Source organism: Hordeum vulgare, chromosome 5H (assembly GCF_904849725.1).
Source record: "Hordeum vulgare subsp. vulgare chromosome 5H, MorexV3_pseudomolecules_assembly, whole genome shotgun sequence".
Classification (NCBI taxonomy): domain Eukaryota; kingdom Viridiplantae; phylum Streptophyta; class Magnoliopsida; order Poales; family Poaceae; genus Hordeum; species Hordeum vulgare.
The window spans coordinates 21,270,644-21,414,822 of record NC_058522.1 but is presented as its reverse complement, the minus strand read 5'-3'; the positions used below and the strand labels follow the sequence as shown (position 1 = coordinate 21,414,822).

Below are 144,179 nucleotides of genomic sequence, written 5' to 3'. Positions count from 1 at the left end.
GATCCTTGATGCTATTCATTACACCTCTGGTCATGATTATGATTATGTTTTGTGAGTAGTTACTTTTGTTCCTGAGGACATGGGATAAGTCATGCTGATAATAGTCATGTGAATTTGATATTCGTTCGGTATTTTGATATGATGTATGTTGTTTTTTCTCTAGTGGTGTTATGTGAACATCGACTACATAACACTTCACCATATTTGGGCCTACAGGAAGGCATTGGGAAGTAGTAAGTAGATGATGGGTTGCTGGAGTGACAGAAGCTTAAACCCCAGTCTATGCGTTGCTTCGTGAGGGGCTGATTTGGATCCACTAGTTTAATGCTATGGTTAGACTTTGTCTTAACTCTTCTTTTGTAGTTGCGGATGCTTGCGAGAGAGGTTAATCATAAGTGGGATGCTTGTCCAAGTAAGGGCAGTACCCAAGCGCCGGTCCACCCACATATCAAACTATCAAAGTAACGAACGCGAATCATATGAACATGATGAAACTAGATGACAGAAATTCCCGTGTGTCCTCGGGAGCGTTTTTCCTCCTATAAGACTTCGTTCAGGATTGTCCCTTGCTACAAAAGGGATTGGGCCACTTGCTGCACCGTTGCTACTACTTGTTACTTGTTACTCTTTGCTTGCTACGTTTCACCTCGCTACACAATCACCTGTTACCGCTACTTTCAGTGCTTGCAGTTATTACCTTGCTGAAATCCGTTTATGAGAGCCTTCTGCTCCTCGTTGGGTTCGACACTCTTACTTATTGAAAGAGAAGTGGTTTAAATATCATCCTCCTGTAGAAATCAACATAGCCAAAACCAATCTAGTTGAGGATAAAATCATAGCTTTTAGTCATCCTGTTGTTCCTTGTGCTTACACTGAGAAACCACCATACCCTGCTAGCATGAAGGATTATTCCAAAGCTCCAACGGTGATACGTAGGGGTTACATTAGACCACTTGCACCCCCTGAGGACATTAGAGGTGAACCTAGTGTTGCTATTATCAAAGATCTCTTAGCCGAAGACATAGACGGGCATGTTATTATATTCTGTGAGGACTGTGCTAGAATTGCAAAACCTCACGCCAAAGACAAGCATGGACCTGTAGTTGGCCTGCCCGTTGTTTCTGTTAAGATCGGAGATCACTGCTACCATGGTTTATGTGATATGGGAGCTAGTGTTAGTGCAATACCCCATTCTCTCTATGATGAAATCAAAGATGAGATTGCACCTGCTGAGATAGAACCCATTGATGTCACTATCACGCTAGCTAATAGAGACACTATCTGCCCTTTGGGAATTGTGAGAGACGTAGAAGTCCTGTGTGGTAAGACGAAGTATCCTACTGATTTCCTCGTCCTCGATACTGCACAAGATAGCTTTTGTCCCATCATATTTGGTAGACCCTTTCTCAACACTGTCAATGCTCACATTGATTGCATTAAGCAAACTATCACAGTAAGTTTCGAGGGTGTGTCTCATGAATTTAACTTCTCCAAGTTTGGAAGACAACCCCATATGGGAGTCGTGTGGTAGAGGTGAAATCATTGCTCTTGCCTCTATTGACGTACCTCCTATGGATCCTTAAGAGCAATATCTTCTTGAGCATGAAAATGATATGCATATGGAGGAGAGAGATGAGATAGATAGAATTGTATTAGAACAACATCAAATTCTCAAGAATAATCTGCCTGTTGAACTGCTTGGGGATCCTCCCCCACCAAAGGGTGATCCTATGTTCGAGCTTAAACAGTTGCCTGATACTCTTAAGTATGCCTATCTTGATGAGAAGGAGATATATCCTGTCATTATTAGTGCTCTCCTCTCAGAGCGCGAAGAGAAGAAGTTACTAAAAACTCTCAGGAAGCACCGCGCTGCTATTGGATATACTCTTGATGATCTTAAGGGTATTAGTCCTACTCTATGTCAGCACAAGATTAAAACCGATCCTGACTTTAAACCAGTTGCTGATCATCAAAGGAGATTAAATCCTAAGATGAAAGAGGTCGTTAGAAAAGAAATATTAAAGCTTCTGTAAGCATGAATCATTTATCCTGTTGCTCATAGTGATTGGGTAAGTCTAGTACATTGCGTACCTAAGAAGGGAGGTATCACGGTCGTTCCTAATGATAAGGATGAACTAATCCCACAAAGGATTATTACCGCTATAGAATGGTGATAGACTTCCGGAAACTGAACAAGGCAACCAGGAAAGATCATTATCCTTTGCCGTTCATTGACCAAATGCTAGAAAGGCTATCAAAGCACACACACTTCTGTTTTCTAGACGGTTATTCAGGTTTCTTGCAAATACCTGTTGCACAATCTGATCAAGAGAAAACCACTTTCACCTGCCCTTTCGGTACCTTTGCCTATAGACGTATGCCTTTTGGCTTATGTAATGCACCTGCCACCTTCCAAAGATGTATGATGGCTATATTCTCTGACTTTTGTGAAAAGATTGTCGAGGTTTTCATGGATGACTTCTCCATTTACGGGTCTTCCTTTGATGATTGCCTCTGCAACCTTGATCGAGTCTTACAGAGATGCGAAGAAACCAACCTCGTCTTGAATTGAGAGAAGTGCCATTTTATGGTTAATGAAGGTATCGTCTTAGGACACAAAATCTCTGAAATAGGCATTGAAGTTGATAAGGCTAAGGTTGACGCAATTGAGAAAATGCCTTGCCCCACAGATATCAGAGATATACGAAGTTTCTTAGGTCATGCTGGTTTCTATAGAAGGTTCATTAAAGACTTCTCTAAGATTTCTAGGCCTCTTACCAACCTCTTGCAGAAGGATGTTCCTTTTGTTTTTGATGAGGATTGTGAGGAAGCCTTTGAAATACTTAAGAAGGCTTTGATAACCACACCTATTGTTCAACCACCTGACTGGAACTTGCCCTTTGAAATCATGTGTGACGCTAGTGATTACGCTGTTGGTGTTGTTCTAGGACAAAGAGTTGACAAGAAGTTGAATGTCATTCACTATGCTAGTAAAACTCTAGACAGTGCCCAAAGAAACTATGCCACTACGGAGAAGGATTTTTTAGCAGTCGTGTTTGCATGTGAAAAGTTCAGATCTTACATAGTTGACTCCAAAGTCACTATTCACTCTGATCATGCTGCTATTAAGTACCTTATGCAGAAGAAGGACGCTAAGCCTAGGCTGATCAGATGGGTTCTCCTGCTACAGGAATTTGATTTGCACGTCGTTGACCGAAAAGGTGTTGACAAACCTGTAGCAGATAACTTGTCTAGGCTAGAGAATGTCCTTGATGACCCACTACCTTTTGATGACAGCTTTCCTGATGAGCAATTAAATGTCATCCGCACTTCACTTAGTGCACCGTGGTATGCCGATTATGCAAACTATATCGTAGCCAAATACATACCACCCAGTTTCACCTATCAACAAAAGAGGACATTCTTCGTTGATTTGAGACACTACTTCTGGGATGATCCTCACCTTTATAAGGAAGGAGTAGATGGTTTTATTAGACGTTGTGTGCCTGAACATGAACAGGGACATATCCTGCAGAAGTGTTATTCCGAAGCCTACGGAGGACACCATGCTGGAGATAGAACTGCCCATAAGGTATTGCAATCAGGTTTCTATTGGCCCACTCTCTTCAAGGATGCCCGTAAGTTTTTCTTGTCTTGTGACGAATGCCAAAGGATAGGGAACATCAATAAGCATCTAGAGATGCCTATGAACTATTCACTTGTCATTGAACCATTTGATGTCTGGGGCTTTGATTATATGGGACCCTTCCCGAGTTCCAATGGGTACACACACATCTTAGTTGCTGTGGATTACGTTACTAAGTGGGTAGAAGCTATGCCCACTAAAAATGCTGATCTCCGCACCTCTATTAAGATGCTTAAAGAAGTCATATTCCCAAGATTTGGAGTCCCTAGATACTTGATGACTGATGTCGGTTCACACTTCATTCATGGTGTTTTCCGCAAGATGCTTGCTAAGTATGATGTCAACCATAGAGTTGCATCTCCTTATCATCCTCAGTCTAGTGGTCAAGTTAAGTTGAGTAATAGGGAGATCAAGTTGATCCTACAAAAGACCGTCAATAGATCTCGAAAGAACTGGTCTAGCAAACTTGACAATGCACTATGGGCTTATAGGACTGCTTATAAGAATCCCATGGGCATGTCACCGTATAAAATGGTTTACGGTAAGGCCTGTCATTTACCTCTTGAGCTGGAACACAAAGCTTATTGGACAATCAAAGAGCTCAACTTTGATTTCAAACTTGCCGGTCAGAAGCGGTTGTTTGATATCAGCTCGTTGGATGAATGGAGAGCCCAGGCATATGAGAATGCCAAGTTGTTCAAGGAAAAGGTTAAGAGATGGCACGACAAACGAATACAGAAACGAGAGTTCAATGTAGGTGATTATGTCTTGCTATACAATTCTCGTTTGAGATTCTTTGCAGGCAAGCTTCTCTCTAAATGGGAAGGTCCCTATGTTGTCGAGGAAGTATATCGTTCCGGTGCCATCAAAATCAATAACACGGAAGGAAATTTTCCTAGAGTGGTAAATGGGCAAAGAATCAAGCATTACAGCTCTGGTACTCCCATAAATGTTGAGACCAATATCATCAATGTCATAACTCCAGAGGAGTACATAAGGGATGTTTATCAGCCTGTTTCAGACCTTGAAAACGAAGATGTATCTGTTTCGGCAAGAAACTGGACTCCGATACTTTTCCAATAGGAAATTTCCTCAGTTTTGGAATTTTTGGAAAATTAGAAAAATAAAAAGCGGTCCGGAGAGCAAACGAGGAAGCCACAAGGGCCCACTCCGCCACCACCCCCTGGTGGCGGTGGGAAAGCTTGTGGGCACCTCGTGTGCCTTTCTTGCGGAGGACTCCTTTTGGCCCAGAAAAAATCAATATATAGTCGCCCGAAGGTTTTGATCTCCGTATCGCGTAGTTTTCCTCTGTTTTCGTTTTGAGCTTGTTGTCTGCCGCAGATTTAGGTCAAGATGTCTTCTCAAGATTCAGAAGAAGAGATCTATGTGGCTGATGATCGTGCTAACTCTAGGACTAATGGGGACTTGGAACCATATGGCTGGACCACTGATGAGGAAGAGGACTATGAGCCCAAAGGGAAGGAGCAAATGAGTTCCGATGAAGAGGAGGCTCCTCTACCTCAACCTGCAAACACCCATGTGGAGTTCAAGAAGTCAAGCCTCCCTGACCATAGGAAGAAGCCTAAGACCTTGTTTATCCCTTCTCTTTTTTTGCAGGAGAGTAAGAAGGAGCTTTGCCATAGAGTTTTGAAACTTGAGGAGGAAAATGAAGATCTAAGGGAGCAAAACTTTTTGCTCAAGTGGAAATTAGACAAGCTCAAGACTGCACCAACAACACCACCATCACCACCAAAGGAAGACAACTAAGCATTGGTATGGGCAATCCCCTTGGCTTCTGCCAAGCTTGGAGGAGTTGCCTTGGTATCGTATCACCTTTATATCTTTTGCTTTTACCTTTGTTTTAGTTCTTTCCTTTTCAGTTTTTATTTCTTCTTTTAGAGGAATAAGTCTTTAGTTTTTAGTTTGAGTCTTTTGCTTTTGTCTCTCCCCCGATGTATTCAAGCTTACGAGCTATATAATAAAGAGTGTCATAGTCAAGGGCTTTGCTTTGTGCCATGATCAAAAGTATGAAAAGAACAATAGCATGAAAGATCATGATACGATCTTATGGAAAGTGATAACTTCACATATGACAAGTATGATGATTGAAACTTGTTGAGAATAAATTAACATAGACCTCAGTCATTGTTGCAATTAATAAGAAGTAATAAGGAAAGAGAGGTTCACATACAAATATATCATCTTAGACACTTTTTACAATTGTGAGCACTCACCAAACTATTACGTGCCTAGGAGTAGATGTTGGACAAGGAAGACAACATAATGAATTGTGTTTGCTTGGTTCCAAACAATGTTATATGATTAGAGATCCCTTAGCATGTGACGATCGCTTCCACCTCATATTAGCCAAAACTCCCGCACCAAGTAGAGATACTACTTGTGCATCCATAAACCTCCAACCCAGTTTTTCCATGAGAGTCCACCATACCTACCTATGGATTGAATAAGATCCTTCAAGTAAGTTGTCATCGGTGCAAGCAATAAAAGTTGCTCTCTAATATGTATGATCTATTAGTGTGTGGAAAATAAGCTTTGTACGAACCTGCGACGAGGAAGACATAAAAGCGACAGACTGCATAATAAAGTTCTTTATCACATGAGGCAATATAAAGTGACATTCCTCCGCACTGAGAGGTCACACATTCAAACCTCAAAAGCGCATGACAACCTCTGCTTCCCTCTGCGAAGGGCCTATCTTGTACCTTTACTTTTTACCCGTGTAAGAGTCATGGTGATCTTCACCAATTCCATATTTGCCTTTGTCTTGGCTACCTTCACATGCTTGGGAAAGATCTATATTCATATATCAACTTGGAGTTGAGTACTCATGATTTATTATTGTTGACTTTACCCTTGAGGTAAACTGTTGGGAGGCAAAACTATAAGCCCCTATCTTCCCCTGTGTTCAACTGAAACTTTGACACCATGAGTACCACGTGAGTTCTAAAATTGTGGAAAACGAAAAAGATGATTGAGTATGTGGGTTTGCCTTACAAGCTCTTATTTGACTCTTTCTGATGTTGGGATAAATTGTAATTGCTTCAATGACTATGGACTATTGTTGGTTACTTCTCGGTAAGGTTTTTTGCTTCATGCTTTGCTTTGTGAAGGAATTGTTACTTTCCCATAAGAATCTTTATGATATATTGTTGTTCTATGTGTGATCATGATGCCCTCATGTCCGTATTATGTTTTATCGACACCTTCGTCCCCAAACATGTGGACATGTTTATGGAACTAGGTTTTCGCTTGAGGACAAGCGAGGTCTAAGCTTGGGGGAGTTGATAGGTCCATTTTGCATCATGCTTTCATGTTGATATTTATTGCTTTTTGGGCTGTTATATTACTTGTGGTACCATATTTATGCCTTTTCTCTCTTATTTTGCAAGGATTATTTGAAGAGGGAGAATTCAGGCAACTGGAATTCTGGACAGGAAAAGGAGCAAATCCTAGTGCAGTATTCTGCACATCTCCAAATGCCCTAAAACTTTACGTGGATTTTTTCTGGAATATATTAAAAATACTGGGCGAAAGAACTACCGGAGGGGCCCCACCAGGGCCCCACAAGCCCCCACTCCGCCACCACCCCCCTGGTGGCGGTGGGCAAGCTTGTGGGCTGCCTGAAGGCCCACTAGCCCCCCCCTTTTGCTATATGAAGCGTCTTGACCTGGAAAAATCATACGGGAGCTTTTTCGTGGTTTCGCCGCCGCCACGAGGCGGAACTTGAGCAGATCCAATCTAGAGCTCCGGCAAGACGATCCTGCCGGGGAAATTTCCCTCCCGGAGGGGGGAATCGTCGCCATTGTCATCACCAACACTCCTCTCGTCGGAGGGGAGGCATCTTCATCAACATCTTCATCAGCACCATCTCCTCTCCAATCCCTAGTTCATCTCTTGTAATCAATCTTCGTCTCGCGACTCCGGTTGGTACTTGTAAGGTTGCTAGTAGTGTTGGTTACTCTTTGTAGGTGATGCTTGTTGGATTACTTGGTGGAAGAGTTTATGTTCAGATCCTTGACGCTATTCATTACACCTCTGGTCATGATTATGATTATGTGTTGTGAGTAGTTACTTTTGTTCCTGAGGACATGGGATAAGTCATGCTGATAATAGTCATGTGAATTTCATATTCGTTCGGTATTTTGATAAGATGTATGTTGTTTTTGCTCTAGTGGTGTTATGTGAACGTCGACTACATAACACTTCACCATATTTGGGCCTAGAGGAAGCCATTGGGAAGTAGTAAGTAGATGATGGGTTGCCGGAGTGACAGAAGCTTAAACCCCAGTCTATGCGTTGCTTCGTGAGGGGCTGATTTGGATCGACTAGTTTAATGCTATGGTTAGACTTTGTCTTAATTCTTCTTTTGTAGTCGCGGATGCTTGCGAGAGAGGTTAATCATAAGTGGGATGCTTGTCCAAGTAAGGGCAGTACCCAAGCACCGGTCCACCCACATATCAAACTATCAAAGTAACGAACGCGAATCATATGAACATGATGAAACTAGCATGACAGAAATTCCCGTGTGTCCTCGGGAGCGTTTTTCCTCCTATAAGACTTCATTCAGGCTTGTCCCTTGCTACAAAAGGGATTGGGCTACTTGCTGCACCATTTCTACTACTTGTTACTTGTTACTCTTTGCTTGCTATGTTTCACCTCGCTACACAATCTCCTGTTACCGCTACTTTCAATACTTGCAGTTATTACCTTGCTGAAATCCGTTTATCAGAGCCTTCTGCTCCTCGTTGGGTTCGACACTCTTACTTATCGAAAGGACTACGATTGATCCCCTATACTTGTGGGTCATCAGCGATGCCAACGGCCGTGGTGTAGTCGTTCAGCCAGTCCTCTGGCTTGGCCGTGACGTTGTATTTGGGCGTGTCCCGAGGCAGGGTGAAACCTCGGGGGAACGGCTCCCCTCGGATCCGGGTGCCGAAGCAAGCCGGACTGATGGGACTGTCTTCCTCCAGGAGGGCTGACTGGGCCAGGACGAGGAGACGCCTGCGGGCGTCCCGATCATCCTGGGGAGTGCGAGCGCCAATCCGAGTAGCGAGAGGGGAGGCGCCTCGCGAACCAGAGACATGAGTTCTTCCCGGGTGAAGAATCTCACACTCTGAATCGCCCTCGTCGCCTCCGCGACGCTTGCTCGAAGTGTGCTCGTTTTGGCGATGGGAGCGCCGGTCTTGGCTTCCCTCGCCCCTCCGACCGGAGGTGCGATGCGAGGAAGATCCTTCTGCGTGATGCTGACCGCTAGGGTTGCGTCGCGCTCCAGAGTTGGGTCCCGGAGATTCTGACTGGGCCTGACCGGGATCAAGCCGAGTCTGCTGCTTGTTGGCGGCGTCAAGGAGATCCTTGAACCGCTTCTCCTAGAAGGCGCGCTCCTCGCCCTCCAGGCTCTTCATCTCTTCCATGGCCGCCTGCGCCGCCCGCAGGTTGGCCGCAGGGGTCTCGTAGGTGGGCTGATCGCCGTCTAGGACATCGACAATGAACCGGCCACGACTGCGGACCGATCCAAGCCGGCTAGGGGCCTCGAAAATCGGAGTGAGGCCGTGTGCAGAGTTATACTCGCGCTGCGTGGCCTTCATCCGATGTTTTGCCGAGGCGACGACAATGCCCTCCTCCAAGATACGCTTGCGAGCCTCCTCCAGTGAGGCCCGGGCGTCGCTAGGGTTCGCGGAAGCAGCGACGGGTGTCTTCAGGCCAGCGATGGCGTCCTGAAGAGCATCAGCGGTGGCAATAGTGGACTCACCAGCGTCTGCTGACGCCTTGCCATGAGCCGCGCTGGTGCCAGCACCGATAACCATCACCTCCACGACATTGGAGACGGCGGCGACATGGTATGGGGTGAAGAACCCCACCGACGGTGGAGGGCCGTCGAAGACGAGGACGTTGCTGGGATACACATCATGGGCAGGCGTCTCAGCGATAAAGAGCCTGCTGAAGCTGGCTGATACGTCTCCAACGTATCTATAATTTTTGATGGTTTCATGCTGTTATCTTGTCAAACTTTGGATGTTTTATATGCCTTTTATATCTTTTTTGGGACTAACCTATTAATTCAGTGCCAAGTGCCAGTTCCTGTTCTTTCCGTGTTTTTGACCCTTTTCACGCGGAGTCCAAACGGAATAATTCTTTCGCGATGATTTTTTATGGAAAATATCAAATATACCAGAAGAAAAAGATATCGGAGAGGGGTCCCGAGGAAGCCACAAGCCCTGTCGGCGCGCCCCCCAGGCCACACCAACCAAGCTTGTGGGCCCCTCAGGAGCCCACTTGACGCAACTCCACCGCCATCTGGTCCTATAAATCCAGAAACCTCCAGAAAGAAACCTAGATCGGGAGTTCCGTCGCCGCAAGCCTCTACCACCAAAAACCAATCTGGAGCCCGTTCCGGCACCCTGCCAGAGGGGGAATCCATCTCTGGTGGCCATCTTCATCATCTCGGCGATCTCCATGACGAGGAGGGAGTAGTTCTCCCTCGGGGCTGAGGGTATGTACCAGTAGTTATGTGTTTGATCTCTCTCTCTCTCGTGTTCTTGATATGTCTTGATCTCGATGTACCATGGGCTTTGCTACTATAGTTGGATCTTATGATGTTCTTCCCCCTCTCCCCTCTTGTAATGAATTGGGTTTCCCCTTTGGAGTTATCTTATCGGATTGAGTCTTTGAGAACACTTGATGTATGTCTTGCACGTGTCTATCTGCTGTGATCAACTTGCGGGTTTGTGACAATTGGGAACCTATGCATATGGGTTGGCACATGTGGATTCATGTGAGTACTTGATGTATATTTTGGTGATCAACTTGCGGGTTCATGACATTGGGAACCTATGCATAGGGGTTGGCACACGTTTTGACTCTCCGGTAGAAACTTTGGGGCACTCTTTGAAGTTCTATGTGTTGGTTGAATAGATGATTCTGAGATTATGTGATGCATATCGTATAATCATGCCCACGGATACTTGAGGTGACAATGGAGTATCTAGGTGACATTAGGGTCTTGGTTGATATGTATCTTAAGGTGTTATTCTAGTACGAACTCTATGATGGATCGAACGGAAAGAATAGCTTCGTGTTATTTTACTACGGACTCTTGAATAGATCGATCAGAAAGAATAACTTTGTGGTGGTTTCGTACCCGACAATAATCTCTTCGTTTGTTCTCCGCTATTAGTGACTTTGGAGTGACTCTTTGTTGCATGTTGAGGGCTAGTTATATGATCCAATTATGTTATCATTGTTGAGAGAACTTCACTAGTGAAAGTATGAACCCTAGGCCTTGTTTCCACGTATTGCAATAACGTTCGTGCTCACTTTTACCTTTTGTTACCTTGCTGTTTTTGTAATTTCAGATTACAAAAACCTATATCTACCATCCATATTGCACTTGTATCACCATCTCTTCGCCGAACTAGTGCACCTATACAACTTACCATTGTATTGGGTGTGTTGGGGACACAAGAGACTCTTTGTTATTTGGTTGCAGGGTTGATTGAGAGAGACCATCTTCATCCTACGCCTCCCGCGGATTGATAAACCTTAGGTCACCTACTTGAGGGAAAATTGCTACTGTCCTACAACCCTCTGCACTTGGAGGCACAACAACGTCTACAAGGAGAAGGTTGCGTAGTAGACATCACTGGCGCAAAGCGCCTCAACGTCAAAGTCCTCGCCGAAGTAACGAGGACCGTCGTTGAGACGTAAGTCGCTAAAGAGAACGTTGAGGTTCTCCATAGCAGTGACGACGATGCTAGGGAGCGCCTTGTCATCAGAATCTTCGTCCGAATCCGCATGGCGGACGGGGACGTCGATCATCATCGGTGTTGCCTCGTCGAAAGCGGGCTCCACGGGCATGCAAACCGATCCGGACGCGACGCATTCGGTGGCGTAGGTGCGGGGCCCCGCCTAGCGCGTAAAGCCAGCCGATGCCGCGATCGGCCCCATGGTGGGCGCCAAATGTCGGTGAATACTCACAACATATGCCATAGGTAGGCTAAAGTCAGTGAGAACCGAAGGGACAACGGAGGGCGGAGGGAACGAGGTTGGTACAAGCATGGAACACACGATGTACCCAGGTTCAGGGCTCTCCATAGAGATAAGACCCCTAGTCCCGCCGGAGTGTTTGATGTGTATGAATGGATTACAATGTCGCTCCTAGAGCTGTGTTGGGAGGAGGAAGAGAGGAGCAGCCGGCTCGTCTCTGCCTCTCTCTATGTGGTTGGTGGGTGTGAAGTGTTGTTCGACCGTCGAGTGATCTCCCCCTGCATGGAGGACGACCGGGGGGTTTTATAGAAGAACCCACCGGCCTACAATATGGATAAAGGGTACAAGAGTGGGACCCGGCTGGCAGCCTTGTCGGCTCACTAGGGGCCCACGAGAGTCTTGTCTTGTCGCTTGAGGGGCCCGCCAGCTGCATGGTCTCGATTGGCTGTGGGACCCGCCGGCTGGCCAATGAAGCTCTCGCGTAAGGTTGATGCCGAGCACGCGCTGTACGTCGAGCGTCGTCCAACAAGATTCGTCATGGGCAGGTAGTACGACCACCTCCACTGTTCCCCACGCCGAGTGCAGTAATAGAGTGGGAGTGTGACAGTCCGACACTATGCTAGGTGATGGATCAGAGCCGGGGTAGGTCAGCGGCGTGACCGCTGATACGACTCAAACGTATCTATAATTTTTGATGATTTCACGCTGTTATCTTGCCTTCTTTGTATGTTTTATGTACCTTTTTATATCTTTTTGGGACTAACTTATTAATTCAGTGCCAGTGCCAGTTCCTGTTTTTTCCGTGTTTTTGACTCTTTTCAGATTTGATTTTGGAACGGAGTCCAAACGGAAGAAAAACCCCGAAATGATTTTTTCCCGAACGAAAGAAGTCCAGGGGGTTTTGGGCCAAGCCAGGTGGGATCCAGGGAGACCACAAGCCCCCACTCCGCCACCAGGGGGGAGGTGGTGGTGGGCAGGCTTGTGGCCTCCCTGGCCGCCCCCTGACCTAGGTCTTTGGCCTATAAATTCCCAAATATTCCACAAAAAATCAGGGGAGCCTCGAAAATACTTTTCCACCGCCGCAAGCTTCCGTTTCCGCGAGATCTCATTCGGAGACCCTTCCCGGCGCCCTGTCGGAGGGGACTTTGGAGTTGGAGGGCTTCTTCATCAGCATCATCGCCCTTCCAATGACTCGTGAGTAGTTCACTTCAGACCTACGGGTCCGTAGTTAGTAGCTAGATGGCTTCTTCTCTCTCTTGGATCTTCAATACAAAGTTCTCCATGATATTCATGGAGATCTATCTGATGTAATCTTCTTTGGCGGTGTGTTTGTCGAGATCCGATGAATTGTGGACTTGTGATCAGATTATCTATGATATATATTTCAGTCTTTGCTGATTTCTTATATGCATGATTTGATATCCTTGTAAGTCTCTCCGAGTCTTGGGTTTTGTTTGGCCAACTAGATCTTTGATTCTTGCAATCTGAGAAGTGCTTGGTTTTGGGTTCTTCCATGCGGTGACCTTTCCCAGTGACAGTAGGGGTAGCAAGGCACACATCAAGCAGTTGCCATCAAGGGTAAAAAGATGGTGTTTTTATCATTGGTTTGAGATTATCCCTCTACATCATGTCATCTTGCTTAAGGCGTTACTCTGTTCTTTTGGACTTAATACACTAGATGCATGCTGGATAGCGGTCGACGTGTGGAGTAATAGTAGTAGATGCAGAAAGTATCGGTCTACTTGTTTCGGACGTGACGCCTATAGAAATAATCATTGCATAGATATCGTCACGACTCTGCACAGTTCTATCAATTGCTCGACAGTAATTTGTTCACCCAACGTCTACTTGCTTTCATGAGAGAAGCCAGTAGTAAACACTACGACCCCCGGGTCTATTCACATCCATCGTTTACAACTCCGCTTTTACTTTGCTTTGTTACTTTGTTGCTTTCAGTTCTCACTTGGCAAACAATCTATAAGGGATTGACAACCCCTTCATAGCGATGGGTGCAAGTTTTTGTGTTTGTGCAGGATCTTGAGATACTCCTCCGCCGGATTGATACCTTGGTTCTCAAACTGAGGGAAAATGCTTACCTCCGCTGTGCTACGTCATCCTCTCCGCTTCGAGGGAACACCAACGCAGAAGGATTCCTGGTGTCATCAACGTACCCATTTCTGGCGCCACTGGAAGGTGTTTTGTGCAGTAGCATAACGGACATAAGAAGCATTTCTGGCGCCGTTGCCGGGGAGGAGAAATCAAGATCTATCCAAGTAGGTCTCACAAACTCTTCTCTTGTATTTACTTTTGTTGCCAGTTGCCTCTCGTTTTCCTCTCCCCCACTTCACATTTGCCGTTTTCATTTGCCTTTCTCCTTTGCCTTTTTTGTTTGCCTTTTCGTTCGCCCTTTTCTCTCGCTTGCTTTCTGTTCGCTTGTGTGCCATGTGCCTTCAATATGCTTGCATCTTCGCTTGCTGGAAATCTAGTGATATGGATCCTCATCCACTTGCTAGTCTCTTTAAGAGACCCACTCGTGTGGAACAAATTGCTAGTGAGTTGAGGGCAATTGATTATTTCTTTGGAGTTTTGCGTAAGATGCGTGAATCTGAAAATTGTGAGGAAGAAATTCATGAAGTGATTCACGAGGGATCCTTGGATGAAAAACATGATTGCAATGGTTTCACTATAAATTCTATTAGTGACAATCATGCTAAAAATATGCAAAACCCTAAGCTTGGGGATGCTAGTTTTGCTATGTCCTCTACTTGTTGCAATAATCATGATTGGGGTGATGATATTTCTTATAATCTTGAAAATTTGTTCAAACCTCATGATGAATATGATATTTGCAACAACACTGAAAGTGGGATTGGAGAAGTCATGACTTTATTTGATGATAATCCCACTATTTTTGAAGAGCGTCAACTTTGCATGCATGTGGATCATGAAAAGAATATCCTATGTGATAGTTACATTGTTGAATTCGAATATGATCCCACATGTAATTGCTATGAGAGAGGAAAATATTGTGGTAGAAACTTTCATGTTACCAAGTTACCTCTCGTTATGTGGAGATTGCTATTGTCTCTTTCTTCTTCCTTGCATATGGAAACTATTGGTTGTCTTGACAATCTGTTTTCCTATAAAATGCCTATGCATAGGAAGTATGTTAGACTTAGATGTGATTTTCACATGCTTTAGGATGCTCTCGTTGTGCTTCAATTCTTGTCTTTTTTGAGAGCATCATTGAATGCCTAGCTAAGGGCGTTAAACAATAGCGCTTAATGGGAGGCAACCCAACGAATCTATCATTTTTCTTTATGTTTTGTGTTTTCCACACTTTCATAATTCGGTTATGATTGTGTTTTTTGTGTTTCTCTTTGCGTTTGTGCCAAGCAAAACTGTTATGATTAGTCTTGGGGATGATCGTTTGGTCATGCTAGAAAAGACAAAAACTTTCTGCTAACAAGAAGAATTTTCATTTTTTTTTCTGTAAGAGGTTTTGAGTTGATTCTTTTTTATGCTGATTACAATGAAAATTATTCATACTGTCGTAATTTTTCATAATTATTGAGGTACCAGAGGTATACGAAATATACAGATTGCTACAGAATGGTCTGCTGTTAACAGATTCTGTTTTTGTTGTGTTGGTTGCTTATTTTGATGAAACTATGGATAGTATCGGCGGGTATTAGCCATGGAAGATTGAAAGTACAGTAACCCAACATCAGCACAAGTAGAATCTAAGTTTGCTATAGTACCTAAGGAAGTGGTGGTTTGCTTTCTTGTACTAATGTTATCACAAGTTTCTGTTTCAGTTTCGTGTTGTGAAGTTTTCAAGTTTTGGGTGAAGTTCTTCTGGACAAAAAGATAAAGAGTGGCAAGAGCTCAAGCTTGGGGATGTCCAAGGCACCCCAAGATATTCAAGGATGCCGTAAAATCCTAAGCTTGGGGATGCCCCGGGAAGGCATCCCCTCTCTCGTCTTCAATCCATCGGTAACGTTACTTGGGGCTATATTTTTATTCCCCACATGTTATGTGTTTTTGCTTGGAGCGTCTTGTATCGTAGGATTCTTTTATTTTTGTTGTGTCACAATCATCCTTGCTGCACACCTAGAGAGAGAGACATGCACACACCGTGATTTTGTCGAGCTTCACTTATATCTTTTGGTAGACAATTCAGCTCACATGTGCTTCACTTATATCTTTTGAGCTAGATACTTTTGCTCTGTGTGCTTCACTTATATATTTTAGAGCACAGCGGTGCGTGGCTTGGTAGTTGATCTATGCTTTGAAAGTAGTCTCAAAAGGGGTAGTTATCCAAAGGGATACGAAAACTTCCACCTTCATGTGCATTGAATAGTTAGAGAAGTTTGATTCATCTCAATTAGTTTTGAGTTGTGGTTATGGTAATATTGAAGTCATGCTAGTAAGGTGTTGTGGATATAGAAATACTTGTGTTGAAGTTAGTGATTCCCGTAGCATGCACGTATGGTGAACCGCTATGTGATGAAATCTGAGCATGATTAGTATATTGATTGGCATCCTTTGCGTAGCGGTCGGGATCGCGCGATGGTTTATACCTACCAACCCTTCCCCTAGGAGTATGCGTTGAATGCTTTGTTTCGATTACTAATAAAACTTTTGCAACAAGTATATGAGTTCTTCATGACTAATGTTGAGTCCATGGTTTAGATGCACTTTCACCTTCCACCATCACTATCTTCTTAGTGCCGCGCAACTTTCGCCGGTGCACAAAACCCACCATTAGCCTCCCTCAAAACAGCCACCATACCTACCTACTATGGCCTTTTCAAAGTCATTCCGAGATATATTGCCATGCAACTACCACCATGACATGTGCCACCACGTCTACATTACCTTTGCACGATCGTAAGATAGCTAGCATGATGTTTGCATTGATGTCTATGCCATGCTAGATCATTTCCACGGTACACTACCGAAGGCATTCCATGTAGAGTCATAATTGCTCTAATTTTTGAGTTGAAAGTGTGATGATCATCATTATTGGAGCATTGTCCCATGTGAGGAAATAAAAGAGGCCAATGAAGCCCATAAAAAAGAGGCCAAAGAGCCCACCAAAATAATAATAAAAATATATAAAAAAATGAGAGAAAAAGAGAGAAGGGACAATGCTACCACTCTTTCCACACTTGTGCATATTAAGCACCATGATCTTCATGATTGAGAGTCTCCCGTTTTTTCACCACCATATAGCTAGTGGGAAATTTTCATTATATAACTTGGCTTGTATATTCCAATGATAGGCTTCCTCAAAATTGCCTTAGGTCTTCATGAGCAAGCAAGTTGGATGCACACCCACTAGTTTTCTTTAAGAGCTTTCACATACTTGTAGCTCTAGTGCATCATTTGTATGGCAATCCCTACTCATTCACATTGATATCTATTGATGAGCATCTCCATAGCGCATTGATATGCCTAGTTAATGTGACTATCTTCTCCTTTTTTGTCTTGCAACCTCCACCACATTTCACACCATCTATAGTGCTATAAGCTTGGCTCACGCTCAAGTATTGCGTGAGAGTTGAAAATGTTTGAGAAAGTAAAGGTGTGAAACAATTAGCTGGCCAATACCGGGGTTGTGCATGATTTAAATTCGTTGTGCAATGATGATAGAGCATAGCCAGACTATATGCTTTTGTAGGGATAACTTTCTTTTGGCCTTGTTATTTTGAAAGTTCATGATTACTTTGCTAGTTTGCTTGAATTATTATTGTTCCCACGTCAGTAGCAAACTATTGTTTTGAATCTAATGGCTCTGAACATTCATGTCACATAGGAGGGATTACAAAGGACACCTATGCTAGGTAGCATGAAAGCATCAAAACTTCATTCTTATCACTTCCCTACTCGAGGACGAGCAGGAGTTAAGCTTGGGGATGCTTGATACGTCTCAAACGTATCTATAATTTTTGATAATTTCACGCTGTTATCTTGCCTTCTTTGTATGTTTTATGTACCTTTTTATATCCTTTTGGGACTAACTTATTAATTCAGTGCCCAGTGCCAGTTCCTGTTTTTTCCGTGTTTTTGACTCTTTTCATATCTGATTTTGGAACGGAGTCCAAACGGAAGAAAAACCCCGAAATGATTTTTTTCCCGAACGGAAGAAGTCCAGGGGGCTTTTGGGCCAAGCTAGGTGGGCTCCAGGGAGCCCACAAGCCGCCACTCCGCCACCAGGGGGGAGGCGGCGGTGGGCAGGCTTGTGGCCTCCCTAGCCGCCCCCTGACCTAGGTCTTTGGCCTATAAGTTCCCAAATATTCCACAAAAAATCAGGGGAGCCTCGAAAATACTTTTCCGCCGCCGCAAGCTTCCGTTTCCGCGAGATCTCATCTGGAGACCCTTCCCGGCGCCCTGCCGGAGGGGACTTTGGAGTTGGAGGGCTTCTTCACCATTATCATTGCCCTTCCAATGACTCGTGAGTAGTTCACTTCAGACCTACGGGTCCGTAGTTAGTAGCTAGATGGCTTCTTCTCGCTCTTGGATCTTCAATACAAAGTTCTCCATGATCTTCATGGAGATCAATCCGATGTAATCTTCTTTGGCGGTGTGTTTGTCGAGATCCATGAATTGTGGACTTGTGTTCAGATTATCTATGATATATATTTGAGTCTTTGCTGATTTCTTATATGCATGATTTGATATCCTTGTAAGTCTCTCCGAGTCTTGGGTTTTGTTTGGCCAACTAGATTTATGATTCTTGCAATGGGAGAAGTGCTTGGTTTTGGGTTCTGCCATGTGGTGACCTTTCCTAGTGACAGTAGGGGCAGCAAGGCACACATCAAGCAGTATCCATCAAGGGTAAAAAGATGGGGTTTTTATCATTGGTTTGAGATTACCCCTCTACATCATTTCATCTTGCTTAAGGCGTTACTCTGTTCTTATGGACTTAATACACTAGATGCATGCTGGATAGCGGTTGACGTGTGGAGTAATAGTAGTAGATGCAGAAAGTATCGGTCTACTTGTTTTGGATGTGATGCCTATAGAAATAATCATTGCATAGATATCGTCACGACTCTGCACAGTTCTATCAATTGCTTGACAGTAATTTATTCACCCAGCGTCTGCTTGCTTTCATGAGAGAAGCCACTAGTAAACACTACGGCCCCCGGGTCTATTCACATCCATCGTTTACAACTCCGCTTTTACTTTGCTTTGTTACTTTGTTGCTTTCAGTTCTCACTTGGCAAACAATCTATAAGGGATTGACAACCCTTCATAGCATTGGGTGCAAGTTTTTGTGTTTGTGCAGGATCTTGAGATACTCCTGTGCCGGATTGATACCTTGGTTCTCAAACTGAGGGAAATGCTTACCTCTGCTGTGCTACGTCATCCTCTCCGCTTCGAGGGAACACCAACACAGAAGGATTCCTGGTGTCATCAACGTACCCATTTCTGGCGCCACTGGAAGGTCTTTTGTGCAGTAGCATAACGGACATCAGCCGCCGACGCTCGTACCTGCCGGACACTCCGATCCAGTACCTTTGCTGACGCGTAGCTACCTTTAATCGTAAGGTCTCATCCTGACCTATGATCTGATGTGACTTGTGATCCCCGGCCGGCTAGCTTGCTTGGCTAGCCGGCTTGGGCACGGCCGACTCATTCCTAGCCGGCTGGCCTGACCAAGTCAGTCAGGAAGAAGTAACCGTCTCGTCTCTAGCCGACAGGGGTTGCCTGGCCGGCTAGAGAGATGGGCGCCTCGTCCTCCAGCCGGTAGGCGCGGCCTAGCCGGCCAGAAGACTTGAGCCTTGGGGAACTGTGTTTGTTCATATACTTTGGGCAGGAAATGAAGGAGCAGGCTCGATGAGCCTACCCCGGGGTTATCCCCCCGACATAACTCGTGTAGAATTTCGCGTAAATTAGGATTTTACAACTTGCATGCATGTTTGAAGTGGTTTGACCTGCCATTTGCCTAGATTTGCGTGATGTCCTAATATGTTAGATATTTCGTAGATATTTTTGTGCGCGTCCGTATTGTTCAATTCCCGTAAATAAAATATTCACGTTGTTCGGGACCCTTTGCCATGTATTTTATATAGTGTCTCGCTATTTTGCAGGTAGGTGCCGTCAATAGTTTTGCTTTATCGGGTTTAGGCCTATTCTTGCATATTTGTGTGGCGAAGTTTTATTATTCGAACCCCACATATTATATATGTTTTCGGGGTAGAAAAATCCATAGAACTTACCGGTGTAATTAGTTTTAGCTTTTGAGCTAGTTAGCGTGCATGATATTTTGCCATGTTGCCTTCTTGTTTATTTTGTAGGATTTATTATGTGTGTGATATGAATAAGTTGTGAACTAGAGATATGCTCTTGGATATGTAGGCTAGCCCCTGGTATTTTTGGTTGCTATAGAAATCCATGTTTGGGTGTTGTTTGCTTGTTGCCAACATGCTAGAAAATAGTGATGATTTGGAGATGCTGAAATATTTCTAAGTCTGAAATTTGTTATATTTTGTTGTTGTCTTGCCATGAGCTTTGCTAGTGATCCACATATTCTTTGGGGTTGGTGCAATGAAGTTATTTGTAGTGCATAATATTCTCTAGCATGCGGTAGAATGTCATGCCATTCGGTGCCGTGTAGCATATAGTGTTGCTGCTGTCAATATGCCTTCAGATTGAAAACTGCCCTATCAAAGTGTTATTGTCACCAAGTCTGAAACTGTGTGCGAGATGCCATTTTCTAAGTCCTTCCCCTAGAGATCCATGCTTCCATGCTAGTTGCATTTAGTAGGGCGTTGTTGTGCATCTTGACCAGTACCGCCTCATGTCTTGTTTGAGAATTTTAGAATTATGTAGCTCATTGTTTTAGGGTGTAGAAAATGCCATGTTGTTGTTTTGGGCAGATTGTAGTTATCTCTTGTTTTGCTTGTAGTTGTTGAACCGTTGCTCCGTTTTGATCGTGTCCTATATGAAACTTGCTTAGAATCTCATGTGGGTTCATATTACTTTGTTGCTTGTATGGTTTGGAATGCTTGTGACTGTCATTGCATACATATTGCATTCATGGCATCATATCTTGTGGTGTTCGTATCTTTTGAACCGTAACTCCGTTTGCAACGATCTCTATGTGTAAACCAACTAGAATGATGTGTATGATCACATGCTTCACCTCTTGCCATGTTTAACAATATTTAATATTGCCGCGTAAATAAATGGGAGTGAACTAAATAATTACATGTGGAGTTTCGTCAATATGCAACTCGTTGCAAATTGAGCTTCACTTAATGTGTAGTGTTTGCATGATGTGAATTGTCGTGCCATGCCTTGCATATTGGAAATTGCTCATGCATCATATGTGAATTGCATCATGTCATGCAATTGTTGTGGTGAATATCGTGTGTTGATTCTTGTTTCTGGTTTGCTTCGTATCGATAGAGTTCCGCAAGGGTGTCGGAATGTGAGGACCCTTTCGACTACGTCACTTCGTCTGCTTCACGGAGTCGTTCTTATTCCAAGTGGGATCTCAGGCAAGATGATTATTCCCCCAGATATCATTACTATCATTGCCATGCTAGTTGTTTCGTTTCTATCGTTATGTCTCGTTGCCTACAACCTGTTAAATATCAGCCTCCCAACATTGCCATGAAAACCTTCAACCGATCACAACATAGCAAACCACTAATTGGCTATGTTATCGCTTGCTTAACCATTTGATAGCGTTGCTAGTTGCAGGTACAGGTAAAGAGTTACTTTTACGTGAGCGTGATGATTGTTCATTTGGAGTTTCTTCTTCTTCTTCGATCTAGGATGGGTTCCAGGCCGGCAGCCTGGGATACCAAGGATGGACGTCGTTCTTTTATCGTTTGTTTCCGTCCGTAGACGGACCCTGCTCTTCTTCATGATGAATGTATGTATTGTACTGATGTGACTAATGTAGCTTGTGGCGAGTGTAAGCCAACTCTTTACACTCATCTTTTCAATACATGTACTTGTAACGATATCCATTCTTGCCAAACGACGAGATGCGTTTCTATCCCTGTCGAGGCCCTCACGCCAAAATAAGCATAGGACCGCATCTTGTGTGTTACAACTTGGTATCAGAGCAGTACCGACCTAGGAGCCCCCTTGATTGATCGAACTTGGTCGAGTCGAATCTAGTGAAAAACTACTTTGAGTCTAGCTATATATTGGAGAGTAAGAATTTTTTTCTCATCTTCTATGCTCTCGTTTAATTCTACCCTTCTTGTTAGGGAATGTAGCAGGGGAAACAAAATTTTCCTACGCACACGCAATACCTATCCATGGTGATGATCATCTACGAGAGGGGTGAGTGAATCTACATACCCTTGTAGATCGCTAAGCGGAAGCGTACATAACACGGTTGATGTACTGGAACATCTTCGTGATCCAAATCGCAGCCCGTCCCGCGATCTCATCACGATCCGTCCTGCGATCCCATCACGATCCATCCCGATCTAGGGCCGAACGGAGGGCACATCCGCGGTCAGCACACGTACAGCTCGATGAAGATCTCCGCCTTCTTGATCTAGCAAGAGGGGCGAAGAGGTAGATGAGTTCTCCAGCATGGCGGCATGGTGGTGGTGGTGGTGGAGCTATTCCAGCAGGGCTTTGCCTAAGTGATACGTCCATTTTACATCATGCTTTCATGTTGATATCTATCGCTTTTTGGACTGTTATTATACTTTGTGGAACCATACTTATGCCTTTTATCTCTTATTTTGCAAGGTTTATTTGAAGAGGGAGAATACCGGCAACTGGAATTGTGGACTGGAAAAGGAGCAAGTCTGAGTCCTCTATTCTGCGCAACTCCAAATGCCCTGAAAATCAACGTGGATTTTTTTGGGAATATATAAAAAATACTGGGCGAAAGAAGTGTCAGAGGGGAGCAGCTAGGGGCCCACAAGCCTGGTTACCGCGGCCTACCCCCCTGGCCGTGGCAACAGGGCTTGTGGGCACCCTGGTGGCCCACTAGCCCCCCTCTTTTGCTATATGAAGGGTTTTGTCCGAGAAAAAATCAAGGTGGAGCTTTTTCGTGGATTCGCCGCCGCCACGAGGCGGAACTTGAGAAGAACCAATCTAGGGCTCCGGCAGGACGATCCTGCCGGGAAACTTCCCTCCCGGAGGGGGAAATTATCGCCTTCGTCATCACCAACACTCCTCTCGTCGGAGGGGAGTCATCTCCATCAACATCTTCATCAGCACCATCTCCTCTCCAAACCCTAGTTCATCTCTTGTAACCAATCTCCGTCTCGCGACTCCGATTGGTACTTGTAAGGTTGCTAGTAGTGTTGATTACTCTTTGTAGTTGATGCTAGTTGGATTACTTGGTGGAAGAGTTTATGTTCAGATCCTTGATGCTATTCATTACACCTCTGATCATGATTATGATTATGCTTTGTTAGTAGTTACTTTTGTTCCAGAGGACATGGGATAAGTCATGCTAATAATAGTCATGTGAATTTGGTATTCGTTTGGTATTTTGATATGTTGTATGTTGTTTTTCCTCTAGTGGTGTTATGTGAACGTCGACTACATAACACTTCACTATATTTGGGCCTAGAGGAAGGCATTGGGGAGTAGTAAGTAGATGATGGGTTGCTAGAGTGACAGAAGCTTAAACCCCAGTCTATGCGTTGCTTCGTAAGGGGCTGATTTGGATCCACTAGTTTAATGCTATGGTTAGATGTTGTCTTAATTCTTCTTTCGTTGTTGCGGATGCTTGCGAGAGGGGTTAATCATAAGTGGGATGCTTGTCCAAGTAAGGGCAGTACCCAAGCGCCGGTCCACCCACATATCAAACTATCAAAGTAATGAACGCGAATCATATGAACATGATGAAACTAGCATGACAGAAATTCCCGTGTGTCCTTGGGAGCGTTTTTCCTCTTATAAGACTTTTCTCAGGCTTGTCCCTTGCTACAAAATGGATTGGGCCACTTTGCTGCACCGTTGCTACTACTTGTTACTTGTTACTTTTCACTTGCTACGTTTCACCTCACTACACCATCACTTGTCACCGCTACTTTCAGTGCTTGCAGTTATTACCTTGCTGAAAACCGTTTATCAGAGCCTTCTTCTCCTCGTTGGTTTCGACACTCTTATTGAAAGGACTACGATTGATCCCCTATACTTGTGGGTCATCCAGACTCTTTTCTGGCGCCATTGCCGGGGAGGGAAGCGCCTTTGGTAAGTGGAATTTGGTAAGGAAACATTTATATACTGTGCTGAAATTTATTGTCACTTGTCACTATGGAAACTGTTCCTTTGAGGAATTTGTTTGGGGTATCTTCACCACGAACGGAAGCACGAGGAGTTGTTCCTCAACCTGAGGTACCCACTGAAAATATCTTTTATGAAATTCCTTCGGGTATGCTTTCGAAACTGCTGGCTAATCCTTTTACAGGAGATGGATCTTCGCATCCAGACTTGCATCTAATCTATGTAGATGAAGTTTGTGGTTTATTTAAGCTTGCAGGTTTTCCCGAGGATGAGGTAAAGAAGAAAGTCTTTCCTTTTATCTTTGAAGGATAAGGCGTTGACATGGTATAGGCTATGTGATGATACTGGATCATGGGACTACAGTCTGTTGAAATTGGAATTTCATCAAAAGTTTTATCCTATGCATTTAGTACATCGTGATTGGAAGTATATTTATAACTTTTGGCCTCGTGACAGGGAAAGCATAGCTCAAGCTTGGGGGAGGCTTAAATCAATGCTATATTCATGCCCCAATCATGAGCTCTCGAGAGAAATTATCACTCAAAACTTTTATGCTCGGCTTTCTCATGAAGATCGTACCATGCTTGACACTTCTTGTACCGGTTCTTTTATGAAGAAGGATATTGACCACAAGTGGAATTTATTGGAAAGAATCAAACGTAACTCTGAAGATTGGGATCTTGAAGAAGGTAAGGAGTCAGGTACGAATTTCCAGTTTGATTGCGTTAAATCTTTTGTTGAAACAAACACTTCTAGAGATTTTAGCGCTAAGTATGGACTTGACTCTGAGATAGTAGCTTCTCTATGTGAATCTTTTGCTGCTCATGTTGATCTTCCCAAAGAAAAGTGGTGTAAGTATCATCCTCCTGTAGAAGTCAACATAGTTAAACCCAATCTAGTTGAAGAGAAAGTCATTGCCTTTAGTGATCCTATTGTTCCTTGTGCCTACGCTGAGAAACCACCTTACCCTAATAGGAAAAAGGATTATTCTAAAGCTCCAACTGTGATACGCAGGGGTTACATTAGACCACTTGCACCCCTGAGGAAATTAGAGTTGAACCTAGTGTTGCTATTATCAAAGATCTTTTAGCCAAAGACATAGACGGGCATGTTATCAAATTCTGTGAGGACTCCGCTAGAATTGCTAAATCTTACGCGAAAGACAAATACAGACCTGTAGTTGGCCTGCCCGTTGTTTCTGTCAAGATAGGAGATCACTGTTATCATGGTTTATGTGATATGGGTGCTAGTGTTAGTGCAATACCCCGGTCCCTATATGATGAAATCAAAGATGAGATGGCACCTGCTGAGTTAGAACCCATTGATGTCACTATTACACAAGCTAATAGAGACACTATCAGCCCTCTGGGAATTGTGAGAGACGTAGAAGTCTTGTGTGGTAAGACAAAGTATCCTACTGATTTCCTCGTCCTTGCTACTACACAAGATAGCTTTTGTCCCATCATATTTGGTAGACCCTTTCTCAACACTATCAATACTCACATTGATTGCATTAAACAGACTGTCACTGTTAGTTTCGAGGGTGTGTCTCATGAATTTAACTTCTCCAAGTTTGGAAAACAACCCCATGAAAAAGAGTCGTCTGGTAGGGATGAAATCATTGCTCTTGCCTCTATTGCGTACCTCCTACGGATCCTTTAGAGCAATATCTGCTTGAGCATGAAAATGATATGCATATGTATGAAAGAGATGAGATAGATAAAATTGTTTTAGAACAATATCCTATTCTCAAGAATAATCTGCCTGTTGAACTGCTTGGGGATCCTCCCCCACCAAAGGGTGATCCTGTGTTCGAGCTAAAACAGTTACCAGATACTCTTAAGTATGCCTACCTTGATGAGAAGGAGATATATCCTGTTATTATTAGTGCTCACCTCTTGAATCAAGAAGAGAAGAAGTTATTAAAAACTTTGAGGAAGCACCGTGCTGCTATTGGATATACTCTTGATGATCTTAAGGGTATTAGTCCCACACTATGTCAGCACAAGATTAAAACCGATCCTGATTCTAAGCCAGTTGTTGATCATCAACGGAGATTAAATCCGAGGATGAAGGAGGTCGTGAGGAAAGAAATATTAAAGCTTCTGGAAGCAGGAATCATTTATCCTGTTGCTCATAGTGATTGGGTAAGTGTAGTACATTGCGTACCTAAGAAGGGAGGTATCACCGTCGTTCCTAATGATAAGAATGAACTAATCCCACAGAGGATTATTACTGGTTATAGGATGGTGATAGACTTCCGAAAACTGAACAAGGCAACCAGGAAATACCATTATCCTTTGCCGTTTATCGACCAAATGCTAGAAAGGCTATCTAAACACACACACTTCTGCTTTCTAGACGGTTATTCAGGTTTCTCGCAAATACCTGTTGCACAATCTGATCAGGAGAAAACCACTTTCACCTGCCCATTCGGTACCTTTGCTTATAGATGTATGCCTTTTGGCTTGTGCAATGCACCTGCCACCTTTCAAAGATGTATGATGGCTATATTCTCTGACTTTTGTGAAAACATTGTTGATGTTTTCATGGACGATTTCTCCGTTTATGGTTCTTCCTTTGACGATTGCTTCAGCAACCTTGATCGAGTCTTACAAAGATGCAAAGATACCAATCTCGTCTTGAACTAGGAGAAGTGCCACTTCATGGTTAATGAAGACATCGTCTTAGGGCACAAAACCTCTGAGAAAGGCATTGAAGTTGATAAGGCTAAGGTTGATGCAATTGAGAAAATGCCATGCCCCATAGATACCAAAGGTATACGAAGTTTCCTAGGTCATGCTGATTTCTATAGAAGGTTCATTAAAGACTTCTCTAAGATTTCTAGGCCTCTTACCAAACTCTTGCAGAAGGATGTTCCTATTGTTTTTGATGAGGTTTGTGAGGAAGCTTTCGAAATACTTAAGAAGGCCTTGATAACCGCACCTATTGTTCAACCACCTGATTGGAACTTGCCCTTTGAAATCATGTGCAATTCTAGTGATTATGCTGTTGGTGCTGTTCTAGGACAAAGAGTTGACAAGAAGTTGAATGTCATTCACTACGCTAGTAAAACTCTAGACAGTGCCCAAAGAAACTATGCCACTACGGAGAAGGAGTTTTTAGCAGTCGTGTTTGCATGTGAAAAGTTCAGATCTTATATAGTTGACTCCAGAGTCACTATTCACTCTGATCAAGCTGCTATTAAGTACCTTATGGAGAAGAAGGACACTAGGCCTAGGCTAATCAGATGGGTTCTCCTTCTACAGAAATTTGATTTGCACGTTGTTGATCGAAAAGGTGCTTATAACCCTGTAGCACATAACTTGTCTAGGCTAGAGAATGTCCTTGATGACCCACGACCTATTGATGATAGCTTTCCTGATGAGCAATTGAATGTCATCCGCACTTCACATAGTGCACCGTGGTATGCTGATTACGCAAACTATATCGTTGCCAAATACATACCACCAAGTTTCACCTACCAGCAAAAGAAGAAATTCTTCTTTGATTTGAGACACTACTTTTGGGATGATCCTCACCTTTATAAGGAAGGTGTAGATGGTGTTATTAGACGTTGTGTGCCTGAACATGAACAGGGACAGATCCTGCAGAAGTGTCATTCCGAAGCCTATGGAGGACACCATGCTGGAGATAGAACTTCTCATAAGGTATTGCAATCAGGTTTCTATTGGCCCACTCTCTTCAAGCATGCGCGTAAGTTTGTCTTGTCTTGTGACGAATGCCAAATAATAGGGAATATCAGTGAGCGTCAGGAAATGCCTATGAACTATTCACTTGTCATTGAACCATTTGATGTCTGGGGCTTTGATTATATGGGACCTTTCCCGAGTTCCAATGGGTGTACTCACATCTTAGTTGCTGTGGATTATGTCACTAAGTGGGTAGAAGCTATCCCCACTAGAAATGCTGATCACCACACCTCTATTAAGATGCTTAAAGAAGTCATTTTCTCAAGATTTGGAGTCCCTAGATATCTGATGACTGATGGCGGTTCACACTTCATTCGTGGTGTTTTCCGCAAGATGCTCGCTAAGTATGATGTCAAGCATAGAGTTGCATCTCCTTATCATCCTCAGTCTAGTGGTCAAGTGGAGTTGAGTAATAGGGAGATCAAATTGATCTTAAAAAAGACCGTCAACAGATCTCGAAAGAATTGGTCTAGCAAACTTGACGATGCACTATGGGCTTATAGGACTGCTTATAAGAATCCCATGGGCATGTCGCCGTATAAAATCGTTTACGGTAAGGCCTGTCATTTACCTCTTGAGTTGGAACACAAAGCTTATTGGGCAATCAAAGAGCTCAACTTCGATTTCAAACTTGCCGATGAGAAGCGGTTGTTTGATATCAGCTCATTAGATGAATGGAGGGCCCAGGCATATGAGAATGCCAAGTTGTTCAAGGAAAAGGTTAAGAGATGGCACGATAAAAGAATACAAAAACGAGAGTTCAATGTAGGTGATTTTGTCCTGCTATACAATTGTCGTTTAAGATTCTTCGCGGGCAAGCTTCTCTCTAAATGGGAAGGTCCCAACGTTGTCGAGGAAGTATATCGTTCCGGTGCCATCAAAATCAATAACACGGAAGGTAATTTTCCTATAGTGGTAAATGGGAAAAGAATCAAGCATTACATCTCTCGTACTCCCATAAATGTTGAGACCAATATCATCAATATCATAACTCCAGAGGAGTACATAAGGGATGTTTATCAGCCTGTTTCAGACCCTGAAAACAAAGAGGTGTGTGTTTCGGTAAGTAATTGGACTCCGAAACTTTTCCAATAGGAAATTTTCTCTGTTTTGGAATTTATGGAAAATTAGATAAATAAAAAGCAGTCCGGAGAGCGAAAGAGGCGGCCCCAAGCTTGGTTGCCGTGGCCTCCCCCTGGCCGCGACAACAGGGCTTGTGGGCACCTCATGTGCCTCCCGGACTCTGTTTTCTTGCGGAGCAGTCCTTCTGGTCCAGAAAAAATCATTATATATATGCTCGAGGGTTTTGATCTCCGTATCACGTAGTTTTTCTCTGTTTTTGTTTCGAGCCTGTTTCTGTTGCAGATCTAGATCGTCATGACTTCCCCGAAAGTTCCTAAGGACAAAATCTTCGAGAAGGTCATCAATCCCTACCTCACAGAAGTATTGTAGCACCCCCAATCTATCAAGATGAGCGAGGGGATGTTGCACATCCGTGATGTTGAGGGGCCTAAGAAGACCGGAAGCATGGAGACGAGGCTCGTAGCAATGGAGCAACAAGTTTTCAAGTGCCAAGGGATGGTGGAGCGTGGACTCAACGCCAACCACATGATGACCACGGAGTTCACCAACAATCACAAGATGGATGCCATTGACATTGGCAAGCACCTCTCCAGGCTCTATGACAGGGTTGATCAACTCCAGGGCATGATCTATGACCTGCAGAACCAAAACTGTGAGTATGAGTACAGATTTAAATCAATACGGTTGGCTGCAGATTTGAGGATTCCGGCGACTCGTTCATCCTGCCATGATGGAGCACCTATGCCTTGGAAGACGGAGGATCAAACTCATGTTGCAACTTCACCACCATCACCACCAAAGGAAGACAACTAATCATTGGTATGGGCAACTCCCTTGGCTTATGCCAAGCTTGGAGGAGTTGTCCTGGTATCTATCACCTTTATATCTTTTGCTTTTACCTTTGTTTTACTTCTTTCCTTTTCAGTTTTATTTCTTCTCTTAGTGGAATAAGTCTTTAGTGTTTAGTCTGAGTCTTTTGCCTTGTGTCTCCCCCGATGTATTCAAGCTTGCGAGCTATATAATAAAGAGTATCTTAGTCAAGGGCTTTGCTTTGTGCCGTGATCAAAAGTATGAAAAGAACGATAGCATGAAAGATCATGAGATGATCTTATGGAAAGTGATAGCTTCACATATAACAAGTATGATGACTGAAACTTGTTGAGAGTAGACCAACATAGACCTCAGTCATTGTTGCAATTAATAAGAAGTAATAAGGAAAGAGAGGTTCACATATAAATGTATCATCTTAGACACCTTCTATAATTGTGAGCACTCATCAAACTATTACATGCTTAGAAGTAGATGTTGGACAAGGAAGACAACATAATGAATTGTGTTTGCTTGGTTCCAAACAATGTTATATGATTAGAGATCCCTTAGCATGTGACGATTGCTTCCACCTAATATTAGCCAAAACTCCCGCACCAAGTAGAGATACTACTTGTGCATCCATAAACCTTCAACCCAGTCTTGCCATGAGTGTCCACAATACCTACCTATGGATTGAATAAGATCCCTCAAGTAAGTTGTCATCGGTGCAAGCAATAAAAATTGCTCTCTAAATATGTATGATCTATTAGTGTGTGGAAAATAAGCTTTGTACGAACCTGTGATGAGGAAGACATAAAAGCGACAGACTGCATAATAAAGTTCTTTATCACATGACGCAATATAAAGTGACGTTCCTCCGCACTAAGAGGACACACATCCAAACCTCAAAAGCGCATGACAACCTATGCTTCCCTCTGCGAAGGGCCTATCTTGTACCTTTACTTTTTGCCTTTGTAAGAGTCATGGTGATCTTCACCAATTCCTTATTGACCCTTTCTCTTGGTGAACTCATATGCTTGGGAAAAATCTATATTCAGATATCAACTTGGAGCTGAGTACTTATGCTTTATTGTTGTTGACTTTAGCCTTGAGGTAAATGGTTGGGAGGCAAAATTATAAGCCCCTATCTTTCTTTGTGTCCAACTAAAACTTTGATATCATGAGTACCACGTGAGTTGTAACAATTGTGGAAAACAAAAGAGATGATTGAGTATGTGGATTTGCCTTACAAGCTCTTATTTGACTCTTTCTGATAATATGATAAATTGCAATTGCTTCAATGACTATGGACTATTGTTGGCTACTTCTCGGTAAGGTTTTTGTTTCATACTTTGCTTTGTGAAGGAATTGTTACTTTCCCATAAGAATCTCTATGATGTATTGCTGTTCTTTGTGTGATCATGATGCCCTCTTGTCCATATTATGTTTTATCGACACCTTCATCCCTAAACATGTGGACATGTTTTGGGTCTTGGTTTTCGCTTGAGGACAAGAGAGGTCTAAGCTTGGGGGAGTTGATACGTCCATTTTGCATCATGCTTTGATGTTGATATCTATCGCTTTTTGGACTGTTATTATACTTTGTGGAACCATACTTATGCCTTTTCTCTCTTATTTTGCAAGGTTTATTTGAAGAGGGAGAATACCGGCAGCTGGAATTCTGGACTGGAAAAGGAGCAAGTCTGAGTCCTCTATTCGGCGCAACTCCAAATGCCCTGAAAATCAACGTGGATTTTTTGGGAATATATAAAAAATACTGGGCGAAAGAAGTGTCAGAGGGGAGCAGCCAGGGGCCCACAAGCCTGGTTGCCGCGGCCTACCCCCCTAGCCGCGGCAATAGGGCTTGTGGGCACCCTGGTGGCCCACTAGCCCCCTTCTTTTGCTATATGAAGGGTTTCATCCGAGTAAAAAATCAACGTGGAGCTTTTTCATGGATTCGCTGTCTCCACGAGGCGGAACTTGAGTAGAACCAACCTAGGTGTAGCGACCCGACTCAAGACGAGTCAAGCCTTTGTGTATCTGTGCCATCCCTGGATCAGTATGCTGGCACACACAGTACATCAATGTATATATCAAAGTGCAATCACATGGAAATAGCGTAAAACTGATATATACCTTAAATATCTCAGCGGAAGCAGTCAAGGGAGTGGAGTCCCAATAAACACCAACGACAAGTTGAGTGTAGACCGTAACCCTGAATCGTACTCTTACTCGTCGAAGAAAAATATCTGAAACATAAGACGTTGGAGCCGTGTAGGTCAGCATATTGAATATGCCGGCAAGTCACATAAGAGAGGGGTGAAAAGTAATCATCTATACTATATGCCTATATGGCAGGTGGGGCTATAAGTTTTTAGCGAAAAGCAAGTTTTCTCCTACATCAAGAGAGGGCTAAAAGCAAAATGTTACTACATTGTTGGTTGTTAACGAGATGGTTCCACCAACCAATTCTCGTACCCATGTTGTCAATAATACCCACATCAATATTATTATTTGTGTTGAGAATTTCAGATAACTTCAGTTCCTTTGGCTCAAGTTGTCCATGACCGTGGACACGGCTAATCGATTAGGTTTGAGTACTCTGCAGAGTTTTGCACACGTTCCCCACAATATATGATCGCCTCCGAGTATGTCCTCGCACTTGAGGGTGTTTGAAGACCGGATGATCAAAACATGGTCTTTCAACGGGTCCCTCTGAATCCCTGTCGGTGCCCATCCAATCCTACCGTTCTTCTACATCTTCTAGCACCGCCTGTCCAGAGTCGCCGCATTGTCCAACCAAGCCAGAGCCCATATTTTCTCTTATCCTCATAAATGTTCAGAGATCTTTTCTCATAGAGAAACAACGCATACAGTTTCAACATAGGCAATCATGACACAAAAAATTCCATTTATTCATGATGTTATTACAATCTCAGGGACTTCTGTTACAATTTTTTTTTTCACTCCATGATCTCATGAAAAACAAGAGTCCTTCAGATTACACTAATTGCCGCGGTCAAAACTTAACTACTCCTCTTTAGCTTTCTTCCTTTGTGGACAATCGCTAGCAAAATGTCTTGCTTCCTTGCAATGAAAGCAAATGAGTTCTGACAAGTCTCGAGGCGTCTTAGTGTTTGCTTTTGCTCCTTGGGTTTCCGGCTTCCTTCCTGAGCACATGTATTTGTAGTGGACAAATTCCATACACCTGAAACATCTGACATGACTCAGGTCTTTATCTGCAGAGATTTGGCTCTCTCGAAGGTACTTTTTCTTCTTTCTGGACTCGTTTATTTTGGCCAGTTCTTCTATTTCAACTGGATCAAACTCCACTTTTTCCGTCGGGAAGTTTCCCAGATACTCTTGGCTTCCCTTCGTGCAATCCTGTGAATAATGTCCTTCTTCTCCACATGAGTAGCATGCATTGGAGAAAAATCTGGTCAGACCTTGTCCATCAGGGTCTTCAATATTTTCGTTCATCACCGGTTCTTCTAGAATCTTCTTCTTGAGTGTTTCCTGCACTGCATCTTTCTGCTGCTTGACAACTTGTTGCAGCTTGGGGTAAATGTGACACTGAGCTGGGTAGTGGGTGGTTCCTTCACAAAGAAACAAGTCACCTGAGTAGTTGGGCACTCCTCCGCTGGGTGATTTTCTTCACAATGAGTGCATCCATCCTTGTGTTCCTCGTAGGTGTGTCCTATTTCTCCACAGATCTTGCATGCACAAGTCTTTTTCTTCGGATTATCATAGCACTTCTGAATAAGACAGGATCTTAACAGAGTCTTCTTGAATTCGTCCCAGGTTTCTACTCCACTAAATCCTTGTATGGCATGATGCATTTTCCACCAGATTGCAGCACTTTGTGTAAAGTACTGAAGAGCGTGTTCCACTTCATACTTCCTTGAGATCAAGTTGCTCCCGAAGTGGTTCTCCATGTTTTGAATCCATATATCAGCCTCCAGCTGGGTCATTGGTCCAGAGACTACAAGTCCAGCTTCATACTCCATCTGGTATGGTTGAGGTTTTGGGGATGAGACGGGTAAGAGAGGGAGGGAGATACACACAATACAAACAATATTTTTGAGAACAGGTTTTATTTGTGGCCGTCGGAAAACACACACCAATGACGGCTCACAAATCATCGTATCTAACGTGAGTATATAAAAGGGGTTTGGACTTCTAATGGTCATATAATTATTCGAACACTTCAGGGTCTTCGAATTCTTCGGGTCTTGAGAGTCTTCAATTGGTGTAGCTTCAACTGCATGATGAAATCCTCTTTACTTTGAAGTGGGAGTCGGTTGATCCTTCACGTGGTCAAAGGGGAAAGGGCGTTGTCTAACTATTTGAGGAGAGAGAGAACGTTTGATGAAATCAGAAGAGATGAGAAGTAAAAGGTGTTCTTGAAAAATACAAATTTTGAGAGATCCTTTCCTAAGAAATTTCTAGTTTCTAGGGTCGCGTCCTACAGTCAACATGTGCTCTGATACCATTTCTGTAGCGACCCGACTCAAGACGAGTCAAGCCTCTATGTATCTGTGCCATCCCTTGATCAGTATGCTGGCACACACAGTACATCAATGTATATATCAAAGTGCAATCACATGGAAATAGCGTAAAACTGATATATACCTTAAATATCTCAACGGAAGCAGTCAAGGGAGTGGAGTCCCAATAAACACCAACGGCAAGTTGAGTGTAGACCGTAACCCTGAATCATACTCTTACTCGTCGAAGAAAAATATCTGCAACATAAGACGTTGCAGCCGTGTAGGTCAGCATATTGAATATGTCGGCAAGTCACATAAGAGAGGGGTGAAAAGTAATCATCTATGCTATATGCCTATATGGCAGGTGGGGCTATAAGTTTTTAGCGAAAAGCAAGTTTTCTCCTACATCAAGAGAGGGCTAAAAGCAAAATGTTACTACATTGTTGGTTGTTAACGAGATGGTTCCACCAACCAATTCTCGTACCCATGTTGTCAATAATACCCACATCAATATTATTATTTGTGTTGAGAGTTTTAGAAAACTTCAGTTCCTTTGGCTCAAGTTGTCCATGACCGTGGACACGGATAATCGATTAGGTTTGAGTACTCTGCAGAGTTTTGCACACGTTCCCCACAAGAGTTGATCGCCTCCGAGTATGTCCTCGCACTTCAGGGTGTTTGAAGACCGGATGATCAAAACATGGTGTTTCAACGGTTCCGTGTGAATCCCTGTCGGTGCCCATCCAATCCTACCGTTCTTCTACATCTGCTAACACCGCCTGTCCAGAGTCGCCGCATTGTCCAACCAAGCCAGAGCCCATAATGACTTGTGGCTGTGCAGGTAAGCCTTGGGTCTTGCAAATATCCGTCCGTCTCTTTGAGCCTGGGTGAAGCTTTCCGCAAGATGTCATGGCCGTCTCCAGCATCCCGGGTCATCCACTGGTTTCTCTAGGGAGCCGATCAACCGTCCTTCACCCAGAGTTGCATTGCATCACGAGGTCTTGAAAAGTCTTGACTTAACCGGTCTTGGTTATTAAATTATTCTCGCATCACTCGTGATAAACTCTCAACCGGAATCCCGTCTACTCAAGCATAGCAATATGAAATTTGACGTCCCAGGCCAAGTAACGGGGTTGTTGGGTGCCTACCACATGATACTACAATATGTGACCATAATTTCCAAGTACCTACTCAGCATGCAATTGGGCATAGGATGGTAGAACTACGATGCATAAAACATAGGTGATACATGATCAAATGACTTGCCTGGCGATGTTGACGAAGAAGAATTTCTCGAGAAATAACTTGATAGACTACTCGTCACTCTCCGATGAAATCTATATAACAAACATATCATTCACATAAGCACTCATACTAGCAATCATTCTAGCAATCAAAACAAAAGAGAGAGCGAATAGGAATCCGAAGGAAACTTCAAATAAGACTAGGGAGTCTTCTACTACATCAAACACTAAATAGTTTTTTTGTCCAACAGAAAATAATAACAGGGAACTAAGATATAAATTTAACTAATATAAAATAAAGTATTTTTCACAAAACTATTTCAAAGTATTTCCAAACGGGATTTGAAACAGTGGAGAAACCAATTGCAAGTTACTAGAGAACTAGAATTGATTTCATGATAACATATAAAAATAAAAATTAAAACTTGTTGCAAACCTACTGGTAACTAATAGAAACAAAACATAATCTTTCTGAAATATAAAATAAAATAATTTAAAAACAATTATAGAAAAGGAAATAGCCATAATCCTAAAAGAGGTGAAACAGAACTTGTTTCACAAGAAACAATGAGCTAAAATACTCAAATAATTCTGAAATTTTACCACTGATAACTAAGATCACTAGTGGTCAGTAGCAAAAAGAATCAAATTAAAAGCTATTTTTAAACTCCTGGAATAAGCAAAACAAGGTTTAAACTAAATCTGATCTAATTCAAATTTGAATATTTCAAACATAGACAAATTATATGTTTTTAAAAACTACAGAAACATTGTGATCTACTAGAAAACGAATCAATCTCATTGGATCTCTAGATCAAAAGTTATAGGGGAAACAAGGTTACAACTTTCTCTGTTTTTGAATTAAACAGAAAAAAAACAGAGAACTAACTAGTCAAGGGGGGGGGGGGGGGGGCGGGTAGGTGGCAGCTCCTGATTGGTCAGGGAGGTGTGTGCTGCGGTGCTAACTGGCGAACGGCCACAAACTAAACAAAACTCCGGCTAAAAATAAGTGAGACAGAAAACCGTTCGGTACTTTAACTAAAAACCGAAGGGGTAAGTTGTTTTTAATGTACGCGGTTGGATCTAGATCTAACAGTAGGCTACGCAATACAAAAACAAAAACAAAACGAACAAAAGAAAAAAAAAGAAAAGGAGGAGTTACCTCCCGTGGATTGAGTTGCTGGGCACGACAGAGGTGCTCCGGCGAGGGGGCTACGCCAACGAGGTGGGGGAGAGCAGCTCCGGCGGTCGGCCGAGGTTGGGGAGAGGCCCAGGCGGCGGAGGGGGTGCTCCGGCAGTCTCTGGTGGCGACGGCGCGGCTTGGGGAGGTCGGGGCGAGTAGCAGGGAGGCCAAGGAGCTTCGGCTCCTGGTCGGGGTTCCAGCGATGTCGTCTGGTGGTGTGGGACGGTGGAGCTCGGGGACTTGGGTGAAAAACGGAACGCGGCGGCGATGGGGAGGCTGCCGGTGGGGTCGGTTGGGGCGGGGAGGCGCGGTGGTGGCGAGGGGTGGTGGTGGCGGTTCTACTGGAGCTTGGGCTCCAGCAATGGCGGCGGCGTACTGGCGTGGGGAGGAGGGGGCCGAGGGGGCGAGGGGGAGGTCGGTTTATATAGGGCGAGGGAGGTGCGAGTGGAAGGAAGGGGGAGCCGAAATCGGGGAGGGGGATCCTGTGATCAGAGGAGGTGGCGCCATGGAAAGGTGCTGGTCGCTGGGAAGGAAAGAGTCACGTGGGAAGAAAGAAGGAAGGAAGAAGAAAGAAGGAAAAAAAAGAAAGGAAAGAAAAGAAAGAAAAAAAATAAAGAAAAGAAGAGGAGGTGCGCTGGAGGGTTGGATGCTCGTGGGGATGGCTAGGAATCTCTCCCAGCGATGGGGGGATCTGCCGAGGAAAATCTCCCGATTTGTTTGTTTTTAAACAACAAGAGAAAAAATAAAAGGAAATAATTTATATGGAGTATTATATACCAAATCGATCAGAAAAATATTTCCTAATTGATTATCATTCTTCCAAAACCAAAATAAAAACTTAAAAAAAATGTTTTTTTAGAAAAATCCCTAAGGCTTTATTTTCTTTTGGCAAAATACTTTCTCCATAAAACTTGGGTCTTCTTGGCTCAAAAATATTTCAGAAATGCCTCACATTTTGGAGGGTCATTTTCCTTCGCTCTTTCTTGCGTGCAAGAATTTTGTCGAGGCATTTTCTCGGGGAAGAAAAATAAAGAAGCAAGGGCAAATATTTTGAAAGGATTCAAATGCAAACTCCGTTCAAATTCTCATTAGTTGAAGAAGTCATGTCATCTTCTCTCTTTGCTTTTAAAAGATTGAATTTGAATTCATCGGAGATGGGGAAAGTCATTTTATTCCCTCTCATTCAAAAGTTTTTGAAAAGTTTCAAATTTCACTCAAGTTTCTATCACTCAAGCAAACAAACAAACAATCTAATAATTATATTAACATTCCAAAATTTGGGATGTTACAAACCTACCAGACTTAAAATGAATCTCGTCCTCGAGATTCGAAGAGGCTAGAAAGAAAGGTTAGGGTTTGGGGGTCTTCTAACAAATCCAACTTCCGGCAAAGTGGGATGCTGCAACTCCTAAAATGAAGATTACTGGTCCCTCAAAATGTTTTAACGACCCTCTGGGGTTTTGGCAACTGACTTCACATAGTCTTCATATTAAATCCTTTGGTGATGCTCTCCCATTATATTCATAATGTTTCCATCAAAATCGAGGGTTCCTCTGTTGATATAAGCTTCTTCCTTTATTGGGTCTTCTTAACTGACAGTCTCGTGATCAACTCTAATTAACATATCGATGATTCTCATGGTGGTCTACCATTTGTGGTTATCCTGCAGAGAGAAGGGTCTTGGTTTTATCCTCACCGTAAAATTTCCTACGCGTGACAACAAATGCCATGTACATGGGGCTTTCATCATACCATTCTAAGGCTTAAATAAAAGCTTCAAAGAACGTCGTCTCTCTCTACGGGTAAGTCTCTCAGATTTACCTTTCCAAATAGCAAGAGAATGATAAGAGTAAGTCGTCATGGTGGCCAAGCCATGTCGCACTGAAATCATTACCTTGTATAAGGCTTAGTGAATCTCGTATTCTAACACTTGGGCATCCTCACAAGCGTTGCAGAATTTCTCTTGTCTACGAACGGGAATCCTCACAAGCGTTGCAGAATTTCTCTTGTCCATGAACGGAGTTCGGATAATCCATTGGTTCTGCAAGCTGAACAAAACATCTATCGTATCTTCACAACTCTCTGGCTTTCGTATGTTCCTAAGAAAACGTTTGTTGATCCATCATAGCTTCTTCCATAAATCATATTCATTTCATAATCAATCCTTTATTACATCCTTAATTTCTTCTCAAAGACTCCAATTCAAAAGTACTCTATTACAAATGCTGCCATCCACATTGTTCGGTATGGTCGAGCATTTCCGCCAACATTATTCATTCGTCTCCCTTGGGGATACTTTAGTTCCACTGGAACTTTCCAATGTGCTCCTTGAAATCATCCATCTTTTGCTTCATCATGGTGGTCATGAGCTTCATCTCCATCATCTCCGCACATACCTCACTTAGGTATTCCTGGGTATGACGGAGTCTTGCTTCAAGTATTTCTCCAATCTGACGTATGGCTTCCATGGCAGCTTCACGAACAACATCAAAGAAGGTTGCTCATGGTACACGTGAAATGAAAAAGTATTGCCCCATAGTCTTTGGACAAACTCCTTTCACATGGTGGAGGTGTACTTCCACGTACCAAAGTTCCACTCCATTTTCCATGAATGGGTAGCCTTTGTAGACTGCATCTCCTTCAAGGTGAATGTGCTTCATCATGTCCTTCAGGATTTTCGGGTAATCATGATCACTGGTCAGGGTCATGATCGTTTCTGGGCCCTTGAGGAATGACTCGTAGAGAGTTGTCATCTGCAGGTGTTAGTAAATAGGTACTTAGAGGAATGTATGTGTCTCCTTGGTAATCATGGTACATTCCTACTCAGTGGATCCTGTGGGTTTACCGATTACTACCACACTTAAATGAATTATACTCATGCCTGCATAGACCATATTTTCTCTTATCCTCATAAATGTTCGGAGATCTTTGCTCATAGAGAAACAACGCATACAGTTTCAACATAGGCAATCATGACACAATAAATTCCATTTATTCATGATGTTATTACAATCTCAGGGACTTCTGTTACAATTTTTTTTTTCACTCCATGATCTCACGAAAAACAAGAGTTCTTCAGATTACACTAATTGCCGCGGTCAAAACTTAACTACTCCTCTTTAGCTTTCTTCCTTTGTGGACAATCGCTAGCAAAATGTCCTGCTTCCTTGCAACGAAAGCAAATGAGTTCCGACAAGTCTCGAGGCGTCTTAGAGTTTGCTTTTGCTCCTTGGGTTTCCGGCTTCCTTCCTGAGCACATGTATTTGTAGTGGCCAAATTCCATACACCTGAAACATCTGACATGACTCAGGTCTTTATCTGCACAGATTTGGCTCTCCCGAAGGTACTTTTTCTTCTTTCCGGACTCCTTTATTTTGGCCAGTTCTTCTATTTCAACTGGATCAAACTCCACTTTTTCCGTCGGGAAGTTTCCCAGATACTCTTGGCTTCCCTTCGTGCAATCCTGTGAATAATGTCCTTCTTCTCCACATGAGTAGCATGCATTGGAGAAAAATCTGGTCAGACCTTGTCCATTAGGGTCTTCAATATTTTCGTTCATCACTGGTTCTTCTAGAATCTTCTTCTTGAGTGTTTCCTGCACTGCATCTTTCCGCTGCTTGACAACTTGTTGCACCTTGGGGTAAATGTGACACTGAGCTGGGTAGTGGGTGGTTCCTTCACAAAGGAACAAGTCACCTGACTAGTTGGGCATTCCTCCGCTGGGTGATTTTCTTCACAATGAGTGCATCCATCCTTGTGTTCCTCCTAGGTGTGTCCTATTTCTCCACAGATCTTGCATGCACAAGTCTTCTTCTTCGGATTATCATAGCACTTCTGAATAAGACGGGATCTTAACAGAGTTTCTTGAATTCGTCCCAGGTTTTTGCTCCACTAAATCCTTGTATGGCATGATGCATTTTCCACCAGATTGCAGCACTTTGTGTAAAGTACTGAAGAGCGTGTTCCACTTCATACTTCCTTGAGATCAAGTTGCTCTCGAAGTGGTTCTCCATGTTTTGAATCCATATATCAGCCTCCAGCTGGGTCATTGGTCCAGAGACTACAAGTCTAGCTTCATACTCCATCTGGTAGGGTTGAGGTTTTGGGGATAAGACGGGTAAGAGAGGGAGGGAGATACACACAATACAAACAATATTTTTGAGAATAGGTTTTATTTGTGGCCGTCGGAAAACACACACCAATGACGGCTCACAAATCATCGTATCTAACGTGAGTATATAAAAGGGGTTTGGACTTCTAATGGTCATATAATTATTCGAACACTTCAGGGTCTTCGAATTCTTCGGGTCTTGAGAGTCTTCAATTGGTGTAGCTTCAACTTCATGATGAAATACTCTTTACTTTTAAGTGGGAGTCGGTTGAACCTTCACGTGGTCAAAGGGGAAAGGGCGTTGTCTAACTATTCGAGGAGAGAGAGAACGTTTGATGAAATCAGAAGAGATGAGAAGTAAAAGGTGTTCTTGAAAAATAGAAATTTTGAGAGATCCTTTCCTAAGAAATTTCCAGTTTCTAGGGTCGCATCCTACAGTCAACATGTGCTCTGATACCATTTCTGTAGCGACCCGACTCAAGACGAGTTAAGCCTCTGTGTATCTGTGCCATCCCTGGATCAGTATGCTGGCACACACAGTACATCAATGTATATATCAATGTGCAATCACATGGAAATAGCGTAAAACTGATATATACCTTAAATATCTCAGCGGAAGCAGTCAAGGGAGTGGAGTCCCAATAAACACCAATGACAAGTTGAGTGTAGACCGTAACCCTGAATCGTACTCTTACTCGTCGAAGAAAAATATCTGCAACATAAGACGTTGCAGCCGTGTAGGTCAGCATATTGAATATGCCGACAAGTCACATAAGAGAGGGGTGAAAAGTAATCATCTATACTATATGCCTATATGGCAGGTGGGGCTATAAGTTTTTAGCGAAAAGCAAGTTTTCTCCTACATCAAGAGAGGGCTAAAAGCAAAATGTTACTACATTGTTGGTTGTTAACAAGATGGTTCCACCAACAAATTCTCGTACCCATGTTGTCAATAATACCCACATCAATATTATTATTTGTGTTGAGAATTTCAGATAACTTCAGTTCCTTTGGCTCAAGTTGTCCATGACCGTGGACACGGCTAATCGATTAGGTTTGAGTACTCTGCAGAGTTTTGCACACGTTCCCCACAAGATTTGATCGCCTCCGAGTATGTCCTCGCACTTTAGGGTGTTTGAAGACCGGATGATCAAAACATGGTCTTTCAACGGGTCCCTCTGAATCCCTGTCGGTGCCCATCCAATCCTACCGTTCTTCTACATCTGCTAGCACCGCCTGTCCAGAGTCGCCGCGTTGTCCAACCAAGCGAGAGCCCATAATGACTTGTGGCTGTGCAGGTAAGCCTTGGGTCTTGAAAATATCCGTCCGTCTCTTTGAGCCTGGGTGAAGCTTTCCGCAAGATGTCATGGCCGTCTCCAGCATCCCGGGTCATCCACTGGTTTCTCCAGGGAGCCGATCAACCGTCCTTCACCCAGAGTTGCATTGCATCACGAGGTCTTGAAAAGTCTTGACTTAACCGGTCTTGGTTATTAAATTATTCTCACATCACTCGTGATAAACTCTCAACCGGAATCCCGTCTACTCAAGCATAGCAATATGAAATTTGTCGTCCCGGGCCAAGTAACGGGGTTGTTGGGTGCCTACCACATGATACTACAATATGTAACCATAATTTCCAAGTACCTACTCAACATGCAATTGGGCATAGGATGGTAGAACTACGATGCATAAAACATAGGTGATACATGATCAAATGACTTGCCTGGCGATGTTGACAAAGAAGAATTTCTCAAGAAATAACTTGATAGACTACTCGTCACTCTCCGATGAAATCTATATAACAAACATATCATTCACATAAGCACTCATACTAGCAATCATTCTAGCAATCAAAAGAAAAGAGAGAGCGAATAGGAATCCGAAGGAAACTTCAAATAAGACTGGGGAGTCTTCTACTACATCAAACACTAAATAGTTTTTTTGTCCAACAGAAAATAATAACAGGGAACTAAGATATAAATTTAACTAATATAAAATAAAGTATTTTTCACAAAACTATTTGACAGTATTTCCAAACGGGATTTGAAACAGTGGAGAAACCAATTGCAAGTTATTAGAGAACTAGAATTGATTTCATGATAACATATAAAAATAAAAATTAAAACTTGTTGCAAACCTACTGGTAACTAACAGAAACAAAACATAATCTTTCTGAAATACAAAATAAAATAATTTAAAAACAATTATAGAAAAGGAAATAGCCATAATCCTAAAAGAGGTGAAACAGAACTTGTTTCACAAGAAACAATAAGCTAAAGTACTTAAATCATTCTGAAAGTTTTACCACTGATAACTAAGATCACTAGTGATCAGTAGCAAAAAGAATCAAATTAAAAGCTATTTTTAAACTCCTGGAATAAGCAAAACAAGGTTTAAACTAAATCTGACCTAATTCAAATTTGAAAATTTCAAACATAGACAAATTATATGTTTTTAAAAACTACAGAAACATTATGATCTACTGGAAAACGAATCAATCTCATTGGATCTCTAGATCAAACGTTATAGGGGAAACAAGATTACAACTTTCTCTGTTTTTGAATTAAACAGAAAAAACAGAGAACTAACTAGTCAAGGGGGGGGGGGGGGTAGGTGGCAGCTCCTGATTGGTCAGGGAGGTGTGCGCTGGGGTGCTAACTGGCGAACGGCCGCAAACTAAACAAAACGCCAGCTAAAAATAAGTGAGACAGAAAACCGTTCGGTTCTTTAACTAAAAACCGAAGGGGTAAGTTGTTTTTAATGTACGCGGTTGGATCTAGATCTAACGGTAGGCTACGCAATACAAAAACAAAAACAAAATGAACAAAATAAAAAAAAAAGAAAAGGAGGAGTTACCTCCCGTGGATGGAGTTGCTGGGCACGACAGAGGTGCTCCGGCGAGGGGGCTACGCCGGCGAGGTGGGGGAGAGCAGCACCGGCGGTCGGCCGAGGTGGGGGAGAGGCCCAGGCGGCGGAGGGGGTGCTCCTGCAGTCTCTGGTGGCGACGGCGTGGCTTGGGGAGGTCGGGGCGAGCAGCAGGGAGGCCAAGGAGCTTCGGCTCCTGGTCGGGGTTCCGGCGATGTCGTCTGGAGGCGTGGGAGGGTGGAGCTCGGGGACTTGGGTGAAAAACGGAACGCGGCGGCGATGGGGAGGCTGCCGGTGGGGTCGGTTGGGGCGGGGAGGCGCGGTGGTGGCGAGGGGTGGTGGTGGCGGTTCTACTGGAGCTTGGGCTCCAGCAATGGCGGCGGCATACTGGCGTGGGGACGAGGGGGCCGAGAGGGCGAGGGGGAGGTCGGTTTATATAGGGCGAGGGAGGTGCGAGTGGAAGGAAGGGGGAGCCGAAATCGGGGAGGGGGATCCCATGATCAGAGGAGGTGGCGCCATGGAAAGGTGCTGGTCGCTGGGAAGGAAAGAGTCACGTGGGAAGAAAGAAGGAAGGAAGAACAAAGAAGGAAAAAAAGAAAGGAAAGAAAAGAAAGAAAAAAAATAAAGAAATGAAGAGGAGGTGCGAGGGTTGGATGCTCGTGGGGATGGCCAGGAATCTCTCCAACAGATGGGGGCATCTGCCCAGGAAAATCTCCCGATTTGTTTTTTTTAAACAGCAAGAAAAAAATAAAAGGAAATAATTTATATGGAGTATTATATACCAAATCGATCAGAAAAATATTTCCTAATTGATTATCATTTTTCCAAAACCAAAATAAAAACTTAAAAAAGAATGTTTTTCAGAAAAATCCCTAAGGCTTTATTTTCTTTTGGCAAAATACTTTCTCCACAAAACTTGGGTCTTCTTGGCTCAAAAATATTTCCGAAATGCCTCACATTTTGGAGGGTCATTTTTCTCCGCTCTTTCTTGCGTGCAAGAATTTTGTCGGGGCATTTTCTCGGGGAAGAAAAATAAAGAAGCAAGGGCAAATATTTTGAAAGGATTCAAATGCAAACTCCGTTCAAATTTTCATTAGTTGAAGAAGTCATGTCATCTTCTCTCTTTGCTTTTAAAAGATTGAATTTGAATTCATCGGAGATGGGGAAAGTCATTTTATTCCCTCTCATTCAAAAGTTTTTGAAAAGTTTCAAATTTCACTCAAGTTTCAATCACTCAAGCAAGCAAACAAACAATCTAATAATTATATTAACATTCCAAAATTTGGGATGTTACACTAGGGCTCCGGGAGGACGATCCTGCCGGGGAAACTTCCCTCCCGGAGGGGGAAATCGTCACCTTCGTCATCAGCAACACTCCTCTCGTCGGAGGGGAGTCATCTCCATCACCACTTCATCAGCACCATCTCCTCTCCAAACCCTAGTTCATCTCTTGAAACCAATCTCCGTCTTGCGACTCCGATTGGTACTTGTAAGGTTTCTAGTAGTGTTGATTACTCTTTGTAGTTGATGCTAGTTGGATTACTTGGTGGAAGAGTTTATGTTCAGATCCTTGATGCTATTCATTACACCTCTGATCATGATTATGATTATGCTTTGTGAGTAGTTACTTTTGTTCCTGAGGACATGGGATAAGTCATGCTAATAATAGTCATGTGTATTTGGTATTCGTTCGGTATTTTGATATGCTGTAGGTTGTTTTTCTTCTAGTGGTGTTATGTGAACATCGACTACATAACACTTCACCATATTTGGGCCTAGAGGAAGGCATTAGGGAGTAGTAAGTAGATGATGGGTTGCTAGAGTGACAGAAGCTTAAACCCCAGTCTATGTGTTGCTTCGTAAGGGGCTTATTTGGATCCACTAGTTTAATGCTATGGTTAGACGTTGTCTTAATTCTTCTTTCGTAGTTGCGGATGCTTGCGAGAGGGGTTAATCATAAGTGGGATTCTTGTCCAAGCAAGGGCAATACCCAAGCGCCGGTCCACCCACATATCAAACTGTCAAAGTAACGAACGCGAATCATATGAACATGATGAAACTAGCATGACAGAAATTCCCTTGTGTCCTCGGGAGCATTTTTCCTCTTATAAGACTTTGCTCAGGCTTGTCCCTTGCTACAAAAGGGATTGAGCCACTTTGCTGCACCGTTGCTACTACTTGTTACTTGTTACTTTTCGCTTGCTACGTTTCACCTCACTACACCATCACTAGTCACTGCTACTTTCAGTGCTTGCAGTTATTACCTTGCTGAAAACTGTTTATCAGAGCCTTCTTCTCCTCTGTGGGTTCGACACTCTTACTTATCGAAAGGACTACGATTGATCCCCTATACTTGTGGGTCATCACTAAGCACCGATGAAACTAGACTAGAGGAGAAACAGATCTAGAGAGAGGGCAACACATGGTTGTTTTTCTGTGTCTCAAAAACCCTCAATACCTCTAGTATATATAGGAGGGAGGGAGGGGTGGAGGCGGCCTCAGACCCTCAAGGTTTGGTCGAAATTGGAGGTGGAGGAGTCCTACTCCAATCCTACTAGGAGTAGGATTCCTCCTTTCCACTTGGAAACGATGTTCGTCATGACATCGGAGATTTCGGCGCACAAGCGGCCCGCTGATGGCACGGGGTTCCTGGCCGAGGAGTTGTACACGTCGGCGTTGAGAGGGACAGCCACCTTGTTCCGGTCGCCGACGCCCGCGTCGTTGAGCGCGTTCTGGATGTTCTCCAGCGCCGGCAAGGTGACCTTGATGAAGGACCCCTTGTACGCTTCCAAGAATGTCTCGTTGCCCACAGCCACGTACCTGCATTGCATCGCAACAGTTCATTCACAAGGATGTACTCCTACTTACTGTAGTAAGAATCAGAACAAAACTCTTGTCTCTTGTTCAACTTATTATGAAACATTGTGGTTCACCTACTATGTAGGCCAAAACTAATGCTAAATTTGCTTTTTGAGCATTTGGCACTGGTGCCCTACATTACCCAACCGATGTCAAATAAAAATTTCTGGGCACTGGAGCATCTACTTGCTCTGAAGCCAAATCCTGCAAAGCAATAACTGAGGCATGGCAGCCCTGTGTATGTGGCAGCAGGAAGATGCTGGCAATGAGGTAACTTAGGCTGATTTATACAAGTTTATATACGTGGGCCTGAGTTCTAGTGGATGCGAGATTCTTCAACATTGTGTGATCGGTGCTAAATTATTTTCATGTGGCATCCTTATGTATGTGGCATACTTTTTTGTGTTTTGGCACCAAACACATAGTGGAAGGCCTAATGTATTGTGGTTTGAGAAAATCAATATCAGATGAAGTCCAAATACCACTGAACTTAACAAAGATTTGTTTTTGAACTAGAAGGAAACTTGGGAGCCAAGGATGGTCACCAGAGGAGGCCCAGGCGGCCCACTAGACACCAGGGCGCCTAGGTCACCTGGCGCGGCCTGATGCCTAGTGGAGGCCTCGGGCGCCTCCTCCACCGCCTTTGAGCTCTATAAATATCCCAATATTCCGGAAACCATAAAAGAGTCAAAAAAATCATTTCAGCCGCCGCAAGTTCCAAAATCCACGAAATCCTTGCCGTGGGTTTATATTAATTGTTGGCAAAACCCTTGTCGTGGGTTACAAGGAATGATTCAATCTAGAAGGATTCGATTGTTACACAAAGAACAGGATAGCTACGAGAGAGAGAGATAAGAGAGTTGGTTGAGATTACAATATGTCACTAAGTTTAACACCAATTGATCTTGTGAAGAAATCAACCGCGCGAATGCCAAATACTACGAGAGTGAGAGCTGCAGCAACGCCACCAGCACGGCGGCAACCCCCGTCAGCATGCCAAGGCGTGTGGCCGCCACCCTCGAGCCCGAGGCGGCTATCTGGATGGTGAAGTTGCAGACGGTCATTGAGGGATCCGTCTGGGTGGGCAGCGCGAGGCCGTGGAAGTCACATCCCTCGTCTTTCTGGCTCTGCACCTGGTAGTAGGCGTTGAAGGCATAGGAAGCATTGCCCTTGGCGTCCATGTCGTTGCACGTGGAGCCGTATCCAAGCGTCGTGCAGTCGGCGTTGCTGCAAGCGTAGTCGATCTTGGCGTCAAGGAGCTTGCCGACGTCATCCCTGCTCGCCTTGGGGTTCACCGCGCACCACGTCCTGGACAGGTACTGCACACCCTTGGCAGGCACCAGCGTCGCGTCCTGACGGTCCTCTCGCTTAGAGAACTTGGACTGCCCGTCATACCGGAAGATGCCCAGTGCCGCTCGAAGGTGCGTGGTTGCACGCTCTTCCGGTCCTCGTCTACCAGCCCGAACAGGTACATCTCGATGTGCCGGTTCGGCCTCGGCAGCGTGCCGCGGTTCGCCGCCAGCTGCATCAGCAGCCTGTCGTAGAAGCACCGCGTGTGGGGCGCGTTGGCATGCTTGTCGCCGTCCGTGGGCCAGCCGGCCTCGCCCATGATAATCGGCATGTCGTCGTGACCCACTGCCGCCAGCGCCGCAACCAGCGTGTCGAAGTTGGCATCGTACATGTTGGGGTACATCACGCCCTTGTCATTCATCGGCGTCGCCCCGCCCTCGAAGAAGGCGAAGTCCAGAGGGAAGCTGTCATCATGGTAGAGGCTGAGGAACGTGTAGATGTTAACGGTGAAGGGCGCCTTGTTCTTGGCCAGGAACCTAACGATGTCCGTCATGACGCCGGAGATTTTGGCGCGGAAGCGGCCCGCCGATGGCACGGGGTTCCTGGCAGGAAGTGATACGTCTCCATCGTATCTACTTTTCCAAACTCTTTTTCCCTTGTTTTGAACTCTAATTTGCATGATTTGAATGGAACTAACCTGGACTAACGTTGTTTTCAGCAAAATTGTCATGGTGTTGTTTTTGCGCAGAAATAAAAGTTCTCGGAATGACCTGGAAATTTACAGAGAATTTTTGTGGAATATATAAAAATATTGGCGCAAGAATCAACGGAGGAAGTGGAGCGTGGAGCCCAAAAGCCCACCAGGCGCGGCCCTCCCCTGGCCGCGTGTGGCAGGCTTGTGGGGCCCACGTTGCTCCACCGCCTCCAATCTTAGGTCTATTTAGTCCCTTTTGTCCGGAAAAAAATTAGGGAGAAGAGTTCATCACGTTTTACGATACGGAGGCGCCGCTACCTCGTGTTCTTCCTCTCGAGGGCAGATCTGGAGTCCGTTCTGGGCTCCGAAGAGGGGAAATCGTCGCCATCGTCATCACCAACCTTCCTTCATCTCCAATTTCATGATGCTCTTCACCGTTCGTGAGTAATTTCATCGTAGGCTTGCTGGACGGTGATGGGTTGGATGAGATCTATCATGTAATCGAGTAAGTTTTGACGGGGATATAGTATCCACTATGTTCTGAGATTGATGTTGTTATTACTTTGCCATGCTTAATGCTTGTCACTAGGGCCCAAGTGCCATGATTTCAGATCTGAACCTTTTATTTTGTCGCCAATATATGAGTGTTCTTGATCCTATCTTGCAAGTTGTAGTCACCTACTATGTGTTATGACCTGGTAACCCCGGAGTGACAATAGCCGGAACCACTCCCGGGGATGACCATAGTATGAGCAGTTCATGTATTCACCAAGTGTTAATGCATTGGTCCGGTTCTTTATTAAAAGTAGAACCTTAATATCCTGTAGTTTCCATTAGGACCCCGCTGCCACGTGAGGGCTGGACAATAGATGTCATGCAAGTTCTTTTCCCTAAGCACGTATGACTACATACGGAATACATGCCTACATTACATTGACGAATTGGAGCTAGTTACATATCTCTCCGCGTTATAACTGTTGCATGATGAATAGCATCCGGCATAATCATCCATCACCGATCCAATGCCTATGAGTCTTTTCCTACTAGTCCTTGCTACGTTACTTTGCTGCTACTGCTGTCACTGCTGCTACTGTTACTCTGTTGCTACTGATGTTACTTTGCTGCTACTGGTTACTGTTGCTACTGCTGCTATCATACTACCTTGCTACTGATACTTTGCTGCAGATACTAAATCTTTCACGTGTGGTTGAATTGACAACTCAACTGCTAATACTTGAGAATATTCTTTGGCTTCCCCTTGATTCGAATCAATAAATTTGGGTTGAATACTCTACCCTCGAAAACTGTTGCGATCTCCTATACTTGTGGGTTATCAAGACCTTTTTCTGGCACCGTTGCCTGGGAAGCACAACTATATTATCTGAGTCACTTGGGATTTACGTCTGCTGGTCACTATGAGGAATCCGAAAGATTCAAGAACTAAAGTCTTGCCCTCAACTACGAGGACAGGTAAGGAACTGTCATCTAGCTCTGCACTTGATTCACCTTCAGTTATGAGTAAGTTTGCGACAACACCTCCTGCTAGAAATCTTGATATGTCGCATGTGCTTGATGATGCTACTTATGCTGCCCATGATGCTTATGATGATGCTATGCTTGATACTGCTTTGCCACTTGGTGCATTCCTTGATGCACAAATTGCTAGAGTTGCTGCTAGATGTGATGATACTTCTGAAACTGTTGATACTATTGAAGCAGAACCTGCTATTTTGCCTGCTAGAACTAGCTCTCCTAGATATGAATTGCCTGATATGCCTAAGTGTTATGTTATGGAGGGAGAGATAGCTGAGGATTTTCTTGCGTGTAAGGATAGCTATGATGTTGAGAATTTACTGCGCAAGTGGAAAGAAAAATCTTTGAACGCTAGGATGAAATACGACCCGAAGTTTGCTAACGCCTATCTTTGTGACCGACAAGGATTATGAATTTTCTATCGACCCTGAGTTAATCACTCTGGTCGAATCTGATCCTTTTCACGGTTATGAGTCTAGAACGGTTGTAGCCCATCTTACCAAACTGCATGATATAGCCACCCTATTCACGAGTGAGGAAAAGATCCGCCACTACTATAACCTCAAGCTGTTTCCTTTCTCGCTAAAGAATGATGCTAAGACTTGGTTCACTTCTCTTGCTCCTGGTTGTGTGCATAGCCCCCAGGATATGATCTACTACTTCTCTGAGAAATATTTCCCTGCCCATAAGAAGCAAGCTGCCTTGCAGGAAATATACAACTTTGCGCAAGTTGAAGAAGAGAGTCTCCCACAAGCTTGGGGCAGGCTCGTCCAGCTACTGAATGCTTTGCCTGATCACCCTCTTGAGAAGAACAAAATACTTGATATATTCTATAATGGACTCACCGATGCTTCTAGAGACCACCTAGATAGTTGTGCCGGTTGTGTTTTTAGGGAACGAACTGTAGAACGAGCTGAGATCCTATTGAATAATATCTTGTGCAATGAGAATGCTTGGACTATTCCTGAACCACCTCCTAAGCCAACTTCGAAGAAAAGAGGTATTCTATTCCTCAGTCCCGAAGATATGCAAGAAGCTAAGAAGTCTATGAAAGAGAAAGGCATTAAATCTGAAGATGTCAAAAATCTAGCACCTATCGAAGAGATCCATGGTCTTGATAACCCGATACAGGTAGTAGAAGTAAATTCTTTTCATAGATTCAAAGAGAGTGATATTCCTTTTGATAAACCTGCTAGTTAATGCCTGGATGAATTTGATAACTTTGTTGCCAAACAACAGAGTTTCATTGATTATGTTAGCAGACAATTGGAACAGAAAGCTCGTATGCTTAGTCATTTAAGTGCTTGTGTGGACAGAAATGTCAATGATCTTAAGCTGCTGAGTAAACATGCCTCTATGGTTACTACACAAGTAGAACAAGTACTTAAGGCTCAGAATGACTTGCTCAATGAGTTGAATGACAATTCTGTTAGTGTCATCCCTAGAGGTGGTAGAATGACTCAGGAACCTTTGTATCCTGAGGGTCATCCTAAGAGATTTGAACAAGATTCTCAAGGAGTTAGCACTGATGCACCTAGTCATCCTAGAAAGAAGAAGAAAGATGATAAGAACTTGCACGCTAGCAACCCTGATGCTGCTACACCTGAGAGTCCAAACGATGTCTTTGTCTCTGATGCCAAAACACAATCTGGTGATGAACATAAGCCTAACGATATTATCAATAGTGATGTTCATGATGATGCTCAACCGAGCATTGATAAGGATGTGGAGATTGAACCTATTGATCTTGATAACCCACAACCTAAGAATAGGAGATACGATAAGAATGACTTCACTTCTAGGAAGCATGGTAAAGAAAGGGAACCATGGGTTCAGAAACCCATGCCCTTTCCTCCCAAACCATCCAAGAAAAAGGATGATTAGGATTTTGAGCGCTTTGTTGAAATGATCAGACATGTCTTTTTGCAAATGCATTTGACAGATATGCTCAAAATGTCTCAGTATGCTAAGTACATGAAGGATATTGTGACTAATAAGAGGAGGATACGTGAGGTTGAGATTTCCACCATGCTTGCTAACTATACCTTCAAGGGTGGAACTCCTAAGAAACTAGGTGATCCCGGAGTGCCCACTATACCTTGCTCCATTAAAGACAACTACGTTAGAACTGCGTTATGCGACCTTGGAGCCGGTGTTAGTGTTATGTCTCTCTCTCTTTATCGTAGGCTTGAAATGGATAAGTTGACACCCACTGAAATCTCTCTGGAAATGGCCGACAAATCAACTGCTTTCCCTATCGGCATTTGCGAGGATGTGCCTGTTGTGGTTGCTAACGTCACTATCTTAACAGACTTTGTTATCCTGGATATTCCCGAGGATGATGCCATGGCGGTCATCCTTGGAAGACCCTTTTTAAACACTGCATGGCCTATTATAGATTGCAACAAAGGCAATGTCACTTTCCATGTTAACGATAATGAGCATACGGTGCACTTTCCGAAGAAACAATATCGAGTACATTACATCAATGCTATGGAAAAAACTTCATCGATTCTTATTGGGAGCTTTGAATGCCGTATTCCTCCTGTTAAGATGAAGTATGATTTGCTTGTTGGGGATATTCACATCCCCATTGAGGTAACCTAGTGACTATTCAAAAATTCTCCGTCTTCTTTTGCTATTCGAATTTTTTTGTCAAGGAGACTTGATCAACCTCATTGACGGATTTCTTTCGATGACCATGAGATGGATGAATCGAGGAGTCACAAACCTCTGTTCCAAGCTTTCACCTTCGGTTGCTTAGAAGAAAAATGATAGATTTAGTTTAGTTTTCCCTGTTTTCTGCTTTTAGCCTCCCGTAGAAAAGTACCCCTAAAATAAAAGTTCTCCGAACGTCCTGAAAATCAAGTATGATTTTTTCTAGATTTTTTGAAAAATACTGAGACGAAGAGCTAGTCAGGGGCTACACCAGTGGGCCACAAGTCCTGGAGGCGCGGGCACCCCCCTGGCCGCGCCACCCAGGCTTGTGGGGCCCACGTGCACTCCTCCACTCATTCTAGCTCCCATCTGCTTCTCCTACCTCCAGAAAAAATCGTTTCGCAGCTCAAACCCGTGTTCTTGCTCTTCTTGCTGGGATTTTCGATCTCCTTGTGCAAAGCACCATTCACCAAACTGTTTTGGGGGAAATTGCTCCTTGGTAAATGACTCCTCCATTGGTCCAATTAGTTTTTGCTCTAGTGCCTTATACATCGCGTATTTTTGTTGCCTTGGTGACCTTGTTCTTGAGCTTTGCATGCTAATTTTAGCTGGTCCCAAGTAGTTTTGATGCGTAATATGGCCTCTAGGCACTTGTGGGAGTAGTTGCTACGAGTTTCGTTGCGCCTTATTCACTTTTCCTTAGAATCACTAAAAATTTCAGAAATTTTCAGAGATATAAAAAGGAAAAGATGAGGAGGTTCTTAAGAGGCTCTTCAAGTCGTGACCCCAAGGATGATGGGAATGAGAAGAAGAAACCCAAGTATCCAGTCCCTCGAGTTGCAGAAGTTCGAGCGTGCGAGTGGCCAAGCGATGTGGTCTTACATGTCGCCGGACTCTATGAGGACTTTTATTACTTGGTGGAGAACGCAGGCCTTACCGCCTTCGTTGAAGATAAGTGTCCGCTATACCTCCTCCTCACTAATATTTTCATACAAAGCTTTAACTTCTATCCAAGGAAGAATCCTCCTATGGTTGAGTTCAAATTATATGATATCCGCCAGCGCATGTCACTCCAGGATTTTTTCAATGTTTGCAAATTGCCTTTTGTTGGGGATATTCATGAACCTCGTCCACGGGACTTGGAGGCTTTCATAGATACTACTGTTGTAGGAGAGGAGAGAGGAGTGTCTTGTGCTAGAGCTGCTAGCATACATTTTCTCGTGCTTTGGTACTTCTCACTATTCGTGGGAAAATGTTTGATTGGCCGTGGGGAAGCTGGGTCCCTTAGCTCTCCAGATCTTGCGGTCTTGCGCGAAGCCCTTTATAATGATAAAACTTATAGCTTGGGCGCTATAGTAGCTCAACGGTTGAACACGAATCGTTCTAAAGGCGTTGTCTATGGAGGTATCTATGCTACCCGTCTTGCCAGACACTTTGAGATACGTATTAGACTGGACGAGGAAGAAGAGATTCTTCTTCCCGAGAGATATCTAGATTATGATAACATGGTTCGCCATGACTTTCTTGATAGAGATATAAATAGAAGGATGATTTATAACCTGGTATTTAGTCAGGGTACTCGTGAGACTATTACTTTGCATGCTCCTTCTTTGTTCAATCTTCATGCAGGCAGGTACATTATTATGCCCTCGGACATCTATGCATATTGGGGCATAGCCCAACCACAGGTGCCCGTGCCTGAGCCACCGGTCGAGTACCAAACGTCAGTTTATCAGTGGGAGCCAGAGGAGCTCACACAGCAGTGGCAACCTCAGTACACTCCGGAGTACCCCGGAGCTGGTTATTTCCCTCCTTGGGAGTAGACCAACTTAGGCCAAAAGCCTAAGCTTGGGGGAGTACGTGTTTCTCACCGACTATATATTCTTGCTTACGCTTTCACTTTGTTAGTCGGTGTTCACACTTTGCCACTGTATCATCCATGCTAGTTTATTTCTTTTTCTCGTTTTCTTTTCGTATGTTTGTCTAGTTTGAGAAAACCCAAAAAGATTTTCTTGTTCTTCTTTTGCTTGTTGGGAGCTTTCCCGCATAAATAGTTTTCTTTTTCTTTGGGTCAAGGTAGAAGACCATGGTTACAATGTTTAGTGGCTCTCGCATGCATATCTGTTTATCTGTCAAAGAGCCATATTACTTTGTCTTCTCCTTTGTGTTTGCCTGTAGATTCCAGCGTAGTCCAATGCACGAGCACTCTTATTATTGTTCACATCATTCGGTCGTGCAAGTGAAAGGCAATAATGACGATATATGATGAAGTGACTGAGCCTGGAAAAGCTGATATGAACTCGGTCAATTTTGTTTTTGTAAATATGACTAGCTCATCGTTCCTGATTCAGCTTTGTTGTGAGAGAAACATGTTTGCAATGACAACTTAGAGATCATAGTTTCTGATGCCATGCTTAATTAGCTAGGAGCTTATAATGGTTTGCCTTGGATGCCAACATGAATCTTGAGATGACTATGATGTAGTATGATAGGATGGTATCCTCCTTTGAATGATTCAAGTGGCTTGACTTGGCGCATGTTCACGCATGTAGTTGAAACAAAATGAACATAGCCTCTATGATATTCATGTTCATGGTGATTTATGTCCTACTCATGCTTGCACTCAATGTTGGTTAATCTCAATGCATTTTGATGACTGTTGTCGCTCTCTAGTTGGTCGCTTCCCAATCTTTTGCTAGCCTTCACTTGTACTAAACGGGAATACTGCTTGTGCATCCACTTCCATAAACCCAAAGTTGTTCCATATGAGTCCACCATACTGATAACCCGCAAGTATAGGGGATCGCAACAGTTTTTGAGGGTAGAGTATGTTGGGGAACGTCGCATGTGAAACAAAAACTTTCCTACGTGCACGAAGACCTATCATGGTGATGTCCATCTACGAGAGGGGATTTCCGATATATGTACCCTTGTAGATAGCATAGCAGGAAGCGTTATGAAACACGGTTGATGTAGTGGAACATCCTCATGTCCCTCGATCTGCCCCGCGAACCGTCCCACGAACCGTCCCGCGATCCGTCCCACGATCCGCTTCGATCTAGTGCCGAACGGACGACACCTCCGCGTTCAGCACACGTACAGATCGACGATGATCTCGGCCTTCTTGATCTAGCAAGAGAGACGGAGAGGTAGATGAGTTCTCTGGCAGCATGACGGCGCTCCGGAGGTTGGTGATGATCTACGTCAGCAGGGCTCCGCCCGAGCTACGCAGGAATACGATCTAGAGGAAAAACCGTGGAGGTATGTGGTCGGGCTGCCGTGGCAAAGTTGTCTCAAATCAGCCCTAATACCCCAGTATATATAGGAGGGAGGGGGAGGGACCTGCCTTGAGGCTCAGGAGAGCCCCAATTGGTGGGCCGAAGCAAGGGTGGAGGAGTCCACCTCCAATCCTAGTCCAACTAGGATTGGAAGGTGGAGTCCTTCCCTTCCTTCCCACCTCCTTTTTCTTTTCTTTTTCCCTTTGGTTTTTCCTTGGTGGCGCCATGGGCCTCTTTGGCTGTACCACCAGCCCACTAAGGGCTGGTGTGTCACCCCTAAGGCCTTGGGCCACTCCCGGTTGGGTTCCCCCTCCCAGTAAATTCCCGGAACCCATTCGTCACTCCCGGTACGATGGGGGTAATGCCCGAAAACCTTCCGGTAACCAAATGAGACAAACCTATATATCAATCTTCATTTCCGGACCATTCCGGAAACCCTCGTGACGTCCGTGATCCCATCCAGGACACCGAACAACATTCAGTAACCAACCATATAACTCAAATATGCATAAAACATCGTCGAACCTTAAGTGTGCAGACCCTGCGGGTTCGAGAACTATGTAGACATGACCCGAGAGACTCCTCGGTCAATATCCAAGAGCGGGACCTGGATGCCCATATTGGATCCTACATATTCTCCGAAGATCTTATCGGTGGAACCTCAGTGCCAAGGATTCGTATAATCCCGTATGTCATTCCCTTTGTCCTTCGGTATGTTACTTGCTCGAGATTCGATCGTCGGTATCCGCATACCTATTTCAATCTCGTTTACCGGCAAGTCTCTTTACTCGTTCCGTAATACAAGATCCCGTGACATACACTAAGTCACATTGCTCGCAAGGCTTGTGTGTGATGTTGTATTACCGAGTGGGCCCCGAGATACCTCTCCGTCACACGGAGTGACAAAACCCAGTCTTGATCCATACTAACTCAACGGACACCTTCGGAGATACCTATAGAGCATCTTTATAGTCACCCAGTTACGTTGTGACGTTTGATACACACAAGGTATTCCTCCGGTGCCAGTGAGTTATATGATCTCATGGTCATAGGAATAAATACTTGACACGCAGAAAAACAGTAGCAACAAAATGACACGATCAACATGCTACGTTCATTAGTTTGGGTCTAGTCCATCACATGATTCTCCTAATGATGTGATCCCGTTATCAACTGACAACACTTGCCTATGGTCAGGAAACCTTGACCATCTTTGAGCAACGAGCTAGTCAAGTAGAGGCTTAGTAGGGACAATGTTTTGTCTATGTATCCACACAAGTATTGTGTTTCCAATCAATACAGTTATAGCATGGATAATAAACAATTATCATGAACAAAGAAATATAATAATAACTAATTTATTATTGCCTCTAGGGCATATTTCCAACAGTCTCCCACTTGCACTAGAGTCAATAATCTAGTTCACATCACCATGTGATTTCAACGAATCCAACACCCATATAGTTCTGGGGTCTGATCATGTCTTCCTCGTGAGAGAGGTTTTAGTCAAAGGTTCTGAAACTTTCAGATCCGTGTGTTATTTACAAATCTTTATGTCATCTTATAGATGCTGCTACTACGTGCTATTCGGAAATACTCCAAATATCTACTCTACTATACGAATCCGTTTCACTACTCATAGTTATTCGGATTAGTGTCAAAGCTTGCATCAACGTAACCCTTTACGATGAACTCTTTCACCACCTCCATAATCGAGAAAAATTCCTTAGTCCATTAGTTACTAAGGATAACTTTGACCGTTGTTCAGTGATTCAATCTTGGATCACTCTCTCTACCTCTTAACAGACTTGTAGCAAGGCACACATCAGGTGCGGTACACAGCATGGCATACTGTAGAGTCTATGGCTAAGGCATAGGGGACGACCTTCGTCCTTTATCTTTCTTCTGCCGTGGTCGGGCTTTTGAGTCTTACTCATATTCACACCTTACAACACAACCAAGAACTCCTTCTTTGCTGATTTATTTTGAACTCGTTCAAAAACTTGTCAAGGCATGCATCTTGTTGAAACTTCTATTAAGTGTCTCGATCTATCTTCATAAATCTTGATGCTCAACGTTCAAGTAGCGCAATCGAGGTATTCCTTTGAAAAACTCCTTTCAAACAACCTTTTATGCATTACAGAAATTCTACATTACTTCTGACCGACAATATGTCTACCACATATACTTATCAGAAATTCTATAGTGCTCCCACCCACTTCTTTGGAAATACAAGTTCCTCACAAACCTTGTATAAACCCAAAAGCTTCGATCAACTCATCAAAGCATATATTCCAACACCAAGATGCTTGCACCAGTCCATAGAAGGATCGCTGGAGCTTGCGTACTTGTTAGCATCCTTAGGATCGACAAAACTTTCCGGTTGTATCACATACAACCTTTCCCGTCGAGGAAAACAATGTTTTGACACCCTACGTGCAATATTTCATAAATAATGCAGCAACTACTAACATAATTCAAACAAACCTTTAGCATCAAGAAAGTCTCATCATACTCAACTCTTTGAACTTGTCAGAAAATGTAGCGACCCGACTCAAGACGAGCCAAGCCTCTGGTGTTTCTGTACCATCCCAAGATCATGCTGGTACACACACAGTACATAATGTATATATTCAAGAGTTCAACCACACAACTTTATAAATCGAAATCTCATAAAGAGTACTTTATTACAATAAAGGATTACAATAAAGTGGCTGAAGACCATCTCTTGAGATATCTAACGAAGACTAGCGGAAGCATCAGGTAGACGAGTCCATCCGACTCCAAGGGCATGTCGCTGAGCGTAGATCGTAGCCTCACTCCTGGTCGAAAAAGTACTCTGCAACATGATACTTTGCAGTCGTGTAGGTCAGCATATTGAATATGCTGGCAAGTCATCAAAGAGAGGAGTAAAATAATATCAACTATCTCTACATGCATATTTGGCCGGTGGGGCTAAGTTTTGCATAAAGCCAGTTTTATCCTACAACAAGGGGGGTCGAAAGCAAAATATTACTACATCGTTTGTTGTAAACGAGATGGTTCCGCCAACCAATTCTCGTACCCGAAAAGTTGTTAACACCCACATCATTATTAAGTTGTGTCGAGAGTTCAGGGGAAATTCAATGCCTTCGGCTCAAGTTGTCCATGACCGTGGACACGGCTAATCGATTAGGTTGGGCACTCTGCAGAGTTTTGCACACGTTCCCCACAATATTTGATTGCCTCCGGGTTTGTCCTCGCACTTCAGGGTGTTTGAAGATCGGATGATCAAAACATGGTCTTTCAACGGGTCCCTCTGAATCCCTGTCGGTGCCCATCCATTCCTACCGTTCGTCTACATCTGCTAGCACCGCCTGTCCAGAGTCGCCGCATTGTCCAACCAAGCCAGAGCCCATAATGACTTGTGGCTCTGCAGGTAAGCCTTGAGTCTTGAAGTCTCCGTCCGTCTCTTCGAGCCTGGGTGAAGCTTTCCACAGGATGACATGGCCTCTCCAGCATCCCGGGCATCCACTGGGTTCTCCAGGGAGCCGATCAACCGTCCTTCACCCAGAGTTGCATTGCGTCCGAGGTCTTGAAAATCTTGTCTTAGTCCAGTCTTGATTATTATATCAACCTCACATCACTCGTGGTATACACTCAACCGATAACCCGTCTACTCAAGCATAGCATTAAGAATTGTCGTCCCGGGCCAAGTATCAGGGTGTTGTGTTCCTACCACATGATACTACAACTATACTAAAGTTTCCAAGTACCTAGGTAGCATGCAAATTGGGCAAAGAAGGTGATCTACCATGCATCGAAAACATAGGTAAAATAACATGATCAAAGATGACTTGCCTTGATGATAGTTGTCCTGCTCGAGCGTCTCTAAGTAACACGCTTCGCACTCCGGATGATCTACCGATACAAACACAAAACACACCATAAGCAATTCAATCATGCCACAAGTAAAAATAACATCACAAGTAATGTTTTGCGAAAGCCTAAGCAAAAGAATTTATCACGCGCCGGTATGGCAAAAACTTGTTTCTGTTGAAAACACCAGTAAAAATACTTTAAAAATTCTGAAACTTCTACCACAGTAAGATTTTATCACTAGCAAACAGTAGTAAAAACAATCAACTCAAAATCATTTTTCAAACTCCTGGAATAGGCAAAACAAGGTTTAAACTAAATCTGCTCTAACTTATATTTAAAAATTTCAAACATAGACAAATTATATGTTTTTAAAAACTACAGGAAATTTGTGAGCTACTGAAGAAATAATCAATGTCATCGGACTTAGGGATAAAACGTTGTGGCCAAAACAAAACAGAAAGTTTCTGTTTTTGCAAACAGGCAGAAAATTACAAAACTACTAGTGCTAAAAGGAGAGGTACACGTGTCCTAATGCTATTGGCTGCGGTGGTGTTTGTTTCAAAGCTACGGGAAAACGGCCTAAGGCTAGCAAAGTTCGCTGGTTAAAACTTAAGTGACAAAAAAACCTACTGGTTTTCTGAGATAGACCAAAGAGGTACAACAGATCTAATCTATACCATCCTCTTAGATCCAACGGCTAAGAAAAGGAGCATGAAATAACGAGGAGAGAGAGAGGGCTACCTTGCCGGGCAGTGGCTTGCACCAGCGAGGGAGGGCTGGCCGGCGAGGGAGGGGGGCTCCGGGGCGGTGGAGGGCTTCGGGGGAGGCGGCGGCGGGGTGCTCCTCCGAGGGGAGGCGCTCGGGGTAGAGAGGGGCGGCGACGGGGCGCTCCCAGGGCGAGGCCGAAGTGGTGCAGCTTGCACCAGCGGCAGCTCATGGCGGTGGCGGCTTCGGGCGGCGGCGGCGGCTAGGTTAGGGAACGGGGTCGGCCGAGGGGGGGGCTTATATAGGCTAGGTGGGGAGGGATAAGGAAGGAGGAGAGGGAGCTACGGGGAAGGAAATCGTGGCTGGGAGGAGCTCGGTCTCGGTCGGGCCGAATAAAGGAAGGAGAGGAAGGAAGGAGAAGGGTGACGTGGAGGGAGAGGGGCATCGGCCAGGGGTGGGGTCCACAGGTAAGTGGGAGGGAGGAGGGAAAATTGGGGAGGGTGGCCGGCTTTAAGGGATTTCATTCCCTGAAAGTAGTGGGATCTCGGCCCAGCTATCTAGCGCCTAGGGGTGGCTAAAAAAACAAAAGGTTTCCTAATTCTAAGTTTTTCCGAGACAGAAAATCAAAAGCTAATAAAGGGAAATAAATCGAAATATCTATATATGGTATTATATATCAAAAAAAATCAGAAAAAGAATCTCTACCCGAATAACATTTTTTTTAAGCCAAAATAAAAACTTGAAAAAATGTTTTTTCAGAAATTCCCAAATTTGCTTTATTTCTTTTTGCAATTATTTTTGCAAAAGAACTTTGGGTTTTCTTGGCTCCAACATTTCAAAAATTGCCCGCACTTTTGGAGTGTTATTTTCCTCCGCTCTCTCTCTTGCGTGCAAGAGAGTTTTCTCCGGGCATTTCTCGCGCAAGGAAAAATGAAAATGCAATTCGAAAAGACGAAAGAAATTCACGAGCTAAATTTATTTCAATCACTTATGCATAGATGCTTAGCTACAATGTAGAACATTCCCAATTAGGAAAATTGGGATGTTACAAACCTACCCACCTTAAGATGAATCTCGCCCTCGAGATTCGGGTTGGCTAGAAAATAGGTGCGGGTGGTCTCGACGAAGATCCTCTTCTCGTTCCGAGGTGGCTTCTTCCTCGGTGTGGTGGCTCCACAACACCTTGCAGAACTTGATGATCTTGCTGCGGGTAACTCTGTTGGCAGTCTCGAGAATCCTGACGGGTTTCTCCTCCTACGTCAGATCACTGTCAAGCTGTATTGCCTCTAGGGGCACTGTATCTCTCAACGGAACATCGGCCATCTCGGCGTGGCATTTCTTCAACTGGGAAACATGGAAGACATCATGAACTCCGGACAATCCTTCCGGCAGTTCCAGTTTGTATGCAACTTCGCCTCTACGTTCAAGAATTTTGTAGGGGCCAATGAAACGTGGTGCTAGTTTTCCTTTCACACCGAATCTCTTGATTCCTCGAAGTGGAGACACCCGAAGATATGCTCGGTCTCCCACTTTGTACGTTACTTCCTTGTGTTTGCTGTCGGCATAACTCTTCTGCCTGGACTGAGCTATCTTGAGTCGGTCATGAATTAGCTTGACCTTCTCTTCAGAATCTCGGATAAGGTCGGGACCAAAAAGTTGTCGGTCTCCAACTCCATCCCACATCAACGGTGTTCTGCACCTCCTTCCGTATAGAGCTTCGAAAGGGGCCATCTTCAGGCTGGTCTGGTAGCTGTTGTTGTATGAGAACTCGGCATAAGGTAAATTGTCATCCCAACTAGACCCATAGTCTAGTGCGCAAGCTCTCAACATGTCCTCCAGAATCTGATTGACTCTCTCGGTTTGTCCATCTGTCTGCGGGTGAAAAGCTGTACTGAACTCCAATCTCGTTCCCAAGGTTTCATGCATTTGGTGCCAAAATTTGGATGTGAACTGAGTCCCTCTATCGGACACAATGCTCTTCGGTACTCCGTGCAGACATACGATCCTCGTCATATATATCTTGGCCAGCTTGGCACTCGTGTAAGTAGTCTTCACCGGAATGAAGTGAGCTACCTTGGTCAAACGATCGACCACAACCCAAATAGAATCATAGCCAGAACGGGTCCTGGGTAATCCTGTGATGAAGTCCATACCAAGCTTTTCCCATTTCCATTCGGGTATCGGCAGAGGTTGGAGCAAACCTGCTGGCTTCTGATGCTCGTCTTTTACTCGGTGACAAACATCGCATATAGCTACGTACTCGGCAATGTCTTTCTTCAATCCTGTCCACCAGAAACTTTCTTTCAGATCCAGATACATCTTGGTGTTACCGGGGTGTATCGAGTACGGGGAATCATGAGCTTCCTGAAGTATCAACTTCCTGAGTTCGGGATCATTGGGCACATAGATGCGATCCTCAAACCATAAAGTTCCGTGTTCATCCTCACGAAAACCTTTAGCTTTCCCGTCTTCCATTTTCTGCTTAATCTCAGCTATCTCCTTGTCTGATTTCTGTGCTTCGCGGATCTTTTCTGCCAAGGTGGACTGAATTTCCAGAGTGGCAACAAATCCTCTTGGAACTATCTCCAATTTGAGCTCTCGGAGGTCATCGACCAACTCCTGGGGTAATCCTCCCGCTGTGAGAGTGTTCACATAACTCTTGCGGCTCAACGCATCGGCTACAACATTTGCCTTGCCTGGGTGATAATGCAATCTCATGTCATAGTCCTTGATAAACTTTAGCCATCGCCTCTGTCTGAGGTTCAACTCCTTCTGCGTGAAGATATATTTCAGGCTCTTGTGATCAGTGTAAACATCACAACTATTTCCGATCAGGAAATGTCTCCAGGTCTTGAGAGCATGCACTACGGCTGCTAGTTCCAAGTCATGTGTGGCATAATTCAACTGATGAGGTCTGAGCTGTCTGGACGCATAGGCTACAACTTTGCCTTCTTGCATGAGCACTCCTCCGAGTCCTTGACGAGAAGCGTCACAGTAAACCTGGAAATCCTTCCGAATGTTCGGCAATATCAGCACTGGGGCTGTAACAAGACGTTTCTTCACCTCTTGAAAACTGGTTTCACATTCCTCAGTCCAAATATACTTGGATTCCTTCTTCAACAACTCTTTCATGGGCTTGGCAATCTTTGAGAAATTCTCAATGAACCTCCTGTAATATCCGGCAAGTCCCAGGAAACTGCGGATCTCCTTGACTGAAGTGGGTGCTACCCATTCGGTGACTGCTGCGACCTTGGCAGGGTCCACTACTATTCCTTCTCCTGAGATAACGTGTCCGAGAAATCCGACTTCCTTCAACCAAAACTCACATTTGCTAAACTTTGCATATAGCTTATGCTCTCGAAGCTTCTCCAGAACTAGTCGCAGATGTTCCTTGCGTTCCTCTTTGTTCTTGGAGAATATCAGTATGTCATCGATGAACACCACGACAAACTTGTCCAAGTATTCCATAAATACCTTGTTCATCAGATTCATAAAATATGCCGGAGCATTAGTCAGTCCAAATGACATGACCGTGTACTCATACAAGCCGTACCGAGTGGTGAAGGCTGTCTTGGGTATATCCTGTTCACGAATCTTCAACTGATGATACCCGGATCGAAGATCGATCTTTGAGAATACGCAAGCTCCAACTAACTGATCAAACAGATCATTGATCATCGGCAAGGGGTACTTGTTCTTGATGGTCACATCGTTCAATGCACGATAATCGACAACCATTCTCAAGGACTTGTCCTTCTTTTCAAGCAAGAGCACTAGGGCTCCCCAAGGTGAAGAACTTGGGCGAATATACCCTTTGTCCAATAACTCCCTAATTTGCTTCTTGATTTCTATCAAGTCATTTGCGGGCATCCGATAAGGTCTCTTGGATATCGGGGCTGTTCCGGGTAATAGTTCAATCAAGAACTCAATCTCTCTATCGGGTGGCATGCCCGGCAATTCCTCCGGAAATACATCTTGGTACTCCTGTACAATCGGTACTTCCTCGTGGACTACTCCCGTGAGAGATTTTACTCGCTCACTCCGTGTCGGGCGCTGAGACACGTACTTAATCCGCTTCTGCTTGGGGGTGGTGAGCAAAATAGACTTAAGGGCACAATCAATATTCCCTTCATACTTGGCCAACCAATCCATGCCTAGGATTACATCCAATCCCTGGGACTCTAATACGATAAGGTCGGTGGGAAAATTATGGTTCCCGATGTTGAGATTCAAAGCATGGCATCCTATCCCGGCTGTCATCATGCCTCCTGGGGAACTGACCTTAATAGGCTGGCTGAGGGTTCTAATTGGCAAACTATACTTTTCCACAACTACCCTTGATATGAATGAATGCGTTGCACCAGAATCAAAAAGTACCAATACTGGATGTGAATTTAGCAAAAACTTACCAACCACAGTATCGGGGTGATCATAGACCTCTTCAACATCAAGGTGGTTCACCTGAGCTCGAGGAAAAGGATTGGGCTTCTTTGCTGCAGAGTTGCCATTGCCGTTTCCATTTCCCTGCTTGTTCTGGGGACAATCAGTGGCATAGTGTCCCGTCTTCTGACACTTGAAGCATGTGATGTGAGTCTGATCCTTCTGAGCTGGAGCTGAATGCTGCTGAGTGCGAGTACCGCCATTCTTGAAGTTGCTGTTGTTGCGGTGGTTCCCATTTCCTCCATGGTTGTGGCCTCCATGGTTGTGCACCGGGTGGTTATGCTGAACGTGTCCTCCAAACTTACCGGATCCAGTCCCGGTATTCCCTGAATAAGGGGTGTAGCGAGGCTTCTGATGTTTGTGGAGGGGTGAGATTAGCATAGAACAATGGTCTAAGAGTAATTACACTACCCATATGAATGCAACACACAAGTATCACACCACACATTTCATTCAATACCATCACAAAGGTTCACACGAGGATACAAAATTCGATAATCCTAAACATCGGCCTAAACGTATAACGATAGAGTAAATTTGGTGGTCTAGTCTAAGGGTCCTCCTCAGAAAAGCATGGTGACGGGTCCTTCGGTGGAGCTTTCTTCATAGTCCTCGTCGTTGCTGATCAAGGGGGCTACGTCTCCTTCGGGATGAAGGTTCTCGCCCATGTCCACTTCCTCCTCCAGGTATGCAACTCGAGTCTTCAGCTTCTCGATCCGCTCCAGAAAGTCCTTCACTTCCAGCTCATGCTCATAGTGGGCTTCCCGGGCTGCATCTTCAAGTTCAAGCTCGCGGATTGACAGTTGCTTGATCTTCCTGGCGTCCTTGATCGCGTGATACTCCAGAGTTCCGCTGTGCTTCTCCAAGGTCTGGGCATAAGACAAGAGAGAGTCCTTGGTTTTGCTTGAGATGATATCTCCGTCTTCGTTTCTCCGGGATACGGCGGATAGGTCTGGAGAAATAGGGCAGCCTTTGTATTCATCCTTGATACGTCCGAGTGCACAATGGATCGCCATGTCCCTTCCGAGAATCCAGTTGGGTGTGATGAACTTGAAATCCATCGGCTCAGTGCGTGGCTGGAATGTCCTTCCGGGAATGTGCACCTCGATCCTGTAGCGTGAATCCTCCGGGTAAGACGAAGTTGGCTTCCCTGTGATAGTCGGCAGAGCAATCCTCAAATCCTTGGTGATCTGCACCAGCTCCTTTCCGAACGGCATAGTGGTGTCGGGCTGGCAAAACTCCGTGAACTTAACAGGGATGAAGGTGGCCATCTAAACATTGGAAAATCGGAGAGAAGTAAGAAATGATCAGAAGAGGAAATAGAAGATTTATAGACATAAGAGAAAATAGTTTTCTTCCTAAGGCTTTTCCATTCCTAGAGGGTACGTCCTAAGGTCAGCGTGTGCTCTCAATACCGTTTCTGTAGCGACCCGACTCAAGACGAGCCAAGCCTCTGGTGTTTCTGTACCATCCCAAGATCATGCTGGTACACACACAGTACATAATGTATATATTCAAGAGTTCAACCACACAACTTTATAAATCGAAATCTCATAAAGAGTACTTTATTACAATAAAGGATTACAATAAAGTGGCTGAAGACCATCTCTTGAGATATCTAACGAAGACTAGCGGAAGCATCAGGTAGACGAGTCCATCCGACTCCAAGGGCATGTCGCTGAGCGTAGATCGTAGCCTCACTCCTGGTCGGAAAAGTACTCTGCAATATGATACGTTGCAGCCGTGTAGGTCAGCATATTGAATATGCTAGCAAGTCATCAAAGAGAGGAGTAAAATAATATCAACTATCTCTACATGCATATTTGGCCGGTGGGGCTAAGTTTTGCATAAAGCCAGTTTTATCCTACAACAAGGGGGGTCGAAAGCAAAATATTACTACATCGTTTGTTGTTAACGAGATGGTTCCGCCAACCAATTCTCGTACCCGAGAAGTTGTTAACACCCACATCATTATTAAGTTGTGTCGAGAGTTCAGGGGAAATTCAATGCCTTCGGCTCAAGTTGTCCATGACCGTGGACACGGCTAATCGATTAGGTTGGGCACTCTGCAGAGTTTTGCACACGTTCCCCACAAGATTTGATCGCCTCCGGGTTTGTCCTCGCACTTCAGGGTGTTTGAAGACCGGATGATCAAATCGTGGTCTTTCAACGGGCCCCTCTGAATCCCTGTCGGTGCCCATCCATTCCTACCGTTCATCTACATCTGCTAGCACCGCCTGTCAAGAGTCGCCGCATTGTCCAACCAAGCCAGAGCCCATAATGACTTGTGGCTGTGCAGGTAAGCCTTGAGTCTTGAAGTCTCCGTCCGTCTCTTCGAGCCTGGGTGAAGCTTTCCGCAGGATGACATGGCCTCTCCAGCATCCCGGCATCCACTTGGTTCTCCAGGGAGCCGATCAACCGTCCTTCACCCAGAGTTGCATTGCGTCCGAGGTCTTGAAAATCTTGTCTTAGTCCGGTCTTGATTATTATATCAACCTCGCATCACTCGTGGTATACACTCAACCGATAACCCGTCTACTCAAGCATAGCATTAAGAATTGTCATCCCGGGCCAAGTATCGGGGTGTTGTGTTCCTACCACATGATACTACAACTATACTAAAGTTTCCAAGTACCTAGGCAGCATGCAAATTGGGCAAAGAAGGTGATCTACCATGCATCGAAAACATAGGTAAAATAACATGATCAAAGATGACTTGCCTTGATGATAGTTGTCCTGCTCGAGCGTCTCTAAGTAACACGCTTCGCACTCCGGATGATCTACCGATACAAACACAAAGCACACCATAAGCAATTCAATCATGCCACGAGTAAAAATAACATCACAAGTAATGTTTTGCGAAAGCCTAAGCAAAAGAATTTATCACGGGCCGGTATGGCAGAAACTTGTTTCTGTTGAAAACACCAGTAAAAATACTTTAAAAATTCTGAAACTTCTACCACAGTAAGAATTTATCACTAGAAAACAGTAGTAAAAACAATCAACTCAAAATCATTTTTAAAACTCCTGGAATAGGCAAAACAAGGTTTAAACTAAATCTGCTCTAACTTATATTTACAAATTTCAGACATAGACAAATTATATGTTTTTAAAAACTACAGGAAATTTGTGAGCTACTGGAAAAATAATCAATGTCATTGGACTTAGGGATAAAACGTTGTGGCCAAAACAAAACAGAAAGTTTCTGTTTTTGCAAACAGGCAGAAAATTACAAAACTACTAGTGCTAAAAAGAGAGGTACACATGTCCTGATGCTATTGGCTGCGGTGGTGTTTGTTTCAAAGCTACGGGCAAACGGCCTAAGGCTAGCAAAGTTCGCTGGTTAAAACTTAAGTGACAAAAAAAACCTACTGGTTTTCTGAGATAGACCGAAGAGGTACAACAGATCTAATCTATACCATCCTCTTAGATCCAACGGCTAAGAAAGGAAGCATGAAATAACGAGGAGAGAGAGAGGGCTACCTTGCTGGGCAGTGGCTTGCACCGGCGAGGGAGGGCTGGCCGGCGAGGGAGGGGGGCTCCGGGGCGGTGGAGGGCTTCGGGGGAGGCGGCGGCGGGGTGCTCCTCCGAGGGGAGGCGCTCGGGGTAGAGAGGGGCGGCGACGGGGCGCTCCCAGGGCGAGGCCGAAGTGGTGCAGCTTGCATCGGCGGCAGCTCGTGGCGGCGGCGGCTTCGGGCGGCGGCGGCGGCTAGGTTAGGGAACGGGGTCGACCGAGGGGGGGGCTTATATAGGCTAGGTGGGGGAGGGATAAGGAAGGAGGAGAGGGAGCTACGGGGAAGGAAATCGTGGCTGGGAGGAGCTCGGTCTCGGTCGGGCCGAAAAAAGGAAGGAGAGGAAGGAAGGAGAAGGGTGACGTGGAGGGAGAGGGGCATCGGCCAGGGGTGGGGTCCACAGGTAAGTGGGAGGGAGGAGGGAATATTGGGGAGGGTGGCCGGCTTTAAGGGATTTCATTCCCTGAAAGTAGTGGGATCTCGGCCCAGCTATCTAGCGCCGAGGGTCGGCTAAAAAAACAAAAGGTTTCTTAATTCTATGTTTTTCCGAGACAGAAAATCAAAAGCTAATAAAGGGAAATAAATCGAAATATCTATATATGGTATTATATATCAAAAAAATCAGAAAAAGAATCTCTACCCGAATAACATTTTTTTAAAGCCAAAATAAAAACTTGAAAAAATGTTTTTTCAGAAATTCCCAAATTTGCTCTATTTCTTTTTGCAATTATTTTTGCAAAAGAACTTTGGGTTTTCTTGGCTCCAACATTTCAAAAATTGCCTGCACTTTTGGAGTGTCATTTTCCTCCGCTCTCTCTCTTGCGTGCAAGAGAGTTTTCTCTGGGCATTTCTCGCGCAAGGAAAAATGAAAATGCAATTCGAAAAGACGAAAGAAATTCACGAGCTAAATTTATTTCAATCACTTATGCATAGATGCTTAGCTACAATGTAAAACATTCCCAATTAGGAAAATTGGGATGTTACAGAAAACATCTTTGCGACAAGTCGAGCTATTCTTAATAGTGACTTATCACCATCATCATCTATCTTCCTTTTAAAGATCCATCTTTACTTGATAGTCTTACTACCATCAAGTAGTTCTTCCAAAGTCTACACTATGTTTTATACATGGATCCTCTCTCGGATTTCATGGCCTCCAGCCATTTATCTGAATCCGGGCCCACCATTGCTTCTCCATAACTCGTAGGTTCAGTGTTGCTCAACAACATGACCTACAAGACAGGGTTACCATACAACTTCGTAGTAGTACGCGACCTTTGTCGACCTACGAGGTTTGTAGTAGCTTGATCCGAAGCTCCAATGATCACTATCAGCAGCTTCCACTTCAATTGGTGTAGGCGCCATAGGAACAACTTCATGTGCCCTGCTACACACTGGTTGAAGTGACGGTTCAATAACCTCATCAAGTTCCACCACTCTCCCACTCAATTCTTTCGAGAGAAACCTTTCCTCGAGAAAGGATCTGTCTCTAGAAACAAACACTTTGCTTACGGATCTGAGATAGGAGATGTATCCAACTGTTTTGGATATCCTATGAAGATGCTTTTATCCGCTTTGGGTTCGAGCTTATCAGACTGAAACTTTTTCTCATAAGTATCGCAGCCCCAAACTTTCAAGAAATGACAGTTTAGATTTCTCTAAACCTCAGTCTATAATGTGTCATCTCAACGGAAATACGTGATGCCCTATTTAAAGTGAATGCGGTTGTCTCTAATGGATAACCCATAAACGATAGTGGTAATTCGATAAGAGACATCATAGTATGCACCATATCAAATAGGGTGTGGCTATGACGTTCAGACACATCGTCATACTATGGTGTTCCAGGTGGCATGAACTGCGAAACAACTTCCACATTGTCTTAACTGCGTACCAAAACTCGTAGCTCAGATATTCATCTCTATGATCATATCGTAGACAGTTTATCCTCTTGTCACGACAATCTTCACTCTGAACTAGATTTGAACTTTTCAATTTTTCAGACTTGTGATTCAACAAGTAAATACTCCTGTATCTACTCAAATCGTCAGTGAAGTAAGAACATAACGATATCCACTGCGTGCCTCAGCACTCATTGGACTGCACACATCAAAAATGTATTCCTTCCAACAAGTTACTATCTTGTTTCATCTCAATGAAAACAAGGCCTTGCTCATGTGGTATGATTTGCATGTCACAAGTGATTCAAAATCAAGTGAGGATAAAGATCCATCAGCATGGAGCTTCTTCATGCATTTTATACCAACATGATTGAAGTGGCAGTGCCACAACTAAGTGGTACCATCATTATTACTTTGTATCTTTTGGCACCAATATCATGAACATGTGCAACACTACGATCGAGATTCAATAAACCATTGAAGGTGATTATTCAACCAAATAGAGTAACCATTATTCTCTTTAAATGAATAATCGTATTGCAATAAACACGATCCAATCATGTTCATGCTTAACGCAAGCACCAAATAACAATTACTTAGGTTTAACACCAATCCCAATGGTAGAGGGAGCGTGCGACGTTTGATCATATCAACCTTGGAAACAATTCCAACACGTACCGTTACCTCGCCTTTAGCTAGTCTCCGTTTATTCCATAGCTTTCATTTCGTGTTAGTAATCACTTAGCAAATGAACCGGTATACAATACCCTCGCGCTACTAGGAGTACTAGTAAAGTACACATCAACATCATGTATATCAAATATACTTCTTTCGACTTTGCCAGCCTTCTTATCTACCAAGCATCTAGGGTAGCTCTGCCTTAGTGACTGTTCCCCTCATAACAGAAGCACTTAGTCTCGGATTTGGGTTTAATCTTGGGTCTCTTAATTAGTGCATCAACTGTTTTGCTGTTTCACGAAGTATCCCTTCTAGCCCTTGCCTTTCTTGAAACATAGTGGTTTTACTAACCATCAACTATTGATGCTTGCTACTGCAACAAAAGACCTTCCAATGGCGCCAGAAATAGTCGTGTTGACGGCACCAGGAATCCTTCTGCTACGGCTACGCCTTAAGGGTCTTCCTAGGCAAATATGCAAAGGATTTCCCCCGTGGCCTTGGAGCCTTGCGTTGGTGTTCCCTCGAAGCGAAAAGGGTGATGTAGCGCAATGGTGGTAAGTATTTCCTTTAGTTTTGAAAACCAAGGTATCGATCAAGTGAAGGAGTATCACAAGTGCCTTCACAAACACAAAAGCTTGCTCCCAACGCTATGAAGGGGTTGTCCATCCCTTATAGATTGTTTGCCAAGTGAGAACTGAAAGCAACAAAGTAACAAAGCAAAGTAAAAGCGAAAGTGGAAACGATAGGTGTAAATAGACCCGGGGGCCGTAGTGTTTACTAGTGGCTTCTCTCATGAAAGCAAGTAGACGGTGGGTGAACAAATTACTGTCGAGCAATTGATAGAACCGCGCAAAGTCGTGACGTCATCTATGGCATTGATTATATCTATAGGCATCATGTCCAAAACAAGTAGACCGATACTTTCTGCATCTACTACAATTACTCCACACGTCGACCGCTATCCAGCATGCATCTAGTGTATTACGTCCAAAAGAACAGAGTAACGCCTTAAGCAAGATGACATGATGTAGATGGAAAATCTCATATCTACAACAAAGCCCACCTTGTTACCCTTGATGGCAACTACACGATGTGTGTCTTGCTACCTCTACTGTCACTGGGAAAGGTCACCACACGGTAAGAACCCAAAACCAAGCACTTCTACCATTGCAAGAATCATAGATCTAGTTGGCCAAACAAAACGCAAGACCCGGAGAGACTTACAAGGATATCAAATCATGCATATAAGAAATCAGCAAAGACTCAAATATATATCATAGATAATCTGATCACAAATCCACAGTTCATCGAATCTCGACAAACACACCGCCAAAGAAGATTACATCGGATAGATCTCGATGAAGATCATGGAGAACTTTGTATTGAAGATCCAAGAGAGAGAAGAAGCCATCTAGCTACTAACTACGGACCCGTAGGTCTGAAGTGAACTACTCACGAGTCATTGGAGGTGCGATGATGATGATGAAGAAGCCCTCCAACTCCAAAGTCCCCTCCAGCAGGGCACCGGGAAGGGTCTCCAGATGAGATCTCACGGAAACGGAAGCTTGCGGCGGCGGAAAAGTATTTTTGTGGTTCCCGTGATTTTTTCTACATTTTAAGGAATATATAGGAGAAAGATCTAGGTCAGGGGGCGCCAGGGAGGCCACATGCCTGCCCACTGCCGCCCCCCTGGTGGCGGAATGGGGGCTTGTGGGCTCCCACTAGCCCTCCTGGCTTGACCCACAAGCCCCGTGATCTTCTTTCGTTCAGGAAAATTCATTTCGGGGATTTTATTCTGTTTGGACTCCGTTCCAAAATTAGATCTGAAAAGAGCCAAAAACACAGAAAAAACATGAACTGACACTTGGCACTGAATTAATAAGTTAGTCCCAAAAAAGATATAAGAGGTACATAAAACATCCAAAGATGACAAGATAACAGCATGAAACCATCAAAAATTATAGATATGTTTGAGACGTATCAAGCATCCCCAAGCTTAACTCCTGCTCGTCCTCAAGTAGGGAAGTGATAAATAATAAATTTTTGATGCTTTCATGCTACCTAGCATAGATGTTCTTTGTAACTCCTCTTATGTGACGTGAATGTTCAGATCCATTAGATTCAAAACAATAGTTTGCTATTGACGTGGAAACAATAATAATCCAAGCAAACTAACAAGGTAATCTTGAAATTTGAAAATAACAAGGCCAAAAGAAAGTTATCCCTACAAAAGCATATAGTCTGGCTATGCTCTATCATCATTGCACAACGAATTTAAATCATGCACAACCCTGGTATTGGCCAAGTAATTGTTTCACACCTTTACTTTCTCAAACCTTTTCAACTCTCACGCAATACATGAGCGTGAGCCATGGTTTTAGCACTATAGATGGTGTGGAGTGTGGTGGAGGTTGCAAGACAAAACAAGGAGAAGATGGTCACATTAACTAGGCATATCAATGAGCTGTGGAGATGCTCATCAATAGATATCAATGTGAATGAGTAGGGATTGCCATACAAATGATGCACTAGAGCTAAGAGTATGTGAAAGCTCTTAAAGAAAACTAGTGGGTGTGCATCCAACTTGCTTGCTCACGAAGACCTAAGGCAATTTTGAGGAAGCCTATCATTGGAATATACAAGCCAAGTTATATAATGAAAATTTCCCACTAGCTATATGGTGGTGACGAAACGAGAGACTCTCAATCATGAAGATCATGGTGCTTAATATGCACAAGTGTGGAAAAGTGGTAACATTGTCCCTTCTCTCTTTTTCTCTCATTTTTTTTATTTTTTTTTGGTGGGCTCTTTGGCCTCTTTTTCTTTTGGTGGGCTTCTTTGGCCTCTTTTATTTCCTCACATGGGACAATGCTCCATTAATGATGATCATCACACTTTCAACTCAAAACTTAGAGCAACGATGACTCTATATGGAATGCCTTCGGTAGTGTACCGTGACAATGATCTAGCATGGCATAAACATTAATGGAAACATCATGTTAGCTATCTTACGATCATGCAATGGAAATGTAGACGCGGTGGCACATGTCATTGTGGTAGTTGCATGGCAATATATCTCGGAATGACTTTGAAAAAGCCATAGTAGGTAGGTATGGTGGCTGTTTTGAGGGAGGCTAATGGTGGGTTTTGTGCATCGGCGAAAGTTGCACGACACTAAGAAGATAGTGATGGTGGAAGGTGAAAGTGCATCTAAACCATGGACTCAACGTTAGTCATGAAGAACTCATATACTTGTTGCAAAAGTTTTATTAGTAATCGAAACAAAGCATTCAACGCATACTCCTAGGGGAAGGGTTGGTAGGTATAAACCATCGCGGGATCCCGACCGCCACGCAAAGGATGACAATCAATACACTAATCATGCTCAGATTTCATCACATAGCGGTTCACCATACGTGCATGCTACGGGAATCACTAACTTCAACACAAGTATTTCTAGATCCACAACACCTTACTAGCATGACTTCAGTATTACCAAAACCACAACTCAAAACTAATTGAGATGAATCAAACTTCTCTAACTATTCAATGCACATGAAGGTGGAAGTTTTCGTATCCCTTTGGATAACTACCCCTTTTGAGACTACTTTCAAAGCATAGATCAACTACCAAGCCACGCACCGCTGTGCTCTAAAAGATATAAGTGAAGCACATAGAGCAAAAGATATAAGTGAAGCACATGCGAGCTGAATTGTCTACCAAAAGATATAAGTGAAGCTCGACAAAATCACGGTGAGTGCATGTCTCTCTCTAGGTGTGCAGCAAGGATGATTGTGACACAACAAAAATAAAAGACTCCAACGATACAAGACGCTCCAAGAAAAACACATAACATGTGGTGAATAAAAATATAGCCCCAAGTAACGTTACAGATGGATTGAAGACGAGAGAGGGGATGCCTTCCCGGGGCATCCCCAAGCTTAGGCTTTTACGGCATCCTTGAATCTCTTGGGGTTCCTTGGGCATCCCCAAGCTTGAGCTCTTGCCACGCTTTATCTCTTTGTCCATAAGAACTTCACCCAAAACTTGAAAACTTCACAACACGAAACTTAAAAAGAAACTCGTGATAACATTAGTATAAGAAAGCAAACCACCACTTCCTTAGGTACTGTAGCAAACTTAAATTCTACTTATGCTGATGTTGGGTTACTGTATTTTCAATCTTCCATGGCTAATACCCCCCGATACTATCCATAGTTTCATCAAAATAAGCAACCAACACAACAAAAACAGAATCTGTTAACAGAAGACCAGTCTGTAGCAATCTGTATATTTCGTATACTTCTGGTACTTCAAAAATTCTGAAAACTTACGACAGTCTGAAGTATTTGCGCAGCAATCAGCAGCAAAATGAATCAACTCAAAAGCTCTTACAGAAAAAACTGAAAATTCTATTCGTGAGCAGAAAGTTTCTATCTTTTCCAGCATGACCAAACGATCATCCCCAAGACTAATCATAAAAGTTTTGCTTGGCACAAACGCAAAAAGAAACACAAAAAACACAATCATAACAGAATTATGAAAGTGTGGAAAACACAAAACAGAAAGAAAAAAGGATAGATTCGTTTGGTTGCCTCCCAACAAGCGCTATTGTTGAACGCCCTTAGCTAGGCATAAGGTGATGGAATCTACGTCTAACATACTTCCTATACATAGGCATTTTATAGGGAAACAAATTGGCAAGACAACCAATAGTTGCCATATGCAAGGAAGAAGAAAGAGACAATGTCGATCTCAACATAACAAGAGGTAATTTGGTAACATGAAAGTTTCTACCAAAATATTTTCCTCTCTCATAGCAATTACATGTGGGATCATATTCAAATTCAACAATATAGCTATCCCATAGGATATTCTTTTCATGATCCACATGCATGCAAAGTTGACGCTCTTCAAAAATAGTGGGATTATCATCAACTAAAGTCATGACTTCTCCAATCCCACTTTCAATGTTGTTGCAAATTCATATTCATCATGAGGTTTGAACAAATTTTCAACATCATAAGAAAGATCATCACCCCAATCATGATTATTGCAACAAGTAGGGGACATAGCAAAACTAGCATCCCCAAGCTTAGGGTTTTGCATATTTTTAGCATGATTGTCACTAATAGGATTTATAGTGAAACCATTGCAATCATACTTTTCATCCAAGGAGCCCCCGTGAATCACTTCATGAATTTCTTCATCACGATTTTCAGATTCACGCATCTGAAGCAAAACTCCATAAAGATAGTCAAGTGCCCTCAACTCACTAGCAATTCGTTCCACATAAGTGGGTCTCTTAAAGAGATTAGCTAGTGGATGAGGATCCATATCACTAGATTTTCAGCAAGCGAAGATGCAAGCATATTGAAGGCACATGGCACACAAGGGAACAGAAAGCAAGCGAGAAAAAAGGGCGCACGAAAGGCAAACGAAAAAGGCAAAGGAGAAAGGCAAATGAAAATGACAAATGTGAAGTGGGGGAGAGGAAAACGAGAGGCAACTGGCAAAAAAAGTAAACGCAAGAGATGAGTTTGTGAGACCTACTTGGATAGATCTCTCCTTCCCCGGCAACGGCGCGAGAAATACTTCTGCCACTGCAACAAAAGACCTTCCAATGGCGCCAGAAATAGTCGTGTTGACGGCACCAGGAATCCTTCTCCTACGGCTACGCCTTAAGGGACTTCCTAGGCAAATATGCAAAGGATTTCCACCGTGGCCTTGGATCCTTGCGTTGGTGTTCCCTCGAAGCGGAAAGGGTGATGTAGCACAGCGGTGGTAAGTATTTCCCTCAGTTTTGAGAACCAAGGTATCGATCCAGTGAAGGAGTATCACAAGTGCCTGCACAAACACAAAAGCTTGCTCCCAACGCTATGAAGGGGTTGTCCATCCCTTATAGATTGTTTGCCAAGTGAGAACTGAAAGCAACAAAGTAACAAAGTAAAGTAAAAGCGAAAGTGGAAACGATAGGTGTGAATAGACCTGGGGGCCATAGTGTTTACTAGTGGCTTCTCTCATGAAAGCAAGTAGACGGTGGGTGAACAAATTACTGTCGAGCAATTGATAGAACCGCGCAAAGTCATGACGTCATCTATGGCAATGATTATATCTATAGGCATCACGTCCAAAACAAGTAGACCGATACTTTTTGCATCTACTACTATTACTCCACACATCGACCGCTATCCAGCATGCATCTAGTGTATTAAGTCCAAAAGAACAGAGTACCGCCTTAAGAAAGAAGACATGATGTAGATGGACAATCTCATATCTACGACAGATCCCACCTTGTTACCCTTGATGGCAACTACACGATGTGTGCCTTGCTGCCCCTACTGTCACTGGGAAAGGTCACCACACGGTAAGAACCCAAAACCAAGCACTTCTCTCATTGCAACAATCATAGATCTAGTTGGCCAAACAAAGCCCAAGACTCGGAGAGACTTACAAGGATATCAAATCATGCATATAAGAAATCAGCAAAGACTCAAATATATATCATAGATAATCTGATCACAAATCCAGAATTCATCGGATCTCGAAAAACACACCGCCAAAGAAGATTACATCGGATAGATCTCCATGAAGATCATGGAGAACTTTCTTTTGAAGATCCAAGAGAGATAAGAAGCCATCTAGCTACTAACTATGGACCCGTAGGTCTGAAGTGAACTACTCACGAGTCATTGGAGGGGCGATGATGATGATGAAGAAGCCCTCCAACTCCAAAGTCCCCTCTGGCAGGGCACCGGGAAGGGTCTCCAGATGAGATCTCACGCAAACGGAAGCTTGCGGCGGCGGAAAAGTATTTTCGTGGATCCCCTGATTTTTTTTGTACTTTAGGGAATATATAGGCGAAAGATCTAGGTCAGGGGGGCGCTAGGGAGGCCACAAGCCTGCCCACCGACGCCCCCCTGGTGGCGGAATGGGGGCTTGTGGGCTCCCTGTAGCCCTCCTGGCTTGGCCCACAAGCCCCCTGATCTTCTTTTGTTCGATAAAAAATAATTTCAGGGATTTTATTCCGTTTGGACTCCGTTCCAAAATCAGATCTGAAAAGAGCCAAAAACACAGAAAAAACAGGAACTGGCACTTGGCACTGAATTAATAAGTTAGTCCCAAAAAAGATATAACAGGTACATAAAACATCCAAAGATGACAAGATAACAACATGAAACCGTCAAAAATTATAGATATGTTTGAGACGTTTCAATGCTCCTTCTCGATTTCTACTTTTGCAGTGTCAAACATCGTGAATCGCTCAAGGATCATTGTATCTATCCTTAATATGTTATAGTTCATCACGAAGCTCTCACAGCTTGGTGGCAGTGACTTTGGAGAACCATCACTATCTCATCTGGAGGATTAACTCCCACTTGATTCAAGCAATTGTCGTACTCAGACAATTTGAGTACACGCTCAACGATTGAGTTTTTCTCCTTTACTTCGTGGACAAAGAATCTTGTCGGAGGTTTCATACCTCTCAACAAGGGCACGAGCATGAAATCACAATTTCATCTATCTAGAACATCTCTTATGTTTCGTGACATTACAAAACGTCTTCTGCGCCTTGCTTCTAAGCCATTAAGTATTTTGCACTGAACTATCGTGTAGTCATCAGAAACGTGTATGTCGGATGTTTCACAACATCCACAGACGACGCTCGAGGTGCTGCACACCGAGTGGTGCATTAAGGACATAATCCTTCTGCGCAGCAACGAGGACAATCCTCAGTTTTACAAACTCAGTCCGCAAAGTTGCTACTATCAACTTTCAACTAAACTTTCTCTAGGAACATAAAAAAACAGTAGAGCTATAGCGCAAGCTACATCGTAATTCGCAAAGACCACTAGACTATGTTCATGATAATTAGTTCAATTAATTATATTACTTAAGAACTCCCACACAAAAAGTACATCTCTCTAGTCATTTGAGTGGTACATGATCCAAATCCACTATCTCAAGTCCGATCATCACGTGAGTCGAGAATAGTTTCTGTGGTAAGCATCTCTATGCTAATCATATCAACTATACGATTCATGCTCGATCTTTCGGTCTCTTGTGTTCCGAGGCCATGTCTGTACATGCTAGGCTCGTCAAGTTTAACCCGAGTGTTCCGCGTGTGCAACTGTTTTGCACCCGTTGTATGTGAACGTTGAGTCTATCACACCCGATCATCACGTGGTGTCTCAAAATGACGAACTGTCGCAACGGTGCATGCTACTGCAACAAAAGACCTTCCAACGGCGCCAGAAACAAGCGTGCTGACGGGAGACTATTCTTGTCTTGATACTCCTCACCAATGGCACAGGAATCCTTCTGCTACGGCTACGCCTTTAGGGACTTCCTTGGCAAATATGCAAAGGATTGCCCCATGGCCTTGGAGCCTTGCGTTGGTGTTCCCTCGAAGAGGAAAGGGTGCTGTAGCATAGCGGCGGTAAGTATTTCCCTCAGTTTTGAGAATCAAGGTATCGATCCAACGAAGGACTGTCACAAGAGGATTACATCGGATAGATCTCCATGAAGATCATGGAGAACTTTGTATTGAAGATCCAAGAGAGAGAAGAAGCCATCTAGCTACTAACTACGGACCTTTAGGTCTGAAGTGAACTAATCACAAGTCATTGGAGGGGCGATGATGTTGATGTAGAAGCCCTCCAACTGCAAAGTCCCCTCCGGCAAGGCACCGGGAAGGGTCTCCAGATGAGATCTTGCAGAAACGGAAGCTTGCGGTGGCGGATAAGTGTTTTCGTGGATTCCCCTATTTTTTCTGTATTTTAGGGAATATATAGGCGAATGAGCTAGGTCAGGGGGGCGCCAGGGAGGCCACAAGCCTGGTAGCCGCCGCCCCCTAGTGGCGGCTACAGGACTTGTGGGTCCCGTGTGGCTCTCCTCCCTTGGCCCTCAAGTCCCCAGATCTTCTTTCGTTCTGGAAAAATTTATTTCGGGGATTTTGTTCCGTTTGGATTCCGTTCCAAAATCAGATCTAAAAAGAGTCAAAAACACAGAAAAAACAGGAACTGGCACTTGGCACTGAATTAATAAGTCAGTCCCAAAAAAGATATAAAAGGTACATAAAACATCCAAAGTTGAGAAGATAACAACATGAAACCATCAAAAATTTATAGATACGTTTGAGACGTATCAAGCACCCCCAAGCTTAACTCCTGCGCGTCCTCGAGTAGGGAAGTGATAAAGAATGATTTTTTGATGCTTTCATGCTACCTAGCATAGATGTCCTTTGTAACTCCTCTTATGTGACTTGAATTTTCAGATCCATTAGATTCAAAACAATAGTTTTCTATTGACGTGGAAACAATAATACTTCAAGCAAACTAGCAAGGTAATCATGAACTTTCAAAATAACAAGGCCAAAAGAAAGTTATCCCTACAAAGCATATAGTCTCCCTATGCTCTATCATCATTGCATAACGAATTTAAATCATGCACAACCCCGGTATTGGCCAAGTTATCCCTACAAAAGCATATAGTCTGGCTATGCTCTATCATCATTGCACAACGACTTTAAATCATGGACAACCTTTTCAACTCTCACGCAATACATGAGCGTGAGCCATGGTTTTAGCACTATAAGTGGTGTGGAGTGCGGTGGAGGTTGCAAGACAAACAAGGAGAAGATGGTCACATTAACTAGGCATATCAATGAGCTGTGGAGATGCTCATCAATAAATATCAATGTGAATGAGTAGGGATTGCCATACAAATGATGCACTAGAGCTAAGAGTATGTGAAAGCTCTTAAAGAAATCCTATTATTGGAATATAGAAGCCAAGTTATTGATGGAAGTTTCCCACTAGCTATATGGTGGTGACAAAACGAGATACTCTCAATCATGAAGATCATGGTGCTTAATAAGCACAAGTGTGGAAGAATAGTAGCATTGTCCCTTCTCTCTTTTTCTCTCTTTTTTTTGGTGGGCTCTTTGGCCTCTTTTATTTATATATTTTTTATTTTGGTGGGCATCTTTGGCCTCTTTTTGTATATGGGCTTCGCTGGCCTTTTTTATTTCCTCACATAAGACAATGCTCCATCAATGATGATCATCACACTTACAACTCAAAACATAGAGCAACGATGACTCTATATGGAATGCCTTCGGTAGTGTACCGTGACAATGATCTAGCATGGCATAGACATTAATGGAAACATCATGCTAGCTATCTTACGATCATGCAATGGCAATGTAGACGTGGTGGCACATGTCATGGTGGTAGTTGCATGGCAATATATCTCGGAATGACTTTGAAAAAGCCATAGTAGGTAGGTATGGTGGCTGTTTTGAGGGAGGCCAATGGTGGGTTTTGTGCACCGGCGAAAGTTGCACGGCACTAAGAAGATAGTGATGGTGGAAGGTGAAAGTGCATCTAAACCCTGGACTCAACATTAGTCATGAAGAACTCATATACTTGTTGCAAAAGTTTTAGTAGTAATCGAAACAAAGCATTCAACGCATACTCCTAGGGGAAGGGTTGGTAGGTACAAACCATCGCGCGATCCCGACCGCCACACAAAGGATGACAATCAATAGACTAATCATGCTCAGACTTCACCACATAGCGGTTCACCATACGTGCATGCTACGGGAATCACTAACTTCAACACAAGTATTTCTAGATCCACAACACCTTACTAGCATAACTTCAATATTACGACAACCACAACTCAAAACTAATTGAGATGAATCAAACTTCTCTAACTATTCAATGCACATGAAGGTGGAAGTTTTCATATCCCTTAAGATAACTACCCCTTTTGAGACTACTTTCCAAGCATAGATCAATTACCAAGCCACGCACCGCCGTGCTCTAAAAGATATAAGTGAAGCACATAGAGCAAAATCAACTAGCTCAAAAGATATAAGTGAAGCACATGTGAGCTGAATTGTCTACCAAAGGATATAAGTGAAGCTCGAAAAAATCACGGTGAGTGCATGTTTCTCTCTCTAGGTTTGCAGCAAGGATGATTGTGACACAACAAAAATAAAAGACTCCTATCATACAAGACGCTCCAAGCAAAACACATAACATGTGGTGAATAAAAATATAGCCCCAAGTAACGTTACCGATGGATTGAAGACGAAAGAGCGGATGCCTTCCCGGGGCATCCCCATGCTTAGGCTTTTACGGCATCCTTGAATCATCTTGGGGTGCCTTGGGCATCGCCAAGCTTGAGCTCTTGCCACTCTTTATCTTTTTGTCCATAAGAACTTCACCCAAAACTTGAAAACTTCACAACACGAAACTTAAATAGAAACTTGTGATTACATTAGTATAAGAAAACAAACCACCACTTCCTTAGGTACTATAGCAAACTTAAATTCTACTTATGTTGATGTTGGGTTACTGTATTTTCAATCTTCCATGGCTAATACCCCCTATACTATCCATAGTTTCATCAAAATAAGCAACCAACTCAACAAAAACAGAATATGTTAACAACAGACCAGTCTGTAGCAATCTGTATACTTCGTATACATTTGTTACTTCAAAAATTCTGAAAAATTACGACAGTCTGAAGAATTTGCGTAGCAATCAGCAACAAAAAGAATCAAATCAAAATCTCTTACATAAAAAAATGAAAATTATTTTTGTGAGCAGAAAGTTTCTGTCTTTTCCAGCATGACCAAACGATCATCCCCAAGACTAATCATAACGGTTTTGCTTGGCACAAACGCAAAAAGAAACACAAAAAACACAATCATAACAGAATTATGAAAGTGTGGAAAACACAAAACAGAAAGAAAAAGGATAGATTCGTTGGGTTGCCTCCCAACAAGCGCTATTGTTTAACGCCCTTAGCTAGGCATTGATAAATCAATGATGCTCACACAAAAGACAAGAATTGAAGCACAACGAGAGCATCATAAAGCATGTGAAAATCACATTTAAGTCTAACATACTTCCTATGAATAGGCATTTTATAGGAAACATATTGTCAAGACAACCAATAGTTGCCATATGCAAGGAAGAAGAAAGAGACAATAGCAATCTCCACATAACGAGAGGTAATTTGGTAACATGAAAGTTTCTACCAAAATAGTTTCCTCTCTCATAGAAATTACATGTGGGATCATATACGAATTCAACAATGTAACTATCACATAGGATATTCTTTTCATGATCCACATGTATGCAAAGTTGACGCTCTTCAAAAATAGTGGGATTATCATCAACTAAAGTCATGACTTCTCCAAACCCACTTTCAATATTATTGCAAATATCATATTCGTCATGAGGTTTAAAAAAAATTTCAAGAGCATAAGAAAGATCATCACTCCAATCATGATTATTGCAATAAGTAGTGGTCATAGTAAAACTAGCATCCCCAAGCTTAGGGTTTTGCATATTTTTAGCATGATTGACATTAATAGAATTTATAGTGAAACCATTGCAATCATGCTTTTCATCCAAGGAGCCCTCGTGAATCACTTCATAAATTTCTTCCTCGCAATTTCAGTTTCACGCATCTGAAGCATAACTCCATAAAGAAAGTCAAGTGCACTCAACTCACTAGCAATTGGTTCCACATAAGTGGATCTCTTAAAGAGATTAGCAAGTGGATGAGGATCCATATCACTAGATTTTCAGCAAGCGAAGATGCAAGCATATTGAAGGCACATGGCAACACAAGCAAACAGAAAGCAAGCGGGAGAAAAAGGCGAACGAAAAAGGGAAATGTGAAGTGGGGGAGAGGAAATCTAGAGGCAACTGGCAAAAAAAAGGTAAATGCAAGAGATGAGTTTGTGAGACCTACTTGGATAGATCTCTCCTTCCCTGGCAACGACGCCAGAAATACTTCTGCTACTGCAACAATAGACCTTCCAACGCCGCCAGAAACAAGCGTGCTGACGGGACACTATTCTTGTCTTGATACTCCTCAACAACGGCACCAGGAATCCTTCTGCTACGGCTACGCCTTTAGGGACTTCCTTGGCAAATATGCAAAGGATTCCCCCGTGGCCTTGGAGCCTTGCGTTGGTGTTCCCGCAAAGCGGAAAGGGTGATGTAGCACAGCGGGGTAAGTATTTCCCTCAGTTTTGAGAACCAAGGTATCGATCCAATGAAGGATTGTCACAAGTACCTGCACAAACACAAAGAGCTTGCACCCAACGCTATGAAGGGGTTGTCCATCCCTTATAGATTGTTTGCCAAGTGAGAACTGAAAGCAAAAAGAAACAAAGCAAAGTAAAAGCCAAAGTGGAAACGATAGGTGTGAGTAGACCCGGGGGCCGTAGTGTTCACTAGTGGCTTCTCTCATGAAAGCAAGTAGACAGTGGGTGAACGAATTACTGTCGAGCAATTGATAGAACCGCGCAAAGTTGTGATGTTATCTAAGGCAATAGTTATATCTATAGGCATCACGTCCAAAACAAGTAGACCGATACTTTCTGAATCTACTACTATTACTCCACACGTTGACCGCTATCCAGCATACATCTAGTGTATTAAGTTCATTAGAACAGAGTAACGCCTTAAGCAAGATGACATGATGTAGATGGACAATCTCATATCTACGATAAAAGCCCATCTTGTTACCCTTAATGGCAACAACATGATGCGTGCCTTGCTGCCCCTTCTGTCACTGGGAAAGGTCACCACATGGTATGAACCCAAAACCAAGCACTTCTCCTATTGCAAGAATCATAGATCTAGTTGGCCAAACAAAACCCAAGACTCGGAGAGACTTACAAGGATATAGAATCATGCATATAAGAAATCAGCAAAGAGTCAAATATATATCATAGATAATCTGATCACAAATCCACAATTCATCGGAACTCGACAAACACACCGCCAAAGAGGATTACATCAGATAGATCTTCATGAAGATCAAGGAGAACTTTGTATTGAAGATCCAAGAGAGAGAAGAAGACATCTAGCTACTAACTACGGACCCGTAGGTCTGAAGTGAACTACTCACGAGTCATTGGAGGGGTGATGATGTTGATGTAGAAGCCCTCCAACTCCCAAGTCCCCTCCAGCAGGGCACCGGGAAGGGTCTCCAGATGAGATCTCGCGGAAATGGAAGCTTGCGGCGGCGGAAAAGTGTTTTCGTGGATTCCCCTATTTTTTCTGTATTTTAGGGAATATATAGGCGAAGGAGCTAGGTCAGGGGGCGCCAGGGAGGCCACAATCCTGGTAGCCGCCGCCTCCCTGGTGGCGGCTATAGGGCTTGTGGGCCCCCTGTGGCAATCCTGCCTTGGCCCTCAAGTCTCGTGATCTTCTTCCATTCTGGAAAATTTTCTTTCGGGGATTTTATTCCGTTTGGACTCCGTTCCAAAAAGAGTCAAAAACACAGAAAAAACAGGAACTGGCACTTGGCACTGAATTAATAAGTTAGTCCCAAAAAATATAAAAGGTACTTAAAACATCCAAAGTTGACAAGATAACAGCATGAAACCATAAAAAATTATAGATACGTTTGAGACGTATCAGTGCACAGTCGGGGAGAACACAATTTTGTCTTGAAATTTTAGTGAGAGATCACCTCATAATGCTACCGTCGTTCTAAGCAAGATAAGGTGCATAAAGGATTAACATCACATGCAATTCAAACGTGACATGATATGGGCATCATCATGTGCTTCTTGATCTCCATCACCACAGCACCGGCACGATCTTCTTGTCACCGGCGTCACACCACAATCTCCATCATCATGATCTCCATCAACGTGTCGCCATCGGGGTTGCCGTGCTACTCATGCTATTACTACTAAAGCTACGTCCTAGCAATATAGTAAACGCATCTGCAAGCACAAACGTTAGTTTAAGGACAACCCTATGGCTCGTGCCGGTTGTCGTACCATCGACGTGCAAGTCGATATTAACTATTACAACATGATCATATCATACATCCAATATATCATATCACGTCATTGGCCATATCTCATCACAAGCATACCCTGCAAAAACAAGTTAGACGTCCTCTAATTGTTGTTGCATGTTTTACGTGGTTGCCATGGGTATCTAGTAGGATCGCATCTTACTTACGCAAACACCACAACGGAGATGTATGAATTGATATTTAAACTCTCTCCAAGGACCTCCTCGGTCAAAACCGATTCAACTAAAGTTGGAGAAACCGACACTCGCGAGTCATCTTTGAGAAACGGGGTTGCTCGTAGCGATGAAACCAGTCTCTCGTAAGCGTACGAGTAATGTCGGTCCGAGCCGCTTCGATCCAACAATACTGCGGAATCAAGAAAAGACTAAGGAGGGAAGCAAATCGCACATCACCGCCCACAAAAACTTTTGTGTTCAACTCGAGATGACATCTACGCATGAACCTAGCTCATGATGCCACTGTTTGGGAACATCGCATGGGAAACAAAAAAATTCCTACGCGCACGAAGACCTGTCATGGTGATGTCCATCTACGAGAGGGGATTTCCGATCTACGTACCCTTGTAGATCGCACAGCAGGAAGCGTTAAGAAACGCGATTGATGTAGTGGAACATCCTCACGTCCCTCGATCCTCCCCGCGAACCGTCCCATGAACCGTCCCGCGATCCGTCCCACGATCCGCTCTGATCTAGTGCCGAACGGACGGTACCTCCGCGTTCAGCACACGTACAGCTCGACGATGATCTCGGCCTTCTTGATCCAGCAAGAGAGACGGAGAGGTTGATGAGTTCTCTGGCAGCGTGACGGCGCTCCGGAGGTTGGTGATGATCTATCTTAGAAGGGCTCCGCCCGAGGTCCGTAGAAATACGATCTAGATGAAAAACCGTGGAGGTATGTGGTCGGGCTGCCGTGGCAAAGTTGTCTCAAATCAGCCCTAATGCCCCAGTATATATAGGAGGGAGGGGGAGGTGTTGGGTAATGTAGCATAAATTCAAAATTTTCCTATGCATATTCAAATCTTCCTAGGGAGAGACTAGCAACGAGAGAGGGGTAAGAGCATCTTCATACCTTTGAAGATCGCTAAGCGGAAACGTTGCTAGAACGCGGTTGATGGAGTCGTACTCGCAGCGATTCCGATCTAGTGCCGAACTACGACACCTCCGCGTTCAACACACGTGCAGCCCGGTGATGTCTCCCGCACCTTGATCCAGCAAGGAGGAGGGATAGGTTGGGAAAGAACTCGAGCAGCACGACGGCGTGGTGTCGATGGAGAGACGAGGTCTCCCGGCGGGGCTTCGCCAAACACCGGCACAGAGGAGGAGAAAGAAGAGCAGGGTTGCGCCGAGGGAGAGGGAAAAGTCTGGTCTCCAATGGCCAAAAGTGCCCACTATATATAGGGGAAGGGGAGAGGGGGTGCCACCCCTAGGGTTCCCACCCTAGGGGGTGCGGCAGCCCCCCAGATGGGAGGTGCGGCGGCCAGAAGGGGGAGGAGGGGGTGGTGCACCAACTCGTGGGCCTTAGGCCCACCTGGCTTAGGGTTTGCCCCCCCCTTTTCTCTCCCTTGCGCAATGGGCTGAGTGGGGAGGCGCACCAGCCCACCTAGGGGCTGGTTCCCAGCCCCACTTGGCCCACCTTACCTCCCGGGGTCATTGTCCCCCTTCGGTGGTCCCCCGGGGCCACCTCCGGTGGTCCCGGTACGTTACCGGTGATGCCCGAAACACTTCCTGTATCCGAAACCATCCGTCCTATATATCAATCTTTATCTCCGGACCATTCCAGAGCTCCTCGTGACGTCCGGGATCTCATCCAGGACTCCGAACAACTTTCGGTAACCTCGTATAATAATTCCCTATAACCCTAGCGTCATCGAACCTTAAGTGTGTAGACCCTACGGGTTCGGGAGACAGGCAGACATGACCGAGACACCTCTCTGGCCAATAACCATCAGCGGGGTCTGGATACCCATGGTGGCTCCCACTTGCTGCACGATGATCTCATCATATGAACCACGATGTCAAGGATCCAATCAATCCCGTATACGATTCCCTTTGTCTGTCGGTATGGAACTTGCCCGAGATTCGATCGTCGCTATACCTATACCTTGTTCAATCTCGTTACCGGTAAGTCTCTTTACTCGTTCCGTAGCACGTCATCGTGTGACTAACTCCTTAGTCACATTAAGCTCATGATGATGTTCTAGCGAGTGGGCCCAGAGATACCTCTCCGTCACACGGAGTGACAAATCTCGATCTCGATTCGTACCAACCCAACACACACTTTCGGAGGTACCCGTAGTGCACCTTTATAGTCACCCAGTTACGTTGTGACGTTTGATACACCCAAAGCACTCCTACGGTATCCGGGAGTTGCACAATCTCATGGTCGAAGGAAAAGATACTTGACATTAGAAAAGCTTTAGCATACGAACAATACGATCTAGTGCTATGCTTAAGATTGGGTCTTGTCCATCACATCATTCTCCTAATGATGTGATCCCGTTATCAATGACATCTAATGCCCATGATTAGGAAACCATGATCATCTATTGACTAACGAGCTAGCCAACTAGAGGCTTGCTAGGGACACATTGTGATCTATTTATTCACACATGTATCATTGTTTCATGTTAATACAATTATAGCATGAACAATAGACGATTATCATGAACAAGGAAATATGATAATAACCATTTTATTATTACCTCTAGGGCATATTTCCAACAGTCTCCCACTTGCACTAGAGTCAATAATCTAGTTACATTGTGATGTATCGAACACCCATAGCATTATGGTGTTGATCATGTTTTGCTCGTGGAAGAGGTTTAGTAAACGGGTTTGCGACATTCAGATCCGTGTGTACTTTCCAAATCTCTATTACTCCACTCTCGACATAGTCCTGGATGGAGTTGTAGCGGCGTTTGATGTGCTTCGTCTTCCGGTGAAACCTGGGCTCCTTGGCTATGGCAATGGCCCCAGTGTTATCACAGAAGAGCGTCATTGGACCCGACGCGCTTGGAACCACTCCAAGGTCGGTGATGAGCTCCTTCATCCAAATTCCTTCATGAGCCGCTTCTGAAGCAGCTATGTAGTCCGCTTCACATGTAGATGCTGCCACGACTTCTTGCTTGCTGCTGCACCAGCTTACTGCCCCACCATTCAAAACATATACATATCCGGTCTGTGACTTAGAGTCATCCGGATTTGTGTCGAAGCTAGCGTCGACGTAACCCTTTACGACGAGCTCTTCGTCACCTCCATAAACGAGAAATATTTCCTTAGTCCTTTTCAGGTACTTAAGGATATTATTGACCGCTGTCCAGTGTTCCATACCGGGATCACTTTAGTACCTCCCTACCAAACTTATGGCAAGGTTTATATCAGGTCTGGTACACAGCATGACATACATAAGAGAGCCTACGGCTGAAGCGTAGGGGACAGAACTCATCTTCTCTCTATCTGCTGCCGTGGTCGGCGACTTAGTCTTACTCAATCTCATACCTTGCAAAACTGGCAAGAACCCTTTCTTTGAGTTTTCCATATTGAACTTCTTCAATATCTTGTCAAGGTATGTACTTTGCGAAAGACCTATGAGACGTCTCGATCTATTTCTATAGATCTTGATGCCTAATATGTATGCAGCTTCTCCAAGGTCCTTCATTGAAAAACTCTTGTCCAAATAGGCCTTTATGCTCTCCAACATCTCTATATTATTCCCCGTCAATAATATGTCATCCACATATAGTATGAGGAAAGCTACAGAGCTCCCACTCACTTTCTTGTACAGACAGGCTTCTCCGTAAACCTGTATGAACCCAAACGCTTTAATCACCTCATTAAAGCGAATGTTCCAACTTCGAGATGCTTGCACCAGCCCATAGATGGAACACTGGAGCTTGCAAACTTTGTTAGCACCCTTAGGGTCGACAAAACCTTCTGGTTGCATCATATACAACTCTTCCTTAAGGTTCCCGTTAAGGAATGTTGTTTTGACGTCCATTTGCCAAATTTCATAATCATAAAAGGCGGCAATTGCTAACATGATTCGGAATGATTTCAGCTTCGCTATGGGAGAGAAAGACTCTTCGTAGTCAACTCCTTGAATTTGTCGAAAACCCTTTGCGACAAGTCGGGCTTTGTAAACGTTTACATTACCGTTTGCATCAGTCTTCTTCTTGAAGATCCATTTATTTTCTATGGCTCGCCGGTCATCGGGCAAGTCCACCAAAGTCCATACTTTGTTCTCATACATGGATCCTATCTCAGATTTCATAGCCTCAAGCCATTTGTTGGAATCCGGGCCCGCCATCGCTTCTTCATAGTTCGAAGGTTCACTGTTGTCTAACAACATGATTTCCATCACAGGGTTGCCGTACCACTCTCGTGCGGAGCGTGCCCTTGTGGACCTTCGCGGTTCAGTAGTAACTTGATCCGAAGCTTCATGATTATCATCATTAACTTCCTCTTCAGTCGGTGTAGGCGCCACAGGAACAACTTCCCGCGCTGCGCTACTATCCTGTTCGAGGGGGGGTGTAATTACCTCATCAAGTTCTACCTTCCTCCCACTTACTTCTTTCAAGAGAAACTCTTTCTCTAGAAAGGATCCGTTCTTGGCAACAAAGGTTTTACCTTCGAATCTAAGATAGAAGGTATACCCAATAGTTTCCTTAGGGTATCCTACGAATACGCATTTCTCCGCTTTGGGTTCGAGCTTTTCTGGTTGAAGTTTCTTCACATAAGCATCGCAGCCCCAAACTTTAAGAAACGACAACTTAGGTTTCTTGCCAAACCATAGTTCATACGGTGTCGTCTCAACGGATTTAGACGGTGCCCTATTTAAAGTGAATGCTGCAGTTTCTAATGCGTATCCCCAAAATGATGGCGGTAAGTCGGTAAGAGACATCATAGATCGTACCATATCTAATAAAGTGCGAATACGACGTTCAGACACTCCGTTGCGTTGCGGTGTGCCAGGCGGCGTCAGTTGTGAAACGATTCCACACTTCCTTAGGTGTGTGCCAAACTCGTGACTCAAATATTCTCCTCCACGATCAGATCGTAAACATATAATTTTTCTGTCACGTTGATTCTCAACCTCACTCTGAAATTCCTTGAACTTTTCAAACGTCTCAGATTTGTGCTTCATCAAGTAGATATACCCATACCTACTCAAATCATCGATGAGAGTGAGAACATAACGATAACCACCGCGAGCTTCAACGTTCATTGGACCACACACATCAGTATGTATTATTTCCAATAAGTCGGTTGCTCTCTCCATTATTCCTGAGAATGGAGTCTTATTCATCTTGCCCATGAGGCACGGTTCGCATGTGTCAAATGATTCAAAATCAAGAGACTCTAATAGTCCATCAGTATGGAGCTTCTTCATACGCTTAACGCCGATGTGGCCAAGGCGGCAGTGCCAAAAGTATGTGGGACTATCATTATCTACTTTACATCTTTTGGTACTCACACTATGAATATGTGTAACACCACGATAGAGATTCATCAAGAATAAACCATTCACCAGCGGAGCATGACCATAAAACATATCACTCATATAAATAGAACAACCATTATTCTCTGACTTAAATGAGTAGCCGTCTCGCATTAAGCAAGACCCTGATACAATGTTCATGCTTAAAGCTGGTACTAAATAACAATTATTAAGGTTTAAAACTAATCTCGATGGTAGATGTAGAGGTAGCGTGCCGATGGCTATCACATCGACCTGTGAACCATTGCCGACGCGCATCGTCACCTCGTCCTTAGCCAGTCTCCGCTTATTCTGCAGTTCCTGCTTTGAGTTGCAAATGTGAGCAACAGCACCGGTATCAAATACCCAAGAGCTACTACGAGCGCTGGTAAGGTACACATCAATAACATGTATTTCACATATACCTTTAACGTTGCCGACCTTCTTGTCCGCTAAGTATTTGGGGCAGTTCCGCTTCCAGTGACCCTTTCCCTTGCAATAGAAGCACTCAGTCTCAGGCTTGGGTCCGTTCTTTTTCTTCTTCCCGGCATCTGGCTTACCGGGCGCGGCGACAGCTTTGCCGTCTTTCTTGAAGTTCTTCTTACCCTTGCCTTTCTTGAAACTAGTGGTCTTGTTGACCATCAACACTTGATGCTCTTTCTTGATTTCTACTTCTGCAGACTTGAGCATCGAGTACAACTCGGGAATGGTCTTCTCCATCCCTTGCATGTTGTAGTTAAGCACAAAGCCTTTGTAGCTTGGTGGGAGAGACTGGAGGATTCTGTCAATTATAGCATCTCCGGAAGTTCGACTCCAAGTGAAGTCAGACGACCGTGTAACCCAGACATTTTGAGTATGTGCTCACTGACAGAACTGTTCTCCTCCATCTTACAGCTAAAGAACATGTCGGAGACTTCATATCTCTCGACACGGGCATGAGCTTGAAAAACTAGCTTCACCTCCTGGAACATCTCATATGCCCCGTGTTGCTCAAAACGCCTTTGGAGCCCCGTTTCTAAACTGTATAACATGCCACACCTAACCAGAGAGTAGTCATCACTCTGCGTTTGCCAGACGTTCAGAATGTCCTGGGCTGCTGCGGGAGCGGGAGGGTCACCTAGCGGCGCATCAAGGACATAAGCCTTTTTAGCTGCTTCAAGGATGAGCTTGAAGTTGCGAACCTAGTCCGCATAGTTGCTACCATCATCTTTCAGCTTGTTTTTCTCTAGGAATGCGTTGAAATTGAGGTTGACGTTGGACATCTACAATATTTATAAAGACAACTTTTAGACTAAGTTCATGACAATTAAGTTCATTTTATCAAATTAAGTATGAACTCCCACTTAAATCGACATCCCTCTAGTCATCTAAGTGATACATGATCCATGTTGACTAACCCGTGTCCGATCATCACGTGAGACGGACTAGTCACCATGGTGAGCAACTCCATGCTGATCGTATTCAACCATACGACTCATGTTCGACCTTTCGGTCTCTTGTATTCGAGGTCATGTCTGTACATGCTAAGCTCGTCGAGTCAACCTAGGTGTTTTGCGTGTGTAAATCTGGCTTACACCCGTTGTATGCGAACGTTAGAATCTATCACACCCGATCAACACGTGGTGCTTCGAGACAATGAACCTTCGCAATGGTGCACACTTAGGGGAATACGTTCTCAAAATTTTAAGAGGGATCATCTTATTATGCTACCGTCGTTCTAAGCAATAAGATGTAAAACATGATAAACATCACAATGCAATCATATAGTGACATGATATGGCCATTATCATCTTTGCTGTTTCGATCTCCATCTTCAGGCATCGCATGATCATCACCGTCACCGGCGTGACAGCATGATCTCCATCATCATGATCTCCATCATCGTGTCTCCGTGAAGTCGTCATGCCAACTACTACTATCACTACTACTATAGCTAACCGTTAGCAATGAATTAAAAGTAGTAAGCACATGGCGATGCATCTCATACAATAAATTAAGACAACTCCTATGGCTCCTGCCGGTTGTCATACTCATCGACATGCAATTTGTGAAACCTATTACAATAACATGATCATCTCATACATCATACATGCAACATCACAACTTTGGCCATATCACATCACATGTCAAACCCTGCAAAAACAAGTTAGACGTCCTCTAATTGTTGTTGCAAGTTTTACGTGGCTGATTTGGGTTTCTAGCAAGAACGCCTTCTTACCTACGTGACAGCCACAACGATGATATGCCAAACCTATTTACCCTTCATAAGGACCCTTTTCATCAAATCTAATCCGACTAGAGTAGGAGAGACAGACACCCGCTAGCCACCTTTATGCACGGTGTGCATGTCTGTTGGTGGAACCAGTTTCACGTAAGCGTACGTGTAAAGTCGGTCCGGGCCGCTTCATCCCACAATACCGCTGGAAAATAATAAGACTAGTAGCGGCAAGCAAATAGACAAATCATCGCCCACAACTTTTTGTGTTCTACTCGTGCATAGAATCTACGCATAGAAAACCCCGCTCGGATGCCACTGTTGGGTAACGTAGCATAAATTCAAAATTTTCCTACGCATATTCAGATCTTCCTATGGAGAGACCAGCAACGAGAGAGGGGTAAGAGCATCTTCATACCTTTTAAGATCGCTAAGCGGAAGCGTTGCTAGAACGCGGTTGATGGAGTCGTACTCGCAGCGATTCCGATCTAGTGTCGAACTACGGCACCTCCGCGTTCAACACACGTGCAGCCCGGTGACGTCTCCCGCACCTTGATCCAGCAAGGAGGAGGGAGAGGTTGGGGAAGAACTCCAGCAGCACGACGGCGTGGTGTCGATGGAGAGACGAGGTCTCCCGGCAGGGCTTTGCCAAGCACCGACAGAGAGGAGGAGAAAGAAGAGCAGGGTTGCGCCGAGGGAGAGGGAAAAGTCTGGTCTCCAATGGCCAAAAGTGCCCACTATATATAGGGGAAGGGGAGAGGGGGTGCCACCCCTAGGGTTCCCACCCTAGGGGGTGCGGCAGCCCCCCAGATGGGAGGTGCGGCGGCCAGAAGGGGGAGGAGGGGGTGGCGCACCAACTGGTGGGCCTTAGGCCCACCTGGCTTAGGGTTTGCCCCCCTTTTCTCTCCCTTGCGCAATGGGCTGAGTGGGGAGGCGCACCAGCCCACCTAGGAGCTGGTTCCCACACCCACTTGGCCCACCTTACCTCCCGGGGTCGTTGCCCCCCTTCGGTGGTCCCCCGGGGCCACCTCCGGTGCTCCCGGTGGTCCCGGTACGTTACCGGTGATGCCCGAAACACTTTCGGTATCCGAAATCATCCGTCCTATATATCAATCTTTATCTCCAGACCATCCCGGAGCTCCTCGTGACGTCCGGGATCTCATCCGGGACTCCGAACAACTTTCGGTAACCTCGTATAATAATTCCCTATAACCCTAGCGTCATCGAACCTTAAGTGTGTAGACCCTACGGGTTCGGGAGACAGGCAGACATGACCGAGACACCTCTCTGGCCAATAACCATCAGCGGGGTCTGGATACCCATGCTGGCTCCCACTTGCTCCATGATGATCTCATCGGATGAACCACGATGTCAAGGATTCAATCAATCCCGTATATGATTCCCTTTGTGTGTCGGTATGGAACTTGCCCGAGATTCGATCGTCGGTATACCTATACCTTGTTCAATCTCGTTACCGGTAAGTCTCTTTACTCGTACCGTAGCACGTCATCGTGTGACTAACTCCTTAGTCACATTGAGCTCATGATGATGTTCTAGCGAGTGGGCCCAGAGATACCTCTCCGTCACACGGAGTGACAAATCCCGATCTCGATTCGTACCAACCCAACAGACACTTTCGGAGGTACCCGTAGTGCACCTTTATAGTCACCCAGTTACGTTCTGACGTTTGATACACCCAAAGCACTCCTACGGTATCCGGGAGTTGCACAATCTCACGGTCGAAGGAAAAGATACTTGACATTAGAAAAGCTTTAGCATACGAACAATACGATCTAGTGCTATGCTTGAGATTGGGTCTTGTCCATCACATCATTCTCCCAATGATGTGATCCCGTTATCAATGACATCTAATGCCCATGATCAGGAAACCATGATCATCTATTGACTAACGAGCTAGCCAACTAGAGGCTTGCTAGGGACACATTGTGATCTATCTATTCACACATGTATTACTGTTTCCTGTTAATACAATTATGGCATGAACAATAGACGATTATCATGAACAAGGAAATATGATAATAACCATATTATTATTGCCTCTAGGGCATATTTCCAGCAGGAGGGACATGCCTTGAGGCCCAAGAGAGCCCCAAGGGGTCGGCCGAATCAAGGGTGGAGGAGTCCACTGATACGTCTCCAACATATCTATAAATTTTTATGGTTTCATGCTATTATCTTGTCAAACTTTGGATGTTTTGCATGCCTTTTATTTATTTTCTGGGACTAACTTATTAATCTTGTGCCAAGTGCCAGTTCCTGTTTTTTCCATGTTTTTGACCCCTTTCAGAGGAGGATTTTGAACGGAGTCCAAACGGATTAAAACTTCCGAAAATAGTTTTTCTGGAATGGAAGAAGATCGGGAGACTTGAGAACCAAGGCAGGGGTCCTCAGGGACCCCACAAGCCCTCATGGCGCGACCAGGGGGTCCGTGCCGTCCAGGCTTGTGGGCTCCCTGGGCCACTTGTGCCCTAGGGTTTGCGCCTATATATCCCCAAAAATTCCACAAAAAATCAGGGGAGCATCGTAATCACTTTTCCGCCGCCGCAAGCTTCTGTCTCCACAAGATCCCATCTGGGGCACGTCCTGGTGCCCTGCCGGAGGGGGATTCGGACACGGAAGGCTTCTCCATCAACACCATGAACTCTCCAATGATGCGTGAGTAGTTCACCATAGACCTACGGGTCCATAGCTAGTAACTAGATGGCTTATTCTCTCTCTTGGATCTTCAACACAAAGTTCTCCATGATCTTCATGGAGATCTATCCAATGTAATCTTCTTTTGCGGTGTGTTTGTCGAGATCCGATGAATTGTGCATTTATGATCAGATTATCTATGAATCGTATTTGAGTTTCTTCTGATCTCTCTTATGCATGATTTCATATCCTTGTAATTCTCTTCGAGTTGTGGGTTTTGTTTGGCCAACTAGATCTATGATTCTTGCAATGGGAGAAGTGCTTGGTTTTGGGTTCATACCGTGCGGTGACCTCACCCAGTGACAGAAGGGGTAGCGAGGCACGTATCGTGTTGTTGCCATCAAGGGTAAAAAGATGGGGTTTTCATCATTGGTTTGAGATTATCCCTCTACATCATGTCATCTTGCTTAAAGTGTTACTTTGTTTGTCATGAACTCAATAAACTAGATCCATGCTGGATAGCGGTCGATGTGTGGAGTAATAGTAGTAGATGCAGAAAGTAACGGTCTACTTGTCTCGGACGTGATGCCTATATGCTAGATCATTGCCTTAGATATCGTCATGACTTTGCGCGGTTCTATCAATTGCTCGACAGTAATTTGTTCACCCACCATGATATTTGCTATTATGAGAGAAGCCTCTAGTGAACACTATGGCCCCCAGGGTCTAGTCCACACCATATTTTCACACTTACACTTTTTACTTCGTTGCACTTTCCGCCTTCAGATCTCACTTTTGCAAACAATCTTGACGAGATTGACAACCCTTTGAAGAGTTGGGTGCAAGTTGTTTGTTTTTGCGCAGGTACTTTGGACTTGACGAGGCCCTCCTTTTGGTTCGATACATTGGTTCTCAAACTGAGGGAAATACTTACTGCTCCTGTGCTGCATTACCCTTTCCTCTTCAAGAGAAAAACCGACGCAAACCAAAGAAGTAACAAGAAGAATTCCTACACGCCAGGGAAGGACTTCTGTTGCCACGGCATCCACCTCCAATCCTAGTCCAACTAGGATTGGAAGGTGGAGTCCTTCCCTTCCTTCCCACCTCCTTTTTTCTATTTCTCTTTGGTTTTTTCCTTGGTGGCGCCATGGGCCTCTTTGGCTGTCCCACCAGCCCACTAAGGGCTGATGTGTCACCCCTAAGGCCTTGGGCCACTCCCGGGTGGGTTCCCCCCCCCCCCCCTCCCGGTAAATTCCCGGAACTCATTCGTCACTCCCGGTACGATGCTGGTAATGCCCGAAAACCTTCCAGTAACCAAATGAGACAAACCTATATATCAATCTTCGTTTCCGGACCATTTAGGAAACCCTCGTGACGTTCGTGATCCCATCCGGGACTCCGAACAACGTTCGGTAACCAACTATATAACTCAAATACGCATAAAACATCGTCGAACCTTAAGTGTGCAGACCCTACGGGTTCGAGAACTATGTAGACATGACCCGAGAGACTCCTCGGTCAATATCCAATAGCGGGACCTGGATGCCCATATTGGATCCTACATATTCTCCGAAGATCTTATCGGTTGAACGTCAGTGCCAAGGATTCATATAATCTCGTATGTCATTCCCTTTGTCCTTCGGTATGTTACTTGCCCGAGATTCGATCGTCGGTATCCGCATACCTATTTCAATCTCGTTTACCGGCAAGTCCCTTTACTCGTTCCGTAATACAAGATCTCGTGACATACACTAAGTCAAATTGCTTGCAAGGCTTGTGTGTGATGTTGTATTACCGATTGGGCCCCGAGATACCTCTCCGTCACACAGAGTGACAAATCCCAGTCTTGATCCATACTAACTCAACGGACACCTTCAGAGATACCTGTAGAGCATCTTTATAGTCACCCAGTTACGTTGTGACGTTTGATACACACAAGGTATTCCTCTGGTGCCAGTGAGTTATATGATCTCATGGTCATAGGAATAAATACTTGACACGTAGAAAAACAGTAGCAACAAAATGACACGATCAACATGCTGCGTTCATTAGATTGGATCTAGTCCATCACATGATTCTCCTAATGATGTGATCCTGTTATCAAGTGACAACACTTGCCTATGGTCAGGAAACCTTAACCATCTTTGATAAACGAGCTAGTCAACTAGAGGCTTACTAGGGACAATGTTTTGTCTATGTATCCACACATGTATCTAAGTCTTCATGCAATACAATTACAACATGGATAATAAACGATTATCTTGATACAGGAATTATAATAACAACTTATTTATCATTGCCTCTAGGGAATAATTCCAACAGTCTCCCACTTGCACTAGAGTCAATAATCTAGCCCTCACATCACCATGCAAATTACATTGTAATCAATCTAACACCCATACAGTTCTGGTGTTGATCATGCTTTGCCCGTGGAAGAGGTTTAGTCAACGGGTGTGCCACATTCAGATCCGTGTGCACTTTGCATATATTTACGTCCTCCCCTTCGACGTAGTCGCGGATGAGGTTCAAGCATCGTTTGATGTGTCTGGTCTTCTTGTGAAACCGTGGTTCCTTTGCTAAGGCAATGGCACCCGTGTTGTCGCAAAACAGGGTTATTGGATTCAGTGCGCTCGGCACCACTCCAAGATTCGTCATGAACTGCTTCATCCAGACACCCTCCTTAGCTGCCTCTGAGGCAGCCATGTACTCCGCTTCACATGTAGAATCAGCTACGACGCTTTGCTTGGAACTGCACCAGCTTACCGCATCCCCATTAAGAATAAGTATGTATCCGATCTGCGACTTAGAGTCGTCCGGATCTGTGTCAAAGCTTGCATTGACGTAACCTTTTACGGCGAGCTCTTTGTCACCTCCATACACGAGAAACATCTCCTTAGTCCTTTTCAGGTACTTTAGGATATTCTTGACCGCCGTCCAGTGATCCACTCCTGGAGTACTCCGGAACCTGCCTGCCATACTTATGGCCAGGCTAACGTCCGGTCTAGTGCACCACATTGCATACATAATAGAACCTATGGCTGAAGCATAGGGGACGGTGCTCATATGCTCTCTATCTTTATCAGTTGTTGGGCACTAAGTCTTACTCAATCTCATACCTTGTAAAACTGGCAAGAACCCCTTCTTGGACTATTCCATTTTGAACCAATTCAAAACTTTATCAAGGTATGTGCTTTGTGAAAGTCCTATCAGACGTTTTGATCTATCCCTATAGATTTTTATGCCTAGAATGTAATTAGCTTCTCCTAGGTCCTTCATAGAGAAACTTTTATTCAAGTAATCCTTTATGCTCTCCAAAAACTCCACGTTGTTTCCAATCAGCAATATGTCATCCACATATAATATTAGAAACGCCACATAGCTCCCACTCACTTTCTTGTAAATACAAGATTCTCCAACCACTTGTATAAACCCAAATGCTTTGATCACCTCATCAAAGCATTTGTTCCAACTCCAAGATGCTTGCACCAGCCCATAAATGGATCGCTGGAGCTTGCACACCTTGTTAGCATTCTTAGGATCGACGAAACCTTCGGGTTGCATCATATACAACTCTTCCTTAAGGAAACCGTTAAGGAACGCCGTTTTGACATCCATCTGCCAGATTTCATAATCGAAAAATGCAGCTATTGCTAACATGATTCTGACGGACTTAAGCATCGCTACGGGTGAGAATGTCTCATCGTAGTCAACAACTTGAACTTGTGAAAAACCCTTTGCCACAAGTCGAGCTTTATAAACGGTCACATTTCCGTCAGCGTCCGTCTTCTTCTTAAAGATCCATTTGTTCTGAATAGCCTTGCGGTCTTCAAGTAGTACTTCCAAAGTCCACACTTTGTTTTCATACATAGATCCTATCTCGGACTTCATGGCCTCCAGCCATTTGTTGGAATCCGGGCCCACCATTGCTTCTTCATAATTCGCAGGCTCATTGTTGTCCAACAACATAATAGATAAGACGGGATTACCGTACCACTCTGGAGTAGTACGCGGTCTCGTTGACCTGCGAGGTTCGACAGGAACTTGATCCGGAGTTTCATGATCATCATCATTAACTTCCTCCTCAACCGGCGTCGCAACGACAGGGGTTTCCCCTTGCCCTGTGCCAGGATCCAGAGGGATGAGAGGTTCGACAACCTCATCAAGTTCTATCTTCCTCCCACTCAATTCTCTTGAGAGAAACTCCTTCTCGAGAAAAGCTCCGTTCTTAGCAACAAACACTTTGCCCTCGGATTTGAGATAGAAGGTGTACCCAACTGTCTCTTTTGGGTAACCTATGAAGACGCACCTTTCCGCTTTGGGTTCCAGCTTTTCAGGCTGAAGCTTTTTGACATAAGCATCACATCCCCAAACTTTAAGAAATGAAAACTTTGGTCTTTTGCCATACCACAGTTCGTATGGTGTCGTCTCAACGGATTTCTATGGTGCCATATTTAAAGTGAGTGCAGCTGTTTCTAATGCATAACCCCAAAACGATAACGGCAAATCGGCACGAGACATCATAGATCGCACCATCTCTAATAAAGTACGATTACGACGTTCGGACACACCATTACGTTGTGGTGTTCCAGGCGGTGTCAACTGTGAAACAATTCCACATTGTCTTAAGTGAGCACCAAACTCGAAACTCAGATATTCACCCCCACAATCAGACCGTAGGAACTTGATCTTCATGTTACGATGATTTTCAACTTCACTGTGAAATTGCTTGAACTTTTCAAATGTTTCAGACTTGTGCTTCATCAAGTAGACATAACCATATCTACTCAAATCATCAGTGAAGGTGAGAAAATAACGATATCCGCCGCGTGCCTCCACACTCATCGGACCACACACATCGGTATGTATGATTTCCAACAAGTCACTTGCACGCTCCATTGTTCCGGAGAACGGAGTTTTAGTCATCTTGCCCATGAGGCATGGTTCGCACATGTCAAGTGACTCCAAAAGTCCATCGGTATGGAGTTTCTTCATGCTCTTTACACCAATATGACCTAAGCGGCGGTACCATAAAAACATGGCGCTATCATTGTTAACTCTAACTCTTTTGGTCTCAATGTTATGTATATGTGTATTATCACTATCAAGATTCAATATGAACAATCCTCTCACATTGGGTGCATGACCATAAAAGATATTACTCATAGAAATAGAACAAACATTATTCTCTGACTTAAACGAGTAACCGTCTCGCAATAAAAAAGATCCAGATATAATGCTCATGCTTAATGCAGGCACTAACTAACAATTATTTAAGTTCATAACTAATCCTGATGGTAACTGAAGTGAAACTGTGCCGACGGCGATTGCATCAACCTTGGAACCATTTCCCACGCGCATCGTCACTTCATCCGTCGCCGGCCTTCGCTTATTCCGCAGTTCCTGTTTCGAGATGCAAATATGAGCAACAGAACCGGTATCGAATACAGAGGCACTACTACGAGAGCTGGTTAAGTACACATCAATAACATGTATATCGAATATACCTGATTTTTCTTTGGCCGCCTTCTTATCAGCCAGATACTTGGGGCAGTTGCGCTTCCAGTGACCCATACCCTTGCAATAATAGCACTCCGTTTCAGGCTTAGGTCCAGCTTTGGGTTTCTTCATCGGATTGGCAACAGGCTTGCCGCTCTTCTTCGAATTACTCTTCTTTCCTTTGTCGTTTCTCTTGAAACTAGTGGTCTTATTCACCATGAACACTTGATGCTCTTTACGGAGTTCTGACTCTGCGACTTTCAGCATCGCGAATAACTCATCAGGTGACTTGTTCATCCCTTGCATGTTATAGTTCAACATGAAGCCCTTATAGCTTGGTGGCAGTGATTGAAGAATTCTGTCAGTGATAGCCTCTTGCGGGAGTTCAATCCCCAGCTCAGCTAGACGGTTTGAGTACCCAGACATTTTGAGCACATGTTCACTGACAGACGAATTCTCCTCCATCTTGCAAGCATAGAATTTATCGGAGGTCTCATACTTCTCGATCCGGGCGTTCTTCTGAAAGATAAACTTCAACTCCTAGAACATCTCATATGCTCCATGACGCTCAAAGCGACGTTGAAGTCCCGGCTCTAAGCCATACAAGACTGCACATTGAACTACTGAGTAGTCCTCCTTACGTGTTAACCAAGCGTTCTTAACATCTTGGTCAGCCGTAGCGGGTGGTTCATATCCTAGCGCAGCATTAAGTACATAATCCTTCTTCCCAACTTGCAAGAGCAACTTAAGATTACGAGCCCAGTCTACCAAGTTGCTTCCATCATCTTTCAACTTAGCTTTCTCTAGGAACGTATTAAAATTCATGGTGACTATCGCGTGAGCCATTGATCTACAACACAAATATATTCATAGTGGACTTAGACTATGTTCAAGATAATTAGAGTTTAACTTAATCAAATTACTTGCTAAACTCCCACTCAAAAATTACATCTCTCTAGTCATTTGAGTGGTTCATGATCCAATTCCACTAGTTCAAGTCCGATCATCACATGAGTTGAGGATAGTTTTAGTGGTAAGCATCCCTATGCTAATCATATCAACTATATGAATCATGATCAACCTTTCGGTCTCATGTGTTCTGAGGCCATGTCTGCACATGCTAGGCTCGTCAAGCTTAACCCGAGTGTTCCGCGTGTGCAACTGTTTTGCACCGTTGTATGTGAACGTTGAGTCTATCACACCCGATCATCACGTGGTGTCTCGAAACGATGAACTGTAGCAACGGTGCACAGTCGGGGAGAACACAATTTTGTCTTGAAATTTTAGTGAGAGATCACCTCATAATGCTACCGTCGTTCTAAGCAAAATAAGGTGCATAAAAGGATTAACATCACATGCAATTCATAAGTGACATGATATGGCCATCATCACGTGCTTCTTGATCTCCACCACCAAAGCACCGACACGATCTTCTGTCACCGGCGCCACACCATGATCTCCATCAACGTGTCGCCATCGGGGTTGTCGTGCTACTCATGCTATTACTACTAAAGCTACATCCTAGCAATATAGTAAACGCATCTGCAAGCACAAACATTAGTTCAAAGACAACCCTATGGCTCCTGCCGGTTGCCATACCATCGACGTGCAAGTCGATATTAACTATTACAACATGATCATCTCATACATCCAATATATCACATCACATCGTTGGCCATATCACATCACAAGCATACCCTGCAAAGACAAGTTAGACCTCCTCTAATTGTTGTTGCATGTTTTACGTGGTGACCATGGGTATCTAGTAGGATCGCATCTTACTTACGCAAACACCACAACGGTGATATATGAAATGCTATTTAACCTCATCCAAGGACCTCCTCGGTCAAATCCAATTCAACTAAAGTTGGAGAAACCGACACTTGCCAGTCATCTTTGAGCAACGGGGTTGCTCGTAGTGATGAAACCAGTCTCTCGTAAGCGTACGAGTAATGTCGGTCCGAGCCGCTTCGATCCAACAATACCGTGGAATCAAGAAAAGACTAAGGAGGGCAGCAAATCGCACATCACTGCCCACAAAAACTTTTGTGTTCTACTCGAGATGACATCTACGCATGAACCTAGCTCTGATACCACTGTTGGGGAACGTCGCATGGGAAACAAAAAAATTCCTACGCGCACGAAGACCTATCATGGTGATTTCCATCTACGAGGGGGATTTCAGATCTACATACCCTTGTAGATCGCACAGCTGAAGCGTTAATAAACGTGTTGATGTAGTGGAACGTCCTCACGTCCCTCGATCCTCCCCGCGAACCGTCCCGCGATCCGTCCCACGATCCGCTCCGATCTAGTGCCGAACGGACGGCACCTCAGCGTTCAGCACACGTACAGCTCGCCAATGATCTCGGCCTTCCTGATCCAGCAAGAGAGACGTAGAGGTAGATGAGTTCTCTGGCAGCTTGACGGCGCTCTGGAGGTTGGTGGTGATCTAATCTCAGCAGGGCTCCGCCCGAGCTCCGCGGAAACGCGATCTGGAGGAAAAACCGTGGAGTTATGTGGTCGGGCTGCCGTGGCAAAGTTGTCTCAAATCAGCCCTAATACCTTAGTATATATAGGAGGGATGGGAGGCGCCTTGCCCTAGGCTCAAGGAGCCCCAAGGGGTTCGGCCGAAGGGGGGAGGAGGAATCCTCCTCCAATCCTAGTCCAACTAGGATTTGAAGGTGGAGTCCTTCCCTTCCTTCCCACTTTCCTTATTTCTCTTTGATTTTCTCTTATCCTGCGCAGGTGCCTTATTGGGCTTGCCCACCAGCCCACTAAGGGCTGGTGCGGCACCCCTAAGACCTATGGGCTTCCCCGGGGTGGGCTGCCCCCTCCCGGTGAACATCCGGAACCCATTCGTCATTCCCGGTACATTCCCGTTAATGCCGAAAACTTTCCGATAATCAAATGAGGTCATCCTATATATCAATCTTCGTCCCCGGACCATTCTGGAAACCGTCGTGACGTCCGTGATCTCATCCGGGACTCCGAACAACATTCGGTAACCAACCATATAACTCAAATACGCATAAAACAACGTCGAACCTTAAGTGTGCACACCCTGCGGGTTCGAGAACTATGTAGACATGACCCGAGGGACTCCTCGGTCAATATCCAATAGCGGGACATGGATGCCCATATTGGATCCTACATATTCTACGAAGATCTTATCGTTTGAACCTCAGTGCCAAGGATTCATATAATCCCGTATGTCATTCCCTTTGTCCTTCGGTATGTTACTTGCCCGAGATTCGATCGTCAGTATCCGCATACCTATTTCAATCTCGTTTAACGACAAGTCTCTTTACTCGTTTCGTAATAGAAGATTACGTGACTTACACTAATTCACATTGCTTGCAAGGCTTGTGTGTGATGTTGTATTACCGAGTGGGCCCCGAGATACCTCTCCGTAACACGGAGTGACAAATCCCAGTCTTGATCCATACTAACTCAACGGACACCTTCGGAGATAACTGTAGAGCATCTTTATAGTCACCCAGTTACGTTGTGACGTTTGATACACACAAAGCATTCCTCCGGTGTCAGTGAGTTATATGATCTCATGGTCATAGGAATAAATACTTGACACGTAGAAAACGGTAGCAACAAAATGACACGATCAACATGTTACGTCTATTAGTTTGGGTCTAGTCCATCACACGATTCTCTCAATGATGTGATCCACTTATCAAGCAACAACACCTTGTACATAGTCAGAAGACCCTGACTATCCTTGATCAACTGGCTAGCCAACTAGAGGCTTGCTAGGGACAGTGTTTTGTCTATGTATCCACACATGTATCTAAGTCTTCATTCAATACAATTATAGCATGGAAAATAAACGATTATCTTGATACATGAATTATAATAACAACTTATTTGTCATTGCCTCTAGGGCATAATTCCAACACTAGTCATATTTACAAAAACAAAATAGATTGAGTTCATACCAGCTTTTCCAGGCTCAGTCACTTCATCATATATCGTCATTATTGCCTTTCACTTGCACGACCGAACGATGTGAACAATAATAAGAGTGCTCGTGCATTGGACAAAGCTGGAATCTGCAGGCAAACACAAAGGAGAAGACAAAGTAATATGGCTCTTTAACAGATAAACAGATATGCATACGAGAGCCACTAAACATTGTAACCATGGTCTTCTACCTTGACCCAAAGAAAAAGAAAACTATTTACACGGGAAAGCTCCCAACAACCAAAAGAAGAAAAAGAAAATATTTTTGGGTTTTCTCAAACTAGACAGACACACGAAAAGAAAACGAGAAAAAGAAAATAAACTAGCATGGATGCTACAGTGGCAAAGTGTGAACAACGACGAACAAAGTGAAAGCATAAGCAAGAATGTAAAGTCGGTGAGAAACACGTACTCCCCCAAGCTTAGGCTTTTGGCCTAAGTTGGTCTACTCCCAAGGATGGTCCGGGCGATACCCAAAATCATAATGGGGGTTATACGGGAGTGATGCAGCCACTGCCTGAATAGCTTCCTCATGGAGACGAGCAGCCTTTGCCTCCCTCTCATACTCCTCTGCCTCTCCTCTGGTTATGTAATATCTCCGTTTTACGTGAAAGTCACATAAGGCAGGAGTAGGAAGGATAATATGGAAAACACGCTGTCGGTTAAATATTAACCGGTATATGAGGGATTCATCATCCCTCTCAAGGAACTGATAGCGTGTCAAAGCAATGCGATCAAGGAAATCTGTATGGAGCGGGGGATCTCCTTCGCGGATAGGTACTCCAAGAAAATTTGCTATGCGAGTGGCATAGATCCCACCAAAGAAAGCCCCTTCATTAGCATTATTATTCAGCCTCCTTGCTATTATAGCTCCCATGTTGAAACTTTTATCACCCATTACTGCGCTCTTAAGAATACTAAGGTCGGGTGCGCAGAGGTGACAATGCTCAATCTTGCCATTAATGCATCTGCCTATGAAGAGGGCAAAATAATGCAAGGCAGGAAAATGAATGCTCCCCATGGTAGCTTGTGTAATATCTCTAGTTTCTCCGACAGTTATACCAGAGAAAAAATCTCTAACCGAAGATTTAGGAGGGCCATTGAGACTACCCCAAATAGGTATTGATACGTCTCCAACGTATCTATAATTTTTGATGGTTCCATGCTATTATCTTGTCAACTTTGGATGTTTTATATGCATGAATATTCTATTTTATATCTTTTTGGGACTAACCTATTAACTCAGTGCCAAGTGCCAGTTTTTGTTTTTTCCGTGTTTTTGACCCTTTTTCAGACGGAGTCCAAATGGAATGAAACTTTACGATGATTTTTTTTGGACCAAAAGAGACCCCCGAAGCTTTGGAAGAAGGTCAGAAGAGCCACGAGGGAGTCACAAGCCCTGAGGCCGCCACCACCCCCCTAGGTGGCGCCTGTCAGGCTTGTGACCTCCTCGTGGGCCCAACCGACGTAATTCCACCGCCATAAATTCCTATAAATTCAGAAAACCCCACAAAGAAACCTAGATCGGGAGTTCTGCCGCCGCAAGCCTTTGTAGCCACCAAAAAACAATCTGGAGCCCGTTCCAGCACCCTGCCGGAGGGGGAATCCATCTCCGATGGCCATCTTCATCATCCCGGCGATCTCCATGACGCGGAGGGAGTAGTTCTCCCTCGGGGCTGAGGGTATGTACCAGTAGCTATGTGTTTGATCTCTCTCTCTCTCGTGTCCTTGAGATGTCTTGATCTCGATGTACCATGGGCTTTGCTACTATAGTTGGATCTTATGATGTTCTTCCCCCTCTCCCTCTTGTAATGAATTGAGTTTCCCCTTTGGATTTATCTTATCGGATTGAGTCTTTGAGAACACTTGATGTATGTCTTGCACGTGTCTATCTGTTGTGGTCAACTTGCGGTTTGTGACATTGGGAACCTATGCATATGGGTTGGCACATGTTTGATTCATGTGAGTACTCGATGTATGTTTTGGTGATCAACTTGCGGGTTCGTGACATTGGGAACCTATGCATAGGGGTTGGCGCATGTTTTGACTCTCCGGTAGAAACTTTGGGGCACTCTTTGAAGTTCTATGTGTTGGTTGAATAGATGATTCTGAGATTATGTGATGCATATCGTATAATCATGCCCACGGATACTTGAGGTGACAATGGAGTATCTAGGTGACATTAGGGTCTTGGTTGATATGTATCTTAAGGTGTTATTCTAGTACGAACTCTATGATAGATCGAACGGAAAGAATAGCTTCGTGTTATTTTACTACGGACTCTTGAATAGATCGATCAGAAAGAATAACTTTGTGGTGGTTTCGTACTCGACAATAATCTCTTCGTTTCTTCCCTGCTATTAGTGACTTTGGAGTGACTCTTTGTTGCATGTTGAGGGCTAGTTATATGATCCAATTATGTTATCATTGTTGAGAGAACTTCACTAGTGAAAGTATGAACCCTAGGCCTTGTTTCCACGCATTGCAATACCGTTCGTGCTCACTTTTACCATTTGTTACCTTGCTGTTTTTGTAATTTCAGATTACAAAAACCTATATCTACCATCCATATTGCACTTGTATCACCATCTCTTTGCCGAACTAGTGCACCTATACAACTTACCATTGTATTAGGTGTCTTGGGGACACAAGAGACTCTTTGTTATTTGGTTGTAGGGTTACTTGAGAAAGACCATCTTCATCCTACGCCTCCCGCGAATTGATAAACCTTAGGTCACCCACTTGAGGGAAAATTGCTACTGTCCTACAACCCTCTCCACTTGGAGGCCCAACAACGTCTACAAGGAGAAGGTTGCGTAGTAGACATCAAGCTCTTTTCTGGCGCCGTTGCCGGGGAGGTTAGCGCTTGAAGGTATATCTTTAGACCTTGCAATTGAATATTTTTGTTTCTTGTTCTTTCACTAGAAAACTACAAAAAAATGGAATTGAGGATGCCTCATATGCTCCATCTTTTCAATGTCTTTCGTGGGCATGATGGGAAGGAAAATTGTGCTCAAGTGGTGAAAGAAGAATTACAAAGAATGCTTGGCATAGAATATCTGAATGATGAGCATGATTGCAATGTTCTTAGAATGAATTCTTTGAATACCCATGATGCGAATGATATGCAAAGCCACAAGCTTGGGGATGCTATATTTGATGAAGATGATCTTTTTAGTTCTTCCACTTTGAATGATCAAAATCATTTTGATGAAAGCATGCCCCTATCTATGATGATTATTGTGAGGATACTTATGCTTTGAAGAAGAGGGATGATAAAACTTGTCATACTTTCGAAAACCCCTTTGCTAAACCTTTCTTTTTCATTGTGGACACAATTTGTAGTGCTCAAGTCTTTTACGATACTCCCACTACTATTCTTGAGAATAGATTTCCTTATGTGGAGAGTAGTAAAATTTCTATGCTTGTAGATCATGAAAAGAATGCTTTAGGTGCTGGTTATATTGTTGAATTCATTCATGATGATACTGAAAATTACTATGAGATAGGATCATATGCTTCTACTTATTGCGATAGTATCAAGCTTCCTCTCCATGTGTTGAAATTTCTGAAGCTATGCTTGTTTTGCCTTCCTATGCTAGTTAATTCTTGCTCCAATAAATTGTTTGATCACAAAATCCCTATGCATAGTAAGTGGGTTGGACTTAAATGTGCTAGCCATTTGCTCCATGATGCTCTCGTTGTGTTTCAATCCTTACCTTTTATGTGAGCATCATTGAAATCAATGCCTAGCTAAGGGCGTTAAACGATAGCGCTTGTTGGGAGGCAACCCAATGAATAAATTTTTCTTTGCTTTTTGCTTCCTGTTTTGTTTTCTCCACACCATCATAATTCTGTTATGATTGTGTATTTTGTATTTCTTTTTGTGTTTGTGCCAAGCAAAACCGTTATGATTAGTCTTGGTGATGATTGTTTGATCATGCTGGAAAAAGACAGAAACTTTCTGCTCACGAAAAAAATTTCATTTTTATTCTATAAGAGATTTCGAGTTGATTCTTTTTGCTGCTGATTTTTATGCAATTTATACATACTGTCGTAATTGTTCAGAATTTTTGAAGTACCAGAAGTATACGAAGTATACAGATTGCTACAGACTGGTCTGCTATTAACATATTCTGTTTTTGTTGAGTTGGTTGCTTATTTTGATGAAAATATGGATAGTATCGGAGGGTAATAGCCATGGAAAGTGAAAATACAGCAACCCAACACCAACATAAGTAGAATTTAAGTTTGCTACAGTACCTAAGGAAGTGGTGATTTTCTTTCTTATACTAATGATATCACGAGTTTCTGTTTAAGTTTTGTGTTGTGAAGTTTTCAAGTTCTGTGTGAAGTTCTTATGGACAAAGAGATAAAGAGTGGCAAGAGCTCAATCTTGGGGATGCCCAAGGCACCCCAAGTTGATTCAAGGATGCCGAAAAAGCCTAAGCTTGGGGATGCCCCAGTAAGGCATCCCCTCTTTCGTCTTCAATCCATCGGTAATGTTACTTGGAGCTATATTTTTATTCACCACATGATATGTGTTTTGCTTGGAGCGTCTTGTATCGTAGGAGTCTTTTATTTTTGTTGTGTCACAATATTCCTTGCTGCACACCTAGAGAGAGAGACATGCACTCATCATGATTTTATCGAGCTTCACTTATATCCTTTGAGTTAGGCAATTCAGCTCACATGTGTTTCACTTATATCTTTAGAGCTAGTTGATTTTGCTTTATGTGCTTCACTTATATCTTTTAGAGCACAGCGGTGCGTGGCTTGCTAGTTGGCTTATGCTATGAAAGTAGTCCCAAAAGTAGTAGTTATCCAAAGGGATACGAGAACTTCCATCTTCATGTGCATTGAGTAGAAAGAGAAGCTTGATTCCACTCAATTAGTTTTGAGATGTGGTTGTGGTAATATTTAAGTTATGTTAGTATGGTGTTGTGAATATAGAGATACTTGTGTTGAAGTTAGTGATTCCCGTAGCATACACGTATGGTGAACCGCTATGTGCTAAAGTTTGAGCATGATTAGTTTATTGATTGTCATCCTTTGTGTAGCGGTCGGGATCGCGCGATGGTTTACACCTACCAACCCTTCCCCTAGGAGTATGCGTTGAATGCTTTGTTTCGATTACTAATAAAACTTTTGCAACAAGTATATGAGTTCTTCTTGACTAATGTTGAGTCCATGGTTTAGATGCACTTTCACCTTCCACCATCACTATCTTCTTTAGTACCGTGCAACTTTCGCCGGTGCATAAACCTACCATATAGCCTCCCTCAAAACAGCCACCATACCTACCTACTATGGCATTTTCAAAGCCATTCAGAGATATATTGCCATGCAACTACCGCCATGACATGTGCCACCACTTCTACATTGCCATTGCATGATCATAAGATAGCTAGCATGATGTTTCCATTGATGTCTATGTCATGCTAGATCATTGTCACGGTACACTACCGAGGGCATTCCATATAGAGTCATCATTGCTCTAAGTTTTGAGTTGTAAGTGTGATGATCATCATTGATGGAGCATTGTCCCATGTGAGTAAATAAAAGAGGCCAGCGAAGCCCATTTACAAAAAGAGGTCAAAGATGCCCACCAAAAAAAAGAGAGGCCAAAGAGCCCACCAAAAAAATGAGAGATAAAGAGAGAAGGGACAATGCTACTATCTCCTTTCCACACTTGTGCTTCATATTAAGCACCATGGTCTTCAAGATTGAGAGTCTCTCGTTTTGTCACCACCATATAGCTAGTGGGAAATTTTCATTATATAACTTGGCTTGTATATTCCTATGATGGGCTTCCTCAAAATTGCCCTAGGTCTTCGTGAGCAAGCAAGTTGGATGCACACCCACTAGTTTTCCTTAAGAACTTCACATACTCATAGCTCTAGTTCATCTCTTGCATGGCAATGCCTACTCATTCACATTGATATCTATTGATAAGCATCTCCATAGCTCATTGATATGCCTAGTCAATGTGACCATCTTCTCCGTGTTTGCCTTGCAACCTCCACCACACTCCATTCCACTTATAGTGCTAAAACCATGGCTCACGCTCATGTATTGCGTGAGAGTTGAAAAAGTTTGAGAAAGTAAATGTGTGAAAATAATTACTTGGCCAATACCGAGGTTGTCCATGATTTAAATTCATTGTGCAAGGATGATAGAGCATAGCCAGACTATATGATTTTGTAGGGATAACTTTCTTTTTCGCCTTGTTATTTTGAAAGTTCATGATTACCTTGCTAGTTTGCTGGAAGTATTGTTGTCTCCACATCAATAGAAAACTGTTGTTTTGAATCTAACGGATCAGAACATTCATGTCACGTGAGAGAAATTACAAAGGACAACTATGCTAGGTAGCATGCAACATCAAAAATTCATTCTTTATCACTTCCCTACTCGAGGACGAGCAGGAGTTAAGCTTGGGGATGCTTGATACGTCTCCAACGTATCTATAATTTTTTATGGTTCCATGCTATTATCTTGTAAACTTTGGATGTTTTATATGCATGAATATTCTATTTTATATCTTTTTTGGGACTAACCTATTAACTCAGTGCCAAGTGCCAGTTTCTGTTTTTTCCATGTTTTTTACCCTTTTTCAGACGGAGTCCAAATGGAATGAAACTTTATGATGATTTTTTTGGACCAAAAGAGACCCCCGAAGCTTTGGAAGAAGGCCAGAAGAGCCACGAGGGAGTCACAAGCCCTGAGGCCGCCACCACCCCCCTAGGTGGCGCCTACCAGGCTTGTGACCTCCTCGTGGGCCCAACCGACGTAATTCCACCGCCATAAATTCCTATAAATTTAGAAACCCCCAAAAAGAAACCTAGATCGGGAGTTCCGCCGCCGCAAGCCTGTGTAGCCACCAAAAACCAATCTGGAACCCGTTCCAGCACCCTGCCAGAGGGGGAATCCATCTCCGGTCGCCATCTTCATCATCTCGGCGATCTCCATGACGAGGAGGGAGTAGTTCTCCCTCGGGGCTGAGGGTATGTACCAGTAGCTATGTGTTTGATCTCTCTCTCTCTCGTGTTCTTGAGATGTCTTGATCTCGATGTACCATGGGCTTTGCTACTATAGTTGGATCTTATGATGTTCTTCCCCCTCTCCCTCTTGTAATGAATTGAGTTTCCCCTTTGGAGTTATCTTATCGGATTGAGTCTTTGAGAACACTTGATGTATGTCTTGCACGTGTCTATCTGTTGTGATCAAATTGCGGGTTTGTGACATTGGGAACCTATGCATATGGGTTGGAACACGTTTGCTTCATATGAGTACTCGATGTATGTTTTGGTGATCAACTTGCGGGTTCGTGACATTGGGAACCTATGCATAGGGGTTGGCACACGTTTTGACTCTCCGGTAGAAAATTTGGGGCACTCTTTGAAGTTCTATGTGTTGGTTGAATAGATGATTCTGAGATTATGTGATGCATATCGTATAATCATGCCCACGAATACTTGAGGTGACAATGGAGTATCTAGGTGACATTAGGGTCTTGGTTGATATGTATCTTAAGGTGTTATTCTAGTACGAACTCTATGATGGATCGGACGGAAAGAATAGCTTCATGTTATTTTACTACAGACTCTTGAATAGATCGATCAGAAAGAATAACTTTGTGGTGGTTTCGTACCCGACAATAATCTCTTCGTTTGTTCCCCGCTATTAGTGACTTTGGAGTGACTCTTTGTTGCATGTTGAGGGCTAGTTATATGATCCAATTATTATCATTGTTAAGAGAACTTCACTAGTGAAAGTATGAACCCTAGGCTTTGTTTCCACGCATTGCAATACCGTTCATGCTAACTTTTACCATTTGTTACCTTGCTGTTTTTGTAATTTCATATTACAAAAACCTATATCTACCATCCATATTGCACTTGTATCACCATCTCTTCGCCGAACTAGTGCACCTATACGACTTACCATTGTATTAGGTGTGTTGTTGACACAAGACACTCTTTGTTATTTGGTTGCAGGGTTGCTTGAGAAAGACCATATTCATCCTACGCCTCCCGCGGATTGATAAACCTTAGGTCACCCACTTGAGGGAAAATTTCTACTGTCCTACAACCCTCTGCACTTGGAGGCCCAACAACGTCTACAAGGAGAAGGTTGCGTAGTAGACATCAGGTATCTTGCAAATTCTATTGAAATCCTCTAAATCCATGGTATACGATTTGTCATAGAGATCAAACAGTACGGATGTATCACGGCCAACTGAAAATTTGAATCTACGAACAAACGAGGCAGTGAGAGCAACATACTGTTCACATTTATCGGAGATGAATTCTTCGAGTCCGATGTTGTGAACAAGTGTATCAAACTCGTCTTTGAAACCTGCCTCAATCATGAATTCATGAGAAGGCCGTTCACATGGTTGTACATGTGCGTTCCTCGGTTGGTAAGGATCGGGCTCCCGAATCGCAAGACGGGGACCAATCTTGCTTGAGGAACCACCATGATAGTTTCTCCTGAACATCTTCCTTTTCTGAAATTTTCAGTGACCCAAATGAAAAGTGAACAAGGCTCAACTAAACTCATAGCAACTACTCCCACAAGTGCCTAGAGGCCATATTACGCATCAAAACTACTTCGGACCAGCTAAAATAAGCATGCAAGCACTAGAGCAAAACCTAATTGGACCAATGGAGGAGTCACTTACCAAGGAGCAATTTCCCCAAAATAGTTCGGAGAATGGTGCTTTGAGCAAGGAGATCGAAAATCCCAGCAAGAAGAGCAAGAACACGGGTTTGAGCTGCGAAATGATTTTTCTGGAGGTAGGAGAAGCATATGGGAGCTAGAATCAGTAGAGGGGTGCACGTGGGCGCCATGAGCCAGGTAGGCGCGGCCACGGGGGTACCCGTGCCTCCATGGCTTGTGGCCCACTGGTGCAGCCCCCAGACTAGCTCTTCGTCTCAGTATTTTTCAAAAATTCCAGAAAAATCATACTTGATTTTCAGGACGTTCGGAAAACTTTTATTTTCAGGGTACTTTTCTACGGGACGCTAAAAGCAGAAAACAGGGAAAACTAAACTAAATCTATCATTTTCTTCTAAGCAACCGAAGGTGAAAGCTTGGAACAGAGGTTTGTGACTCCTCGATTCATCCATCTCATGGTCATCGAAAGAAATCCGTCAATGAGGTTGATCAAGTCTCCTTGACAAACTTTTTCGAATCGCAAAAGAGAACGGAGAATTTTCGAATAGTCACTAGGTCACCTCAATGGGGATGTGAATCTCCCCAACAAGCAAATCATACTTCATCTTAATAGGAGGAATAGGGCATTCAAAGCTCCCAATAAGAATCAATGAAGTTTTTTCGATAGCATTGATGCAATGTACTCGATATTGTTTCTTCGGAAAGTGCACTGTATGCTCATTACCGTTGACATGGAAAGTGACATTGCCTTTGTTGCAATCTATAACAGCCCCTGCGGTGTTTAAAAAGGGTCTTCCGTGGATGACCGCCATGGCATCGTCCTCGGGAATATCCAGAAAAACAAAGTCTGTTAAGATAGTAATGTTAGCAACCACAACAGGCACATCCTTGCAAATGCCGATAGGGAAAGCAGTTGATTTGTCGGCCATTTGCAGAGAGATTTCAGTGGATGTCAACTTATCCAGTTCAAGTCTACGATAAAGAGAGAGAGGCATAACACTAACACCAACTCCAAGATCGCATAACGCAGTTCTAACGTAGTTGCCTTTAATGGAGCAAGGTATAGTGGGCACACCGGGATCACCTAGTTTCTTAGGAGTTCCACCCTTGAAGATATAATTAGCGAGCATGGTGGAAATCTCAACCTCAGGTATCCTCCTCTTATTAGTCACAATATCTTTCATGTACTTAGCATACGGAGACATTTTGAGCATATGTGTCAAATGCATTTGCAGAAAGACAGGTCTGATCATTTCAACGAATCTCTCAAAATCCTCATCATCCTTTTTCTTGGATGGTTTGGGAGGAAAGAGCATGGATTTCTGAACCCATGGTTCCCTTTCTTTACCATGATTCCTAGCAGCGAAGTCGTTCTTATCGTATCTCTTATTCTTAGGTTGTGGGTTATCAAGATCAACACTAGGTTCAATCTCCACATCCTTATCATTGCTAGGTTGAGCATCTTCATGAACATCACTACTGATATCATCATTAGGCTCATGTTCATCACCAGATTGTGTTTCAGCATCAGAGACAGAGACATCGTTTGGACTCTCAGGTGTAGCAGCAACAGGGTTGCTAGCGTGCAGGTTCCTATCATCTTTCTTCTTCTCTCTAGGGTGACTAGGTGCATCAGTGCTAACTCCTTGAGAATCTTGTTCAATTCTCTTCGGATGACCCTCAGGATACAAAGGTTCCTGGGTCATTCTATCGCCTGTAGTGACGACTCTGACAGAACTGTCATTCAACTCATTGTGCAAGTCATTCTGAGCCTTAAGTACTTGTTCTACTTGAGTAGTAACCATAGAGGCATGTTTACTCGGAAGCTTAAGATCATTGACATTTCAGTCTACACAAGCACTTACATGACTAAGCATACGAGCATTCTGTTCCAGTTGTCTGCTAACATAATCATTGAAACTTTGTTGTTTGGCAACAAAGTTCTCAAATTCATCCAGGCATAAGCTAGCAGGTTTATCAAAAGGAATATCACTTTCATCGAATCTACGCAGAGAATTTACTTCTACTACCTGTATCGGGTTATCAAGACCATGGATCTCTTCGAAAGGTGGTAGATTTTTGACATCTTTAGATTTAATGCCGTTCTCTTTCATAGATTTCTTAGCTTCTTGCATATCTTCAGGACTAAGGAATATAATACCTCTTTTCTTCGGAGTTGGCTTAGGAGGTGGTTCGGGAATAGTCCAAGCATTCTCATTGCACAAGATATTAGTCAATAGAATCTCAGCTTGTTCTACAGTTGGTTCCCTAAAAACACAACCAGCACAACTATCTAGGTGGTCTCTAGAAGCATCGGTAAGTCCATTATAGAAGATATCAAGTATTTCATTCTTCTCAAGAGGGTGATCAGGCAAAGCATTCAGTAGCTGGACGAGCCTCCCCCATGCTTGTGGGAGACTCTCTTCTTCAACTTGCACAAAGTTATATATTTCCTGCAAGGCAGCTTGCTTCTTATGGGCAGGGAAATATTTTTCAGAGAAGTAGTAGACCATATCCTGGGGGCTACGCACACAACTAGGAGCAAGAGAAGTGAACCAGGCCTTAGCATCATCCTTTAGCAAGAAAGGAAACAGTTTGAGGATATAGTAGTGGCGGATCTTTTCCTCACTAGTGAATAGGGTGGCTATATCGTGCAGTTTGGTAAGATGGGCTACAACCGTTTCAGACTCATAACCGTCAAAAGGATCAGATTCGACTAGAGTGATTAACTCAGGGTCAACAGAGAATTCATAATCCTTATCGGTCACAAAGATAGGCGAAGTAGCAAACTTCGGGTCGTATTTCATCCTAGCGTTCAGAGATTTTTCTTTCCACTTGCCTAGTAAATTCTCAACATCATAGCTATCCTTACACGCAAGAAAATCCTCAGCTATGTCTCCCTCCATAACATAACACTCAGGCATATTAGGAAATTCATGTCTAGGAGAGCTAGTTCTAACAGGCAAAATAGCAGGTTCTACTTCAATAGTATCAGCAGTTTCAGAAGTATCATCACATCTAGCAGCAACTCTAGCAATTTGTGCATCAAGCATTGCACCAAGTGGCAAAGCAGTATCAAGCATAGCATCATCATAAGCATCATGGGCAGCAGAAGTAGCATCATCAAGCACAGGCGACATATCAAGATTTCTAGCAGGAGGTGGTGTCGCAAACTTACTCATAACTGAAGGTGAATCAAGTGCAGAGCTAGATGGCAGTTCCTTACCTGTCCTCGTAGCTGAGGGCAAGACTTTAGTTCTTGGATCTATCAGATTCCTCATAGTGGCCAGCAGACATAAATCCCAAGTGACTCAGAGATTATAGATGTGCTTCCCCGGAAACGCCGCCAGAAAAAGGTCTTGATAACACACAAGTATAGGGGATCGCAATAGTTTTCGAGGGTAGAGTATTGATACGTCTCAAACGTATCTATAATTTTTGATGGTTTCATGTTGTTATCTTGTCATCTTTGGATGTTTTATATACCTTTTATATCTTTTTTGGGACAAACTTATTAATTCAGTGCCAGTTCCTGTTTTTCGGTGTTTTTGGCTCTTTTCAGATCTGATTTTGGAACGGAATCCAAACGGAATAAAATCCCCGAAATGATTTTTTCCCGAACGAAAGAAGATCAGGGGGCTTGTGGGCCAAGCCAGGAGGGCTACAGGGAGCCCACAAGCCCCCACTCCGCCAACAGGGGGGCGGCGGTGGGCAGGCTTGTGGCCTCCCTCGTGCCCCCCTGACCTAGATCTTACGCCTATATATTCCCTAAAAATCAGAAAAAAATCAAGGGATCCACGAAAATACTTTTCCGCCACCGCAAGCTTCCATTTCCGCGAGATCACATCTGGAGACCCTTCCCGGAGCCCTGCCGGAGGGGACTTTGGAGTTGGAGGGCTTCTACATCAACATCATCACCCCTCCAATGACTCGTGAGTAGTTCACTTCAGACCTACGGGTCCATAGTTAGTAGCTAGATGGCTTCATCTCTCTCTTGGATCTTCAATACAGAGTTCTCCATGATCTTCATGGAGATCGATCCGATGTAATCTTCTTTGTCGATGTGTTTGTCGAGATCCGATGAATTGTGGATTTGTGATCAGATTATCTATGATATATATTTGAGTCTTTGTTGATTTCTTAAATGCATGATTTGATATCCTTGTAAGTCCATCCGAGTCTTGGGTTTTGTTTGGCCAACTAGATCTATGATTCTTGCAATTGGAGAAGTGCTTGGTTTTGGGTTCTTACCGTGTGGTGACCTTTCCCAGTGATAGTAGGGGCAGCAAGGCACACATCATGTAGTTGCCATCAAGGGTAACAAGGTGGGCTCTGTCGTAGATATGAGATTGTCCATCTACATCATGTCATCTTCCTTAAGGCGTTACTCTGTTCTTTTGGACTTAATACACTAGATGCATGCTGGATAGCGGTCGACGTGTGGAGTAATAGTAGTAGATGCGAAAAGTATTGGTCTACTTGTTTTGGACGTGATGCCTACAGATATAATCATTGCCATAGATGACGTCATGACTTTGCGCGGTTCTATCAATTGCTCGACAGTAATTTGTTCACCCACCGTCTACTTGCTTTCATGAGAAAAGCCACTAGTAAACACTACGGCCCCGGGTCTATTCACACCGATTGTTTTCACTTTCGCTTTTACTTTGCTTTGTTACTTTATTGCTTTCAGTTCTCACTTGGCAAACAATCTATAAGGGATTGACAACCCCTTCATAGCGTTGGGAGCAAGCTTTTTGTGTTTGTGCAGGCTCTTCTGATACTCCTTCACTGAATTGATACCTTGGTTCTCAAACTGAGGGAAATACTTACCACCGCTGCGCTACATCACCCTTTCCGATTCGAGGGAACACCAACGCAAGGCTCCAAGGCCACGGGGGAAATCCTTTGCATATTTGCCTAGGAAGTCCCTTAAGGCGTAGCCGTAGCAGAAGGATTCCTCGTGCCGTCGACACACCTATTTCTGGCGTTGTTGGAAGGTCTTTTGTTGCAGTAGCAGAAGTATTTCTGGCGCCGTTGCCGCGGAAGGAGAGATCTATCCAAGTAGGTCTCACAAACTCATCTCCTGCATTTACTTTTTTGCCAGTTGCCACTCGTTTTCCTCTCCCCCACTTCACATTTGCCGTTTTCATTTGCCTTTCTCCTTTGACGTTTTCTTTTGCCTTTGTCGTTTTCCTTTGCCAGTTTTCTTTCTTGCTTGTGTGCTTGTTTGTTTGCTGAAGTCATCATGGCTGAAAACACCAAACTTTGCGACTTCTCGAGCACTAATAATAATGATTTTATTAGTACTCCGATTGCTCCCGCCACTAGTGCGGAATCGTATGAAATCAACGCAGCTTTGCTGAATCTTGTTATGAAAGAGCAATTCTCTGGCCTTCCTAGTGAAGATGCCGCATCCCATCTCAATACCTTCATTCAGCTTTGTGATATGCAAAAGAAAAGAGATGTGGATAATGACGTGATTAAGTTGAAACTTTTTCCTTTCTCGTTGCGAGATCGCGCAAAAACTTGGTTTTCTTCTTTGCCTAAGAATAGTATTGATTCTTGGGATAAGTGCAAAGATGCTTACATATCCAAGTCTTTTTCCACCGGCTAAGATCATCTCCTTACGTAACGATATCATGAATTTCAATCAAGTTGATCATGAACACGTTGCACAATCTTGGGAGAGGATGAAGCTTATGATTAGAAATTGTCCCGCTCATGGCTTGAGTTTGTGGATGACTATACAAATCTTTTACGCTGGCTTGAATTTTGCTTCTCGCAATATCTTGGACTCCGCTTCAGGTGGAACGTTCATGGAAATCATGTTAGGAGACGCTACAAACTCCTAGACAATATCATGACCAACGACTCTCAGTGGCATACTGAAAGGTCACCTGCTAGCAAAAAGGTACACTCTATAGAAGAGATTAACTCGCTTAGTGTTAAGATGGACGAGTTGATGAATTTGGTTGCTAGTAGAAATGCTACTGTAGATCCTAATGACATGCCACTATCTTCCTTGATTGAGAGTAGCAACGCTAGTTTGGACGTGAATTTTGTTGGTAGGAACAATTTTGGCAACAACAATGCTTTTAGAGGAAACTATGTTCCTAGGCCTTTTCCTAGTAACTCCTCTAACAATTATGGCAATTCCTACAACAACACTTATGGAAATCACAACAAATTACCCTCCGATTTAGAGAGTAATATCAAAGAGTTCATCAACTCTCAAAAGATTTTCAATGCGTCCATAGAGGAAAAAATACTCAAAATTAACGATTTGGCTAAGAGCGTTGATAGGATGTCTTGTGATATTGATGCTTTGAAAATTAGATGCGCTCCTCCCAAGGTTAACTTGGATGAAACTTTGAAAGCTATGCGTGTCTCCATGAATGAGAGCAAAGAAAGAACCGCCCAAATTCGCGCTAGGCATGAATGGTTTAAAAGGGTGCGTTCTAGTGATGCAAATCACGAAGATCTTAAAGTGTTTGGTGTGTCTCCTCTTGAATCTTTGTTTTCGCGTGTCAAACCTATTTATGGAGGGTCTGGATATGAATCCACTTTGGTTGAAAATGCCCCAATGATTCGGAGTCCACCCATCTTGATGATAAAGGTGTGGAGAGTGGAGTAGAAGAAATCAAAATTTTGGGTAGTAATGAAACTCCCACTTTTGATTTCAAGGAATTCAATTATGATAATTGCTCCTTGTTTGAATGCATTTCTTTGTTGCAATCCATTGCAAACTCTCCACGCGCTTATAGCCAAAGCAAAGCCTTTACCGCGCATATCGTAGATGCTATGAAGAAATTTCTGCAAAAGAAGCTCGAACTAGAAGTCTATATACCTAGAAAACTTCATGATGAGTGGGAACCTACTACCAAAATCAAGAACAAAAACTATGAGTGTAATGCTTTGTGTGATTTGGGTGCTAGTGTTTCCGCGATTCCAAAGTCTTTATGTGATATTCTTGGTTTTCATGAGATTGAAGAGTGTTCTCTTAATTTGCATCTTGCGGATTATAATGTCAAGAAACCCATGGGGAGGATCGATGATATTCTTATTGTTGCAAATAAAAACTATCTACCCGTGGATTTCATTGTACTTGACATAGATTGCAATCCTTCGTGTCCCATTATTCTTGGTAGACCTTTCCTAAGGACTATTGGTGCTATCATCGATATGAAGGAAGGGAATATTAGATTTCAATTTCCTTTAAAGAAGGGCATGGAGTACTTTACTAGAAAGAAAATAAGATTGCCTTATAAATCTATGATGAGGGCTACTTATGGTTTGAGCACCAAAGATGACTATACGTGATTCCATCACCATTTGCCTAGCTAAGGGCGTTAAACAAAAGCGCTCGTTGGGAGGCAACCCAACGAATCTATCCTTTTTCTTTCTGTTTTGTGTTTTCCACACTTTCATAATTCTGTTATGATTGTGTTTTTTGTGTTTCTTTTTGCGTTTGTGCCAAGCAAAACCGTTATGATTAGTCTTGGGGATGATCGTTTGGTCATGCTGGAAAAGACAGAAACGTTTTGCTCACGAAAAGAATTTTCAATTTTTTTCTGTAAGAGATTTTGAGTTGATTCTTTATGCTGCTTATTGAGACGCGAATTCTTCAGACTGTCGTAATTTTTCAGAATGTTTGGAGTACCAGAAGTACACGAAATATACAGATTTCTACAGAGTGGTCTGCTGTTAACAGATTATGTTTTTGTTGTGTTGGTTGCTTATTTTGATGAAACTATGGATAGTATCGGGGAGTATTAGCCATGGAAGATTGAAAATATAGTAACCCAATATCAGCATAAGTAGAATTTAAGTTTGCGACAATACCTAAGGAAGTGGTGGTTTGCTTTCTCATACTAATGTTATCATGAGTTTCTGTTTAAGTTTCGTGTTGTGAAGTTTTCAAGTTTTGGGTGAAGTTCTTATGGACAAAGAGATAAAGAGTGGCAAAAGCTCAAGCTTGGGGATGCCCAAGGCACCCCAAGAGATTCAAGGATGTCGTAAAAGCCTAAGCTTGGGGATGCCCCGGGAAGGCATCCCCTCTCTCGTCTTCAATCCATCGGTAACGTTACTTATTTTTATTCACCACATGTTATGTGTTTTTGCTTGGAGCGTCTTGTATCGTAGGAGTCTTTTATTTTTGTTGTGTCACAATCATCCTTTCTGCACACCTAGAGAGAGAGACATGCACTCACCATGATTTTGTCGAGCTTCACTTATATCTTTTGGTAGACAATTCAGCTCACATGTGCTTCACTTATATCTTTTGAGCTAGATACTTTTGCTCTATGTGCTTCACTTATATCTTTTAGAGCACATCGGTGTGTGGCTTGGTAGTTGATATATGCTTTGAAAGTAGTCTCAAAAGGGGTAATTATCCAAAGGGATACGAAAACTTCCGCCTTCATGTGCATTGAATAGCTAGAGAAGTTTGATTCATCTCAATTAGTTTTGAGTTATCGTTTTGGTAATATTGAAGTTATGCTAGTAAGGTGTTCTGGATCTAGAAATACTTGTGTTGAAGTTAGTGATTCCTGTAGCATGCACGTATGGTGAACCACTATGTGATGAAATCTGAGCATGATTAGTCTATTGATTGTCATCCTTTGCGTGGCGGTCGGGATCCCGCAATGGTTTATACCTACCAACCCTTCCCCTAGGAGTATGCGTTGAATGCTTTGTTTCGATTACTAATAAAACTTTTGCAACAAGTATATGAGTTCTTCATGACTAATGTTGAGTCCATGGTTTAGATGCACTTTCACCTTCCAGCATCACTATCTTCTTAGTACCGTGCAACTTTCGCCGGTGCACAAAACCCACCATTAGCCTCCCTCAAAATAGCCACCATACCTACCTACTATGGCTTTTTCAAAGTCATTCCGAGATATATTGCCATGCAACTACCACCATGAGATGTGCCATCACGTCTACATTGCCATTGCATGATCGTAAGATAGCTAGCATGATGTTTCCATTAATGTCTGTGCCATGCTAGATCATTGCCACGGTACACTACCGAAGGCATTCCATATAGAGTCATAGTTGCTCTAAGTTTTGAGTTGAAAGTGTGATGGTCATCATTGCTGGAGCATTGTCCCATGTGAGGAAATAAAAGAGGCCAAAGAAGTCCACCAAAAAAAAAGAAGCCAAAGAGCCCACCAAAAAAATAAAAAAAATGAGAGAAAAAGAGAGAAGGGACAATGTTACCACTTTTCCACACTTGTGCATATTAAGCACCATGATCTTCATGATTGAGAGTCTCTCGTTTTGTCACCACCATATAGCTAGTGGGAAATTTTCATTATATAACTTGGCTTGTATATTCCAATGATAGGCTTCCTCAAAATTGCCTTAGGTCTTCGTGAGCAAGCAGGTTGGATGCACACTCACTAGTTTTCTTTGAGAGCTTTCACATACTCTTAGCTCTAGTGCATCATTTGTATGGCAATCCCTACTCATTCACATTGATATCTATTGATGAGCATCTCCACGGCTCATTGATATGCCTAGTTAATGTGATTATCTTCTCCTTTTTTGTCTTGCAACCTCCACCACACTCCACACCATCTATAGTGCTAAAACCATGGCTCACGCTCATGTATTGCGTGAGAGTTGAAAAGGTTTGAGAAAGTAAAGGTGTGAAACAATTACTTGGCCAATACCGGGGTTGTGCATAATTTAAATTCGTTGTGCAATGATGATAGAGCATAGCCAGACTATATGCTTTTGTAGGGATAACTTTATTTTGGCCTTGTTATTTTGAAAGTTCATGATTACCTTGCTAGTTTGCTTGAATTATTATTGTTTCCACGTCAATAGAAAACTATTGACTTGAATCTAATGGATCTGAACATTCACGTCACATAAGAGAATGTTACAAAGGACATCTATGCTAGGTGGCATGAAAGCATCAAAAATTCATTCTTTATCACTTCCCTACTCAAGGACGAGCAGGAGTTAAGCTTGGGGATGCTTGATACGTCTCAAACGTATCTATATTTTTTGATGGTTTCATGTTGTTATCTTGTCATCTTTTGATGATTTATGTACCTTCTATATCTTTTTTTGGGACTAACTTATTAATCCAGTGCCAAGTGCCAGTTCTTGTTTTTTCTGTGTTTTTGGCTCTTTTCAGATCTGATTTTGGAACGGAATCCAAACAGAATAAAATCCCTGAAATGATTTTTTCCCGAACGAAAGAAGATCAGGGGGCTTGTGGGCCAAGCCAGGAGGGCTACAGGGAGCCCACAAGCCCCCACTCCGGCACCAGGGGGCGGCGGTGGGCAGGCTTGTGGCCTCCCTGGCGCCCCCCTGACCTAGATCTTGCGCCTATATATCTCTAAAAATCAGAAAAAAAATCAAGGGATCCATGAAAATACTTTTCCACCGCCGCAAGCTTCCGTTTCCGCGAGATCTCATCTGGAGACCCTTCCCGGTGCCCTGCCGGAGGGGACTTTGGAGTTGGAGGGCTTCTACATCAACATCATCGCCCCTCCAATGACTCGTCAGTAGTTCACTTCAGACCTACGGGTCCGTAGTTAGTAGCTAGATGGCTTCTTCTCTCTCTTGGATCTTCAATACAAAGTTCTCCATGATCTTCATGGAGATCTATCCGATGTAATCTTCTTTGTCGGTGTGTTTGTCGAGATCCGATGAATTGTGGATTTGTGATTAGATTATATATGATATATATTTGAGTCTTTCTTGATTTCTTATACGCATGATTTGATATCCTTGTAAGTCTCTCCGAGTCTTGGGTTTTGTTTGGCCAACTAGATCTATGATTCTTGCAATGGGAGAAGTGCTTGGTTTTGGGTTCTTACCGTGTGGTGACCTTTCCCAGTGATAGTAGGGGCAGAAAGGCACACATCGTGTAGTTGCCATCAAGGGTAACAAGGTAGGCTCTATCGTAGATATGAGATTGTCCATCTACATCATGTCATCTTGCTTAAGGCGTTACTCTGTTCTTTTGGACTTAATACACTAGATGCATGCTGGATAGCGGTCGACGTGTGGAGTAATAGTAGTAGATGCAGAAAGTATCGGTCTACTTGTTTTGGGCGTGATGCCTATAGATATAATCATTGCCATAGATGACGTCACGACTTTGCGCGGTTCTATCATTTGCTCGACAGTAATTTGTTCACCCACCGTCTACTTGCTTTCATGAGAGAAGCCACTAGTAAACACTACGGCGCCCGGGTCTATTCACACCTATCGCTTCCACTTTCGCTTTTACTTTGCTTTGTTACTTTGTTGCTTTCACTCACTTGGCGAACAATCTATAAGGGATTGACAACCCCTTCATAGCGTTGGGAGCAAGCTTTTTGTGTTTGTGCAGGCTCTTGTGATACTCCTTCACTGGATCGATACCTTGGTTCTCAAACTGAGGGAAATACTTACCACCGCTGCACTACATCACTCTTTCCGCTTCGAGGGAACACCAACGCAAGGCTCCAAGGCCATGGGGGAAATCCTTTGCATATTTGCCTAGGAAGTCCCTTAAGGCGTAGCCGTAGCAGAAGGATTCCTAGTGCCGTCGACACACCTATTTCTGGCGCCGTTGGAAGGTCTTTTGTTGCAGTAGCAAGTATTCAACCCAAATTTATTGATTCGACTCAAGGGGAAGCCAAAGAATATTCTCATGTATTAGCAGCTGAGTTGTCAATTCAACCACACCTGAAAGATTTAGTATCTGCAGCAAAGTATCACTAGCAAAGTAGGGTGATAGCTGCAGTAGCAATAGTAACGAGTAGCAGCAGAGTAACAGCAGTAGCAACAGAGTAACAGTAGCAGAAGTGACAGCAGTAGCAGCAAAGTAATGTAGCAAGGACCAGTAGTAAAAGACTCGTAGGCATTGGATGGGTGATGGATGATTATGAAGGATGCTATTCATCATGCAACAGCTATAACATGGAGAGATATGTAACTAGCTCCAGTTCGTCAATCTAATGTAGGCATGTATTCCGTATGTAGTCATACGTGCTTAGGGAAAAGAACTTGCATGACATCTATTGTCCATCCCTCCCATGGCAGCGGGGTCCTAAAAGAAACTACGGGATATTAAGGTTCTCCTTTTAATAAAGAACCGGACCAACGCATTAACACTTGGTGAATACATGAACTCCTCATACTATGGTCATCTCTGGGAGTGGTTCCGGCTATTGTCACTACGGGGTTGCCGGGTCATAACACATAGTAGGTGACTACAACTTGCAAGATAGGATCAAGAACACACATATATTGGCGACAACATAATAGGTTCAGATCTGAAATCATGGCAGTCGGGACCTAGTGATAAGCATTAAGCATGGCAAAGTAGTAGCAACATCAATCTCAGAACATAGTGGATACTAGGGATCAATCCGTGTCAAAACAAACTCGATTACATGATAGATCTCATCCAACCCATCACCGTCCAACAAGCCTACAATGAGATTACTAATGTGTCCATTTTGCATCATGTTTTCATGTTGATATTTATCGCTTCTTGGGTTGTTATTTCAATTCACGGTACAATACTTATGCCTTTTCTCTCTTATTTTGCATGGTTTACATGAAGAGGGAGAATGCCGGCAGCTGGAATTCTGGCCTGAAAAAGGAGCAAAGTTGAGATGCCTATTCTGCGCAACTCCAAACGCCGTAAAAATCAACGAGGATTTTTTTCCGGATTTATAAAAAATACTGGGCTGAAGAAGCGCCAGAGGGGCGCCAGCATGTGGCCACAAGCCTACTTGGCGCGGCCACCCCCCCTGGCCGCCCCAATGGGGCTTGTGGGCAGCCTGCTGGCCCACTGGCCCCCCTCTTCTGCTATATCAAGGGTTTCATCCAGAAAAAAATTGATGAGGAGCTTTTTCGTGGATTCGCCACCGCCACGAGGCGGAACTTAAGCAGAACCAATTTAGAGCTCCGGCAGGACGATCCTGCCGGGGAAACTTCCCTCCCGGAGGGGGAAATCGTCGCCATCGTCATCACCAACACTCCTCTCATCGGAGGGGACTCGTCACCATCAACATTTTCATCAGCACCATATCATCTCCAAACCCTAGTTCATCACTCGTAACCAATCTCCGTCTCGCGACTCCGATTGGTACTTGTAAGGTTGCTCGTAGTGTTAATTACTCTTTGTAGTTGATGCTAGTTGGATTATTTGGTGGAAGAGTTTATGTTCAGATCCTTGATGCTACTCATTACCTCTCTGGTCATGAATATGATTATGCTTTGTGAGTAGTTACTTTTGTTCCTGAGGACATGGGATAAGTCATGCTAATAGTAGTCATGTGAATTTGGTATTCGTTCGGTAATTTGATGTGTTGTATGTTGTTTTTCCTCTAGTGGTGTTATGTGAATGTCGACTACATAACACTTCACCACTATTTGGGCCTAGAGGAAGGCATTGGGAAGTAGTAAGTAGATGATGGGTTGCTAGAGTGACAGAAGCTTAAACCCTAGTTTATGCGTTACTTCGTAAGGGGCCGATTTGGATCCACTAGTTTAATGCTAAGGTTAGAATTTGTCTTAATTCTTCTTTCGTAGTTGCGGATGCTTGCGAGAGGGGTTAATCATAAGTGGGATGCTTGTCCAAGTAAGGGCAGTACCCAAGCGCCGGTCCACCCACATATCAAACTATCAAAGTAACGAACGTGAATCATATGAACATGATGAAACTAGCATGACAGAAATTCCCGTGTGTCCTCGGAAGCATTTTTCCTCCTATAAGACTTTGTCCAGGCTTGTCCCTTGCTACAAAAGGGATTGGGCCACTTTGTTGCACCGTTGCTACTTTTGTTACTTGTTGCTTGATACGAATCATCTCACCACGCAATCACTTGTTACCGATAATTTCAGTGCCTATTGATTTTACCTTGCTGAAAACCACTTGTCAGATCCTTCTGCTCCTCATTGGGTTCGACACTCTTACATATCGAAAGGACTACGATTGATCCCCTATACTTGTGGGTCATCAATTACTCACGAATGGTGAAGAGCATCATGGAATTGGCGATGAAGGAAGGTTGATGATGACGATGGCGACGATCTCCCCTCTCCGGAGCCCAGAACAGACTCCAGATCTGCCCTCCAAATGAAGAACAGGAGGTGGCGGCGCCTCCGTATCGTAAAACGCGATGAAATCTTCTTCTTAATTTTTTCCGGGTGAGACGGACTAAATAGAGCTGAGATTGGAGGCGGTGGAGCGTTGTGGGCCCCACAAGCCTGCCAGGCGCGGCGAGGGGGGTCGCGCCTGGTGGGCTTGTGGGCTCCACGCTCCACATCCTTCGCTGATTCTTGCGCCAGTATTTTTTATATATTCCAGAAAAATTCTTCGTAAATTTTCAGGTCATTCCGAGAACTTTTATTTCTGCGCAAAAACAACACCATGGCAATTCTGCTGAAAACAACGTTAGTCCGGGTTAGTTCCATTCAAATCATGCAAATTAGAGTCCAAAACAAGGGCAAAAGAGTTCGTAAAAGTAGATACGACGGAGACGTATCACATACCTACCTATATGCGGTATCTACCTGCTGTTCCAAGTAAATTTGCATGTGCCACTCTCTAAACCTTCAAGAAATAATCTGTTTTGCATGCCCGAACTTCTCATGTGGTGACAGGGGGCTATCAGTATCTTCCATGCTAGGCGTGTTATCCTCGATATGTGTTTATTCACTATCATTCACGAGAAAGGAGCCGGTAATTGGAATGCCCATTTCCATGCTCAAATCGAAAAGATAATTGCAAACAATACTTCCCCTGGATTGATGTTGGTATGGACGGCACCCGAGGATTCGGCTAGTCGTGGAGTGTGATTGATCGGTGGTGGGGGAGTCAAAACTTTACTTTTCTGTTTGGGAACCGCCTATAGCATGTGTAGCGTGGAAGATGGTGAGAACTCTTGGTCATTGCATTGACAATGAAAGCATGCCACCCAAAATTATTATCTCTGTTTTCAAAGCTTGAGCTCTGGCACCTCTGCAAATCAATGCTTCCCTCCGCGAAGGGCCTGTCTATTTATGTTCCCGTTGAGTCATCCTCTTCTTGTAAAAGCACCAATTAGAGAGCACCTCTGTCATTTTTATGCTTTGCTTTTGACTGATATTGAGTATGAATGTGACTGGATCTTCTTTGCCATGAATTACAATGTTTAGCCAGCCCTTGGTCTTTGAAGGTGCTCTGCATTTATGTTTTGCAGTCTCAGAAAGAGCTAGCGAGATACCATCTGTTCGTACTGCTTCATGATTGTTTTGATTGAGACTTACTATTATTGCTCGCTAGTTGATTATGCCATTGATATGAGTTTACCGTGAGACCTAGATGTCATTTGCTTATGTGGTTTGCTTGTGATCTTGCTGAAATTCTGGATATGAGTTAGACATAGTTGCAACAACAAGATCAAACAGAGTTCGTAAAAGTTTTTCTTTTGTCTCTTTCGGTTTGTCAACTGAATTGCTTGAGGACAAGCAAGGTTTTAAGCTTGGGGGAATTGATACGTCTCCATCGTATCTACTTTTCCAAACTCTTTTGCCCTTGTTTTGGACTCTAATTTGCATGATTTGAATGGACCTAACCCGGACTAACGTTGTTTTCAGCAAAATTGCCATGGTGTTGTTTTTGCGCAAAAATAAAAGTTCTCGGAATGACCTGAAAATTTACGGAGAATTTTTGTGGAATATAAAAAAAATACTGGCGCAAGAATCAACGGAGGAAGTGGAGTGTGGAGCCCACAAGCCTACCAAGCGCGGCCCCCTGGCCGCGCCTGGCAGGCTTGTGGGGCCCATGTTACTCCACCGCCTCCAATCTCACGTCTATTTAGTCCCTTTCGTCTGGAAAAAATCAGGGAGAAAAGTTCATCGCGTTTTACGATACGAAGGCACCGCCACCTCCTGTTCTTCCTCTCGAGGGTAGATCTGGAGTCGGTTCTGGGCTCCGGAGAGGGAAAATCGTCGCCATCATCATCACCAACCTTCCTTCATCGCCAATTCCATGATGCTCTTCACCGTTCATGAGTAATCTCATCGTAGGCTTGTTGGACGGTGATGGGTTGGATGAGATTTATCATGTAATTGAGTTAGTTTTGACGGGGATTGATCCCTAGTATCCACTATGTTCTGAGATTGATGTTGCTACTACTTTGCCATGCTTAATGCTTGTCACGAGGGCCCGAGTGCCATGATTTCATATCTGAACCTATTATGTTGTCGCCAATATATGTGTGTTCTTGATCCTATCTTGCAAGTTGTAGTCACCTACTATGTGTTATGACCCAGCAACCCCAGAGTGACAATAGCCGGAACCAATCCCGGAGATGACCATAGTATGAGGAGTCCATGTATTCACCAAGTGTTAATGCGTTGGTCCGGTTCTTTATTAAAAGGAGAACCTTAATATCCCGTAGTTTCCATTAGGACCCCACTGCCACGGGAGGGATGGACAATAGATGCCATACAAGTTATTTTCCCTAAGCATGTATGACTACATACGGAATACATGCCTACATTACATTGACGAACTCGAGCTAGTTACATATCTCTCCATGTTATAACTGTTGCATGATGAATAGCATCCGGCATAATCATTCATCATCGATCCAATGCCTACGAGTCTTTTCCTACTGGTCCTTGCTACGTTACTTTGCTGCTACTGCTGTCACTGCTGCTACTGTTACTCTGTTGCTACTGATGTTACTTTGCTGCTACTGGTTAGTGTTGCTACTGCTGCTATCATACTACCTTGCTACTGATACTTTGCTGCAGATACTAAATCTTTTAGGTGTGGTTGAATTGACAACTCAACTGCTAATACTTGACAATATTCTTTGGCTTCCCCTTTAGTCGAATCAATAAATTTGGGTTGAATACTCTACCCTCAAAAATTGTTGCGATCTCCTATACTTGTGGGTTATGAGGGAGTTGTACACGTCAGCGTTGAGAAGGACAGTCGCCTTGATCCGGTCGCCAACGCCCACGTCGTTGAGCATGTTCTGGATGTTCTCCAACGTCGGCAAGGTGACCTTGATGAAGGACTCCTTGTACACTTCCAAGAATGGCTCGTTACCCACAGCCACATACCTGCATTGCATCGCAACAGTTCATTCACAAGGATGTACTCCTACTTACTGTAGTAAGAATCAGAACAAAAATCTTGTCTCTTGTTCAACTTATTATGAAACATTGTGGTTCACCTTCCACTATGTAGGCCAAAACCAATGCTAAATTTGCTTTTTGAGCATTTGGCACTAGTGCCCTACATTACCCAACCGATGCCAAATAAAAATTTCTGGACAGTTGAGCATCTACTTGCTCCGAAGCCAAATCCTGCAAAGCAATAAGTGAGGCATGGCATCCCTGTGTATGTGGCAGCAGGAAGATGTTGGTGATACGTCCATTTTGCATCATGCACTCATGTTGATATTTATCGCTTTTTGGGCTGTTATTTCACTTCACGGTACAATACTTATGCCTTTTCTCTCTTATTTTGCATGGTTTACATGAAGAGGCACAATGCCGGCAGCTCGAATTCTGGCCTGAAAAAGGAGCAAGTTTGAGAGGCCTATTTTGCGCAACTCCAAAAGCCGTGAAAATCAACGTGGATTTTTTTGGGATTTATAAAAAATACTGGGCCGAAGAAGTACCGGAGGGGCGCCAGCAGGGGGGCACAAGCCTGCTAGGCGCGGCCACCCCCTGGCCACGCCTAGGGGGCTTGTGGGCTCCCAGCTGGCCCTCTGGCTCCCCCCTTTTGCTACAAGAAGGGTTTCGGTCTGGAAAAAATCAAGAGGAGGCTTTTCGGAGGATTCGCCGCCACCACGAGGCGGAACTTGAGCAGAACCAATCTAGAGATCCGGTAGGACGATCCTGCTGGGGAAACTTTCCTCCCGGAGGGGGAAATCGCCGCCCCCGTCATCACCAACACTCCTCTCATTGGAGGGGACTCATCACCATCAACATATTCATCAGCACCATCTCATCTCCAAACCCTAGTTCATCTCTTGTAACCAATCTCCATCTCGCGACTCCGATTGGTACTTGTGAGGTTGCTAGTAGTGTTAATTAGTCTTTGTAGTTGATGCTAGTTGGATTACTTGGTGGAAGAGTTTATGTTCAGATCCTTGATGCTACTCATTACCTCTATGGTCATGCATATGATTATGCTTTGTGAGTAGTTACTTTTGTTCCCGAGGACATGGGATAAGTCATGCTATAAGTAGTCATGTGAATTTGATATTCGTTCGATATTTTGATGTGTTGTATGTTGTTTTTCCTATAGTGGTGTTATGTGAACGTCAACTACATAACACTTCACCATTATTTGGGCCTACAGGAAGGCATTGGGAAGTAGTAAGTAGATGATGGGTTGCTAGAGTGACAGAAGCTTAAACCCTAGTTTATGTCTTGCTTCGTAAGGGGATGATTTGGATCCACTAGTTTAATGCTATGGTTAGACTTTGTCTTAATTCTTCTTTCATAGTTGCGGATGCTTGCGAGAGGGGTTAATCATAAGTGGGATGTGTTGGGGAACGTCGCATGGGAAACAAAAAATTTCCTACGCGCACGAAGACCTATCATGGTGATGTCATCTACGAGAGGGGATGAGTGATCTACGTACCCTTGTAGATCGTACAGCAGAAGCGTTAGAGAACGCGGTTGATGCAGTGGAACGTCCTCACGTCCCTCGATCTGCCCCGCGAACAATCCCGCGATCAGTCCCACGATCTAGTACCGAACGGACGGCACCTCCGCGTTCAGCACACGTACAGCTCGACGATGATCTCGGCCTTCTTGATCCAGCAAGAGAGACGGAGAGGTAGAAGAGTTCTCCGGCAGCGTGAGGCGCTCCGGAGGTTGGTGATGATCTTGTCTCAGCAGGGCTCCGCCCGAGCTCCGCAGAAACACGATCTAGAGGAAAAACTATGGAGGTATGTGGTCGGGCAGCCGTGAGAAAGTCGTCTCAAATCTGCCCTAAAAGCCCCATATATATAGGAGGAGGGAGGGGGACCTTGCCTTGGGGTCCAAGGGACTCCCAAGGGGTCGGCCGAGCCAAGGGGGGAGGACTCCCCCCCCCCAAACCGAGTTGGACTTGGTTTGGTGGGAGGAGTCCCCCTCCCTTCCCACTTCTTCCCTCCTTTTTTTTCTTTTCCTTTGATTCTCTTTTCTTGGCGCATAGGCCTCCTTGGGGCTGTCCCACCAGCCCACTAAGGGCTGGTGTGTCCCCCAAAAGCCTATGGGCTTCCCCGGAGTGGGTTGCCCCCCTCCGGTGAACTCCCGGAACCCATTCGTCATTCCCGGTACATTCCCGGTAACTCCGAAAACCTTCCGGTAATCAAATGAGGTCATCCTATATATCAATCTTCGTTTCCGAACCATTCCGGAAACCCTCGTGACGTCCGTGATCTCATCCGGGACTCCGAACAACATTCAGTAACCAACCATATAACTCAAATACGCATAAAACAACGTCGAACCTTAAGTGTGCAGACCCTGCGGGTTCGAGAACTATGTAGACATGACCCGAGAGACTCCTCGGTCAATATCCAATAGCGGGACCTGGATGCCCATATTGGATCCTACATATTCTACGAAGATCTTATCGTTTGAACCTCAGTGCCAAGGATTCGTATAATCCCGTATGTCATTCCCTTTGTCCTTCGGTATGTTACTTGCCCGAGATTCGATCGTCAGTATCCGTATACCTATTTCAATCTCGTTTACCGGCAAGTCTCTTTACTCGTTCCGTAATACAAGATCCCGCAACTTACACTAAGTCACATTGCTTGCAAGGCTTGTGTGTGATGTTGTATTACCGAGTGGGCCCCGAGATACCTCTCCGTCACACAGAGTGACAAATCCCAGTCTTGATCCATACTAACTCAACTAACACCTTCGGAGATACCTATAGAGCATCTTTATAGTCACCCAGTTACGTTGCGACGTTTGATACACACAAAGCATTCCTCCCGTGTCAGTGAGTTATATGATCTCATGGTCATAGGAATAAATACTTGACACGCAGAAAACAGTAGCAACAAAATGACACGATCAACATGCTACGTCTATTAGTTTGGGTCTAGTCCATCACGTGATTCTCCTAATGACGTGATCCAGTTATCAAGCAACAACACCTTGTTCATAATCAGAAGACACTGACTATCATCGATCAACTGGCTAGCCAACTAGTGGCATGCTAGGGACGGTGTTTTGTCTATGTATCCACACATGTAAATGAGTCTTCATTCAATACAATTATAGCATGGATAATAAACTATTATCTTGATACAGGAATTATAATAATAACTATACATTTATTATTGCCTCTAGGGCATAATTCCAACAGTCTCCCACTTGCACTAGAGTCAATAATCTAGCCCTCACATCACCATGTGAATTACATTGCAATAAATCTAACACCCATACAGTTCTGGTGTCGATCATGTTTTGGTCGTGGAAGAGGTTTAGTCAGCGGGTCTGCTACATTCAGATCCGTGTGCACTTTGCATATATTTACGTCCTCCTCCTCGACGTAGTCGCGGATGAGGTTGAAGCGTCGTTTGATGTGTCTGGTCTTCTTGTGAAACCTTGGTTCCTTTGCTAAGGCAATGGCACCAGTGTTGTCACAGAACAAGGTTATTGGATCCAGTGCACTTGGCACCACTCCAAGATCCGTCATGAACTGCTTCATCCAGACACCCTCCTTAGCCGCCTCCGAGGCAGCCATGTACTCCGCTTCACATGTAGAATCTGCTACGACGCTTTGCTTGGAACTGCACCAGCTTACTGCACCCCCATTAAGAATAAATACGTATCCGGTTTGCGACTTAGAGTCGTCCGGATCTGTGTCAAAGCTTGCATCGATGTAACCTTTTACGGCGAGCTCTTCGTCACCTCCATACACGAGAAACATCTCCTTAGTCCTTTTCAGGTACTTCAGGATATTCTTGACCGCCGTCCAGTGATCCACTCCTGGATTACTCTGGAACCTACCTGCCATACTTATGGCCAGGCTAACATTCGGTCTAGTGCACAGCATTGCATACATGATAGAGCCTACGGCTGAAGCATAGGGGATGGAGCACATATGCTCTCTATCTTCATCAGTTGTTGGGCACTGAGTCTTACTCAATCTCGTACCTTGTAACACCGGCAAGAACCCTTTCTTGGACTGTTCCATTTTGAACCTCTTCAAAACTTTATCAAGGTATGTGCTTTGTGAAAGTCCTATCAGGCGTTTTGATCTATCCCTATAGATCTTAATGCCTAGAATGTAAGCAGCTTCTCCTAGGTCCTTCATAGAGAAACTTTTATTCAAGTAACCTTTTATGATCTCTAAAAGCTCTACGTTGTTTCCAATCAGCAATATGTCATCCACATATAATATTAGAAACGCCACAGAGCTCCCACTCACTTTCTTGTAAATACAAGATTCTCCAACCACTTGTATAAACCCAAACGCTTTGATCACCTCATCAAAGCGCTTGTTCCAACTCCGAGATGCTTGCACCAGTCCATAAATGGATCGCTGGAGCTTGCACACCTTGTCAGCATTTTTAGGATCGACAAAACCTTCGGGTTGCATCATATACAACTCTTCCTTAAGGAATCCATTAAGGAATGCCGTTTTGACATCCATCTGCCAGATTTCATAATCGAAAAATGCAGCTATTGCTAACATGATTCTGACGGACTTAAGCATCGCTACGGGTGAGAAGGTCTCATCGTAGTCAACTCCTGGAACTTGTGAAAAACCCTTTGCTACAAGTCGAGCTTTATAAAAGGTCACATTACCGTCAGCGTCCGTCTTCTTCTTAAAGATCCATTTGTTCTGAATAGCCTTGCGGCCTTCAGGTAGTATCTCCAAAGTCCACACTTTGTTCTCATACATGGATCCTATCTCGGATTTCATGGCTTCTAGCCATTTGTTGGAATCTGGGCCCACCATTGCTTCTTCATAATTTGCAGGTTCATTGTTGTCTAACAACATGATTGACAAGACGGGATTACCGTACCACTCTGGAGCAGTGCGTGATCTCGTCGACCTGCGTGGTTCAACACAAACTTGAACTGGAGTTTCATGATCATCATCATTAATTTCCTCCTCAACCGGCGTCGCAACGACAGAGGTTTCCCCTTGCCCTGCGCCACCATCCAGAGGGATGAGAGGTTCGACAACCTCGTCAAGTTCTATCTTCCTCCCACTCAATTCTCTCGAGAGAAACTCCTTCTCGAGAAAAGTTCCGGTTTTAGCAACAAACACTTTGCCCTCGGATTTGAGATAGAAGGTGTACCCAACGGTCTCCTTTGGGTAACCTATGAAGACGCACTTTTCCGCTTTGGGTTCCAGCTTTTCAGGCTGAAGCTTTTTGACATAAGCATCACATCCCCAAACCTTAAGAAACGACAACTTTGGTCTTTTGCCATACCACAGTTCGTATGGTGTCGTCTCAACGGATTTTGATGGTGCCCTATTTAAAGTGAATGCAGCTGTTTCTAATGCATAACCCCAGAATGATAACGGCAAATCAGTAAGAGACATCATAGATCGCACCATCTCTAACAAAGTACGATTACGACGTTCGGACACACCATTACGCTGTGGTGTTCCAGGCGGTGTTAACTGCGAAACAATTCCACATTGTCTTAAGTGAGTACCAAACTCAAAACTCAGATATTCACCCCCACGATCAGACCGTAGGAACTTGATCTTCTTGTTACGATGATTTTCTACTTCACTCTGAAATTGCTTGAACTTTTCAAATGTTTCAGACTTGTGCTTCATCAAGTAGACATAACCATATCTACTTAAATCGTCAGTGAAGGTGAGAAAATAACGATATCCGCCGCGTGCCTCCACGCTCATCGGACCACAGACATCGGTATGTATGATTTCCAACAAGTCACCTGCACGCTCCATTGTTCCGGAGAACGGAGTTTTAGTCATCTTGCCCATAAGGCATGGTTCGCACGTGTCAAGTGAATCAAAGTCAAGTGACTCCAAAAGTCCATCAGCATGGAGTTTCTTCATGCGCTTTACACCAATATGACCCAAGCGGCAGTGCCACAACAATATGGCGCTATCATTGTTTACTCTAACTCTTTTGGTCTCAATGTTATGTATATGCGTATCGCTATCGAGATTCAATATGAACAATCCTCTCACATTCGGTGCATGACCATAAAAGATGTTACTCATAGAAATAGAACAACCATTATTCTCAGACTTAAAAGAGTAACCGTCTCGCAATAAACAAGATCCAGATATAATGTTCATGCTCAACGCAGGCACTAAATAACAATGATTTAAGTTCATCACTAATCCCGATGGTAGTTGAAGTGACACGGTGCCGATGGCGATTGCATCAACCTTGGAACCGTTTCCTACGCGCATCGTCACTTCGTCTTTCGCCAGCCTTCGTCTATTCCGCAGTTCCTGCTTCGAGTTGCAAATGTGAGCAACAGAACCGGTATCGAATACCCAGGCACTACTACGAGAGCCGGTTAAGTACACATCAATAACATGTATATCAAATATACCTGATTTTTCTTTGCCCGCCTTCTTATCTGCCAAATACTTGGGGCAATTGCGCTTCCAGTGACCCATACCCTTGCAATAGAGGCACTCTGTTTCAGGCTTAGGTCCAGCCTTGGGTTTCTTCGGCGGATTGGCAATAGGCTTGCCGCTCTTCTTCGAATTGCCCTTCTTGCCCTTGCCGTTTCTCTTGAAACTAGTGGTCTTGCTCACCATCAACACTTGATGCTCTTTACGGAGTTCATACTCTGCGACTTTCAGCATCGCAAACAACTCGCCGGGAGACTTGTTCATCCCTTGCATGTTGTAGTTCAACACAAAGCCTTTATAGCTTGGCGGCAGTGATTGGAGGATTCTGTCAGTGATAGCTTCTTGCGGGAGTTCAATCCCCAGTTCAGCTAGACGGTTTGAGTACCCAGACACTTTGAGCACATGTTCACTGACAGACGAGTTTTCCTCCATCTTGCAAGCATAGAATTTATCGGAGGTCTCATACCTCTCGATCCGGGCGTTCTTCTGAAAGATAAACTTCAACTCCTGGAACATCTCAAATGCTCCATGACGCTCAAAGCGACGTTGAAGTCCCGGCTCTAAGCCATACAAGACTGCACATTGAACTATTGAGTAGTCCTCCTTACGTGCTAACCAAGCGTTCTTAACATCCTGATCAGCCGTAGCAGGTGGTTCATCTCCTAGCGCAGCATTAAGGACATAATCCTTCTTTCCAGCTTGTAAGATTAGCTTAAGATTACGAGCCCAGTCTACAAAGTTGCTTCCATCATCTTTCAACTTAGCTTTCTCTAGGAACGTATTAAAATTCAGGATGACACTTCGTGAGCCATGATCTACAACACAAATATATTCAAAGTGGACTTAGACTATGTTCAAGATAATTAGAGTTCAACTTAATCAAATTATATGCCAAACTCCCACTCAAAAAGTACATCTCTCTAGTCATTTGAGTGGTTCATGATCCACTTACACTATCCCAAGTCCGATCATCACGTGAGTCGAGAGTAGTTTAAGTGGTAAGCATCCCTATGCTAATCATATCAACTATATGATTCATGATCGACCTTTCGGTCTCATGTGTTCCGAGGCCATGTCTGCACATGCTAGGCTCGTCAAGCTTAACCCGAGTGTTCCGCTGTGCGCAACTGTTTTGCACCCGTTGTATGTGAACGTTGAGTCTATCACACCAGATCATCACGTGGTGTCTCGAAACGACGAACTGTAGCAACGGTGCACAGTCGGGGAGAACACAATTTCGTCTTGAAATTTTAGTGAGAGATCACCTCATAATGCTACCGTCGTTCTAAGCAAAATAAGGTGCATAAAAGGATTAACATCACATGCAATTCATAAGTGACATGATATGGCCATCATCACGTGCTTCTTGATCTCCATCACCAAAGCACCGGCACGATCTTCTTGTCACCGGCGCCACACCATGATCATCCATCAACGTGTTGCCATCGGGGTTGTCGTGCTACTTATGCTATTACTACTAAAGCTACATCCTAGCAAAATAGTAAACGCATCTGCAAGCACAAATATGTTAGTATAAAGACAACCCTATGGCTCCTGCCGGTTGCCGTACCATCGACGTGCAAGTCGATATTTCTATTACAACATGATCATCTCATACATCCAATATATCACATCACATCATTGGCCATATCACATCACAATCATACCCTGCAAAAACAAGTTAGACGTCCTCTAATTTTGTTGTTGCAAGTTTTACGTGGTGACCAAGGGTATCTAGTAGGATCGCATCTTACTTACGCAAACACCACAACGGAGATATATGAGTTGCTATTTAACCTCATCCAAGGACCTCCTCGGTCAAATCCGATTCAACTAAAGTTGGAGAAACCGTCACTTGCCAGTCATCTTTGAGCAAAGGGGGTTACTCGTAACGATGAAACCAGTCTCTCGTAAGCGTACGAGTAATGTCGGTCCAAGCCGCTTCAATCCAACAATACCGCGGAATCAAGAAAAGACTAAGGAGGGCAGCAAAACGCACATCAACGCCCACAAAACCTTTTGTGTTCTACTCGAGAAGACATCTACGCATGAACCTAGCTCATGATGCCACTGTTGGGGAACGTCGCATGGGAAACAAAAAAATTCCTACGCGCACGAAGACCTATCATGGTGATGTCATCTACGAGAGGGGATGAGTGATCTACGTACCCTTGTAGATCATACAGCAGAAGCGTTAGAGAACGCGGTTGATGTAGTGGAATGTCCTCACGTCCCTCGATCCGCCCCGCGAACAATCCTGCGATCAGTCCCACGATCTAGTACCGAACGGACGGCACCTCCGCGTTCAGCACACGTACAGCTCGACGATGATCTCGGCCTTCTTGATCCAGCAAGAGAGACGGAGAGGTAGAAGAGTTCTCCGGCAGCGTGACGGCGCTCCGGAGGTTGGTGATGATCTTGTCTCAGCAGGGCTCCGCCCGAGCTCCGCAGAAACACGATCTAGAGGAAAAACTATGGAGGTATGTGGTCGGGCAGCCGTGAGAAAGTCGTCTCAAATCTGCCCTAAAAGCCCCATATATATAGGAGGAGGGAGGGGGACCTTGCCTTGGGGTCCAAGGGACTCCCAAGGGGTCGGCCGAGCCAAGGGGGGGAGGACTCCCCCCCCCCCCAAACCGAGTTGGACTTGGTTTGGTGGGAGGAGTCCCCCTCCCTTCCCACTTCTTCCCTCCTTTTTTTTTCTTTTCCTTTGATTTTCTTTTCTTGGCGCATAGGCCTCCTTGGGGCTGTCCCACCAGCCCACTAAGGGCTGGTGTGTCCCCCAAAATCCTATGGGCTTCCCCGGAGTGGGTTGCCCCCCTCCGGTGAACTCCCGGAACCCATTCGTCATTCCCGGTACATTCCCGGTAACTCCGAAAACCTTCCGGTAATCAAATGAGGTCATCCTATATATCAATCTTCGTTTCCGGACCATTCTGGAAACCCTCGTGACGTCCGTGATCTCATCCGGGACTCCGAACAACATTCGGTAACCAACCATATAACTCAAATACGCATAAAACAACGTCGAACCTTAAGTGTGCAGACCCTGCGGGTTCGAGAACTATGTAGACATGACCCGAGAGACTCCTCGGTCAATATCCAATAGCGGGACCTGGATGCCCATATTGGATCCTACATATTCTACGAAGATCTTATCGTTTGAACCTCAGTGCCAAGGATTCGTATAATCCCGTATGTCATTCCCTTTGTCCTTCGGTATGTTACTTGCCCGAGATTCGATCGTCAGTATCCGTATACCTATTTCAATCTTGTTTACCGGCAAGTCTCTTTACTCGTTCTGTAATACAAGATCCCGCAACTTACACTAAGTCACATTGCTTGCAAGGCTTGTGTGTGATGTTGTATTACCGAGTGGGCCCCGAGATACCTCTCCGTCACACGGAGTGACAAATCCCAGTCTTGATCCATACTAACTCAACTAACACCTTCGGAGATACCTGTAGAGCATCTTTATAGTCACCCAGTTACGTTGCGACGTTTGATACACACAAAGCATTCCTCCGGTGTCAGTGAGTTATATGATCTCATGGTCATAGGAATAAATACTTGACACGCAGAAAACAGTAGCAACAAAATGACACGATCAACATGCTACGTCAATTAGTTTGGGTCTAGTCCATCACGTGATTCTCCTAATGACGTGATCCAGTTATCAAGCAACAACACCTTGTTCATAATCATAAGACACTGACTATCATCGATCAACTGGCTAGCCAACTAGAGGCATGCTAGGGACGGTGTTTTGTCTATGTATCCACACATGTAAATGAGTCTTCATTCAATACAATTATAGCATGGATAATAAACTATTATCTTGACACAGGAATTATAATAATAACTATACATTTATTATTGCCTCTAGGGCATAATTCCAACAGGATGCTTGTCCAAGTAAGGGCAGTACCCAAGCGCCGGTCCACCCACATATCAAACTATCAAAGTAACGAACGCGAATCATATGAACATGATGAAAACTAGCTTGACAGAAATTCCCATGTGTCCTCGAGAGCGGTTTACCTCCTATAAGACTTTGTCCAGGCTTGTCCCTTGCTACAAAAGGGATTTGGCCACTTTGCTTCACCATTGTTACTCTTGTTACTTGTTGCTTGCTACGAATCATCTCACCACACAACTACTTGTTACCGATAATTTCAGTGCTTGTAGATATTACCTTGCTGAAAACCACTTGTCAGATCCTTCTGCTTCTCGTTGGGTTCGACACTCTTACTTATCGAAAGGACTACGATAGATCCCCTATACTTGTGGGTCATCAAGACTCTTTTCTGGCGCCGTTGCTGGGGAGTGAAGCGCATTTGGTAAGTGGAACTTGGTAAGGAAACATTCATATAGTGTGCTGAAATTTATTGTCACTTGTCACTATGGAAACTAATCCTTTGAGGGGCTTGTTCAGGGTATCTTCACCTCGAATGGAAGCAAAAAGAGTTTCTCCTCAAACTGCTGCACCTACTGAAAATATTTTCTTTCAATTTCCTTCGAGTATGCTTGAGAAACTGCTGGCTAATCCTTTTACAGGAGATGGAACATCACATCCAGACTTGCATCTAATCTATGTAGATGAAGTTTGTGGTTTATTTAAGCTTGCAGGTTTGCCTGAGGATGAGGTCAAGAAGAAGGTATTTCCCTTATCTTTGAGGGATAAGGCGTTGACATGGTATAGGCTATGTGATGATACTGGATCATGGAACTACAATCGGTTGAAATTGGAATTTCATCAAAAGTTTTATCCTATGCATTTATTACATCGTGATCGGAACTATATTTATAATTTTTGGCCTCGTGACAGAGAAAGCATCGCTCAAGCTTGGGGGAGGCTTAAATCAATGTTATATTCATGCCCCAACCATGAGCTCTCGAGAGAAATTATCATTCAGAACTTCTATGCTCGGCTTTCTCATGATGATCAGACCATGCTTGACACTTCTTGTACCGGTTCTTTTATGAAGAGAGATATTGACTTCAAGTGGAATTTATTGGAGAGAATTAAACGCAACTCTGAAGACTAGGAGCTTGATGAAGGTAAGGAGTCGGGTATGAATTTCAAGTTTGATTGCGTTAAATCCTTTGTTGAAACAAATACTTTTTGTGATTTTAGCGCTAAGTATGGACTTGACTCTGAGATAGTAGCTTCATTGTGTGAATCATTTGCTGCTCATATTGATCTCCCCAAATAGAAGTGGTTTAAATATCATCCTCCCTTCAAAGTCAATGTAGTTAAGCCCAATCCAGTTGAAGAGAGAGTCATTTCCTATAATGATCCTATTGTTCCCAGTGCTTACATTGAGAAACCACCTTTCCCTGTTAGGATAAAGGATCATTCTAAAGCATCAACTATGATACGTAGAGGCTAGATTAGAACACCTACACCCCCTGAGAAAATTAGAGTTGAACCTAGCGTTGCTATTATCAAAGATCTCCTGTGCGACAATGTTGATGGCCATAATATTCACTTCTGTGAAGATGCTGCTAGAATTGCTAAACCACATGCTAGAGACATGCATAGGCTTGTTGTTGGCACGCCTGTTGTTTCTGTTAAGATAGGAGATCATTGTTATCATGGTTTATGTGACGTGGGTGCTAGTGTTAGTGCAATACCTCAATCCTTATACGATGAAATTAAAGATGAGATTGCACCTGTTGAGATAGAACCTATTGATGTCACTATTCAGCTTGCCAATAGAGATAATATCTGCCCTGTGGGAATTGTTAGGGATGTTGAAGTCTTGTGTGGTAAAACGAAGTATCCTGCTGATATCCTCATTCTCGCTACCACCCAAGATAGATTTTGTCCCATCATTTTTGGTAGACCTTTTCTCAATACCGTCAATGCTCATATTGACTGTGAGAAGCAAACTGTCACTGTTGGCTTTGAAGGCATGTCACACGAGTTCAATTTCTCCAAGTTTGGTAGACAACCTCATGAAAAAGAGTTGCCTAGTAAGGATGAAACTATTGCCTTAGCTTCTATTGCCGTGCCTCCTACTGATCCCTTAGAGCAATACTTGCTTGAGCATGAAAATGATATGCATATGGATGAAAGGGATGAGATAGATAGAGTTGTCTTAGAACAATATCCTATACTTAAGAATAACTTGCCTGTTGAACTGCTTGGGGATCCACCCCCACCAAAAGGTGTTCTTGTGTTTGAGCTTAAACAGTTGCCAGATACTCTTAAGTATGCTTATCTTGATGAAAAAGAGATATATCCTGTCATAATTAGTGCTAGCCTCTCAGAGCATGAAGAAAAGAAGTTACTAAAAAATCTGAGGAAGCACCGTGCTGCTATTGGATATACTCTTGATGATCTTAAGGGCATTAGTCCCACTCTATGCCAGCACAAGATTAAGACTGATCCTGATTCCAAACTAGTTGCTGATCATCAACGGAGATTAAATCCTAAGATAAAGAGGTAGTAAGAAAAG

General features: G+C 43.8%; 1 pseudogene; it reads right to left on the bottom strand.

The window, feature by feature from the left end:
- Window positions 1–47,174: 47,174 nt before the first annotated feature.
- LOC123396217 lies at window positions 47,175–131,251 on the bottom strand (annotated as a pseudogene).
- Between the last annotated feature and the right edge of the window lie 12,928 nt (window positions 131,252–144,179).